Genomic DNA, 121,254 nt, shown 5'->3' with positions numbered 1-121,254 from the left:
CAGCGCAGCAGCAGCAGCAAATTCCTCCTCCTCCGCTTCTTCCTCTTCCTCGCAGGCCCCTTGGGAAGCCCAGGCAAAATGAGAAGAGCAAAGGAGAAGAAGAGCAACCCTGAGCACTTGCAGCAAGCGGCGACAGTGCAGCAGCAACTCCCTTCCTCAGAGGAAGAGGCGGAGGAGGAGGGAGTTGCTACTGCTGCACTGTCACCGCCCGCTGCAAGTGCACAGGGGTGCTCTTCTTCTCCTTCGCTCTTTCCATCCGGCCTGGTCAGCAACTCCTTCCTCCTCTGCTTCTTCCTTTTCCTCTTCCTCGGAAGCCCCTTGGGATGTCCAGGCTGGATGAGAAGAGTGAAGGAGAAGAAGAGCACCTCTGAGTACTTGCAGCGGGCGCCGACAGCGCAGCAGCAACTGCCTCTTCCTCGGAGGAGGGAGTTGCTCCTGCTGCACTGTTGCTGCCTGCTGCAAGTGTTCAGGGGCGCTCTTCTTCACTCTTCTCATCCGACCTAGGTAGCAACTCCCTCCTACTCTGCCTCTTCCTTCTCCTCTTCCTTGGAGGCCCCTTGGGAGGTCCAGGCTGAGTGAATGAGCTTCAGTAGTTATAGTTGTTGCTGGCTGAGAAAAGCAAAGGAGAAGAAGAGCACGTCCGAGTATTTGCAGTGGGTCGCGACAGCGCACCAGCAGCAAATCCCATCTGACCTGGTCTCCCAAAGGGTCTCTGAGGAAGAGGAGGAAGAGGCAGAGGTGGAGGGAGTTGCTGCTCAGGCTGGATGAGAAGAGCGACTGAGAAGAAGAAGAGCATCCCTGAGCACTTGCAGCGGGTGGCAACAGCGCAGCAGCTGCAGCAACTCCTTCTCGTCTTCCTCTGAAGAAGAGGCGGAGGAGGAAGGAGTTGCTGCTCAGGCTGGATGAGAAGAGCGACGGAGAAGAAGAAGAGCGCCCCTGAGCACTTGCAGCGGGTGGCAACATCGCAGCAGCTGCAGCAACTCCTTCCTCCTCCGCCTCTTCCTCCTCCTCTTCCTCGGAAGAAGAGGCGGAAGAGGAAGGAGTTGCTGCTCAGGCCAGATGAGAAGAGCAAAGGAGAAGAAGAGTGCCCCTGAGAACTTGCAGCAGGTTGCAACAGCGCAGCAGCAGCAGCAGCAACTCCCTCCTCCGCCTCTTCCTCCCCTTGCTCAGAAGAAGAGGCAGAGGAGGAAGGAGTTGCTGCCCAGGCCAGATGAGAAGAGCAAAGGAGAAGAAGAGCGCCCCTGAGAACTTGCAGCAGGTTGCAACAGCGCAGCAGCAACTCCCTCCTCCTCCACCTCTTCCTCCTCCTCTTGCTCAGAAGAAGAGGCAGAGGAGGAAGGAGTCGTTGCCCCGGCCGGATGAGAAGAATAGCCCTCCCTCCAGTCCAGCATCAGCAACTCCCTCCTCCTCCTCCGCTCTTCCTCTTTGGAGGAAGAGGCGGAGGAGGAGGGAGTTGCAGCGGCTGCGCTGTCGTGGCTGCTGCAAGTGCTTAGGGCGCTCTTCTTCTCCTTCGCTCTTCTTCTCATCCAGCCTGAGCCATGGGCCACCCCATTGGACAAGTTCTTCCCAGCCCAGTAGCGGCTCGGCCGAGGCCCCTGCAACCTCTGGTCCCCACCATTTGCCAGCGCCTGGCACACACCCCCCCCCCCGCGGCTCCTGAGGGGAGAGAAGAAAAACCCGCGAAACAGTGACTCCGCAATAAGCAAACCGCAAAATAGCGGGGGAACACTGTATTTCCCTTTAATCTATCAGGTGAACAAAAAAACTAGGTCTCCCTCTGTCGTCACTAGTGCACACAAGCCTAGGCAAGAGCAGGGTGAACCAGTGCGTGCAAAACATGCTCTTTTTGCAAATTTTGTAGTTCCGATGACGACATATAAAAGGTTTTTTTTAGACAGAACACTCCTCATTGGGTTTCTTGAGACGTTAAAGGCTGTCGTGGTTTTGCAATGACGGTTTCGTACGTTTTCTTCTAAACGTTGTTGCTCTGATTCCTATCGCTGCTGTATCTCCTGTTGTGCGTTTTCTAATTCGGGAAATGTTTTGGCAATCGGTATTTTTGTGAAGTACACAAGAAGCCTCCCTTCCTCTTGGTATTTTTACCCTTGCTTTTACAAAAGCCTGTCTTCCAGTGTTTGAAACTATCTTTGCTGTTTTCCCTTTGGTCAGTTTGTAACTTTGTGCCCAGATTTTACTGACCGTTTCTGATGCAATGTTCTCCTTCGCCGCTAGCCATTTTTGCACTTGGGAACGAGACTTGTTTCCATTGCCGAGAGCTGTACATTTTCTTGAATGCCACAATTCTACGGGAGGAAAACAGTAGCCATGTGCAATCCATGCTCCTAAAGTACTTACAAAAACTAAAACTAAAACTAAAGTACTTACAAAACTAAAGTTCTGGTGGTGAACACTAGGGGGCGCTGGTGCTTTGCTTCTACAGTGTTGCTAAAGTTCTGGTGGTGAAAATTTCAGAACTCTAACAACACTTTCAAAATTTCATTATAAATGGCAGTTCCTAATTGGTTCTGTCATAAAAACCATCAATAATGAAATACTGTATATACTCGAGTATAAGCCTAGTTTTTCAGCCCTTTTTTTAGGCTGAAAAAGCTGCCCTCGGTTTATACTCGAGTCAAAGCCTGAAAAAACCCTACAACAACCCAGTGATTCTGGCCATGAAAGCCTTCGACAATACATTATTATTATTGTTATTATTATTATTATTATTATTATTATTATTAATATATCTGTGGACATCTAATCACCTCTCAACAAAAGATTGCCCCAGGCACTGCCGGGCCATCAAATGCTAATCAAGGTGGTCAGTTGAAACATTCCCACCTAGCTCCAGCAGACAAGAGTCCTTTGTCCCACCCTGGTCATTCCACAGATATATAAACCCCTTTTTTCTAGTTCCAACAGACCTCACTACCTCTAAGGATGCTTGCCATAGATGCAGGCGAAACGTCAGGAGAGAATGCCTCCAGAACATGGCAATACAGCCCGGAAAAACCTACAACAACCCTATAATTGTATTGTCGAAGGCTTTCATGGCTGGAATCACTAGGTTCTTGTAGGTTTTTTCGGGCTATAGGGCCATGTTCTGGAGGCATTCTCTCCTGACGTTTCGCCTGCATCTCTGGCAAGCATCCTCAGAGGTAGAGAGGTCTGTTGGAAGTAGGAAAAAGGGGTTTATATATCTGTGGAATGATGACCAGGGTGGGACAAAGGACTCTTGTCTGCTGGAGCTAGGTGGGAATGTTTCAACTGACCACCTTAATTAGCAGTTGATGGCCCTCACTACCTCTGAGGATGCTTGCCATAGATGCAGGCGAAACGTCAGGAAAAATGCCTCTAGAACATGGCCCTATAGCCCGAAAAAACCTACAAGAACCCTATAATTAATAATTAAATGCCTTTTTAATTATAATTATTAATTATAGGGTTGTTGTAGGTTTTTCCGGTCTGTATTGCCATGTTCTGGAGGCATTCTCTCCTGACGTTTCGCCTGCATCTATGGCAAGCATCCTCAGAGGTAGTGAGGGCCATCAAATGCTAATTAAGGTGGTCAGTTGAAACATTACCACCAGTCTAATTTTGGCCCCTTACTCCTCCCATGTTGTGCAGGCCAGACCTAGACCTAGTCCCACCCCCCTTTTAAGGCCATTTCATGGGGGAAATTCTCCCGGTGGCGCAGTGGGTTCAACCCCTGTGCTGGCAGGACTGAAGACCGACAGGTCACTGGTTCGAATCTGGGGAGAGGCGGATGAGCTCCCTCTATCAGCTCCAGCTCCTCATACGGGGACATGAGAGAAGCCTCCCACAAGGATGATAAAAACATCAATTCATCCGGGCTTCCCCTGGGCAACATCCTTGCAGACGACCAATTCTCTCACACCAGAAGCGACTTGCAGTTTCTCAAGTCGCTCCTGACACGACAAAAAAAAAATGGGGGAAACGCCTTCCCTCGAAGAGCACAAACAAAACACAGGCAATCGTTTTGTACAAGTCAGTCTTTCGTTTATTATTTTCCAGTTTTGTAGTTCAACAATCAAGTGAGGAAATCCCTCCCCGTAATTCTTATATGCACTTTAGCAAAATGAGCCTGCCTTTTCGTAACATCATGCTAGCTTTATCATCACCTGGGACAAATCCTTTCTGTATTAGCCAAAGGTATGTATATATTGCTTAAATAAAAAGCTTGGCTTCTTTTAGGCACAATCTGCCGCTTTCCGATTTCTCTGGCATTTCTCTCTTTCATCTCCCTTCTTTTTCGTTGGCTCCGATTCCCTTTCTTGACGTGGCAAAGTTATGCACGTATCTCATGCGCGCAACAGCAACTCATCCATCGGTCATGATAATTAATGCAAGGTAAGAAGGTTTGCTGTTTGAGAAGATACATGGGACTAGAAAAGAGAAGGTATAAACCAAGCCAGCTTGTAAGCAAGTTAACAGTATTCTCGTAATTGTACAAAACACAGAAAAGCACGTTTCCCTTTCCTCTAATTAGCCGCCTTTGCTTTCGTTGCAAGGATGCATGTTGCATATAAATCCAGGAAAGGGTCATATATACATCTTTGGCCTGATGGAAGACTTGAAGCGCATGTCGCTATTCTGGAACACCTGTTGGAGCTTACCGCATTTCATCACGTAATAGTCGCACCTCCTCCCCATTTTCGGGACTATTACGCGATGAATTACGATAATTTTTTTTTCAGCACACTGTTTTAATTATGAATATTAAAAAACAGTACAAAAACAGAAACGGATCCCTTCTGGAGGTTGTTGCGGCTACGAAGGAATCCCGACAGGAGACGCCAGAAACGGTGCTGGTTGTGTGTACAGACAAAGGGAAGGTGACGCACATGCTCGCAAAGTAAGATTCGTGCGGAATTCCCTTCTTTTTTGCTGTTTCTTGCTATACTCTGAATTTGTATTGTTCTACCTAAAATGTACATTAAGGCATAACCATTTACTAAATCCATATAAAAAAAGCTTTGGGGAAGGAAGTGGCGTAAAGGATCGTCTACTTGCATGTCATGAAAAAAAAATGGTATTTTTTTTCTTCATGGAACTACTGTTTTGTTTTTTTTTTTGTTTCGTTTACAAAAAAGCTCTGCCATACATACACATTTCGAACGGCGTAAGTGGTGAGTGGGGTTATTCTCAAACACTCGGATGTACCGTATTTTCAAGATTCGGATCAGTGGCCGGACACCGCGGTAGAAATAGAAGTACAACAAAATCGACAAGTTACAGGTACAGAAACATTTCCCATCATTGGCAAAAACAAACCGAGGAATCATTATTATTATTATTATTTACTTCATCTATCTGAGAAAATGACTCCGTCATCGAAACACTTATTATTTATACCTAAAGATGCACTACTTATGCTACTCTACGGGTTAATGTATTTAGCTCCAAAAAATTAAAAAAAGAAGGCGATATGCTACAGTAGTTTGAAGGATGTCGTCATGTAAGTTCAGCTGTGGGGGTATTCCGTTATCGTCGGCGTCGGACGTTTCTTGTGCTCTGCAAACTTTGCAAACCACAGCCTTGCGAAAAACCTCCTCTGCAGTATTTCCAGTATTTAGATTCCTGTTCGTCTTGAAGTAAGGCCCCACATCTCTGGAAAGATGTTGCATCTGCACATTCTTCCACTGCCTCATAAAACATACTATGGATAGGAAGTGTTGGCTCTTGACATCGAGGAGCATGCACTTGTGCTTCCTTCCCATTGGTTCACTACTATGGCCTCTTCACACAATACGAAAGGATTCATGGCTGTGGTGCTAAAATGCAGAGTTCACTGCAAAGAAGACCATGGCCCAGATTGTGATCTCGATTGCTCCTTGGTTCAAGGCACGCGTGTGCAACGGCACCCGCATGAACAGAGCACCGACATCTTTAGATTCCTGTTCGTCTTGAAGTAAGGCCCCACATCTCTGGAAAGATGTTGCATCTGCACATTCTTCCACTGCCTCGTAAAACATACTATGGATAGGAAGTGTTGACTCTTGACATCGAGGAGCACGCACTTGTGCTTCCTTCCCATTGGTTCACGACTATGGCCTCTTCACACAATACGAAAGCATTCATGGCTGTGGTGCTAAAATGCAGAGACAGAGTTCACTGCAAAGAAGACCACGGCCCAGATTGTGATCTCGATTACTCCTTGGTTCAAGGCACGCGTGTGCAACGCCAACTGCATGAACGGAGCACCAACATCTTTAGATTCCTGTTCGCCTAGAAGTAAGGCCCCACATCTCTGGAAAGATGTTGCATCTGCACATTCTTCCACTGCCTCGTAAAACATACTATAGATAGGAAGTGTTGGCTCTTGACATCGAGGAGCACGCACTTGTGCTTCCTTCCCATTGGTTCACTACTATGGCCTCTTCACACATGGCTGTGGTGCTAAAATGCAGAGACAGAGTTCACTGCAAAGAAGACCATGGCCCAGATTGTAATCTCGATTACTCCTTGGTTCAAGGCACGCGTGTGCAACGGCACCCGCATGAACAGAGCACCGACATCTTTAGATTCCTGTTCGCCTAGAAGTAAGGCCCCACATCTCTGGAAAGATGTTGCATCTGCACATTCTTCCACTGCCTCGTAAAACATACTATTGATAGGAAGTGTTGGCTCTTGACATCGAGGAGCACGCACTTGTGCTTCCTTCCAGTTGGTTCACTACTATGGCCTCTTCACACATGGCTGTGGTGCTAAAATGCAGAGACAGAGTTCACTGCAAAGAAGACCACGGTCCAGATTGTGATCTCGATTACTCCTTGGTTCAAGGCACACGTGTGCAACGGCACCCGCATGAACGGAGCACCAACATCTTTAGATGTGGAAAGCAATCGGATGACTTCTCGAGAGGCTGCTCCGGGGGTGGCTCCACCCGTTCTGGCGAGCATTGCCCTATCGCGGAATACGGCCATCAAAGTACCACGAGGCAGAAGTAAAATTCAGTGGCTTCTGTTCTAGTGGCTCTAATGCAGGCATGGGCAAACTTGGGCCCTCCCTCCGGGTGTTTTGGACTTGGACTCCCACAACGTGGGTATGCTGATGATCCCTTGACTGACTGAAGGGTCCAGTTCCAAGAGGACAAAGGCATGGGCCAACTTGGGTGCTCCAGGTGTTTTGGACAGTAGGGTGAAGCTCATTCACCCTACTGAACTAGGACAGACATGAGCAAACTTGGGCCCTCCCTCCAGGTGTTTTGGACTCCAACGCCCACCATTCCTAACAGTCTCAAGCCCTTTCCCTTGTGTGTGTTTGTTTTGAAGACGAGGCTAGGTACATTAGCAACAGTAATTGTGGAAGCTCATTCACCCTACTGAACTAGGACAGATATGAGCAAACTTGGACCCTCCTTCCAGGTGTTTTGGACTCCAACTCCCACCATTCCTAACAGTCTCACTCCCTTTCCTTTCCCCCTGTGTGTTTGTTTTGAAGGTGAGGCTAGGTACTTCAGCCAACAGCAAGTGTAATTCCTGAAGCTCATTCACTCTACTGAACTAGGACAGACATGAGCTTGGGCCCTCCAGATATTTTGGACTCTAACTCCCACCATTCCTAACAGTCCCAAGCCCTTTCCTTTCCCCCCTGTGTGTTTGTTTTGAAGGTGAGGCGAGGCTAGGTACTTCAGCCAGCAGCAACTGTAATTGCTGAAGCACGTTCACCCTACTGCTGGCATGAGCAAACTTGGGCCCTCCCTCCAGGTGTTTTGGACTCCAACTCCCACCATTCCTAACAGCCTCGGGCCCTTTTTCCTTTTCCCCTTCAGCCTGGAGGACCCAAGTTGGCCCATGCCTGCTCGAATGTCCCACGTACCCTACAATAAGCAAGTCAGCCGCATTCCTTCTATGATGATCTCTCCCCCGTTTTCACCCCATTGGAGCCACAAGTACAAAAATGAGGGACTCTGGACACACACAGAAAGAGCCTTTTTGTGGCGAGAGCGCAAAAAAGTACATTCAAAAGATAACGCATTTCTTTCAAGCTACGGCAAGGCTTTTGAAATGCCAAGGTATGCAACAAAAACGGAGGAGAAGGAATTGGCACAACTGTCATCAAACATGGGGGCTAAAAGGGTGAAGATAGCGCCACTGGAAAGCAGCGGGACTTGCCTCAAAGCGGACATAAGGCTACCGGGATCCCAGAGTCAAAGGTCTCCACCTGATTCTGCTCCTAACCCTCAAGTCGAGCGCTCCTGCCCATTCAGGTAAGGCACGCGTGTGCAACGGCACCTGCATGAACGGAGCACCGACATCTTTAGATTCCTGTTCACCTAGAAGTAAGGCCCCACATCTCTGGAAAGATGTTGCATCTGCACATTCTTCCACTGCCTCGTAAAACATACTATGGATAGGAAGTGTTGGCTCTTGACATCGAGGAGCACGCACTTGTGCTTCCTTCCCGTTGGTTCACTACTATATGAAAGGAATCATGGCTGTGGTGCTAAAATGCAGAGACAGAGCTCACTGCAAAGGAGACCATGGCCCAGATTCTAATCTCAATTACTCCTTGGTTCAAGGCACGCGTGTGCAACGCCACCTGCATGAACGGAGCACCAACATCTCTAGATTCCTGTTCGCCTAGAAGTAAGGCCCCACATCTCTGGAAAGATGTTGCATCTGCACATTCTTCCACTGCCTCGTAAAACATACTATGGATAGGAAGTGTTGGCTCTTGACATCGAGGAGCACGCACTTGTGCTTCCTTCCCGTTGGTTCACTACTATATGAAAGGAATCATGGCTGTGGTGCTAAAATGCAGAGACAGAGCTCACTGCAAAGGAGACCATGGCCCAGATTCTAATCTCAATTACTCCTTGGTTCAAGGCACGCGTGTGCAACGCCACCTGCATGAACGGAGCACCAACATCTCTAGATTCCTGTTCGCCTAGAAGTAAGGCCCCACATCTCTGGAAAGATGTTGCATCTGCACATTCTTCCACTGCCTCGTAAAACATACTATGGATAGGAAGTGTTGGCTCTTGACATCGAGGAGCACGCACTTGTGCTTCCTTCCCGTTGGTTCACTACTATATGAAAGGAATCATGGCTGTGGTGCTAAAATGCAGAGACAGAGCTCACTGCAAAGGAGACCATGGCCCAGATTCTAATCTCAATTACTCCTTGGTTCAAGGCACGCGTGTGCAACGCCACCTGCATGAACGGAGCACCAACATCTCTAGATTCCTGTTCGCCTAGAAGTAAGGCCCCACATCTCTGGAAAGATGTTGCATCTGCACATTCTTCCACTGCCTCGTAAAACATACTATGGATAGGAAGTGTTGGCTCTTGACATCGAGGAGCATGCACTTGTGCTTCCTTCCCGTTGGTTCACTACTATGGCCTCTTCACACATGGCTGTGGTGCTAAAATGCGGAGACAGAGTTCACTGCAAAGAAGACCACAGCCCAGATTGTAATCTCGATTACTCCTTGGTTCAAGGCACGCGTGTGCAACGGCACCCGCATGAACAGAGCACCGACATCTTTAGATTCCTGTTCACCAAGAAGTAAGACCCCACATCTCTGGAAAGATGCTGCATCTGCACATTCTTCCACTGCTTTGTAAAACATACTATGGATAGGAAGTGTTGGCTCTTGACATCGAGGAGCACGCACTTGTGCTTCCTTCCCATTGGTTCACTACTATATGAAAGGATTCATGGCTGTGGTGCTAAAATGCAGAGACAGAGTTCACTGCAAAGAAGACCACGGCCCAGATTCTGATCTCGATTACTCCTTGGTTCAATGGCATGCTCACGGAAACGTAAGGGCTGGAAAAGATCTCTGCCTCAAATGCTGAAGCACTCCTACGAAAGTCTAAACTATCAACAGGTAAGGTTCAAGGTAAGGTTCTTCCTAACGATGTTCTACACAGAATGGCCAGGCTCTCCTAGGCAGGGCATGGAGTTTGGTTAGACCAGGGGTCAGGAACCTTCGGCCCTCCAGGTGTGGTGGACTTCAACTCCCATAATTCCTTGAGGCTCGGCATTCGCCCCAAAGGCTTACCTTGGCCTCAAGGAATTGTGGGAGTTGAAGTCCACCACACCTGGAGGGCCGAAGGTTCCCCATGTCTGGGTTAGACCATGGGCCAACTTTGGCCCTCCCTCCAGGCGTTTTGGACTCCAACTCCCACAACTCCTAACAGCCTCAGGCCCCTTCCTTTCTTTCTGTAACGAAATGCCTAATTAAAATATAAATTTTAGGTATGTTTATTAATGTTGGGATAGAAGTGCTGGCTGGTGGGTGGCCAGAAGCTCAGGCATTGTCATAGCGACATAGCCCTCCAGGCAGAAGAGAAGGGGACGGAGGCAAAAAAGGGTGAGCTGATGGCCGGATGAGCCTCAGGATGGTTGGTTCTAGTTATGTGGAGCTAGAGCAAGTAGTTTCAACCTCTGAAAGGTAGTCAGAAGGAAAAGGTGGCTCCAGGTAGCGAGCCAGGTGTTTAATCTTCAACCTTGAGTAATTAAAAGTAGAAATATTTGACAGCCATGTTCTAGAGGCATTCTCTCCTGACGTTTCGCCTACATCTATGTCAAGCATCCACAGAGGTAGTGAGGTCTGTTGGAACTAGGAAACTGGGTTTATATATCTGTGGAAGGACCAGGGTGGGACAGAGAACTCTTGTCTGTTGGAGCTAGGTGGGAATGTTTCAATTGATTAGCAGTTGTTTGGTGTGGCTTTTTGGTCCCTGGATCAATCTTTTGTTGAGAGGTGATTAGATGTCAGAAATGCTGGACTACTCTCACAACCACCATGTCAGACTACACAGAGAAGCCATGGAAATCCACAACCATGTGGACAATTTCAACAGAAAGGAGGAAACCATGAAAATGAACAAAATCTGGCTAACAGTATTAAAAAAAACCTCTAAAATTAGAACAGAGAGGAAACAAACAAGGACATCTAATCACCTCTCAACAAAAGATTTCCCCAGGCACTGACAAGCTACACCAAACAACTGCCAGGCCATCAAATGCTAATCAGGGTGGTCAGTTGAAACATTCACACCTGGCTCCAGCAGACAAGAGTTCTTTGTCCCACCCTGGACATTATTCCACAGATATATGAACACAATTTTCCTAGTTCCAACAGACCTCACTACCTTTGAGGATGTTTGCCATAGATGCAGGCGAAACGTCAGGAGAGAATGCCTCTAGAACATGGTATTATAGCCTGAAAAAACCTACAACCCAATAAGAAGATACTTTGTAACCCCCAAGCATTGTGAACCTGTGGCTGTTACGAATTGTGGGAGTTGGAGTCCAAAACACCTGGAGGAAGGGCCCAAGAGTAAGGCCGGAACCGGTCGTGGATTCCTATGCAACTCGCGACCCCTCCAAAATGGCCAAGAGACCCCCCTAGGGGCCGCGACCCCCAGGTTGAGAACAACTGGCTTAGAGTTGAGAGGAGATTCCATCTGAACATTAGGAAGAACTTCCTGACGGTGAGAGGCGTTCAGCAGTGGAACTCTCTGCCCCGGAGTGTGGTGGAGGCTCCTTCTTTGGAAGCCTTTAAGCAGAGGCTGGATGGCCATCTGCCAGGGGTGATTTGAATGCAATATTCCTGCTTCTTGGCAGGGAGTTGGACTGGATGATGGCCCAGGAGGTCTCTTCCAACTCTTTGATTCTATGATTCTATGATTCTAAGGCCAAAACCGGTCGTGGATTCCTATGCAACTCAACATAAGAAGACACAACGTTGATACCATTTCAGAGTGACTACATAAACTCATATACTGTGAAATTGAACAGTATATCAAGTTTATACAATTATATGTTGGATTGTGTTATTTTCTGCCTAAGTGGGATATTTGTTGAGCTGGACCAGAGAGGAGTCGTTTTCTCCGTGCCGGTGGCAAAACGTGTGCCCCCCTTGCACGCCTCACGGTGCTCGGAAAATGGACGAACTGCCACCAGGAGTGGCCATACGGGTTCCGAGTTGTGGCTTCCTCTAGCACCAGGCATGGGGAACCTTCGGCCCTCCAGGTGTGGTGGACTTCAACTCCCACAATTCCTTGAGGCCAAGGTAAGCCTTTGGGGCGAATGCCGAGCCTCAAGGAATTGTGGGAGTTGAAGTCCACCACACCTGGAGGGCCGAAGGTTCCTGACCCCTGCTCTAGCACAATGGTTCTCAACCTGGGGTCCTCAGATGTTTTGGGCCTACAACTCCCAGAAATCCTAATAGCTGAGGTTTCTGGGAGTTGTAGGCCAAAAACATCTCGGAACCCCAGGCTGAGAACCACTGCTCTAGTCAACTCAGAAGAGGGCTACCATACATTCAATGCATGCAGTGTTATGTTGCTTTGTGTTGTGTAGCTTGCCTCCTAGGGAAAATGGTTTGAACTGGGAGGAATCAAAGGAATTTCGAGGTCTGCTGTAATTTCCCAGCAACCGCAACAAACTTTTGCCATAGTTGAGCCATTGGAGAAATGTGGCCAGATCCGCCTGGGCTTGCAGCCCTAGCTGGATCTAGAACCGAGGTCCTCAAACTACGGCCCGCGGGCCAGATACGGCCCTCCAAGGTCATTTACCCGGCCCTCGCTCAGGGTCAACCTAAGTCTGAAACTACTTGAAAGCACACAACAACAACAAGAATCCTATCACTTCCCATTGAAATACTAATAGGTTTATATTTGTTAAAATTGATCTTCATTTTAATTATTGTATTAAGTGTTTTTTGCACTACAAATAAGATATGTGCAGTGTGCATAGGAATTCATGCATGCTTTTTCCAAATTATAATCTGGCCTTCTTACAGTTTGAGGGACGGTGACCTGGCCCTCTGCTTAAAAAGTTTGAGGACCCCCTGTTCTAGAACATGCTCTAGAACCTGGAGCAACAGAGAACGCAATCTGGGGTGGATGCTGCCTGTCCAAACCTATGTCTGGAAGAGTCCAGGGTGGAAGCAGCTTGTCTCTCTGGGGCCAGCCCAAGGGTTTATCCTAGTTAGTAGATATGTGCAACCATGGTTCTAAATCAGTGGTGCTCAACCTGGGGTCTCCTAGAAGTCCTAACAACTGGTAAACTGGCTAGGATTTCTGGGAGTTGTAGGCCAAAACACCTGGGGACCCACAGGTCGAGAACCACTGTTCTAAATGGTTCTAAAGTACTTACAAAGCTAAAGTTCTGGTGGTGAAAACTAGGCGGCGCTGGTGCTTTGCTTCTACAGTGTTGCTAAATTTCTGGTGGTGAAAATTTCAGAACTCTAACAAAACTTTCAAAATTTCGTTATTAAAGTACTTACAAAACTAAACTTCTGGTGGTGAAAACTAGGGGGGCTGGTGCTTTGCTTCTATAGTGTTGCTAAAGTTCTGGTGGTGAAAATTTCAGAACTCTAACACAACTTTCAAATTTTCGTTATTATTAAAGTACTTACAAAACTAAACTTCTGGTGGTGAAAACTAGGGGGGCTGGTGCTTTGCTTCTACAGTGTTGCTAAAGTTCTGGTGGTGAAAATTTCAGAACTCTAACACAACTTTCAAATTTTCGTTATTATTAAAGTACTTACAAAACTAAACTTCTGGTGGTGAAAACTAGGGGGGCTGGTGCTTTGCTTCTACAGTGTTGCTAAAGTTCTGGTGGTGAACATTTCAGAACTCTAACACAACTTTCAAATTTTCGTTATTATTAAAGTACTTACAAAACTAAACTTCTGGTGGTGAAAACTAGGGGGCGCTGGTGCTTTGCTTCTACAGTGTTGCTAAAGTTCTGGTGGTGAAAATTTCAGAACTCTAACAAAACTTTCAAAATTTCCTTATTATTTCATTATGTCAGAACGCATCTCCTTCTACGTCCCGCCTCGGAGTTTAAGATCTTCTGGGGAGGCCCATTAATATTTCATTATTGGTGGTTTTTATGACGGAACCTATTAGGAACTGCCATTTATCATGAAATTTTGAAAGTTTCATTATTATTATTAAAATTTCATTATTATTAAAATTTCATTATTATTTCATTATTGGTGGTTTTTATGACCGAACCTATTAGGAACGGCCATTTCATAGAATCCTAGAATCAAAGAGTTGGAAGAGACCTGGTGGGCCATCCAGTCCAACCCCATTCTGCCAAGAAGCAGGAATATTGCATTCAAATCACCCCTGACAGATGGCCATCCAGCCTCTGTTTAAAAGCTTTATAATGAAATTTTGAAAGTTTGCAAATGTAATAATGCCCATGATAGAGTAAAATAATAAATGCAATAACAATAATAATAAAGTAAAATAATAAATGTAATAATAATAATAGAGTACAATAAATGCAATAAAATAATAATAGAGTAAAATAATGCAAATGTAATAATACCAAGAATAGAGTAAAATAATAAATGTAATAAAAATAATAGTAATAACAGAGTAAAATAATAAATAACTTCGACTCGAGTATAAGCCGAGGGCAGCTTTTTCAGCCTAAAAAAGGGCTGAAAAACTATGCTTATACTCGAGTATATACAGTATTTCATTATTGATTATTTTTATGGCAGAACCAATTAGGAACGGCCATTTATAATGAAATTTTGAAAGTTTTGTTAGAGTTCTGAAATTTTCACCACCAGAACTTTAGCAACACTGTATGTAGAAGCAAAGCACCAGCGCCCTCTAGTTTTCACCACCAGAACTTTAGTTTTGTAAGTACTTTAATAATAATAATGAAATTTTGAAAGTTGTGTTAGAGTTCTGAAATTTTCACCACCAGAACTTTAGCAACACTATAGAAGCAAAGCACCAGCACCCCCTAGTTTTCAGTATCAGAACTTTAGTTTTGTAAGTACTTTAATAATAACAAAATTTTGAAAGTTTTGTCAGAGTTCTGAAATTTTCACCACCAGATGTTTAGCAACACCGTAGAAACAAAGCACCAGCGCCCCCTAGTTTTCACCACCAGAGCTTTAGTTTTGTAAGTACTTTAATAATAACAAAATTTTGAAAGTTTTGTCAGAGTTCTGAAATTTTCACCACCAGATCTTTAGCAACACTGTAGAAGCAAAGCACCAGTGCCCTCTATTTTTCACCACCAGAACTTTAGTTTTGTAAGTACTTTAGAACCATTTAGAACCATGCCTACTAATTAAGTAGAGGCTCGATCCTAATCTTGCAAAACATCTCCAGATCTTTTGACAGGGTCCGGGTCGCAAAATCCAAAGGGAGGGGGGTGATACAGCTATAGTGAAGCCCAGTTGCATGGGTGGGGTCCCGTTCGTTTGGGGTCTCTATCAAACGAAGACCTCCCCGCTCAGGCACTTGCATAACTTGAGGTGCAGCTACTCCACCCTCAGCACCAGAGGCGGCCCTAGATAATTTTCAACTGTAAGCAAACTCACTGATATATGTTTTTTGTTGGGAGTTCTGTGTGCCATACTTGGTTCAATTCCATCATTGGTGGAGTTCAGAGTGCTCTTTGATTGTAGGTGAACTATACAACCCGCAGCATTTGACTCAATGCCACATTGTTGGATCATCAAATGTCTAGATGTCATTGGGGTTTGTGAAAATATTAGAACAAGCCAGTAAAGGTGGTCCATTTCCCCCGAGAGCACTTCAAGAGCACCCCTGGGCAAAACCAAGTGTACCGCGACTGCTTACTCTGCGTAATGGGTTCGCCGCCCCTGCTCGGCACCCAAGGGACCTTCACCGTCGACGGCGGAAGCCACACGCACCACGCCAGGAGCCAAAACGTGGCCAAAATGTCATCTTACCAAGGTTTCGACAAGGGTTTGCTTTGGATTGTTGATTTGCAGGCACTTCACGGGTTCTCGCGCGACCTGTCGTCCCTCCCTCAGCTGCCTTGATCGTCCTGGTTCATGAAAGTCTCTACCTCTACGATGAAACACCACCTTTGCGCATTTTTTTTTTGTGTATTCAACTTCGACAAAAACTCCTACATGACCATCTCAAATGTAAACCTACAACTCTTCCACATAAAATCAAGTCAAAACCCAAAAAACATTCCAACCAGCCTACCGTCTACCACAAGAAGAAGAAGAAGAAGAAGCCTGTCCTCGTCAGAAGAACGCACATTAAATAGCTTTGGATCCAAATGAAAACGTTTGTAAAAAGCGAAATTACAAGCATGTGAGAAGCACGTGTGTGTGTGTGTGTGTGTACTTTGTTTGTGTTTGCCGTTGCCTGCTTCCTTTCCAGCCCAAACCCGGGATTCAGACTTTTGCATTTTCTTGCGGTGGAGGCGCTTCCGCAGTCTGTGGTTCTAGGACGGAATACTTCACTAAAGAGAAGAGAAGAAGAAGGAGGAGAAGTCGGACATCAGCCCACAAGTAACTTGGGAAAACATTGCAAACACAAAGTAAATATGGCCTCCTCGCAAACAATTCCATCTTTGGATTGTCGAAGGCTTTCATGGCTGGAATCACTGGGTTGTTGTAGGATTTTCGGGCTGTATGGCCATGTTCTAGAACAGTGGTTCTCAACCTGGGGTCCTCAGATGTTCTTGGCCTACAACTCCCAGAATTCCCAGCCAGTTTACCAGATGTTAGGATTTCTGGGAGTTGAAGGCCAAAAACATCTGTCGACCCCAGGTTGAGAACCACTGTTCTAGAAGCATTCTCTCCTGATGTTTCGCCTGCATCTATGGCAAGCATCCTCAGAGGTCGTGAGGTCCGTTGAAAACTAGGACCGTCAACAGATATATCAACCCAATTTTCCAAGTTTCCAACAGACCTCACGACCTCTGAGGATGCTTGCCATAGATGCAGGCGAAACGTCAGGAGAGAATGCTTCTAGAACAGTGGTTCTCAACCTGGGGTGCCCAGATGTTCTTGGCCTACAACTCCCAGAATTCCCAGCCAGTTTACAAAATGTTAAGATTTCTGGGAGTTGAAGGCCAAAAACATCTGTCGACCCCAGGTTGAGAACCACTGTTCTAGAAGCATTCTCTCCTGACGTTTCGCCTGCATCTATGGCAAGCATCCTCAGAGGTCGTGAGGTCTGTTGAAAACTAGGACCGTCAACAGATATATCAACCCAATTTTCCTAGTTTCCAACAGACTTCACGACCTCTGAGGATGCTTGTCATAGATGCAGGCGAAACATCAGGAGAGAATGCTTCTAGAACAGTGGTTCTCAACCTGGAGTGCCCTGATGTTTTTGGCCTACAACTCCCAGAATTCCCAGCCAGTTTACAAAATGTTAAGATTTCTGGGAGTTGAAGGCCAAAAACATCTGTCGACCCCAGGTTGAGAATCACTGTTCTAGAAGCATTCTCTCCTGACGTTTCGCCTGCATCAGAGGTCGTGAGGTCTGTTGAAAACTAGGACCTTCTACAGATATATCAACCGAATTTTCCTAGTTTCCAACAGACCTCACTACCTCTGAGGATGCCTGCCATAGATGCAGGCGAAATGTCAGGAGAGAATGCTTCTAGAACATAGCCATACAGCCTGAAAAATCTACAACAACCCAATTCCATCTTTGTGGACAATTCTCGTATGCATAAAAGCACCAACTTATACCATTGGTGCTTCCCCCCACTTGAGTTAAGTATTTCCAGACTCTTGGCTCTGATATTATTATTATTATTATTATTATTATTATTATTATTATTATTAACACAACAAGATGAGTCACAGCAGACAAGATCACTCTGTTGGCTTTTGTGTTGAATCATACGTCGGACACTTCCCAAGTGTCTAGGACTGTGTGATGTATCGGCGAATAATGCGTAAGGCGGCCTTTTGCAGCTGGCAAGTGGTAATTTTGTCAGTACCGATTGTGTTTAAGTGCAGGCCAAGGTCTTTAGGCGCTGTACCCAGTGTGCCCATCACCACTGGGACCACCTTGACTGGCTTGTGCCAAAGTCTTTTAGTCTTTGCAGTTCTATAATAATAAAGTTATTATTATTATTATTATTATCATCATCTGCAGTTGATAGATGGTAATTTTGTCAGCACCAATTGTGTTTAAGTGCAGGCCAAGGTCTTCAGGCACTGCACCCAGTGTGCCCATCAGCACTGGGACCACCTTGACTGGCTTGTGCTAAAGTTTTTGCAGTTCAATCTTTAAATCCTCAAAAATATTATTATTATTATTATTATTATTATTATTATTATTATTATTATTATTATTTATTATTACTATTATTCTGAGAAGTACAATGATACAACCAAATCCTTCCAAAATAATAATAATAATAATAATAATAATAATTATTATTATTATTATTCTGCTAGGTACAATGATATAACCAAATCCCTCCAAATTATTATTATTATTATTATTTATTATTATTATTATTATTATTATTATTATTATTATTATTATTCTGGGAGGTACAATGACACAACCAAATATTACGAATAATATTTCGATATAGTGGTATGGTGCAATGTCTCCTGTGCTATTCTAATAATATTATATAATATATTATACATACATATAATATTTATAATGTAATGCAATATAATAATAATAATATGATATTATAATTACATATTTAAATTACATGTAATATTACTAACAATATTACGATATAGTGTATAGTGCAATGTCTTCTATGCTATTCTAATAATATAATATAATATATTGTATACACATATATTTTTATAATATTACAATGTCATGCAATATAATAATAATAATAATATGATATTATAATTATATATTTAATTAGATGTAATATTACTAATAATATTATGATATAGTGGTATAGTGCAATGTCTCCTGTGCTATTCTAATAATATAATATAATATATTGTATATACATATAATATTTATAATATAATGTAATGCAATATAATAATATGATATTATAATTATATATTGATATTACATGTAATATTACTAATATTACGATACAGTGGCATGGTGCAATGTCTCCTATGCTATTCTAATAATATAATATAATATAATATTGTATTATATTATTGTATTATAATATAATATTGTATACACATATATTTTTATAATATTACAATGTCATGCAATATAATAATAATAATATGATATTATAATTATATATTTATATTACATGTAATATTACTAATAATATTATGATATAGTGGTATGGTGCAATGTCTCCTATGCTATTCTAATAATATAATATAATATAATATATTGTATATACATATAATATTTATAATATAATGAAATGCAATATAATATATTATAATTATATATTTATATTACATGTAATATTACTAATAATATTCTGATATAGTGGTATGGTGCAATGTCTCCTATGCTATTCTAATAATATAATATAATATAATATAATATATTGTATATACATATAATATTTATAATATAACAATGTAATGCAATATAATAATAATATGATATTATAATTATATATTTATATTAGATGTAATATTACTAATAATATTACGATATAGAGGTATGGTGCAATATAGCAATGTTTAATGCTAATAATATAATATATTGTATGTAATATATACCTTGTAAGCTGCTCTGAGTCCCCTTTGGGGTGAGGAGGGCGGCACAGAAATGTCGTAAATAAATAAATAACAATTAAGGAGAAGGAATTAATCAAGATGCGGGATAGGAAAACTGGGGCGATTAATCTGGTGGGAGGGACAGGATGTTCCTTCGTTCTCACAGATTCTTGTCCAGATGCGGACGGTCATCGGATCAGAATGGTTGGACCTTCCTGTCTAGGTCGTCCTCTGCTCCATTGGCCAAGCATCCTGCTGGCAACGTGGACAGAGATGCATCCTCCACTTTTAGGTGGCATTTGGGAGATGTTTTGGACAGGAAGGACGCCATCATGCCATGGACCTAGAGGCCACATGGAGCGTGCATGTTTGGAGCATCAAACAATTGGTTGGCAGCCCTTCTAGCAGAGGAAACATCTCACCTTGAGGTTCTTCAGTCACAACAGCTTCCATGTTCTCTCCTTTCACGTACTCTGCGTTCAGGCCCTCTGAAATCAACAAAGAGCGGCAAAGGCTGTCAATCAAATCACAACACCTTGGAGTCCTTGTGGACAACAAGTTAAACATGAGCCAGGAATGTGATGTGGCGGCAAAAAAAGCCAATGGGATGTTGTCTTGCATCAAGAGGAGCCTAGTGTCTAGATCCAGGGAAGTCCTGCTCCCCATGCTCTATTCCGCTTTGGTTAGACCACTTTACCTGGAATATTGTGTCCAATTCTGGGCACCACAATTCAAGAGAGATGTTGACTCTAAGTTGGAATGTGTCCAGAGGAGGGCGACTCAAATGATCAAGGGTCTGGAGAACAAGCCCTATGAGGAGCGGCTTAAGGAGCTGGGCATGTTTAGCCTGAAGAAGAGAAGGCTGAGAGGAGATATGATGAGGGCCATGGATCAATATGTGGGAGTTGACAAGCTGGAATGTGTCCAGAGGAGGGCGACTGAAATGATCAAGGGTCCAGAGAACCAGCCCTATGAGGAGCGGCTTAAGGAGCTGGGCATATTTAGCCTGAAGAAGAGAAGGCTGAGAGGATATGATGATAGCCATGTAGAAATACGTGAGAGGAAGCCACAGGGAGGAGGAGGGAGCAAGCTTCCTTTCTGCTTCCCTGGAGACTAGGACGCAAGGGAACAATGGCTTCAAACTACAAGAGAGGAGATTCCATCTGAACATGAGGAAGAACTTCCTGACTGTGAGAGCCGTTCAGCAGTGGAACTCTCTGCCCCGGAGTGTGGTGGAGGCTCCTTCTTTGGAAGCTGTTAAACAGAGGCTGGATGGCCATCTGTCGGTGGTGATTTGAATGCAATATTCCTGCTTCTTGGCAGAATGGGGTTGGACTGGATGGCCCAGAAGGTCTCTTCCCACTCTAGGATTCTATGATAAGACCTGCAAATGTAATGATTGTATGCCAGCTCCAAAAGGGATCGCAACAAGGATTGTCGAAGGCTTTCATGGCCGGAATCACTGGGTTGTTGTAGGTTTTTTCGGGCTATATGGCCATGTTCTAGAAGCATTCTCTCCTGACATTTCGCCTGCATCTATGGCAAGAATCCTCAGAGGCTGTGAGGTCTGTTGGAACTAGGAAAAAGGGTTTATATATCTGTGGAATGACCAGGGTGGGACAAAGGACTCTTGTCTGCTGGAGCTAGGTGGGAATGTTTTAACTGGCCACTTTAGAATCCTAGAGTGGGAAGAGACCTCGTGGGCCCTCATCCAGTCCAACCCCATTCTGCCAAGAAGCAGGAATATTGCATTCAAATCACCCCTGACAGATGGCCATCCAGCCTCTGTTTCAAAGCTTCCAAAGAAGGAGCCTCCACCACACTCCCTCCGAGGCAGAGAGTTCCACTGCTGAACGGCTCTCACAGTCAGGAAGTTCTTCCTCATGTTCAGATGGAATCTCCTCTCTTGTAGTTTGAAGCCATTGTTCCCTTGCGTCCTAGTCTCCAGGGAAGCAGAAAGGAAGCTCCCTCCCTCCTCCTCCCTGTGGCTTCCTCTCACATATTTATCCATGGCCCTCATCATATCTCCTCTCAGCCTTCTCTTCTTCAGGCTAAACATGCCCAGCTCCTTAAGCCACTCCTCATAGGGCTTGTTCTCCAGACCCTTCATCATTTGAGTCGCCCTCCTCTGGACACATTCCAGCTTAGAGTCAATATCTCTCTTGACAAGTTGGAATGTGTCCAGAGGAGGGCGACTAAAATGATTAGCATTTGATGGCCTGGCAGTTGTTGGTGTGGCTTGTTAGTGCCTGGGGCAATCTTTTGTTGAGAGGTGATTCGCTGTCCCTGATTGTTTCCTCTCTATTGTTTTGCTGTTGTAATTTTAGAGTTTTTTAATACTGAAAATGAACAAAATCTGGCTACCAGCATTGTCTGTTGGAGTGAGGTGTGAATGTTTCAAATGACCACCTTGATTAGCATTTGATGGCCTGGCAGTGCCTGGGGCAATCTTTTGTTGAGAGGTGATTAGATGTCAGAAATGCTGGACCACTCTAACAACCACCATGTCAGACTACACAGAGAAGCCATGGACATCCACAAGAAGCTTGGCGACAATTTCAACAGAAAGGAGCAAACCATGAAAATGAACAAAATCGGGCTACCCGTATTTTTAAAAATGCGGGTTAAAGATAGTGTGCAAATGAGCAGGTGCCAAGATTTGAAAGTGGGGCACCTGCTCATTTGCATACAGCCAATCAGGTCGCTCTCATGCAAATAGCTCTCCACTGGTGCACCACAAAACGGCTGCTCACACGCCCGCCCTTTAAGGTAGGCCACTTCCTAACTATCTAAAATGAGTCAGGTTCATTACAGCCTCCAATGGCAGCAATTGCATTGCCTCTTTGGGTTGCATAGCCCAGGAGTTCCAGGTGAGCCAGTGGGTAAAGGGGTCTTTTCCTTGTTTGTCCAAGTGGGCACTTGAGTCAGCTGCTTGCAAGTGTCAACAGGCATAGAAGATCAAGCATGCTTGAAGCCAGCGCGAAGGAGCCTCCGTCGTCACAGTGGGGCCTCCTCCCCAAAGCCGTGTGTTTTGCCAGGATAACATCGAGCGCCGTTTCATGTTCTTCAGTGGCTGCCAAATGCCTTGCCAGCCTCCGCTCCGCGCTGCCTTGCCGTGTGCATCGAAGGCCTGACATTATCCCAGCAGGCTGTGTCTGGTGGCTTGAATTAATCCTTCTTTATAATTAACTTTAATTTCCTCCCCTCTTTCCAAAAGTTGTTTGCCTCCTCGCGCTGTCACCTTTATCAAAATGTTTTGAACGACCACGTCCTTTCCAAATATCACTAATGGGGTAAACAAACAACACGGGGGACGTTCCGTTTTGTCATGTTTATTATCCTGCTGCCTTCCATATATCCTCGAGTGCACACACCTCTCCGCTTAAGACGTTCCTGTGGAAATAGCAGTTCGGTTGCAGAAGAGTGCGCACAGCTCTGTTTTCCTCCGCACAAGGGATTGGGAGCTGCTTTAGATCCCGCAGTTTGCACTAGTATTCCTCGCAGAAAAGTGTGACACCGAGGCACACAAAACTATGGCTGAGCAAAAGGACTCAAGGTCCCAGAAGATGCTTTACCTTCCAAACGAAATATGGAAAGAGAGCGCTTTCATGGCTGGAATCACCGGGTTGTTGTAGGTTTTTTCGAGCTATATGGGCATGTTCTAGAAGCATTCTCTCCTGACATTTCGCCTGCATCTATGGCAAGCATTATCAGAGGTTGGGAGACCTCACAACCTCTGAGGATGCTTGCCATAGATGCAGGTGAAACGTCAGGAGAGAATGCTTCTAGAACATGCCCAAATAACCCGAGAAACCAACAACCCAGACCTAATGAAGATCGTCTCGATTAAACTGCCCAATCAACTGTGGTTTTGTTTGAGCAAAATTTTAATAAATACTGAGGGCATGCTCATTACTCAGCCACCTTCCTTGACATTTCCTTGGGACGCAGCAATATACGAGGGTTGAATGAAAAGTAATGCCTTCACCTTCGTAACTCAACAGATGGCAGTGCTGGTATGCAGCAGGTACTGGCTTGTTCAGTAGTCTCCTCTGCAGTTCCATTTTGGTGGGAAGCCTTAGCATTGAACGGTTGTGTTGTTAAAGTGTGAAGTATGGAACCCTGCGCAGATGGTCGGTCAGTGCGACTTAAGCAATGTGCAGTCACCGAATTCTTGACAGCAGAAGGTGTCACCCCAAAGGAGATTCATCAGAGAATGCAAGATTTTTATGGTGATTGTGTTGAAAGGAACATTGATCCCTCCTCCCTGTGGCTTCCTCTCACATATTTATACATCGCCCTCATCATATCTTCTCTCAGCCTTCTCTTCTTCAGGCTAAACATGCCCAGCTCCTTAAGCCGCTCCTCATAGGGCTTGTTCTCCAGACCCTTGATCATTATAGTCGCCCTCCTCTGGACACATTCCAGCTTGTCAATATCTCTCTTGAATTGTGGTGCCCAGAATTGGACACAATATTCCAGGTAATGTGGTCTAACCAGAGCAGAATAGAGGGGTAGCATTACTCCCCTGGACCTAGACACTATGCTCCTCTTGATGCAGGCCAAAATCCCATTGGCTTTTTTTGCTGCCACATCACATTCCTGGCTCATGTTCCCCTTCCTTCCCACGAGGACTCCCAAGATCTTTTTCACATGTACTGCTCTCAAGCCAGGCCTCATCGTCCCCCATTCTGTCTCTTTGCATTTCATTTTTTCTGCCTAAGTGGAGTATCTTGCATTCGTCCCTGTTGAACTTCATTTAGTTTTGGCCCATCTGTCAAGATCGTTTTGATTCCTGCTCCTGTCCTCTGGAGTCTTGGCTCTCCCTCCCCATTTGGTGTCGTCTGCTAACCTGCCTTCTAACCCTTCATCTAAGTCATGAATGAAGATCCTGAGCAGGACCGGGCCCGGACGGAACCCTGCTGGTGGCACTCCACTCATCACTTCTTTCCAGGATGAAGAGGAGGAAGCCTTGGGGAGAATCACCCTCTAGGTTCGTCCATTTAACCAATATCAGATCCACCTTCAGCCCTGCCTTCTAGCCCTTCATCTAAGTCATGAATGAAGATCCTGAGAAGGACCGGGCACGGATGGAACCCTGCGGATGGCCCTCCACTCATCACTTCTTTCCAGGATGAAGAGGAGGAAGCCTTGGGGAGAATCACCCTCTGGGTTTGTCCATTTAACCCATTCCAGATCCACCTTCAGCCCTGCCTTCTAGCCCTTCATCCAAGTCATGAATGAAGATCCTGAGAAGGACCGGGCCCGGATGGAACCCTGCGGATGGCACTCCACTCGTCACTTCTTTCCAGGATGAAGAGGAGGAAGCCTTGGGGAGAATCACCCTCTGGGTTCGTCCATTTAACCAATTACAGATCCACCTTCAGCCCTGCCTTCTAGCCCTTCATCTAAGTCATGAATGAAGATCCTGAGAAGGACCGGGCCCGGACGAAACCCTGCGGATGGCCCTCCACTCATCACTTCTTTCCAGGATGAAGAGGAGGAAGCCTTGGGGAGAATCACCCTCTGGGTTTGTCCATTTAACCCATTCCAGATCCACCTTCAGCCCTGCCTTCTAGCCCTTCATCCAAGTCATGAATGAAGATCCTGAGAAGGACCGGGCCCGGATGGAACCCTGCTGATGTCACTCCACTCGTCACTTCTTTCCAGGATGAAGAGGAGGAAGCCTTGGGGAGAATCACCCTCTGGATTCGTCCATTTAACCAATTCCAGATCCACCTTCAGCCCTGCCTTCTAGCCCTTCATTTAAGTCATGAATGAAGATCCTGAGAAGGACCGGGCCCGGATGTCACTCCACTCGTCACTTCTTTCCAGGATGAAGAGGAGGAAGCCTTGGGGAGAATCACCCTCTGGGTTCATCCATTTAACCCATTCCAGATCCACCTTCAGCCCTCCAAGTGTTTTGGACTTCAAGTGGCTGAGGGGGAAAAGGAAGGGGCCCGTAAGGAATTGTGGGAGTTGAAGTCCAAAACCCTTGGAGGGCTGAATTTGCCCATGCGTGGGAGAGAGAGGGCCTTGGGGACACTTACGCTGTATGCTGAAGCAGAACTTCTTTTGCTGGTAGGAGATGTAGCTGCTGACGGCGCCGATCAGGGCCATGGCCAGGCCGCTGACAATGCCGGCAATCGTCCCCGTCTCCACGAGCGCACCTGCAAAGGCCCAAAAGGAGAAGCGCATGGAGAGATGCAACCCGGAAGAAGAAAGTGCCCTACCAACCAGGCATTATCCATAACCGGTAACCATACTCCATCCATCCTTCATTTCTCCAAAATTTCACCTCCACACAACTGTAAGCTTTGAGGAAATCTAATCTTTGGATGCTCACCCATCTTAAAATCATGGTGCATCTATTCGTGTTGTTGATATTCGGAAGCAACTCAAAACAACTAATGCAAATACACTCATTTTCCCAAAATTTCGTTTGAGAGCATCCCAATCCGTACTATGTTTCCAATTTCCTCATTCCTGGACTGCAACTCCCAGCAATCCTCCAGATAGATAGATTACATCAGTGGTTCCCAAACTGATTTGGCCGACCCCCTGGAAATCCATGTTTCTAAATCTTCTCTTTTGTTGTCTATGTTTTCACCGCCCCCTTACAGTTATTCATGGCCCCCAAATGCACCTGTGGCCATTACTGCCCCCCCCCCCCGCCCAGGTAACGCCCACTTTGGGAATCAATGGATTAGATAGAGATAGGAAGGTAGGTAGGTAGATCGATCAATCAGGAGGACTGCTGGGAGATGCAGTCCAAGAGTAGGCAGAGAAGGAAAAAGGGAGAAAGGGGAAGGGAAAGAAAAGAGGAGGAAGGAAGGGAAGAGGTAGAGAAGGAAGGAAGGAAGGAAGGAAGGAAGGAAGGAGAGAAAGAAAGAAAGAAAGAAAGAAAGAAAGAAGGGAAGAAAGGAAAGAGGGGGGAAGGAAGAAAGGAGAGAAGGAAAGAAAAAAGGGAAGGAAGAAAGGAAAGAGGGAGGGAGGGAAGGAAGGAGAGAAGGAAAGAAAAAAAGGAGGGAGGGAAGGAAGGAAGGAAGGAAGGAGAGAAGGAAAGAAAAAAGGGAAGGAAGGAAAGAAGGAAGGAAGAAAGGAAGGAAGGAAAGAAAAAAGGGAAGGAAGGAAAGAGGGAGAGAAGGAAGGAGAGAAGGAAAGAAAAAAGGGAAGGAAGGAGAAAGGAAAGAAAAAAGCGAAGGAAGGAAGGAAAAGGAGGGAAGGAAAGAAAGAGAAGGAAAGAAAAAAGGGATGGAAGGAAGGAGAGAAGGAGAGAAGGAAGGAAGGTGAGAAGGAAAGAAAAAAGGGAAGGAAGGAAGGAAGGAGGGAGAGAAGGAAAGAAAAAAGGGAAGGAAGGAAGGGAAGAAAGGAGAGAAGGAAAGAAAAAGGGAAGGAAGGAAAGAAAGAGGGAGGGAGGGAAGGAAGGAGAGAAGGGAAGAAAAAAATGGAAGGAAGGAAGGAAAGAGGGAGGGAAGGAAGAAGAGAGAGAGAAAGAAGTAGAGAAAGTGACCATCACTCATAAAAACATGAAAAACACAATGGAAGGGACTTAAAAAGCCAAAAAACAAAAACGAGATTACAACGGCTGCTCAAATGCATATATGCAACGACACATATACACAAATATATGCAAACACCTATATACACACAAAAAATGCATATAGACAGACTGGGCCACAGCAACGCGTGACGGGGGTGGCATAAGTCTATATAAATAAAAATGTAATGTTTGTTTGTGGGATTAGCATAACTCAAAAACCACTGGGGGAATTGAGACCACATTTGGACACAAGACACCTCTCAGGCCAACAAATGACCATCACTCATAAAAACACTGGAAAATACAGCTGAAGGGACTTCAAAAGTCAAAAAACAAAAAATGCATTACAACGCAAGCACAAAACCACGTATATACACAAACACACATATACACATATATATGGCAGAGTGTGCTTTCTGGTCTGGTAGAGAGTAAGAACGCAAATCTGCCTGAAGTTGGGCCAAAGCTACGTAGAAGAGCCAGGGTGACGTTCACTTACCATCGTCATAGTTGCTCTCGCCTCCACCACTGACACTACTTCCTCCTAGAAAACAACAACACAGATTTAGCCTTTTCTCAAATAGGAAACTCGTGGTTACCACCATCACCACCACCTGGAAAGGTAGGTTAAGATTACTGTTCCGTCCCGTGCTGGCCCTGAAATGAATTGCTTGTAAAATAGGACGTGCAACTTGAGCTCAGCGGGAAGCCAGGGGCCCTTGAAGAGAAGCTCTCAAGGATTTTCCACCACAAATGGTCTTTAGATGGCTTGTGAAGTGTAACAAAGTCCTTTATTATTGAACAATCAAACAGAAACTTCTCTTGTCTTCAATAAAGTTAAACAAATTCTTCCAGGTTTTATGCAACTGGTGGCTTCTTAATTATGTCCACTAGGGACAGGCAACTGTCTTCAATAACTGTTTCTTTACTTTAAAGGGAAATCTCCTTTTTAACTCCTCCCAGGCTGACTGTAATCTAACCCTTACTGATGTGGGCTCCGCTACCGGGTCGAACTGCGTCTCGAGCACCAAGTGGACCTACCAGTAAGGCCAGTAGATACTCCAGCTGGAGTTCTTTGGTCTTCCAAACTGTTTACCCTCCAAAATTCCTCAAAGCTTTAGGGCTGCTTCCCTGGAAATCTTTGGATGCTCTTCAGACTGTTCTCCCCTGGAAAGTCTTAAGGGTTGAAGCTTTTGTACAGGAGAAGCTTGTACACGTCCTCTACATTAGCTTTCCTTACTTAGACTAACTAAAAATGGCTCCCTTCCCTTCCCAATTGCCCTGAACAAGGGGTGGGGCCAAAACTTAACGATGATGGACAGGTGACTTGCCCTAGGACTGCAACCAAAGGAAGCCACCTTTCTGCAGAATCCCTGAAACCTTGGACTGCAAGCAAACATTTTAATACAAAGCAAATAAAGTTGGAGCTCCAAGCTGCAATCTTGCTTCTTCTGGGATTTCTTTGAGAGCATTCCCATCCCTGCTGATTTCCTATTCCTGGACTGCAACTCCCAGTGAATCCTCCAATAGGTAAGATATATACATTAGATAGAGAGAGGTAGGTAGATAGATTGATCAGGAGGACTGCTGGGAGTTGCAGTCCAAGAATAAGAAAGAAGGAAGGAAGGAGAGAAAGAAAAAGGGAGGGGAAGGAAAGAAGGAAAGAAAAAAGGAAGGAAGGAAAGAGGAAGGAAGGAAGGAAAGAGGGATGGAGGGAGGAAAGGGAGGAAGGAGAGGAGGAAAGAAAAAAGGAAGGAAGGAAGGAAAGGGGGGAAGGAAGGAAGAAAGGGAGGGAGAGAATGAAAGAAAAAAGGGAAGGAGAGAAAGAAAGGAGAGAAAGAGGGAGGGAGGGCAAGAAAGAGGGAGGGATGGAAGGAGAGAAGGAAAGAAAAACAGGAAGGAAGGAAGGAAGGGAGGGAGAGAATGAAAGAAAAAGGGAAGGAAGGAGAGAAAGAAAAGAGAGAAAGAGGGAGGGAGGGAGGGCAAGAAAGAGGGAGGGATGGAAGGAGAGAAGGAAAGAAAAACAGGAAGGAAGGAAAGAAGGAAGGAAGGAAAGAGGGGGGAAGGAAGGAAGAAAATGAAAGAAAAAAGGGAAGGAGAGAAAGAAAGGAGAGAAAGAGGGAGGGAGGGCAAGAAAGAGGGAGGGATGGAAGAAGGAAAGAAAAACAGGAAGGAAGGAAGGAAGGAAGGAAGGAAGGAAGGAAGGAAGGAAGGAAGGAAGGAAAGAGGTGGGGAAGGAAGAAAGGGAGGGAGAGAATGAAAGAAAAAAGGGAAGGAAGGAGAGAAAGAAAGAAGGAGAGAAAGAGGGAGGGAAGGTTGTCCCCAGCAATGTGTGGCGGGTACAGCTAGTAATAACAAAAGGGGCTTTCCAGTTTCCAGTGGCCTCTCTCCAAAACAGCGCTGAAAGGGATCCTTTCAAGTCAGCTGCCAATGGAGATCCCTCGGGGCTGTTTTCCTACAAGAGTTTTGCCTCTCTGGGACCGCTTTTGGGATGATCCCAGGGAAACGCATGAGTGAAAAGTGCTGTAGGAGAAAGGCTGGTGAGCACCTGCCAGGCTCTCCTCTTCAAAGATCTTTCCTGCAAAAGCGAACCAGGAATTCTGACCCCGACTTCAAGGCATGCGCCACGTTTGCCTCCGTGGAAATCATGCTGCCAAGAGGTGGCTGATGTGCACAAGGACACGCCGGGCAAAGGGAGCGATGCGCCTGCCGAATGCCCGTCCCCTGCCTTTCCCGGGAGAAGAGGGAGGCTGAAATCCTGGGGCAATTTTAATTATCTTCGAACACGTTGATGAAGGAAGTTGTATGCAGGGTTCGTGCTCTGACACTGCAGCCTCGCATGCGCGCGCACGCACATTCTCGTCCTCTGCGAGGCCCGTATTAATTAACCAGCTGCTGCCTCGGTAGCACTGCATTGAGCAATAAATGAGATTGATTATAAATTTAGCGCTGTGCGCAGTCGAGATGTGGGTGCGGTTTGCAGAGAAGGAGGCTTTGTCTGCAAATTTCCGCTCTCTGCAGCAGAAGCAGCCGCTCTTCGCCTCCCGCTCTTCGCCTCCATTTGACTTCGGGAAGAAACAAACGCCGGGCTGGGCTGGGCTCACGGAAAGGCTCCTTCGTGGCTAGCAATGGAAGCGGATCACTGGATTCCAAGCAGGGAGAAGATCCAGTTAGGCCCCAAGGGATAGGAGCCAACACACGGGCTTTCTCCGAGCCACTTAAGAGTCCACTAAGTGGTTTAAAGGGCTCCAAGTCTCCATCCATGGAGAGCATCTGATGCATTCAAAGAATGACTCCACATTCTGGTCACGCCCCTTTCCCAGGACTCTTATGAGAATCATTGCATCTATGCACCAGATGCAGGGAAATCTCATCATTCCCACTAACGCAGCGGTTCTCAACTTGGAGGTCGCGACCCCCAGAGGGGTTGTTTGGCAGTTTTAGAGGGGTTGCGGTGGCACCTCCTGCAGGGCACTAAAAATGTCCCGAGAGGCCCAGGACCTTTCCTGGCATTGGCATGAGCGCGGAGAATGAGGGCAGATGCTTCCTGCAACAGCCCTCTTGCCAACACTGGGAGAGGGACACTCTTTGGTGTTGGCAAGCGCATGGGGGAAAAGGACAGGTGCAGGGTGCATGCTCCTTGCACCGGCCTTGGGAATGTGCTCCCTTCACCAGCCCTCCTCTCCCGCACTCTTGCCGATGCCGGGAGAGAGACACTCTCCGGCATTGCCAAACACTCAGGGGAAGAGGGCAGGTGCAGAGGGCATGTTCCCTGTGCCGGTCCTGGGCATGTGCTCCCTTCACCTGCACTCCTCCTGCACCCTTGCCAATGCCAGGAGAGGGACACTCTCCAGCATTGCCAAACACGCAGGGGAAGAGGGCAGGTGCAGAGGGCATGTTCCCTGTGCCAGTCCTGGGCACGTGCTCCCTTTACCAGCCCTCCTCTCCCATGCTCTTGCCAATGCTGGGAGAGGGACACTCTCCAGCATTGCCAAACATACATGGGAAGAGGGCAGGTGCAGGGTGCATGTGCTCCCTTCACCAGCCCTCCTCTACCGTGCTCTTGCCAATGCCAGGAGAGTGACACTCTCCGGCATTGCCAAACATGCAGGGGAAGAGGGCAGGTGCAGGGGGCACGCTCCTTGCACCGGTCCTGGGAATGTGCTCCCTTCACCGGCCCTCCTCTCCTGCACTCTTGCCAATGCCGGGAGAGGGACACTCTCCGGCATTGCCAAACACTCAGGGGAAGAGGACAGGTGCAGGGGGCACGTTCCCTGCACCGGTCCTGGGCATGTGTTCACTTCACCAGCCCTCCTCTCCCGCGCTCTTGCCAATGCCGGGAGAGGGACACTCTCCGGCACTGCCAAACAAACGGGAAGAGGGCAGGTGCAGGGTGCACGCTCCTTGCACCGGTCCTGGGAATGTGCTCCCTTCACCGGCCCTCCTGTCCCATGCTCTTGCCAATGCTGGGAGAGGGACACTCTCCGGCACTGCCAAACAAATGGGAAGAGGGCAGGTGCAGGGTGCACGCTCCTTGCACCGGTCCTGGGAATGTGCTCCCTTCACCAGCCCTCCTCTTCCACGCTCTTGCCAACGCATGGAGAGGGACACTCTCCGGCATTGCCAAACGTGCTTGGGAAGAGGGCAGGTGCAGGGTGCATGTTCCCTGCACTGTTCCTGGGCATGTGCTCCCTTTACCAGCCCTCCTCTCCCGTGCTCTTGCCAATGTCGGGTGAGGGACACTCTCCGGCGTTGGCAAGAGTGCGGGGGGACGAGAGGTGGTGCAAGAATCATGCTCCCTCCACCAGCCCCTGGGCATGCGCTCCCTTCCCCTGCCCTCTTCCCCTGCACGTTTGGCAGTGCCAGAGAGTGTTCTTCCTCATCCAGACAGCCACAGTGACCAGGCACTCGTCCACTGAGAGGCTTCCTTGGAGTTAGGTGGAAAAGAGTAGTAGAGATGTGCGTAATCTGCATAGAGGTGGCACCCAACTCCAAAATTCCGGATGACCTCTCCCAACGGTTTCATGTAGATGTTGAAAAGCATGGGAGACAGAATGGAGCCTTGCAGGACCCCACAGGTCAAAGGCCAGGGGTCCGAGCAGGCATCTCCCAGCTTCACCATCTGGGATCGACCCTCCAGGAAGGACCGGAGCCACGACAAAGCCGTACCTCCAAGGCCCATCCCGGAGAGACGACCCAGAAGGATACCATGAAAGCCGCTGAGATGTCCAAGAGAACCAACAGAGTCACCCTCCCCCTGTCCAGCTCCCTACGGAGGTCATCCACCAAGGCGACCAAAGCTGTCTCGGTACCATGACCAGGCTTTGGATGACATCAATTACCAGGTAATTGATGTCATCCAGGTAATTGATGTCATCCAAAAAGCCCTGGAGCTGAGAGGCAACCACCCTCTCCAGCACCTTGCCCAAGAAAGGGAGGTTGGAGATTGGTCTGTAGTTATTCAAGACCGTGGAGTCAAGGGAGGTCTTTTTCATCCTGGAGAGTCGTCCCAGAAGGATCCCATGATCGATGGTATCGAAAGCCGCTGAGATGTCCAAGAGAACCAGCAAGATCACACTCCCCCTGTCCAGCTCTCTACGGAGGTCATCCACCAAGGCGACCAAAGCCATCTCGGTGCCGTGACCAGGCCTGAAGCCAGACTGTGAGTGGTCCAGGTAGTTGATGTCATCCAGGAAGCCCTGGAGCTGAGGGGCGACCACTCACTCCAACACCTTGTCCAAGAAAGGAAGGTAGGAGATTGGTCTGTAGTTGTTCAAGACTGTGGAGTCAAGGGAGGTCCTTTTCATCCCAGAGAGTCGTCCTAGAAGGATACCATGATCGATGGTCTCGAAAGCCGCTGAGATGTCCAAGAGAACCAACAGAGTCACACTCCCCCTGTCCAGCTCTCTACGGAGGTCATCCACCAAGGCGACCAAAGCCGTCTTGGTGCCCTGGCCAGGCCTGAAGCCAGACTGTGACTGGTCCAGGTAGTTGATGTCATCCAGGAAGCCTTGGAGCTGAGAGGTGACCACTCGCTCCAACATCTTGTCCAAGAAAGGGAGGTTGGAGATTGGTCTGTAGTTGTTCAAAACCGTGGAGTCAAGGGAGGTCTTTTTCATCCCGGAGAGTCGTCCCAGAAGGATACCATGATCGATGGTATCGAAAGCCGCTGAGATGTCCAAGAGAACCAGCAGGGTCACACTCCCCCTGCCCAGCTCCCGACTGCTTCTCGGATGATGCTCGTTTCCAATTCGAGCAAAACGCAAGGTTCAAATGCAATGCAAAAGCTGTGAAAGGATGGGGCGTATCCTCCTGTTTGTGCCCACTCACCCATCTGTTCTTACCTCCGTCAGAAATTAGGTTGGAGCAAGAGAGTCCACACAAGATCTCTTTGACATAACCGAAGCCCCGGGGAAAGTGACTCACCCGCTTCACGAATCTGGGACTAGGTGATGCTCTAACTGCGCTCCGTAATTGTTTCCCGCACAACCCACATCTCCACTCGCCGTTTTGGATGGAGGGCGCGGGAAAGCCCTGAAGGGGCTCAGCATTAAAAGCACAACGCGGTTGCTTTGGGTTCTTTGAAGCGAACACATTGTGCGATCGGGGCAACCACGTCGAAGCGGAACAGAAGGGACCGGCGGGGCTACGAGATATGACACAGAAGCGCACTTCCCTCTTTCATGCTCTTTCCCTCACCCACACTTTGTGATGCGCGCAGCATTGGCACGCGCAACCGCCCAACACAAAAATACACCCTTCCAAATGGAAATGCTCCCTACAGCCAAGACAGAACATTCATAAATCCTAGAATAAAAGATTTGGAAGAGACCTCCAAAGGCCATCCAGTCCAACCCCATTCTGCCAAGAAGCAGGACAATCGCATTCAAATCACCCTTGACAGATGGCCATCCAGCCTCATAGAATCATAGAATCAAAGAGTTGGAAGAGACCTCATGGGCCATCCAGTCCAACCCCGTTCTGCCAAGAAGCAGGAAAATTGCATTCAAATCACCCCTGACAGATGGCCATCCAGCCTCTGTTTCAAAGCCTCCAAAGAAGGAGCTTCCACCACACTCCAGGGCAGAGAGTTCCACTGCTGAACAGCTCTCACAGTTAGGAGAGAATGCTTCTAGAGACCTCCTGGGCCATCCAGTCCAACCCCGTTCTGTCAAGAAGCAGGAATATTGCATTCAAAGCACCCCCGACAGATGGCCATCCAGCCTCTGTTTCAAAGCCTCCATAGAAGAAGCCTCCACCACACTCTAAGGCAGAGAGTTCCACTGCTGAACAGCTCTCACAGTCAGGAGAGAATGCTTCTAGAGACCTCCTGGGCCATCCAGTCCAACCCCATTCTGCCAAGAAGCAGGAATATTGCATTCAAAGCACCCCCGACAGATGGCCATCCAGCCTCTGTTACAAAGCCTCCAAAGAAGGAGCTTCCACCACACTCCAGGGCAGAGAGTTCCACTGCTTAACAGCTCTCACAGTCAGGAGAGAATGCTTCTAGAGACCTCCTGGGCCATCTTCCAGTCCAACCCCATTCTGCCAAGAAGCAGGAAAATTGCATTCAAAGCCCCCCCTGACAGATGGCCATCCAGCCTCTGTTTCAAAGCCTCCAAAGAAGGAGCTTCCACCACACTCCAGGGCAGAGAGTTCCACTGCTGAACAGCTCTCACAGTTAGGAGAGAATGCTTCTAGAGACCTCATGGGCCATCCAGTCCAACCCCATTCTGCCAAGAAGCAGAAAAATTGCATTCAAATCACCCCTGACAGATGGCCATCCAGCCTCTGTTTCAAAGCCTCCAAAGAAGGAGCCTCCACCACACTCCGGGGCAGAGAGTTCCACTGCTGAACGGCTCTCCCAGTCAGGAGAGAATGCTTCTAGAGACCTCCTGGGCCATCCAGTCCAACCCCGTTCTGTCAAGAAGCAGGAATATTGCATTCAAAGCACCCCTGACAGATGGCCACCCAGCCTCTGTTTCAAAGCCTCCAAAGAAGGAGCCTCCACCAAACTCCGGGGCAGAGAGTTCCACTGCTGAACAGCTCTCACAGTCAGGAGAGAATGCTTCTAGAGACTTGTGGGTTTTTTCGGGCTATAGAGCCATGTTCTAGAGGCATTTCTCCTGACGTTTCGCCTGCATCTATGGCAAGCATCCTCAGAGGTTGTGAGGTCTGTTGGAAGTAGGAAAAATGGGTTTATATATCTGTGGAATGGCTGGGGTGGGGCAAGGAGCTCTTCCCTGCTGCAGTTAGGTGTGAATGTTTAGCTGATCACCTTCATTAGCATTTGAAGGCCTGCCTGAGTCTGGGAAAATCTGTTGCTGGGAAGTGTTAATCTGTGCCTGGTTTTTTCCTCTCTGTTGTTTAGCTGTTATAATTTTAGAGTTTTTTAATACTGGTAGCCAGATTTTGTTCATTTTCATGGTCTCTTCATGGGGCAGAGAGTTCCACTGCTGAACGGCTCTCACAGTCGGGAAGTTAGAATCATTGAGTTTGGAGAGACCTAGTGTGCGATCATCCATTCCAACCCCATTCTGCCAAGAAGCATGAAAATCGCATTCAAAGCACCCCCGACAGATGGCCATCCAGCCTCTGTTTCAAAGCCTCCAAAGAAGGAGCCTCCACCATATATTATTATTATAATAATAACCACGTATTATTACATTATTAATAAATGTAAAATAATAATAAAGTAAAATAAATGTAATAATAGTCATAAAGTAAAATAATGGGTGTAATAATAGTAATAATAATAATAGAGTAAAATAATGGAAATAAAATAATAAATAGAGGAAAAAATAATAAATGTAATAATAATAATAATAATAGTAATAGTAATAGTAATATAATCATAGAATCTTAGAGTTCAAAGAGACCTCGAGGGCCATCCAGTCCAACCCCATTCTGCCAAGAAGCAGAACAATTGCATTCAAAGCCCCCTTGACAGATGGCCATTTAGCCTCTATTTAAAAGCCTCCACCATATATAATAATAATAACAACAACCATGTATTATTACATTATTAATAAATGTAATATAATAATAAAGTGAAATAATGAATGTAATAATAATAATAATAATAATAATAATAATAGAGTAGAATAATGGAAATACAAAAATAAATAGCGAAAAATAATAAATGTAATAATAATAATAATAATAATAATAATAATAATAATAAAAACAGAATAAAGTAAAATAATCATAGAATCCTAGAGTTGGAAGAGACCTCCTGGGCCATAATAATAATAATAATAATAATAATAATAATAATAATAATAATAGAGTAAAATAATGGAAATACAATAATAATTAGAGAAAAATAATAAATGTAATAATAATAATAATAATAATAATAATAGAATAAAGTAATATAATCATAGAATCCTAGAGTTGGAAGAGACCTCCTGGGCCATAATAATAATAATAATAATAATAATAATTATTATTATAGAGTAAAATAATGGAAATACAATAATAAATAGAGAATAATAATAATAATAGTAATAATAATAATAGAATAAAGTAATATAATCATAGAATCCTAGAGTTGGAAGAGACCTCGAGGGCCATAATAATAATAATAATAATAATAATAGAGTAAAATAATGGAAATACAATAATAAATAGAGAAAAATAATAATAATAGTAATAATAATAATAATAATAGAATAAAGTAATATAATCATAGAATCCTAGAGTTGGAAGAGACCTCGAGGGCCATCCAGCTATTGTTCAGGTGTATTCCTGTAGTAAATGGACTCCTCTTCTCAAACCAATGGGACCTGTTACTCATGAACTGGCACCCAATGGAAGATCTTCCCTAAAAAGGAAGTCTAATCTGGAGGAACCGTCGGGGACCAAACAGGGCATCCTTGCAAGGATGGAAACGGGAAAATTGGAACGGAGATGTGACAAACCCCGGGAGTCTTGAGCAAAGCGGTCAGAGAAGGCCTACCTTTCTTCTTGTCCGGTTTGTATCCTCCGTCATCAAGGATATCGGCCAAGTCAGCGTCTGAAAGTTCTGAAACGTTGAAAGGAAAGGAATTGCTCAAACAAGCCCGTAACACCAATGCCCAAAACACATTCAGTTCTTATATGCTAACAGTAAGCAAAAGAGAAGTGTTTGCAAGTATCTCACACAAGCTGGTACCAGTTAGGCATGGATAGGAAAGGGCACACTGGTTTTTAGTACGCAAGCAGAAGCAGAAGTTGTGCAAACCCAGCTCTTTAGAAAAGTGGCTTCAGATAGGACCCCCGCTCCACTTGTAACGGCTCGTACGAGTTACTCCACCATGTTGTGTGATGTCATTATTCTTTACATTTCCTCACTTTGTCCCAACTGAGGGAAAGCACCTTTCGAGCCTGGGTGTCATCTGCGTAAAGACGGCATCGTACTCCAAGTCTCTGGACGACCTCTTCCAGAGGTTTCATGTAGATGTTAAAGAGCATGGGGGACAGGATAGAGCCTTGCGGGACCCCACAGGTCAAAGGCCAGGGGTCCGAGCAGGCGTCTCCCAGCTTCACCATCTGAGATCGACCCTCCAGGAAGGATCGGAGCCACGACAAAGCCGTGCCTCCAAGACCCATCCCGGAGAGCCATCCCAGAAGGATACCATGATCGATGGTATCAAAAGCCACTGAGATGTCCAAGAGAACCAACAGGGTCACACTCCCCCTGTCCAGCTCTCTACGGAGGTCATCCACCAAGGTGACCAACGCCGTCTCAGTGCCGTGGCCAGGCCTGAAGCCAGACTGTGACTGATCCAGGTAGTTGATGTCATCCAAAAAGCCCTGGAGCTGAGAGACAACCTCCCGCTCCAACATCTTGCCCAGAAAAGGGAGATTGGAGATTGGTCTGTAGTTGTTCAGCACCGTGGAGTCAAGGGAAGCCTTTTGCAGGAGTGGTCGGACCACAGCCTGTTTTAGTCGAGATGGAAAAACAAAAACACCCTGCTCCAGTGATGCATTAATGATTAATTGGACTAATGGCCTCTTTTTCTTGGATTTACCTTTACTTTGGATTACGTTTTATTGCTTTGGCTTTTGATACCTTCAATAAACTGCTTGCTATTTTAACTCAACCGTATGGTGTTTAAAGTCAGAGGGGATCCGGCTCTGGAGTGCAACAAACTAACATAAAAGTAACTGCTCTAAAACTTTGGGAGAGGAAGCCAGACAAAGGGATCTGGACTTGTTCTAGCACAGATACACTGAACCATCAAAAGGACAAGGGGTTGGACTACATGGCCATCGTGGCCCCTTGCTTCTTATTCTGGGATGCTATGATCACATCACAGAAAGAGGGAGAAACCAAGTGGGAAAGGAGGGGTGATGCTGATTAATAGGGGGAAATTAGCAGCGGGGGAAATTATTGCTTTGGCGATTATTGCCTTCAATAAACTGCTTGCTATTTTAACTCAACCGTATGGTGTTTAAGTTGGAAGGAATCCTGCTCTGGAGTGCAACAAACTAACATAAAAGTAACTGCGCTAAAACTATGGGAGAGGAAGCCAGACAAAGGGATCTGGACCTGTTCTAGCAAAGATACACTGAACCATCAAAAGGACAAGGGGTTGGACTACATGGCCACCGTGGCCCCTTGCTACTTTCCCTGGGATGCTATGATCAAATCACAGAAACAGGAAATGCAATAGGAAGAGGGAGAAACCAAGTGGGAAAGGAGAGGTGATGCTGATTAATAGGGGGAAATTAGCAGCGGGCGAAATTATTGCTTTGGCTATTATTGCCTTCACTAAACTGCTTGCTATTTTAACTCAACCGTATGGTGTTTAAGTCGGAAGGGAACCTGCTCTGGAGTGCAACCAACTAAAATATACAGGAAATGCCATAGAAAGAGGGAGAAACCAAATGGGAAAGGAGGGGTGATGCTGATTAATAGGGGGAAGTTAGCAGTGGGGGAAATTATTGCTTTGGCTATTATTGCCTTCACTAAACTGCTTGCTGTTTTAACCCAACTGTATGGTGTTTAAGTCGGAAGGGAACCTGCTCTGGAGTGCAACCAACTAAAATATACAGGAAATGCCATAGAAAGAGGGAGAAACCAAGTGGGAAAGGAGGGGTGATGCTGATTAATAGGGGGAAATTAGCAGCGGGGGAAATTATTGCTTTGGCTATTATTGCCTTCACTAAACTGCTTGCTGTTTTAACTCAACCGTATGGTGTTTAAGTCGGAAGGGAACCTGCTCTGGAGTGCAACCAACTAAAATATACAGGAAATGCCATAGAAAGAGGGAGAAACCAAGTGGGAAAGGAGGGGTGATGCTGATTAATAGGGGGAAATTAGCAGCGGGGGAAATTATTGCTTTGGCTATTATTGCCTTCAATAAACTGCTTGCTATTTTAACTCAACCGTATGGTGTTCTACTCGGAAGGAATCCTGCTCTGGAGTGCAACAAACTAATATAAAAGTAACTGCTCTACAACTATGGGAGAAGAGGCCAGACAAAGGGATCTGGACCTGTTCTAGCACAGATACACTGAACCATCAAAAGGACAAGGGGTTGGACTACATGGCCACTGTGGCCCCTTGCTACTTTCCCTGGGATGCGATGATCAAATCACAGAAACAGGAAATGCCATAGAAAGAGGGAGAAACCAAGTGGGAAAGGAGGGGTGATGCTGATTAATAGGAGGAAATTATTGCTTTGCCTATTATTGCCTTCACTAAACTGCTTGCTATTTTAACTCAACTGTATGGTGTTTAAAATCGGAAGGGAACCTGCTCTGGAGTGCAACCAACTAAAATATACAGGAAATGCCGTAGAAAGAGGGAGAAACCAAGTGGGAAAGGAGGGGTGATGCTGATTAATAGGGGGAAATTAGCAGCGGGGGAAATTGTTACTTTGGCTATTATTGCCTTCACTAAACTGCTTGCTATTTTAACTCAACCGTATGGTGTTTAAGTCGGAAGGGAACCTGCTCTGGAGTGCAACCAACTAAAATATACAGGAAATGCCATAGAAAGAGGGAGAATCCAAGTGGGAAAGGAGGGGTGATGCTGATTAATAGGGGGAAATTAGCAGCGGAAGAAGGAAAACCCCAACACGCTGGGCAGACAGGGTGGCTTTCCAAATGCTTAGAAGGGGAAAGAGGGCAGAAGACAAGAGGTTTGCAAAGGGAGTGGAGAAAGGTCAGCCGGGAGCCCATGCGAGACCCCTTACCAGGTCTTCCACCTCTTCCTTCGCTACCTTTCGAGCCTGGAACGGGATTCTTTATTCATTAACTGATCACAGAAAATAGCAGTTGGTTTAGGGTTGGCACTGGCCGCAACCAGGAAAGCAAATCAGGCAATATAACATTCTGACCCCAACACCCGCTCTATCGTCATAGCATTCGTGGCAGGGACACGCTTAAAGCGGAAATGCAACCATCCTGAGAGTGGACGAAGGGGAAGGAGATCGGGAAGGCACGCTTCTCGGCACGAAGCACCAAACATCGCTCGCAAAACGAAGCAATGGGGAAACGAGGGACCCAAACAACGCAATGGAAACTATATTCTCCATGTCCATATGAGCCAACCTGGGCCCTCCCTCCAGGTGTTTTGGACTTCAACTCCCACCATTCCTCACAACCTCGGGCCCTTTGTCAGTATTTTTGATGACAAAAGTGTGAGTCAAGCACGGAAAGAGTGAGTAGGCTGAAGCCTGTTAGAGTCAGTGGGTTACAGTTAATGTCGTCCTGAGGAGTGTGAGTAGGCCAAACTTGTTAGAGCCAGTGGGCCAAAGCTAGTGTCGTCCTGAGGAGTGTGAGTAGGCTGAAGCCTGTTAGAGTCAGTGGGTTACAGTTAGTGTCGTCCTGAGGAGTGTGAGTAGGTGAAACTTGTTAGAGTCAATGGGCCAAAGCTAGTGTCGTCCTGAGGAGTGTGAGTAGGCTGAAGCCTGACAGAGTCAGTGGGTTACAGTTAGTGTCGTCCTGAGGAGTGTGAGTAGGCCAGACTTGTTAGAGCCAGTGGGCCAAAGCTAGTGTCGTCCTGAGGAGTGTGAGTAGGCTGAAGCCTGTTAGAGTCAGTGGGTTACAGTTAGTGTCGTCCTGAGGAGTGTGAGTAGGTGAAACTTGTTAGAGCCAATGGGCCAAAGCTAGTGTCATCCTGAGGAGTGTGAGTAGGCTGAAGCCTGACAGAGCCAGTGGGTTACAGTTAGTGTCGTCCTGAGGAGTGTGAGTAGGCCAGACTTGTTAGAGCCAGTGGGCCAAAGCTAGTGTCATCCTGAGGAGTGTGAGTAGGCCGAAGCCTGTTAGAGTCAGTGGGTTACAGTTAGTGTCGTCCTGAGGAGTGTGAGTAGGCCAGACTTGTTAGAGCCAGTGGGCCAAAGCTAGTGTCGTCCTGAGGAGTGTGAGTAGGCTGAAGCCTGTTAGAGCCAGTGGGTTACAGTTAGTGTCGTCCTGAGGAGTGTGAGTAGGCCAAACTTGTTAGAGCCAGTGAGCCAAAGCTAGTGTCGTCCTGAGAAGAGTGAGTAGGCCAATGCCTGTTAAGAGTCAATGGGGCACAGTTAGTGTCCCTGAGGAGTGTGAGTAGGCGAAACCTGTTAAGAGTCAGTGGGCCAAAGCTAGTGTCGTCCTGAGGAGTGTGAGTAGGCCAATGCCTTTTAGAGTCAGTGGGCCACAGTTAGTGTCGTCCTGAGGAGTGTGAGTAGGCCAAACTTGTTAGAGCCAGTGGGCCAAAGCTAGTGTCGTCCTGAGAAGAGTGAGTAGGCCAATGCCTGTTAAGAGTCAATGGGGCACAGTTAGTGTCTTCCTGAGGAGTGTGAGTAGGCGAAACCTGTTAAGAGTCAGTGGGCCAAAGCTAGTGTCGTCCTGAGGAGAGTGAGTAGGCCAATGCCTTTTAGAGTCAGTGGGCCACAGTTAGTGTCGTCCTGAGGAGTGTGAGTAGGCCAAACTTGTTAGAGCCAGTGGGCCAAAGCTAGTGTCGTCCTGAGAAGAGTGAGTAGGCCAATGCCTGTTAAGAGTCAATGGGGCACAGTTAGTGTCTTCCTGAGGAGTGTGAGTAGGCGAAACCTGTTAAGAGTCAGTGGGCCAAAGCTAGTGTCGTCCTGAGGAGAGTGAGTAGGCCAATGCCTTTTAGAGTCAGTGGGCCACAGTTAGTGTCGTCCTGAGGAGTGTGAGTAGGCCAAACTTGTTAGAGCCAGTGGGCCAAAGCTAGTGTCGTCCTGAGAAGAGTGAGTAGGCCAATGCCTGTTAAGAGTCAATGGGGCACAGTTAGTGTCTTCCTGAGGAGTGTGAGTAGGCGAAACCTGTTAAGAGTCAGTGGGCCAAAGCTAGTGTCGTCCTGAGGAGAGTGAGTAGGCCAATGCCTTTTAGAGTCAGTGGGCCACAGTTAGTGTCGTCCTGAGGAGTGTGAGTAGGCCAAACTTGTTAGAGCCAGTGGGCCAAAGCTAGTGTCGTCCTGAGAAGAGTGAGTAGGCCAATGCCTGTTAAGAGTCAATGGGGCACAGTTAGTGTCTTCCTGAGGAGTGTGAGTAGGCGAAACCTGTTAAGAGTCAGTGGGCCAAAGCTAGTGTCGTCCTGAGGAGAGTGAGTAGGCCAATGCCTTTTAGAGTCAGTGGGCCACAGTTAGTGTCGTCCTGAGGAGTGTGAGTAGGCCAAACTTGTTAGAGCCAGTGGGCCAAAGCTAGTGTCGTCCTGAGAAGAGTGAGTAGGCCAATGCCTGTTAAGAGTCAATGGGGCACAGTTAGTGTCTTCCTGAGGAGTGTGAGTAGGCGAAACCTGTTAAGAGTCAGTGGGCCAAAGCTAGTGTCGTCCTGAGGAGAGTGAGTAGGCCAATGCCTTTTAGAGTCAGTGGGCCACAGTTAGTGTCGTCCTGAGGAGTGTGAGTAGGCCAAACTTGTTAGAGCCAGTGGGCCAAAGCTAGTGTCGTCCTGAGAAGAGTGAGTAGGCCAATGCCTGTTAAGAGTCAATGGGGCACAGTTAGTGTCTTCCTGAGGAGTGTGAGTAGGCGAAACCTGTTAAGAGTCAGTGGGCCAAAGCTAGTGTCATCCTGAAAAGAGTGAGTAGGTAGGAGCCTGTTACGTGTCAGTGGGCCAAAGCTAGTGTCCTCCTGAGCAGAGTGAGTAGGCCAATGCCTGATAGAGTCAGTGGGCCAAAGCTAGTGTCATCCTGAGGAGAGTGAGGACAGCCTCTGTGTGAGAGAATCCTCATGTGAGAAAGCTCCAGTGTGAAGGATGCTGTGTGTAAAGCTACTGTGTATTTGTTTATTTGTCTTATGGAAATCTTGTTGTTGTAAACAGTGCAATTATATTATTTTACTACAAAGAAAAGCCTCATAGGGAAGAGGGAACATTGGCCGGTGTGTTGGTGTTCTTCGTATCACTTTTGGCGACTGGTGTTGGGTCACACTGCTGCTGCTCAATTACTCGGCTATACATTTATGGGGAGAGTCTTTTTGGATGTTTCCACGTACCTCTGCCACCAGGATTTACATTGGGCATCCCACCATCTCTTCCATCATTTTGGTCATCCAAGGCATCAGACAAGTCAAAGTCCATGGGATCTTTTGCTAAAAAACAAAACAAAGGTCATTTGGGGAATCTTGACTCTTCTGAAAGTTCTTGCAGATATCAGCAGATGGTTGAAGAGCAGTCCTAATAGTATCGATGGTATTTGGTCACAATGTTTTCTGCTGCTGAGTACACATGCCCGAACGGATTCTCCCCTATCAACCATCAAGGTTGTTAAGATCTTCTGGAGGGGCCCTGCTCTCGGTCCCACCACCCTCGCAATCACATCTGGTGGGTACGAGGGACAGGGCCTTCTTGGTGGTGACCCCTCAGCTCTGGAACTCTCTCCCGTTGGAGATTAGATCTGCCTCTTCCCTCCTGACTTTCAGAAAGCTGGTAAAAACCTTGGTTTTGGAATATAGCATTTGCAATATATATATATATATATATATATATATATATATATATATATAGACCCTTGTCTGATTCCACAGCAAGCTGGCTTCAGGAAAGGCAAAAGCTGCACATTGCAAGTGCTGAACCTGACTCAGCACATAGAAGATGGCTTTGAAAGGCAGCAGATCACAGGAGCTGTCTTCATAGACCTGTCAGCAGCCTATGAGACTGTGAACCACCGCTGCCTCCTCCTGAGAAAAATGTATAGTATCACAAAGGACGACCACCTCACCCGCCTCATAGGAAACCTGCTACAGAACAGGAGCTTTTTGGTTGAGTTCCAGGGCCAGAGAAGCAGATGGCGGAAACAGAAGAACGGCCGGCCTCAGGGGAGCGTGCTTGCTCCATCCATGTTCAACATCTACACCAATGGCCAGCCACGGCCAGAAGGGACAGAGAGTTTCATCTATGCTGATGATTGTGCCATCACTGCTCAAGCAGGGAGCTTTGAGATGGTTGAACAGAAGCTCTCCAAAGCTCTAGGTGCTCTTACTGCCTATTCCAGGGGAAACCAGCTGATCCCCAACCCATCCAAAACACAGACATGTGCCTTTCATCTCAAGAACAGACAAGCATCCCGAGCTCTGAAGAACACCTGGGAAGGAACCCCACTGGAGCATTGCAGTGCACCCAAATACCTGGGAGGAGTCACTCTGGACCGTGCTCTGACCTACAAGAAGCACTGCCTGAACATCAAGCAAAAGGTGGGTGCTAGAAACAACATCATACGAAAGCTGACTGGCACAACCTGGGGATCACAACCAGACACAGTGAAGACATCTGCCCTTGCGCTGTGCTATTCTGCTGCTGAGTATGCATGCCCAGTGTGGAACACATCTCACCACGCTAAAACAGTGGATGTGGCTCTTAATGAGACATGCCGCATTATCACGGGGTGTCTGCGCCCTACACCACTGGAGAAATTACACTGCTTAGCCAGTATTGTACCACCTGACATCCGCCAGGAAGGAGCAGCCAATAGTGAAAGGACCAAGGCAGAGACATCTCCAGCTCATCCCCTGTTTGGGTATCATCCAGCACGCCAACGACTTAAATCTAGAAATAGTTTTCTAAGATCTACAGAGACACTCGCTGGAACACCTCAGCAAGCGAGAGTCCAAAAGTGGCAGGCTCAAACCCAGAATCTGATACCGAATGAGAGACTCCCCCCTGGGCACACAGAAGACGGGGCGACTTGGAAGGCGCTGAACAGACTGCGCTCTGGCACCACAAGATGAAGAACCAACCTCAAGAAATGGGGCCACAAAGTGGAATCCTCGACATGCGAGTGTGGAGAAGAGCAAACCACTGACCACCTGCTGCAATGCAACCTGAGCCCTGCCACATGCACCATGGAGGACCTTCTTCATGGACCATTCTATTAGCTTACTACAGATTCTTACGTGCTTTTGCTGTTATTTCCCTTTGAAATCAAGTCTCTAGTTTCATGGACTTCTTTGGACTATTTCTCTTTGGACCAATGGCTCCTTTTTCTTCCTAACCAATTGGATTTACCTTTTACTGTGGGTTGCTTTGTATTGCTTTGGCTTTTATTGCCTTCAATAAACTGCTTGCTATTTTAACTCAAATGTATGGTGTTTAAGTCGGAAGGGATCCTGCTCTGGAGTGCAACCAACTAAAATAAAAGTAACTGCTCTAAAACGATGGAAGAGGAAGCCAGACAAAGGGATCTGGACCCAGTGCAGTTCCAGCACAGATACACCCAACCATCAAAAGGACAAGAGGTTGGACTACATGGCCCGAGGAGAGTATGGGTCTTAGAATCATAGAATCCTAGAATCCAAGAGTTGTAAGAGACCTCCTGGGCCATCCAGTCCAGCCCCATTCTGCCAAGAAGCAGGAATATTGCATTCAAATCACCCCTGACAGATGGCCATCCAGCCTCTGCTTAAAAGCTTCCAAAGAAGGATCCTCCACCACACTCTGGGGCAGAGAGTTCCACTGCTGAACGGCTCTCACAGTCAGGAAGTTCTTCCTCATGTTCAGGTGGAATCTCCTCTCCTGTAGTTTGAAGCCATTGTTCCATTGTGTCCTACTCTCCAGGGAAGCAGAAAACAAGCTTGCTCCCTCCTCCTCCCTGTGGCTTCCTCTCACATATTTATACATGGCTATCATCATATCTCCTCTCAGCCTTCTCTTCTTCAGGCTAAACATGCCCAGTTCCCTAAGCCGCTCCTCATAGGGCTTGTTCTCCAGACCCTTGATCATTTTAGTCGCCCTCCTCTGGACACATTCCAGCTTCTCAATATTTCTCTTGAATTGTGGTGCCCAGAATTGGACACAATATTCCAGGTAAAGTGGTCTAACCAAAGCAGAATAGAGCATGGGGAGCAGGACTTCCCTAGATCTAGACACTAGGCTCCTCTTGATGCAGGCCAAAATCCTATTGGCTTTTTTTTTGCCGCCACATCACATTCCTGACACATGTTTAACTTGTTGTCCATGAGGACTCCAAGATCTTTTTCACATGTCCTGCTCTCGAGCCAGGCCTCATCATCCCCCATTTTGTATCTTTGCATTTTGTTTTTTCTGCCTAAGTGGAGTCTCTTGCATTTGTCCCCGTTGAACTTCATTTTGTTAGTTTTGGCCCATCATTTCTCTAATCTGTCGAGATCCCTTTGAGTCCTGCTCCTGTCCTCTGGAGTCTTGGCTCTCCCTCCCCATTTGGTGTCGTCTGCAAACTTGATGATCCTGCCTTCTCGCCCTTCATCTAAGAAGTCATGAATGAAGATCCTGAGCAGGACCGGGCCCGGACGGAACCCTGCGACACTCCACTCGTCACTTCTTTCCAGGATGAAGAGGAAGCCTTGGGGAGAATCACCCTCTGTGTTCGTCCATTCAACCAATTACTGATCCACCTCACCGTAGTTTTGCCTAGCCCACATTGGACTCGTTTCCTTGCCAGAAGGTCTAGCCCTTCTTATGGGTCTTATGGGTCCATAAGTGCTGGAGATCCTAGATTCCTACAGAGTCAATCAATGGGTCTGTTTTAGTTGGGACAAACAATAGAGTTCAGATTATCTAAACACAGAAGTGAGAGAAGCCCTTTAAGAGGTGAAGGCCTTCGCTTCCTCGTGCAACTCTCTGCCTTTACCTGGGGTCTTCTTCGGAGGGGGCTTGGTGGTTTTCGGCTGCTTGGTGGTGGTAGTATGCAGCACGTTCCAGCGGACATCGTCTGAAGACAAGAGCACATAAAAAGGAAAGTTAACCCTTCAAACAAAAGCTACGGAGAACTCGTACTAGATGGAACTACCTCACTTTCTACAATTTATGGACAACACAGAAAGGGTCACCTGGCCTGCACTGCATCCTGTCAGATCCCCAAAATCTGGAGGAAAGCAAGAGTCATCGCCATCCTGAAGCCAGGCAAAGACCGTAATGACCCAAAAAGCTACAGACCAATCTCTCTGCTGTGCCACCTCTGCAAAGTTCTGGAGAGAGTTATTTTGCATAGAATTACGGAAAATATAGACCCCTGTCTGATCCCACAGCAAGCTGGCTTCAGGAAAGGCAGAAGCTGCACATCGCAAGTGCTGAACCTGACTCAGCACATAGAAGATGGCTTTGAAAGGCAGCAGATCACAGGAGCTGTCTTCATAGACCTGTGAACCACCACTGCCTCCTCCTAAGAAAAATGTATAGTATCCCAAAGGACGACCACCTCACCCGCCTCATAGGAAACCTGCTACAAAACAGGAGCTTCTTTGTTGAGTTCCAGGGCCAGAGAAGCAAATGGTGGAAACAGAAGAACGGCCTGCCTCAGGGGAGCGTGCTTGCTCCATCCATGTTCAACATCTACACAAATGACCAGCCACTGCCAGAAGGGACAGAGAGCTTCATCTATGCTGATGATCGTGCCATCACCGCTCAAGCAGGGAGCTTTGAGATGGTTGAACAGAAGCTCTCCGAAGCTCCAGGTGCCCTTACTGCCTATGACAGGGAAAACCAGCTGATCCCCAACCCATCTACAACACAGACATGCGCCTTTCACCTTCAGAACAGACAAGCATCCTGAGCTCTGAGGATTATTACCTGGGAAGGAAGGAATCCCACGGGAGCATTGCAGCGCACCCAAGTACCTGGGAGTCACTCAGGACCGTGCTCTGACCTACAAGAAGCACTGCCTGAACATCAAGCAAAAAGTGAGCGCTAGAAACAATATCATACGAAAGCTGACTGGCACAACCTGGGGATCACAACCAGACACAGTGAAGACATCTGCCCTTGCGCTATGCTACTCTGCTGCTGAGTACACATGCCCAGTGTGGAACACATCTCACCACGCTCAAACAGTGGATGTGGCTCTTCATGAGACATGCCGCATTATCATGGGGTGTCTGTGCCCTACACCACTGGAGAAATCACACTGCTTAGCGGGTATTGCACCACCTGACATCCGCCGGGAAGTAGCAGCCAATAGTGAAAGAACCAAGGCAGAGACATCTCCAGCTCATCCCTGTTTGGGTATCAGCCAGCACGTCAACCACTTAAATCCAGACATAGTTTTCTAAGATCTACAGAGACACTCGCTGGAACACCTCAGCAAGCGAGAGTCCAAAAGTGGCAGGCTCAAACCCAGCAGCTCAACCAATGGCTGATACCCAATGAGAGACTCCCCCCTGGGCACACAGAGGACTGGGTGACTTGGAAGGCGCTGAACAGACTGCGCTCTGGCACCACGAGATGCAGAGCCAATCTTAAGAAATGGGGCCACAAAGTGGAATCCACGACATGCGAGTGTGGAGAAGAGCCAACCACTGACCACCTACTGCGATGCAACCTCAGCCCAGCCACATGATGCACAAGGGAGGACCTCCTTGTGGCAACACCGGAAGCACTCTAAGTGGCCAGATACTGGTCAAAGGACATTTAACCAACTACCAGACTCACAAGTTTTGTATTTGTCTGTTTGCTTTGTTCTGTTAGAAATGTAATATAATGGACTGGTTGCTCTGACACGACAAATAAATACCTGGCCTTTCATAACTCTGTGGAGCAAGTAAACAAGGACGTGGCCTCAAAGATGAAGGCACCAGGGAAGGTCTCCCATTCCTTGATTCAGTGTCGTCCTCTCTCAGGGAGATACTAACACCAAGAACTGGGAAGCCCTGGTCCTTGAGCGCTCTAACTTGGCGGAAACTTGGAGCGCTCACTCCACTTTGGCGGAAAAAATGAAATGCAAAGATACTGAATGGGGGACAATGCCTGGCTCGAGAGCAGGACGTGTGAAAAAGATCTTGGAGTCCTCGTGGAAAACAAGTTAAACATGAGCCAGGCATGTGATGTGGCGGCAAAAAAAGCCAATGGGATTTTGGCCTGCATCAAGAGGAGCATAGTGTCTAGATCTAGGGAAGTCATGCTCCCCATGCTCTATTCTGCCTTGGTTAGACCACACCTGGAATATTGTGTCCAATTCTGGGCACCACAATTCAAGAGAGATATTGACAAGCTGGAATGTGTCCAGAGGAGGGCGACTCAAATGATCAAGGGTCTGGAGAACAAGCCCTATGAGGAGCGGCTTAGGGAACTGGGCATGTTTAGCCTGAAGAGAAGGCTGAGAAGAGACATGATAGCCATGTATAAATATGTGAGAGGAAGCCACAGGGAGGAGGGTGCAGATCAAGGGTCTGTAGAACAAGCCCTATGAGGAGTGGCTTAGGGAACTGGGCATGTTTAGCCTGAAGAAGAGAAGGATGAGAGGAGATAGGATAGCCATGTATAAATATGTGAGAGGAAGCCACAGGGAGGAGGAGGGAGCAAGCTTGTTCTCTGCTTCCTTGGAGACTAGGACGCAATGGAACAATGGCTTCAAACTGCAAGAGAGGAGATTCCATCTGAACATGAGGAAGAACTTCCTGACTGTGAGAGCCGTTCAGCAGTGGAACTCTCTGCCCCGGAGTGTGGTGGAGGCTCCTTCTTTGGAAGCTTTTAAGCAGAGGCTGGATGGTCATCTGTCAGGGGTGATTTGAATGCAATATTCCTGCTTCTTGGCAGAATGGGGTTGGGCTGGATGGCCCAGGAGGTCTCTTCCAACTCTTTGATTCTATGATTCTATGATTCTAACTGGAGGTCAGCTGTGATCAGCAGTGCTGCAGAATTCGAAGAGGCACGAATGGAAAGGGAGAAGCATGTCAAGAGGAAGGAGGCACGTCAACCCAACCCTGACCGGGACCGTCTTCTGTCTGGAAACTGATGTCCTCAATGTGGGAGAACATGCGGATCAAGAATAGGGCGGACCCACCAGCAAGACACCACATCTGGAAGACAACCATCCTCAAGCTATGAGGGATCACCTAAGTACTATCAAGGGACATCTACACGGTATGACTGCCATGGCTCAATGCTGTTGAAATTGGGAGTTGTAGTTTGATGAGTAGTCATCGCTCAGAGGAGGAGAAAGATGTTGTCAAGCTACAGCTTCCATGATTCCATAGCACTCAGCCACGGCAGTTAAAGTGGTGCCAAACTGCATTAATTCTACGGTGTAGATGCACCCTCACTCACTTGCTGCTCCACTTTACGTCACTAAACATTTGCACAATGCTCATTGTTTGTAAATCTCAGCTGAACACTTTGTTTTCACAATGCTTTTGGAATTTTACTTTGCTATTGTGGGTCGATTGAGAGAGATATGAGTTTTAAAGGATTTATAGTTTCGCCTACAATCAAAGAACATTCTGAACTCCACCAATGATGGAATTGAACCAAACTTAGCACACAGAACTCCTATACCCAGCAGAAAATACTGGAAGTGTTTGGTGGGCATATGACCTTGAATTTTTGAGTTGTAGTTCACGTACATCCAGAGAGCATTGTAGACTCAAACAAGGATGGATCTGGACCAAACTTGGCACGAAGACTCAATATGCCCAAATGTGAACACTGGTGGAGTTTGGGGAAAATAGACCTTGACATTTGGGAGTTGAAGTTGCTGGGATTTATAGTTCACCTACAATCAAGGAGAATTCTGAGCACCTCCAATGATACAACTGAACCAAGCTTGGCACAGAGAACCTCCATGACGAACAGAAAATACTGAAAGAGTTCGGTGGGTGTATGACCTTGAGTTTGGGAGTTGTAGTTCACCTACAACCGGAGAGCACTGTGGACTCAATCAATGATGGATCTGGACCAAACTTGGCACGAAGACTCCATATGCCGAAATGTGAAGACTGGTGGAGTTTGGGGGAAATAGACCTTAACATTTGGGATTTATAGTTCACTTACAATCAAAGAGAATTCTGAACCCCACCAATGATAGAATTGGGTCAGACTTCCCACACAGAACCCGCATGAACAACAGAAAAGACTGTGATTTCTTATGGTCTGTGGCAACACCTCTGACACCCCCTGATGACCCCCAGGGGTCCCGACCCCCAGGTTGAGAAACACTGAATCTCCTTCTCTACCTGGTTTCCTTGGATAAGGTCCGGTGGTTGCCTTGGCTGGTTTGGTTGTCCTCTCCGGTGGGGTGTCAAAGGGGTCGGGCAAGTCAAAGTCACCTGTCCAGAAAGCAAACACACATTCAAAATATGATGCTAGAGTTTGTGTTGACTCTGTATGCATTTGGCCTTTCCTTCAAGGCATTCAGGACACCGCACACAATCACAACTGATTAGATCCACACAACAACCCAATGAAGGCTAATGTGAGGCACCTCTTTCCACAACTATACCATTAGAATAGAATAAAATTCACTTTATTTCCATTGTATGTTTTGTTTTGTTTGTCATGCCAGGAGCGACTTGATAAGCTGCAAGTCACTTCTGGTGTGAGGGAATTGGCTGTCTGCAAGGACATTGCCCAGATGTTTTGATGTTTTGACCATCCTCATGGGAAGCTTCTCTCATGTCCCAGCATGAGGAGCTGGAGCTGTTAGAGGGAACTCTTCCCGGATTTGAACCTGCAACCTGTTGGTCTTCAGTCCTGCCGGCACAGGGGTTGAACCCACAGCGATTCCTGCCTGTTCCATGCTCTCGCTTTCCTTGAGGTGGGGAGGAGACCACCTGAGGAGAGCCAGGCCTCCTTCTCACGGCCTCCCCTCTCCCCTTGCTTCACCCCCCCCCCCCTTGGACAGCAGCAGACACAACAGCAAACACAACAAACACAAGGTTTTGGCCATTTGTTCTGTATCTTCCTTCCTTCCTTCCTTCTTCTCTTCTTTCTTTCTTTCTTTCTTTCTTTCTTTCTTTCTTTCTCTCTTCCTTCCTTCCTTTCTTCCCTCCCTCCCTCCTTCCCTTCCTCCCTCCCTTCCTTCCTTTCTTCCTTCCCTTCCTTTATTCCTTTCTTTCTCTCTTCCTTCCTTCCTTCTTCTTTCTTTCTTTCTTTCTTTCTTTCTTTCTTTCTTTCTCTCTTCCTTCCTTCTTCTTGCTTTCTTTCTTTCTCTCTCTCTCTTCCTTCCTTCCCTTCCTTCCCTTCCTTCATTCCTTTCTTTCTCTCTTCCTTCCTTCCTTCCTTCTTCTTGCTTTCTTTCTTTCTCTCTCTCTTCCTTCTTTCCTTCCTTTCTTTTCTTCTTCCTTTCTTTCTTCCTTTCTTTCTTTCTTTCCCTCTCCCTCCTTCTCTTTCTTTCTCTGTCCCCTTCTCTGCTTGCTTGCTTGCTTGCTTGCTTGCTTGCTTGCTTGCTTGCTTGCTTCCTTCCTTCCTTCCTTCCTTCCTTTCTTCCTTCCCTTCCTTCCTTCCTTCCTTCCTTCCTTCCTTCCTTCCTTCCTTCCTTCCTTCCTTTTTCTTTCTCTCTTTCTCTCTCTCTCTCTCTTCCTTCTTTCCTTCCTTTCTTTTCTTCTTCCTTCCTTTCTTTCTTTCTTTCTTTCTTTCCCTCTCCCTCCTTCTCTTTCTTTCTTTCTTTCTTTCTTTCTTTCCCTCTCCCTCCTTCTCTTTCTTTCTTTCTTTCTTTCTTTCTTTCTTTCTTTCCCTCTCCCTCCTTCTCTTTCTTTCTCTGTCCCCTTCTCTGCTTGCTTGCTTGCTTGCTTGCTTGCTTGCTTGCTTGCTTCCTTCCTTCCTTCCTTCCTTTCTTCCTTCCTTCCTTCCTTCCTTCCTTCCTTCCTTCCTTCCTCTTCCTTCCTTCCTTCCTTCCTTCCTTCCTTTTTCTTTCTTTCTCTCTTTCTCTCTCTCTCTCTCTTCCTTCTTTCCTTCCTTTCTTTTCTTCTTCCTTCCTTCCTTTCTTTCTTTCTTTCTTTCTTTCTTTCTTTCTTTCTTTCTTTCCCTCTCCCTCCTTCTCTTTCTTTCTTTCTTTCTTTCCCTCTCACTCCTTCTCTTTCTTTCTTTCTTTCTTTCTTTCTTTCTTTCTTTCTTTCTTTCTTTCTTTCTTCCCTCTCCCTCCTTCTCTTTCTTTCTTTCTTTCTTTCTTTCTTTCTTTCTTTCTCTCTCCCCTTCTCTGCTTGCTTGCTTGCTTTCTTCCTTCCTTCTTTCCTTTCTTTCTTCCTTCCTTTCTCCCCCCCTCTCCCTCCCTCCCTCCCTCTCTCTCTCTCTCTCTCTCTCTCTCTGCCTGCCAGACCACTCTGACCCACCCCAACTTGGCCCAGGAGGAAGACAGGAAGAGGGCGAGGCAGGCAGGACCAGTGAAGGGGTCTCCTCCTCCGACCCCCCCCCCCCCACCTCCTGAACTCCTGACCGGGAAAGACCCCTTGCTTCCGCTCTGCCTCCCAAAAGAGCGTCCCCACCGGTGGCTGCTGGCCATGATTTCCCACAGGTGACAAGCATCTCACCTGTTCCTCCAGAAGGGGTTTTGGGGGGCTTGTGAGTTGCTGTAGGGAGACAAAAAGGAAAGAAGGGAAGGAGAAACTCTGGTTAAAACACAGGCAGAGAACAAGCGCAAAAGTTAAAACACCTGGAGGTCCTGAGGCTGTTGGGAATGGTGGGAGTTGGAGTCCAAAACACCTGGAGGGCCTGAGGCTGTTGGGAATGGTGGGAGTTGGAGTCCAAAACACCTGGAGGGCCTAAGGCTGTTGGGAATGGTGGGAGCTGGAGTCCAAAACACCTGGAGGGCCTGAGGCTGTTGGGAATGGTGGGAGTTGGAGTCCAAAACACCTGGAGGGCCTGAGGCTGTTGGGAATGGTGGGAGTTGGAGTCCAAAACATCTGGAGGGCCTAAGGCTGTTGGGAATGGTGGGAGCTGGAGTCCAAAACACCTGGAGGGCCTGAGGCTGTTGGGAATGGTGGGAGTTGGAGTCCAAAACACCTGGAGGGCCTGAGGCTGTTGGGAATGGTGGGAGTTGGAGTCCAAAACATCTGGAGGGCCTAAGGCTGTTGGGAATGGTGGGAGCTGGAGTCCAAAACACCTGGAGGGCCTGAGGCTGTTGGGAATGGTGGGAGTTGGAGTCCAAAACACCTGGAGGGCCTGAGGCTGTTGGGAATGGTGGGAGTTGGAGTCCAAAACACCTGGAGGGCCTAAGGCTGTTGGGAATGGTGGGAGCTGGAGTCCAAAACACCTGGAGGGCCTGAGGCTGTTGGGAATGGTGGGAGTTGGAGTCCAAAACACCTGGAGGGCCTGAGGCTGTTGGGAATGGTGGGAGTTGGAGTCCAAAACATCTGGAGGGCCTAAGGCTGTTGGGAATGGTGGGAGCTGGAGTCCAAAACACCTGGAGGGCCTGAGGCTGTTGGGAATGGTGGGAGTTGGAGTCCAAAACACCTGGAGGGCCTGAGGCTGTTGGGAATGGTGGGAGTTGGAGTCCAAAACACCTGGAGGGCCTAAGGCTGTTGGGAATGGTGGGAGCTGGAGTCCAAAACACCTGGAGGGCCTGAGGCTGTTGGGAATGGTGGGAGTTGGAGTCCAAAACACCTGGAGGGCCTGAGGCTGTTGGGAATGGTGGGAGTTGGGAGTCCAAAACACCTGGAGGGCCTAAGGCTGTTGGGAATGGTGGGAGCTGGAGTCCAAAACACCTGGAGGGCCTAAGGCTGTTGGGAATGGTGGGAGCTGGAGTCCAAAACACCTGGAGGGCCTGAGGCTGTTGGGAATGGTGGGAGTTGGAGTCCAAAACACCTGGAGGGCCTGAGGCTGTTGGGAATGGTGGGAGTTGGAGTCCAAAACACCTGGAGGGGCCTGAGGCTGTTGGGAATGGTGGGAGTTAGAGTCCAAAACACCTGGAGGGCCTGAGACTGTTGGGAATGGTGGGAGTTGGAGTCCAAAACACCTGGAGGGCCTGAGGCTGTTGGGAATGGTGGGAGTTGGAGTCCAAAACACCTGGAGGGCCTGAGGCTGTTGGGAATGGTGGGAGTTGGAGTCCAAAACACCTGGAGGGCCTGAGGCTGTTGGGAATGGTGGGAGTTGACGCCCAAAACACCTGGAGGGCCTGAGTCTGTTAGGAATGGTGGGAGTTGGAGTCCAAAACACCTGGAGGGCCTGAGGCTGTAGGGAATGGTGGGAGTTGGAGTCCAAAACACCTGGAGGGCCTGAGGCTGTTGGGAATGGTGGGAGTTGGAGTCCAAAACACCTGGAGGGCCTAAGGCTGTTGGGAATGGTGGGAGCTGGAATCCAAAACACCTGGAGGGCCTGAGGCTGTTGGGAATGGTGGGAGTTGGAGTCCAAAACACCTGGAGGGCCTGAGGCTGTTGGGAATGGTGGGAGTTGGAGTCCAAAACACCTGGAGGGGCCTGAGGCTGTTGGGAATGGTGGGAGTTAGAGTCCAAAACACCTGGAGGGCCTGAGACTGTTGGGAATGGTGGGAGTTGGAGTCCAAAACACCTGGAGGGCCTGAGGCTGTTGGGAATGGTGGGAGTTGGAGTCCAAAACACCTGGAGGGCCTGAGGCTGTTGGGAATGGTGGGAGTTGGAGTCCAAAACACCTGGAGGGCCTGAGGCTGTTGGGAATGGTGGGAGTTGACGTCCAAAACACCTGGAGGGCCTGAGTCTGTTAGGAATGGTGGGAGTTGGAGTCCAAAACACCTGGAGGGCCTGAGGCTGTTGGGAATGGTGGGAGTTGGAGTCCAAAACACCTGGAGGGCCTGAGGCTGTTGGGAATGGTGGGAGTTGGAGTCCAAAACACCTGGAGGGCCTGAGGCTGTTGGGAATGGTGGGAGTTGACGTCCAAAACACCTGGAGGTCCTGAGGCTGTTGGGAATGGTGGGAGTTGGAGTCCAAAACACCTGGAGGGCCTGAGGCTGTTGGGAATGGTGGGAGTTGGAGTCCAAAACACCTGGAGGGACCGAGGCTGTTGGGAATGGTGGGAGTTGAAGTCCAAAACACCTGGAGGGACCGAGGCTGTTGGGAATGGTGGGAGTTGGGAGTCCAAAACACCTGGAGGGCCTGAGGCTGTTGGGAATGGTGGGAGTTGGGAGTCCAAAACACCTGGAGGGCCTGAGTCTGTTGGGAATGGTGGGAGTTGGAGTCCAAAACACCTGGAGGGCCTGAGGCTGTTGGGAATGGTGGGAGTTGGAGTCCAAAACACCTGGAGGGACCGAGGCTGTTGGGAATGGTGGGAGTTGAAGTCCAAAACACCTGGAGGGACCGAGGCTGTTGGGAATGGTGGGAGTTGGAGTCCAAAACACCTGGAGGGACCGAGGCTGTTGGGAATGGTGGGAGTTGGAGTCCAAAACACCTGGAGGGCCTGAGGCTGTTGGGAATGGTGGGAGTTGACGTCCAAAACACCTGGAGGTCCTGAGGCTGTTGGGAATGGTGGGAGTTGGAGTCCAAAACACCTGGAGGGACCGAGGCTGTTGGGAATGGTGGGAGTTGAAGTCCAAAACACCTGGAGGGACCGAGGCTGTTGGGAATGGTGGGAGTTGAAGTCCAAAACACCTGGAGGGACCGAGGCTGTTGGGAATGGTGGGAGTTGGAGTCCAAAACACCTGGAGGGCCTGAGGCTGTTGGGAATGGTGGGAGTTGGAGTCTAAAACACCTGGAGAGCCTGAGGCTGTTGGGAATGGTGGGAGTTGGAGTCCAAAACACCTGGAGGGCCTGAGGCTGTTGGGAATGGTGGGAGTTGGAGTCCAAAACACCTGGAGGGCCTGAGGCTGTTGGGAATAGTGGGAGTTGGAGTCCAAAACACCTGGAGGGCCTGAGGCTGTTGGGAATGGTGGGAGTTGGAGTCCAAAACACCTGGAGGGCCTGAGGCTGTTGGGAATGGTGGGAGTTGGGAGTCCAAAACACCTGGAGGGCCTGAGGCTGTTGGGAATAGTGGGAGTTGGAGTCCAAAACACCTGGAGGGCCTAAGGCTGTTGGGAATGGTGGGAGTTGGAGTCCAAAACACCTGGAGGGCCTGAGGCTGTTGGGAATAGTGGGAGTTGGAGTCCAAAACACCTGGAGGGCCTGAGGCTGTTGGGAATGGTGGGAGTTGGAGTCCAAAACACCTGGAGGGCCTGAGGCTGTTGGGAATGGTGGGAGTTGGAGTCCAAAACACCTGGAGGGCCTGAGGCTGTTGGGAATGGTGGGAGTTGGAGTCCAAAACACCTGGAGGGCCTGAGGCTGTTGGGAATGGTGGGAGTTGGAGTCTAAAACACCTGGAGGGCCTGAGGCTGTTGGGAATGGTGGGAGTTGGAGTCCAAAACACCTGGAGGGCCTGAGGCTGTTGGGAATGGTGGGAGTTGGAGTCCAAAACACCTGGAGGGCCTGAGGCTGTTGGGAATGGTGGGAGTTGGAGTCCAAAACACCTGGAGGGCCTGAGGCTGTTGGGAATAGTGGGAGTTGGAGTCCAAAACACCTGGAGGGCCTAAGGCTGTTGGGAATGGTGGGAGTTGGAGTCCAAAACACTTGGAGGGCCTGAGGCTGTTGGGAATGGTGGGAGTTGGAGTCCAAAACACCTGGAGGGACCGAGGCTGTTGGGAATGGTGGGAGTTGAAGTCCAAAATACTTGGAGGGCCAAAGTTTGCCCAGGCCTGCTATATATGTATTTATATATGGATATATGGTCTATACCTGCACCTCTAGGACACACCCACCCACAAAGAATGACAACAAAGACGACAACGACAAAATAATAGTAATAATAGTAGTAGTAGTAGTAGTAGTAGTAGTAATAGCTGCATCTTTGAGTGCTAAGCCTCTCAAAGGGGATCACTTGGCTTTAATATCCAGGATCCAGGAAGTAGCAGAAGCATCCCTTCCCAAGGAAAACACCACCCCGAAAACACGCCAATCCGTTCACAGCTTGCGTTCGCACGTTCCCTCTCGCACGCCCACTTCCATTCGCATGCACACCCAGAGCGAGCCGACTTACGCCTCTTTGTTGAAAGGACGTCATCATCCAGCGCGTCTTCTAAATTGAAGTCTAAGTCGTCGGCATAACCTGGGAACAAAGAACGAGTGTGAGTTTCACACTGCTCACCAACGCCGCATCACAATTAAATGCAGCAAGGTGGCATCTAATGCAGCAAATGCACCAAATGCAGCAAAATGTACCTTATCATTGCTATCTCATCCAATGGTTTGGTCAATGATATTAATGCAAAGAATGACAGAGAGACGCCGGTTCAAAGTGTAGTTTCCCATGAGAATGTTCCTACTGGGAGTTCCTACATCCTTATCTGTCGAAGCCTGGCAGAACACCGAAGGCCTTGGTCGAGCTGTCTGTTTTGGGGAATTTCCACCCGTCTGTCTATATGCTCATTAGTTTCTCCAGGTGCCAAGTTGTTTTCAAACCCCAAATCCTGGGAACTCTCTGGGGGCAATTCAGGGAGTAAACCATCAGCTCTCTGAAGCTCTAGGTGCTCTTCCTGCCTATGACAGGGAAAACCAGCTGATCCCTAACCCATCTAAAACACAGACATGTGCCTTTCACCTTAAGAACAGACAAGCATCCCGAGCTCTGAGGATGATGACCTGGGAAGGAATCCCACTGGAGCATTGCAGCGCACACAAATATCCGGGAGGAGTCACTCTGGACCGTGCTCTGACCTACAAGAAGCATTGCCTGAACATCAAGCAAAAAGTGGGCGCTAGAAACAATATCATACGAAAGCTGACTGGCACAACCTGGGGATCACAACCAGACACAGTGAAGACATCTGCCCTTGCGCTATGCTACTCTGCTGCTGAGTATGCATGCCCAGTGTGGAACACATCTCACCACGCTCAAACAGTGGATGTGGCTCTTAATGAGACATGGAGTGTCTGCGCCCTACATCACTGGAGAAATTACACTGCTTAGCGGGTATTGCACCACCTGACATCCGCCGGGAAGTAGCAGCCAATGGTGAAAGGACCAAGGCAGAGACATCTCCAGCTCATCCCCTGTTTGGGTATAAGCCAGCACGTCCATGACTTAAATCAAGACATAGTTTTCTTAGATCTACAGAGACACTCGCTGGAACACCCCAGCAAGCGAGAGTCCAAAAGTGGCAGGGGGTAGCAGCCAATAGTGAAAGGACCAAGGCAGAGACATCTCCAGCTCATCCCTTGTTTGGGTATCAGCCAGCACGCCAACGACTTAAATCAAGAAATAGTTTTCTTAGATCTACAGAGACACTCGCTGGAACACCCCAGCAAGCGAGAGTCCAAAGGTGGCAGGGGGTAGCAGCCAATAGTGAAAGGACCAAGGCAGAGACATCTCCAGCTCATCCCTTGTTTGGGTATCAGCCAGCACGCCAACGACTTAAATCAAGACATAGTTTTCTAAGATCTACAGAGACACTCGCTGGAACACCCCAGCAAGCGAGAGTCCAAAAGTGGCAGGGGGTAGCAGCCAATAGTGAAAGGACCAAGGCAGAGACATCTCCAGCTCATCCCCTGTTTGGGAATCAGCCAGCACGCCAACGACTTAAATCAAGAAATAGTTTTCTTAGATCTACAGAGACACTCGCTGGAACACCCCAGCAAGCGAGAGTCCAAAAGTGGCAGGGGGTAGCAGCCAATAGTGAAAGGACCAAGGCAGAGACATCTCCAGCTCATCCCCTGTTTGGGAATCAGCCAGCACGCCAACGACTTAAATCAAGACATAGTTTTCTTAGATCTACAGAGACACTCGCTGGAACACCTCAGCAAACGAGAGTCCAAAAGTGGCAGGCTCAAACCCAGAACCTCAATCAATGGCTGATACCCAATGAGAGACTCCCTCCTGGGCACACAGAAAACTGGGCGACTTGGAAGGCGCTGAACAGACTGCGCTCTGGCACGAGATACAGAGCCAACCTTGAGAAATGGGGCCACAAAGTGGAATCCTTGACATGTGAGTGCGGAGAAGAGCAAACCACTGACCACCTGCTGCGATGCAACCTGAGCCCTGCCACATGATGCACGATGGAAGTCCTCCTTGCGGCAACACCAGAGGCACTCCAAGGGGCCAGGTACCGGTCAAAGGACATCTCATCAACTACCAAGCTTGCAAAATTTGTGTTTTGCCTGTTTGTTTTGTTCTGTTAGAAATGTAATACAATTGACTGATTGCCCTGACATGACAAATGATTTAAATAAATTATTATTACATGTAATATAAATATATAATTATAATATATTATTAGTAGTAGTATTATATTGCATTATGTTGTAATATTATAAATATTGTATGTATATCTATATATATAAAAATGCTCTGTGCGTAATGAGTACCTTCAAAACAAAAGAACCAATGAACGAAATCACACCAAATTTGGCAACAAAACGTCTCACAACACAAGGAGTGACCATCACTCAAAAAATCATGATTTTGTTATTTGGGAGTTGTAGTTGCTGGGATTTATAGTTCACCTACAATCAAAGAGCATTCTGAACTCCACCAATGATGGAATTGAACCAAACATGGCACACAGTTCTCCCATGACCAACAGAAAATACTGGAAGGGTTTTGTGGGCATTGACCTTGAGTTTGGGAGTTGTAGTTCACCTACATCCAGAGAGCACTGTGGACTCAAACAATGATGGATCTGGACCAAACTTGGCACAAGCACTCAATATGCCCAAATATGAACACAGATGGTGTTTCTCCCATGACCAACAGAAAATACTGGAAGGGTTTCGTGGGCATTGACCTTGAGTTTGGGAGTTGTAGTTCACCTACATCCAGAGAGCACTGTGGACTCAAACAATGATGGATCTGAACCAAACTTGGCACAAGCACTCAATATGCCCAAATATGAACACAGATGGAGTTTCTCCCATGACCAACAGAAAATACTGGAAGGGTTTCGTGGACATTGACCTTGAGTTTGGGAGTTGTAGTTCACCTACATCCAGAGAGCACTGTGGACTCAAATAATGATGGAACTGGACCAAACTTGGCACAAGCACTCAATACGCCCAAATATGAACACAGATGGAGTTTGGGGGGGGGGGGGGCAGATCTTGACATTTGGGAGTTGTAGTCACTGGGATTCATAGTTCACCTACAATCCAAGAGCGTTCTGAACCCTACCAACGACATAATTGGGGCAAACTTCCCACACCGAACCCCCATGACCAACAGAAAATACTTAAGGCCATCCAGTCCAACTCCCTTCACCAGGGCAAGAAAACATAATCAAAGCCCTCCTGACAGAGAGCCATCCAGCCATAGAGATAGATAGATAGATAGATAGATATAGATATGATTCACACAGAGAGAGATATAGTATCATAGATTTGAAAGGGACCCTTAAAGAAGGACAATGATATGTTGCATGTTCCAGAGTGGGCAAACGAGACACTCTCCACATCAACACTGGCAAAGATACAGCAAGGAATACTGTTTACCCACAAGCAGAAAGATATTACATATATTAGAAACCAATACTTCCTCATTATTTCCCAGATCAACAGACTGGGCCACAGCAATGCATGGCAGGGGACAGCTAGTACCATATACTATATTATATGACATCTTCATAAAAGACTCCAAAAGAGATCCAGCTTCAAGAAAATGGGGACGATCAACATCAGAAGGGGTGTGTGCATAGAAAACCCATTCTACACCTTCCCAAAAGATGGTCCTGCTCCTCCTTTGCATGGCTAGGCCACAAGCACCCCTCTGATGCTCCATTTGGGTGCCTTTCCCCTCCGTCTCCTTCTCCTTTCTTTTGCTGCATGTTCATGACTCTTGACTTAAGGTCTGCATCTGTCTGGATGCATTCGTGATTCCACCTCTGTGAACCCAAAGAGTAATTACAACCCGTTGAGTTGGTTAAGTAATGCAACACCGCAACAACATTCAAATGGCTTTCCTTCCCGAATCCAACTGCTAAATGGATTTAGCCGCTGCCACCTGAGCTCCGTGCGCACCGTGAATACATCCCAGATTCAGCACACAAGGCTGGCATCGAGAGGGAAAGGCAACGGGACAGGAGGAACCGAGTGCAAGGTTTCCAATGTATGGGTCAAAGGAGAACTCAAACTTGTGCGCCAGCTGCGCCCGTACCTTGGGAAGTCGGACTTGGCCACGGTAGTCCACGCTCTGGTTACATCCCGGATTGATTACTGCAACGCGCTCTACGTGGGGTTGCCCTTGAAGACTGCCCGGAAGCTTCAGATGGTCCAGCGCTCGGCAGCCAGGTTGCTAACGGGAGCGGCACTCAGGGAGCACACCACTCCTCTGTTGCGCCAGCTCCACTGGCTGCCAATCTGCTACCGGGCACAATTCAAGGTGCTGGCGTTAGCCTATAAAGCCCTAAACGGTTCTGGCCCCGCTTACCTCTCCGAACGCATCTCCACCTATGAACCGACTAGAACATTAAGATCGTCTGGGGAGGCCCTGCTCTCGATCCCGCCTGCGTCACAGGCGCGCTTGGCGGGGACGAGAGACAGGGCCTTCTCAGTGGTGGCCCCTCGGCTATGGAATTTATTTATTTATTTGGTACACTTGTATACCGCTAATATCTCAGCCTATACGGCGACTCATTGCGGTTTACAGCATATTTAAAACTACAATATTCCAATTTAAATATAAAATTAACATATAAAATACATACATATACATACATAGTATTGGGCCACCAATACAGACCAGAACATCTCATAATTGAAGTCACAATCCAATTCGTTGTCCGAGATTGCTAATCCATGATCAAAACATCATCACGTTGGATTAGCCGAAAACTTGCTGGAACATCCCTTGCCGGCAGACATCAGACAGGCACCTTCGTTGCTGACGTTTCGGAGAATGGTCAAGACCTGGCTTTACGAACAAGCGTTTGGCTAGGCAATGCAACTAATTAAGGAAGACGGTAATTGAACAGAGGAACGGCACAACGACTATGAGAATGGATCTGACTTTAACGGAGGCGTTAACATGTATATGTTGTTTGTTGATTTGTCTTCTCTGATGTTAATTGTTGTGGAGCGACGTCGTCGTCCCTGTTGTTGTATTGCTGTGTTTTAATTGCACTGTAAACCGCATTGAGTCGCCTGTCAAGGGCTGAAAAATGCGGTATAAAAATGAAGCAAATAAATAAAATAAATAAATAAAGGGGGTGGAGCAATGCCCATAGTTTCTACATATGTGGGTGGCGACAAGAAATTCCATCAAACTTGGCAACAAATCTGGCACCTGGAGAGGACTGAAGTCGAACATGACCCCCCCCCCCCCCAATAAGAGATAGTAACTTATAGTTTTGCTAAGGGCAAGGGCATCAGGCTGGATAATAAGGATTAAGCCTTGGTCAATTTGGTATGTATCATTTAATCAAGGCTTTATGCCCTATGTCAGTGGTTCTCAACGTTCCTAATGCCACGACCCCTTAATACAGCACCTCACGTTGTGGTGACCCCCAACCATAAAATTATTATTATTGTTACTTCCTGATTGTAATTGTGTTACTGTTATGAATCATAATGTACAAATCTGAAATGCAGGATGTATTTTCATTCACTGGACCAAATTTGGCACAAATACCCAACGACAGTGCTCCATGCTGTCATGTCAGCCACATGACCTTGGAGGTGTCTATGGACAACACCGGCTCTTTGGCCTAGGAATTGAGCACCAAGTCCCAGAGTTGGACACAACTGGACTTAATGTCAGGGGAAAACTTTTACCTTACCTTACCTTACCCAATATGCCCAAATTTGAACACTGGTGAGGTTGGAGGGAGAATTATGTCATTTGGGAGTTGTAGGTGCTGGGTTTTATAGTTCACCTACAATCAAAGAGCATTTCGAACTCCACCAGTTATGGAATTGGACCAAACTTGGCACACAGAACTCCCACGACCAACGAAAAATACTGGAAGGGTTTGGTGGGCACTGACCTTGAGTTTTGGAGTTGTAGTTCACCTGCATCCAAAAAGCATTGCAGACTCAAACAATGATGGATCTAGACCAAACTTGGCACGGATACTCAATATGCCCCAATGTGAACACTGCTGGAGTCTGGGGAAAACAGACCATGGCATTTGGGAGCTACTGGGATATATAGCTCCCCTGCCATCAGAGCTTGGAAGGGTGCATGGGGGGTGGGAAGAAAGGCTCCCCCCCCTCCACACTCAGAAAGGCACGGGGGGCGGGCAGCCCTCCCTTGCCCAAACTGAAAGGGTCGGCAGCCATTTTGGCAGGCCGGGGCCAACCAAGGCAGCTTTGCGACCCCCCGAAAATGGCCCAACGACCCCCCGGGGGGTCGCGACCCCAGGTTGAAAACCACTGCCCTATTTTAATATGTTTATAGCAGAAGGTAACCAATTTATTACTGTAAGTCATGCCACAAAAGTATTTGAATTTTCCCACCTGAGGCACACCTGCGCTCCTGATGGTCCCCCATCTCACAAACAAGGGGCTCTCTTTCCCCCTCAGGGATATATTTCCCTTTATGGACCTTCCTATGAATCATATGAACTATGGACACTGGGGGAAGGTAGTTGGGTTTACTCTCTGTGTTATGATTTCTATATTTTCTCCTGTATTTCTATATTTCCCTTCATGTATTTGACCTTGCCCTGACCCTTTGGCCCCCTTCCCCTCTCCTTGGGGGAAATCTCCAAGGAAGCTGCCCTGCCTCTGGAAAAGCCATCAGCAATCGTGAAAAGACCCTTCTCTTTGGACATTCTTTGCATGGACAATAGTAAAGGAAATCCTTTTGACTTCGGAGTTGGGCCACCATTAGGATTTCCGCTCGGCAGACTTTTTAATCATATAACAATGGGGGGAATATGACCTTTTCCTCCAAGCCGTTTTTCTTTCAAATCTTTCCACTAAGGACATTCACAAAAGTTCCCCCTTTGTGCCCTATCTGATTGTAAGAGGAAAACCCGGATTAAGCCATCAATGCTTATCACAGACCCAACTCAGGACAATGAAGTGGCTTCTCTGGAAGGCCGATCCCCGGACTCGATAAGCCTAAGGACATTAAAACTCCATAATCCACTCCAGAATGCATTGTTTCCTTTCATCCCGCCTCCCTCCCTTCTGATTCATTGGAGCGTTGAGGCAGCAGGAGCCTCCTGATAGGCTCTGGCGCCCCGCGTAAGCCCTGTGATTGGCCCTGATTCATGGGGGACGGCCAAGCCTCCTCCCAGCTGTTTGCGCGTCAGCCAATCCCCTTCGAGCTGAGCAGGAGGGGGGAGTGGGAATTTTGAAACTCACAACTCTGTATTTTCTATAAAAATGGCCTTTACTTCTGTAACCACATGCTCTGCTTGGCGAATTGTTGCCACTCTGCATCCTTTTCAGCTGAATTAAGGGAGCGGAAATGGTTACCATTTTCTAATGTTTATTAGCTGAATAGCTAATAAACCTTGATGGCTTTTCTTCAACTTGGTGAGACCTTTCATTGGGAAAATCAGGGAAAAATATTGGGTGCTTCTGTCTTGCCAGGGAAAAAGAACTCTTTGATGAGTCTAATTGGTCTCTGCCTCCTGGCAAAGACCCCTAAATTCTCAATTTCAGGACCAGTGGCAACAGAGCAAGTGGTGTACAGGTGGCACTCCTATTTATTTATTATTTATTATTTACTTTCTCGTATGCTTCTCCGAAGGTGTTTAGAGTGGCATACACAAACATACACACACACACATACGATAAGCTCAGCCTGTCGTTGAACATCGAGAAAACCAAAGTGCTCTTCCAGAAGTCACCAGCCAACCTCTCTCCAATGCCAGAGATACAGCTTGATGGTATAACATTAGAAAATGTTGGCCATTTCCCTCCCTTGGCAGCCACCTCTTCACCAAAGTCAACATTGAAACTGAAATACAACACCGCCTGAGCTCTGCGAGTGCAGCATTTTTCCGAATGAAGCTGAGAGTGTTTGAGGACCGGGACATCCATAGGGATACCAAGGGGCTTGTTTATAAAGCTGTTGTCCACCCAACCCTGCTATACACCTGTGAGACGTGGACTGCCTACAGATGTCACATACAACTCCTGGAATGCTTCCATCACCGCTGCCTCCGGAAAATCCTATAAATCTCTTGGGAAGACGGGCAGACAAATGTGAGCGTGCTGGAAGAAGCAAAGACCACCAGCATTGACAGGATGGTCCTCCGCCATGAACTCCGCTGGACTGGCCATGTTGTCCGGATGCCCGACCACCGTCTCCCAAAGCAGTTGCTCTACTCCGAACTCAAGAACGGAAAATGGAATGTTGGTGGGCAGGAAAAGAGATTGAAAGATAGGCTCAAAGCCAACCTTAAAAACTCTGGCATAGACACTGAGAACTGGGAAGCCCTGGCCCTTGAGTGCTCCAGCTGGAGGTCAGCTGTGACCAGCAGTGCTATAGAATTTGAAGAGCACAAATGGAGGGAGAAGGAGAGAAACATGCCAAGAGGAAGGCATATCAAGCCAACCCCGACCAAGACTGCTTTCCACCTGGAAACTGATGCCCTCACTGCGGGAGAACATGCAGGTCAAGAATAGGGCTCCACAGTCACCTACGGACCCACCACTACACCGATCTTGGAAGACTATCCTACTTGGGCAACGAGGGAGTGCCTATGTAAGTAAGTCGGTCTTTACGCCCTCCCCTTGCTCGCTCACTACTCACCAGGCTGATGCTCCGGTGGCAAAACCAGGACTCAGCCTGGTGAGTAGCAAGGAAAGAAAACCACGAAACAGCGAGTCCGCAAAAAGCGAACCGCGAAGTAGCAAGGGAACACTGTAAAAGCATTTTGAGGACCCTCACCAAAAACATAACCCCCAGGCATTGGCCTCCAACCCTCATAGCGGGGCTGACTGTCCCTTAAGCAAGGTCTTCCTTTGTCTTGAGCTAAAACCGTATCTTTCGCTGAATTGTGGTTCGCTGTGAAACAAGACACAATTGTTCTTCCATAAAATAAAATAAATACGAACACATCAGCAGGAAAAACTGGATGAAAACGCAACCTGAATGCCTATCTCCATTCGTAGGATCAATAAAAAGTGTAAGCCTAGTTGATGGGAAGATCCTAAGTGTGCATTTGTATTCAAGGGCAGTTCCTTCCTCTCCTTTTTGCTTCCTTCCCTGTCTCCGTGATTAAATACACGTTAAGGGCACTGATTCATTACACTCCAAGGTGATACAATTAACACACTTGCTTTTTAACACAGGCTGTGGAGCAAAGGGATTCAACGGCACCACACAAAGGAATGATATGGGCGTTTTTTACAATTCGAGATGCATTTTGTTGAAAGGGACGCTTGTTTACCTGCTCATTTGCATGAATTCTTTCTGATTCGGCACACACAAAGAGGGGGAAATCCCTGGGCTGTTCCCAAAACACACCGGCATGCAAGCAAACAGAATGCTAACAACCAGGGGCGGCTCATCCATTACGCGAAGTAAGCGGTCGCAGAACACTTTTTTTGCCAGGGGTGCAGAGGCGCCTCTGTAAATGCCCCTCGACCGCCACTTGAGGAGCCCCCCCCCCCCCTCAGCTCACAACAGCCCTAGCAGTTCGGGGGGAGCCTCGGCTTTCCTGCCTCGCTGCCGGGCGATCCTCTTCCCAAAGGGGCCGGCCCTTGAGCCTCGCCTAGCCCCTCTCGTTCCTGCTCCACCCGGCCACCGGGTATGCGAGCAGAGCCGGCGCTCAATCGTTCTCCGCGTTCGATCCCTTCCCCATGACCGGCTCCCTTTCCCGATCCCCCGGCGCCCCACCCGCCTCCTCTCCTCTCCCCAATCCACGGGTGGGCCAAGGGGCGGAGCCGCCAAGCGTGCGCACCAAAAGTCGCCTCTTCTCCTGACTTTCTCTTCAGCCATTGGGACCGAGAGAGAGAGAGAGAGAGAGAGAGAGAGCCCCTCCGGCTGGCGGTATCTCCCACCTCTGCTCCCTCCTTTGTTTTTGCGCCTACCTTCAGGAAAGGTGGGCATCTCCACCTCTGTCTCTGTCTCTGTCTCTCTCTCTTGGTCCCAATGGCTGAGGAGAAAGTTAGGAGAAGAGGTGACTTTTGGGGCACACGCCGGGGTCTTCAGGCACGCCTCCGGACCGAGAGAGAGAGAGAGAGAGGTGGAGATGCCCACCTTTCCTGAAGGTAGGCACAAAAACAAAGGAGGGAGCGGAGGTGGGAGATACCTCCAGCCGGAGGGGCTCTCTCTCTCTCTCTCTCGGTCCCAATGGCTGAGGAGAAAGTCAGGAGAAGAGGTGACTTTTGGGGCACACGCCGGGGTCTTCAGGCACACCTCCAGACCCAAAGCGGGCCAGGCAAGGGAGCAAGTGCGGCAAGTGTAGTTACTGGGATGTATAGTTCACCTACAATCAAAGAGCATTCTGAACTCCACCCATGATGGAATTGAACCAAATATGGCACACAGAACTCCCACGACAAACAGAAAATATATATCAATGATTGGTTGGGGGGGGGGGGCGCGTCAAAATACTGTTTGCTTACCATTGAAAATTACCTAGGGCTACCTCTGCTAACAACGCATCGGATACCAACAGTCGAACTCCTGAACGGAGAGTTCTTTGCAAAAATTGCAACCCTGGAAGACTTTGCTCCAGAAGGAAGGGGGATTTTCCCACCTCTCAAAAGATTAGTGTGTGCCGTCACACCCAGGCGCCTTCAAAATAAAACTGTGATGTGCTGTTCTCTTTGTCTGAGCGGACCGCTGGGATCTTTCTTTAGAAGCTCAAATTTTCTGAGTAACTGAGTCCACTTCAGGTAGGTAAAGTTTGTCCCCTGACATTGTCCAGTCATGTCTGACTCTGGGGTGTGGTGCTCATCTTCATTTCTAAGCCGAAGAGCCAGCGTCATCCATAGACACCTCCAAGGTCATGTGGCCGGCATGACTGCGTGGAGTGCCGTTACCTTCCCACCGGAGCGGTACCTATTGATCTAGTCACATTTGCATGTTTTCGAACTGCTAGGTTGGCAGAAGCTAGGGCTGACAGCAGAAGCTCACGCCGCTCCCCGGAATCGAACCTGCGACCTTTCGGTCAACAAGCTCAGAAGCTCAGCGCTTTAACCCACTGCGCCACCGGGGGCTCCACTTCAGGTAAGGAACACCAAACAAAGTACGAGGGGTATTTTCTAAGTAAGGTCCGTTGGAACATAAGTACACAACGAAAGTTTATTTCAAAAAAGTAAATTTATTTTCAGAAAGTACATACTTCACTCTATTTTTCGACATAGTTGCCAAGTTTGTTCAAACACTTATCATACCTCTGAACCAATTTTAAAATACCCTCTTCATGAATCCTCGCTTCAACTGCAGCCACCAAATCGTCTGTAATCAAAGAAGGGCGGCCGGAGCGCTCCTCATCGTGGACGTTGTCACGGCCATCTTTGAATTGTCGTACCCACTTACGCACTTGGCGTTCACTCATAACAGTATCACCGTACACTTCACAAATCTGTCGATGGATTTCCGCAGCAGGCAGGTTCCTTGCTGACAAAAACCGTCTCACTGAGCGAAACTCACATGCGGAGGGTGAGTTGAGAGTCTTAAACGTTTTCAAAGCACAGAACAGAACCGTACAGGTGAGCTACAGAGCGGAAACTGAGCACAGTTGTTCCCGAGGCATGCCGGTACACAACGCACACGCTCGTTGTGGTATGCGCGCAAACTACTCGTGTCTACAACAAAACGGACCTTACTTAAAAAATACCTCTCATATTTATTTCCAAAGTCCCTGCAGACTTGGCACAGTTCATCAAAGTTACAAACAGTCAATTGGTAAAGCATAGAGATGAGTTTTCCCTTCCTCCGAAAAGTGAAAAGAATCCTGGAATCCTTAACCCTAACCCTGAGCTCCTATGGTCAGAAAAAAGCAGGTTTTTCCCCTATTTCTCAAAGTTAGCTTTGGAGGCAAATGCTCAATACTATCTATCTAACTCAATCGTTCTTTCTCAATAAACTCAATACTCAATATTTTCTCGATAGCAGTGGTTCTCAACCTTCCTAACGCCGCGACCCCTTAATACACTTCCTCATGTTGTGGTGACCCCCAACCAGAACCCTAACATTATGAATTGCTATGTATGGGCTGGGAAGAAACCCCGCAATGGATGGGCCTTGGGGGTCCCTTCTAAATCAATAGGGGAAGCATCGTAATTAGTTTAGAAGCTGGATGGTCATCTGTCAGGAGAATTTTGATGGTGCCCTTCTGCCTGGAAGGAAGGGGTTAGACTAGATGGCCCTTGGGGGTCCCCTCCAACTCTAGGATTCTATGAAAATGTAGAATGGGTTAATATTCGTTTCTGTTGGTTAATATGAGAGGCATTGGCCTTGCGTTTGGGAGTTGTAGTTCACCTACATCCAGGGAGCACTGTGGACTCAAACAATGATGGATCTGGACCAAACTTGGCAAGGATATTCAATATTCTCAAATGTGAGCACTGGTGGAGTTTGGGGAAAATAGAATCTTGACATTTGGGAGTTGTAGTTGCTGGGATTTATAGTTCACCTACAATCAAAGAGCATTCTGAACCCCCTTGCAACCCCCCCAGGGGTCCCGAACCCCAGGTTGAGAAACACTGAGCTAGACAAATGGTCGGGAGCTTACTCCGACCCGGGCTGGCTCCGATCTCATGACTTTTGGGTCAGTGGTGATTTTAATGCAGATGACTGCCAACCAGCTGCGCCACAACCCGGTCCAACCCCTGAGACTACAACTCTCTCAGGGGTTGGGGAGTCCAAAAAGTAATTTTTCCAAACTTTGGCTATCTTCATGTGCTCAAAACACACACCTGGGAAACTGCAAGAGGTAGGAGAGCAGATTCCTCTCCAACTTTTATCCCGGAACCCTATGTAGCCTTGGTGTTCCTCCTCCTTGCCTTTCCCCAAGCAGTACCTCCACGATTGCCGCTGTTGCCAAACGGTCCCAATCCTGCGCTGCTTCTTCCAGCTCCCATCTCCGCTTGCCGGGCAAACCTACTCGCGTCTTCCTTCTTGAGCAAACTCTCCAAGACGGATTCCTCCGGGGACTTCTATCTGGACTTTGTTGCCTCTTTGCAATGCGTCGCAAGGCCGCCCCTTTCGCTCCCGGTTTAGGGCAGAACCTTGTAAACAAGGTCTTCCCACGTCACAGTCTTGCGTCACGTCAAGGCAAACGCCTCGCGCACTCTCTGCCACCGTCCAAATTCAGAGGTGGACACATGTATGACGTGCATCTTGATCTATGAATCTATGCTTTTCAACATCTACATGAAACTGCTGGGAGAGGTCATCCGCAGTTTTGGAGTTGGATACCATCTCTATGCAGATGACACACAACTCTACTACTCTTTTCCACCAAACTCCAAGGAAGCCCCTCGGGTGCTGGACGAGTGCCTGGTCAATGTGTCTATCTGGATGAGGAGGAACAGGCTGAAGATCAATCCTGACAAGACAGAGGTCCTCCTGGTCGATCGTAAATCTGATCAGGGTATAGGGTGGCAACCTGTGCTGGACGGGGTTACACTCCACCTGAAGTCACAGGTCCGCAGTTTGGGTGTCCTCCTGGATTCATCGCTTACGCTTGAGGCTCAGGTGTCGGCGGTGACCGGGAGGGCCTTTGCACAATTGAGACCGCGTGAAGGCGGATCTGGTCGGGGTGGTCCATGCCTTAGTCATCTCCAGATTGGACTACTGTAATGCGCTCTACGTGGGGCTGCCCTTGAAAACGGCCAAGAAATTCCAACTGATCCAACAGGTGGCAGCCAGGTTGTTAACTGATGCTCCTTACAGGAAGCGATCAACCTTTCTGTTTAAGGAGCTCCATTGGCTGCCATTCTGGTTGCTTCTAGAGGCTGCTAACACGGTTGAGCAATGACCCCTCACAAACTAATATCCAGGGGCGGCTCGTCCATTATGCAAAGTAAGCGGTCGCAGAACACTTTTTTTTTTGCCAGGGGTGCAGAGGCACCTCTGTAAATGCCCCTCGACCGCCACTTGAGGAGCGCCCCCTCTGCTCACAACAGCCCTAGCAGTCCGGGGGGAGCCTCGGCTTTCTTGCCTCGCTGCCGGGCGATCCTCTTCCCAAAGGGGCCGGGCCCTTGAGCCTCGCCTCGCCCCTCTCGTTCCTGCTCTACCCGGCCACCGGGTGTGCGAATGGAGCCGGCGCTCAATCGTTCCCCGCGTTTGATCCCTTCCCCATGACCGGCTCCCTTTCCCCATCCCCCGGCGCTCCACCCGCCTCCTCTCCTCTCTCCAATCCGCAGGTGGGCCAAGGGGCGGAGCCTCCGTGCCTGGCCCGCTTTGTGTCCAGAGGCATGTCTGAAGACCGCAGCATGCGCACCAAAAGTCGCCTCTTCTCCTGACTTTCTCTTCAGCCATTGGGACCAAGAGAGAGAGAGAGAGAGAGAGAGCCCCTCCGGCTGGTGTTATCTCCCACCTCCGCTCCCTCCTTTGTTTTTGCGCCTACCTTCAGGAAAGGTGGGCATCTCCACCTCTCTCTCTCTCTCTCTCTCTCTCTCTCTCGGTCCCAATGGCTGAAGAGAAAGTCAGGAGAAGAGGAGACTTTTGGTGCACACGCCGGGGTCTTCAGGCACACCTCCGGACCCAAAGCGGGCCAGGCAAGGGAGCAAGTGCGGCAAGTGTAGTTACTGGGATGTATAGTTCACCTACAATCAAAGAGCATTCTGAACTCCACCAATGATGGAATTGAACCAAATATGGCACACAGAACTCCCACGACGAACAGAAAATATATATCAATGATTGGGGGGGGGGGGGGCAAAATACTCTTTGCTTACCATTGAAAATTACCCAGGGCCGCCTCTGATTGGATATCACATCGTAAGTACAAATGTAACTAATTTGATCTGACGTACGACGACTAACAAAAAATCGCCCAGCCCTAATAACCACAGAAGGCACTTCCTTAAGGTGCTGCTTCTCTTCCATCTGGAAATTGTGTGAGCAGAAACAGCAGAAAAGGGGGAGCAGTCGGCTCCGAAGTGCTTTGGCTCAGCCTCCCGTCTTTGTCAGAGGCAGCCTCTCCTCTCGGCAGCCAAACAAGCTCCTCCGTCCAGACCGCGCCGTCAGCCACAAAGGAAGCTGTGACAGGAACAGCCATTGCACTGGCAATTTGAGAAAGAGGCCCTTTTCAAAGGCGTCTCGCCACGCCTCGCCTCCCCAGATTCCGTCTTGCAGCTTTGCACAATGCTCCTTTGCCAAGTCTGGGGACACAGCAACAGCTGCCGTTTGGCAATTCATGGGAACAGAAGCAGCTTGGCGTCCCGCCACCCCCAATCTGTATGGACCGAATTCAACCAAGCAGGGCAAAAAGTCACCAGAGGTTTGGCATCCTCCTTGGAGAGGGGTCGCGATGGCTTGAAAGAAGGATCGCACACTTGTTTAGCAGAAGTGCCTTTGTTTCCCTCTCGAGATGGAGACACGCACACTCTTTCATAGAATCCGAGAATCAAAGAGTTGGAAGAGACCTCCTGGGCCATCCAGTCCAACCCCATTCCACCAAGAAGCAGGAATATTGCATTCAAATCACCCCTGACAGATGGCCATCCAGCCTCTGTTTTAAAGCCTCCAAAGAAGGAGCCTCCACCACACCCTGGGGCAGAGAGTTCCACTGCGGAACAGCTCTCACAGTCAAGAAGTTCTTCCTAATGTTCAGATGGAATCTCCTTTCAGCCTGAGGCTGTTAGGAATTGTGGGATAAGTGTCACTGTGGTTTCAGGAAGTGAGTGAAGGTACTGGAAGTCCCATCATCCATCGTCCGTCCTCCTCCAAACGGCATCGGGATGTAGAGTTGTTCATGGGGGCTCTGTGTGCCAAGTTTGGTCTTGATCGGACATTAGATGAGGGTTGCAGCAGTCTTTGGAAGGGAGTGGAGGTATTTGAAGTCCCATCATCCATGGTCTGTCCTCCTCGAAAGAGTGGGTAATGGGGACTCTGTGTGCCAAGTTTGGCCTTGATCAGTCATTGGCGAGGGTCTCAGTGGTCTTAGGAAGTGAGTGAAGTGACTGCAAGTCCCATCATCCATTTCCAATTTTTTTGAAGTACAAAACACCTGGAGGCCCCAATTTGGCCCAAGCCTGATACTCACGGTCAGAGGCAGACCTAGGTAATTTTCAACGGTAAGCAAACAGTATTTTGGTGCCTCCCCCCCCCCCACCAATCATTGATATGGAGCAGGAATGAGAGGGGCTAGGCGAGGCTCAAGAGCCCGGCCCCTTCGGGAAGAGGATTGCCCAGCAGTGAGGTAAGGAAGCCGAGGTTCCCCCAGGACTGCTAGGGCTGTTGTGAGTCGAGGGAGCGGGTGCTCACCAATGCTTCCTCTTCATCCTGGAAAGAAGTGACAAGTGGAGTGCCATCCACAGTGTTCCCCCCTGGGCCCGGTCCTGTTCAACATCTTGATTAATGACTTAGATGAAGGGCTAGAAGGCATGATCATCAAGTTTGCAGACAACACCAAATTGGGAGGGAGAGCCAAGACTCCAGAGGACAGGAGCAGGATTCAAAACGATCTTGACAGATTAGAGAGATGATTGGCCAAAACTCACACAATGAAGTTCAACAGTGACAAATGCAAGATACTCCACTTAGGCAGAAAAAACAAAATGCAAAGATACAAAATGGGGGAGAATGCCTGGCTCGAGAGCAGTACGTGTGAAAAAGATCTTGGAGTCCTCGTGGACAACAAGTTAAACATGAGCCAACAATGTGATGTGGCGACAAAAAAAGCCAATGGGATTTTGGCCTGCATCAAGAGGAGCCTAGTGTCTAGATCCAGGGAAGTCATGCTCCCCATGCTCTATTCCGCCTTGGTTAGACCACTTAACCTGGAATATTGTGTCCAATTCTGGGCACCACAATTCAAGAGAGAGATTGACAGGCTGGAATGTGTCCAGAGGAGGGCAACTAAAATGATCAAAGGTCTGGAGAACAAACCCTATGAGGAGCAGCTTAAGGAGCTGGGAATGTTTAGCCTGAAGAAGAGAAGGCTGAGAGGAGATATGATGAGGGCCATGGATAAATATGTGAGAGGAAGTCACAGGGAGGAGGAGGGAGCAAGCTTGTTTTCTGCTTCCCTGGAGACTAGGACGTAAGGGAACCATGGCTTCAAACTACAAGAGAGGAGATTCCATCTGAACATTAGGAAGAACTTCCTGACTGTGAGAGCCGTTCAGCAGTGGAACTCTCTGCCCCGGAGTGTGGTGGAGGCTCCTTCTTTGGAAGCTTTTAAACAGAGGCTGGATGGCCATCTGTCAGGTGTGATTTGAATGCAACATTCCTGCTTCTTGGTAGAATGGGGTTGGACTGGATGGCCCAGGAGGTCTCTTCCAACTCTTGGATTCTAGGATTCTATAATTTTATGATCTTCAAGTGGCGGTCGAGGGGCATTTACAGAGGCACCTCTGCACCCCTGGCAAAAAAGTGTACCGCAACCGCTTACTTTGCGTAATGGACGAGCCGCCCCTGCTCACGGTAGAGGTAATACACGTTCACTGCCATGACTCAATGCAATGGAATCGTGGGAGTTGTAGTCTGACAAGCTCTATGCAAAAGACAACTGGTGCTTCACCAAACTACAACTCCCAGGACCCCTTAGTATTGAGCTTTGGCGGTGAAAGTGGTGCCAAACTGAATTAATTCTGCAGTGGAGGTCTCTCATCCATAGAATTTCACCAGACAGTAAACAACAAGGAATTTGGGGTTCTACACTTTTGGCTTGAGCCTCATCCACCACTGAAACTGTCTCCAAAACTGATTTTGGTCCTTGGGCTGGAAGATGTTCCTCATCCTTCCTCACATCATAAATCCGCAGAAGCTTCAGGCAGCTCCATTTTGAATATGGAGAGAAAAGATGAACAACCGCAAAGGAACTGGGTGTTGTAGTTCAGCCTGTGATTGTGTCTGATATTGATGGGGATGATGGTTTTCCTGGTCCAGTGCCTGATGTCAATGGGGATGAGGGTTTTCTTGGTCATGAGTCAAGCCCAGGCCTTGCTGAGAGGCCTGAGACCTCCCATGAATGGAGTGCTTCTCCTGTAGATTCCCAAGGTCAAATTCCTGGGAGAGGCCCACAGCAGCCTTTCTCTGAGAGACTGTCTTCTGAGGATGATTTGTCAGGAGCAGAATTTAAGGAGATTGAAGATCATAGAATCATAGCGTTGGAAGAGACCTCACGGGCCATCCAGTCCAACCAACCCCCTGCCAAGAAGCAGGAAAATTGCATTCAAAGCAGATAGAAGACAAGACTTTTGTAAACTAAGACAAAGTTCTCAAGATCACCGAAGGTCAGCCCATCTACTAGAAAAGAGAGATACGAAATCCTTATGTGTTTGTAAAGGCCGATGGAATGCTTTCCTTTCGCTTCATGGGACAGGGAAAGCTTTATATGATACGGGAAAGGATTTCAGCTCAGTCTCGTCAACGTTGAATTTTCATGATGGTCTTTATGTTTTATATATTTTGGACTATTAAAACAGCCAGGAAGTAAGTGCTGTTTTAATTAAATAGTTTTATACAAACTGGGTTTTTGTTTGGTTCATCTCTGCCTCTGTAAAGGCAGAGCTTTGGCATCGTGACAGGATACAACACTGGGGAATCTAGTTTGCTACCCTGATCACAAACAGTATCCCCCCCAAATAATATTCACAATTAAAACCTTCAGCTATTTAATCCATCAACCAAAGCATCACTTAGTGAAATCAATCAAGGAGCAGTTTTAATCAATGGGCGAAGCAACAAAGTATACTCCTTTCCTATTAAAGCCCATTATAGTTCAGATTTGTGTCTCCGGGGGAAGAAAAACATTAAAAAAACAGCCTTCTAAGAATGTGAAGCATAATTTTTCTTTCTAAACTATGAAATTACGTTATGCATCCTTCAATACGTATCAGGAAGGCAAGCGCACTGAGGTTTTGAGAAGACGCCGATCTATTTTAAAGTAATCAATCCCTTCACGAAAGTTGACAGACAAGTGATTAATCATGGAAAAATGCTACAATAATAATTATCTGGCTTGTATGGCTGTATCGGAGGCATCTAGGTAGTAGCTGCTGAGGGTGATTATTACCCATTTCGGCATTGCTCATTGTGCTGTTGCACGCTGGGCCTGTGGCAATATCTATTTGCAGGACGTGCTTTCTGTATGCCCAACGGGACGCCGGGGTGCCTCAGCTGAAGGGCCCTTGGGTTTCCCACCACAAAGTTCTGTAGAAGCTTAAAGTAAGTTTATTATTTTATTTATTTATTTATTTATTTATTTATTACTGCGCTTGTATACCGCTGTTTCTCAGCCTACATTGGCGACTCAACGCGGTTTACAACACTACAATAATCAACAATATTCAATATAAAAAGCATAAAAACACATACATAATATACAATATTGGGCCACCAATATCGAACCAATGCATCTCTTAACTAAAAACGCAGTCCAATTTCATCGTCTGTGATTACCAGTCTTTGATCATCAGATTCATTGCACCGAGTTAACCGAATGCTTGTTCGAACATCCATGTCTTCAGTCTTTTTCGAAACACCATCAGCGAGGGGGCTGATCTTACCTCTATGGGGAGGGCGTTCCAAAGCCGAGGGGCCACCACAGAAAAGGCCCTGTCTCTCGTCCCCGCCAGCCGCACCTGTGAAGCAGGTGGGATAGAGAGCAGGGCCTCCCCAGAAGATCTTAGGGTCCTGGTGGGCTGATAGGCCGAGATACGTTCAGATAGATAAGTTGGGCCAGAACCATTTAGGGCTTTAAAGGCCAACGCCAGCACTTTGAATTGGGCCCGGTAGCAAATCGGCAGCCAGTGGAGCTGGCGCAACAGAGGAGTAGTATGCTCCCTGAGTGCCGCTCCTGTTAGCAACCTGGCTGCCAAACGCTGGACCATTTGAAGCTTCTGAGCAGTCTTCAAAGGCAACCCCACGTAGAGAGCGTTGCAGTAGTCAAGACGGGATGTAACCAGAGCGTGGACTACCGTGGCCAAGTCAGACTTCCCAAGGTACGGTCGCAGTTGGCGCACAAGTTCAACAAAGTTCTTTATTGGTGCTTAATAGGCTTGGTTGATCTGGTTCAGAAGCTTCTAAAATCAGAATGAATTCGTATTAAAATGACTGTTGAAACAATTTTAAGTGAAACTCTGTATTTTAAGTGGAAAAGTTGGGGCTCGCCTTATAAAGCTATCAGAGTCATTTTTTTATAAAGCTATCAGGCACTGTGTGTGTATATGTTTGTTATATGGCTTATTTCTACTTTTATAATTTTAATGGGAAATACTTGTTATTCTATGTTCTGTTTTAGATAGGAGCCTAGTAGGCTTGGTCGATTTTGTTTGGAAGCTTCTAAAATCGGAATTAATTCGGATTAAATTGACTTCTGAAACAATTTCTGGTTACATCCCGGATTGATTACTGCAACGCGCTCTACGTGGGGTTGCCCTTGAAGACTGCCCGGAAGCTTCAGATGGTCCAGCGTTCGGCAGCCAGGTTACTAACGGGAGCGGCACTCAGGGAGCATACCACTCCTCTGCTGAGCCAGCTCCACTGGCTGCCAATCTGCTACCGGGCACAATTCAAGGTGCTGGCGTTAGCCTATAAAGCCCTAAACGGTTCTGGCCCTACTTACTAGGCCTGGGTAACAACGGAAAAATTTGTTTCTAAAATCGATTCGTTTTTTGGGGGGGTTTGCGTTTTGTTATTTAAAATAATTACAAATTTTTCCTTTAAAAAAGTTCGATATTTACGAAATTTCGTAAATGTGAAAAAAATTACAAAACAATAACGAATCGATTTCCGAAACAATAACGAATCGATTCGTTAATGGCGGACGCGACCGCGCAATACGCTAAAAAACCTCCAAATGGGACAGGGGGAACTTCTGAAGCTTAATTAAACCAAAAACAACTATAAAAACCCCTAGAAAACCAAAAACAACTATAAAACTTGCCCCAGACATGCGGAAATAATAACGAAACAACCTCAAAACGATAACGAAACGAATATAATAACAAAATACAAAACATTTACGAAACGATTTAAAAATTCGTTTTTTTAAAAAATTGCTCCAGATTGGTTCGTTATCGTTTTGTAATTGAAAAATTAACGAATTTTTTAACGAATTACGAATTAACGAAACGAAACCGCCCAGCCCTACTACTTACCTCTCCGAACGCATCTCCACCTATGAACCGACGAGGACGTTAAGATCGTCCGGGGAGGCCCTGCTCTCGGTCCCGCCTACGTCGCAGGCGCGGCTGGCGGGGATGAGGGACAGGGCCTTCTCGGTGGTGGCCCCTCGGCTATGGAATGCCCTACCCATAGACATCAGGCAGGCCCCTTCGTTGCTGGAGTTCCGGAGGAGGGTCAAGACGTGGCTCTATGAACAGGCGTTCGGTCAACAAGGCAACTGAACTCATGAAGACGGCATAAATGAACAAAGGAATGGTAGAAGGATTACGAGAATGGAATCTGATTTTACTGAGGCGTTGATGACCATGTTGTGTTGTCTTGTATTGTCTGTCGTGTATGTTGTGTTTTAATTTAATTGTTATTGTTAGATAAATTGCACTGTAAACCGCATTGAGTCGCCGATTTAGGCTGAAAAATGCGGTATAAAAATAAAGCAAATAAATAAATATAATTTTCGAGCTATGCTGGAATAGTGTGAGAAGTAATTACCAAATGAAACAATTTACCCATTTTGTGGAATTATTTTCGGATGTCTGGTGCAAACTTTACAATCTCGCAGTTTCCCTGGCCTCCCTGGCGACAAGCGGCGATGTGGAAGGGTGAGGTGGCCGCCCACCTCATTCCCCTGCCATCCTTCGCCCTTCGCAGTCAAACAGGGAAGGGAAACGATGAGATTTTAAACTAACAGGGGGGAGGGGCACCTTCCATTAATGAAGTAAACGAAGCTATTCAGATTTTTGCTATTTCTGATCTTTTTTTCAAGAAAAATTGAGAAATAATTTTCAAATCGAAACACCAGTGCCCCCTATATACGAAACGAGTTTAGAACCATTTTTTTCTTGATCAATCAAGCCTAGTGCTTAAATCTTCGACAAACGAATTAAATACAGTATGAGATGTTATCTCTATGCAGATGATGTCCAAATCTGTCACTCCTTCTCACCTGTCACCAAGGAGGCTGTCCAGACCTTGAATTGGTGTCTAGCTGCTGTGTCGGACTGGATGAGAGCTAACACATTGAAATTGAATCCAGACAAGACAGAGGTCCCACTGGTCAGTCGTAAGGCCAAACAGGGCATAGGGTTACAGCCTGTGTTAGACGGGGTCGCACTCCCCCTGAAGACAATGCAGGTTCGCAGCTTGGGAGCGATCCTGGACTCACCGCTGAGCCTGGAACCCCAGGTCTCAGCGGTGGCCGGGAGAGCTTTTGCGCAATTAAAACTTGTGCGCCAGCTGCGCCCGTACCTTGGGAAGTCGGATCTGGCCACGGTGGTCCATGCTCTTGTCACATCCCGGTTGGATTACTGCAACGCACTCTACGTGGGGTTGCCTTTGAAGACTATGTGGGGTTGCCTCTGCTGCACCAGCTCCACTGGCTGCCGATCTGCTACCGGGCCCAATTCAAAGTGCTGGCGTTGGCCTTTAAAGCCCTAAACGGTTCTGGCCCAACTTACCTATCCGAACGTATCTCGGCCTATCAGCCCGCCAGGACCCTAAGATCTTCTGGGGAGGCCCTGCTCTCTATCCCGCCGGCTTCACAGGTGCGGCTGGCGGGTACGAGAGACAGGGCCTTTTCTGTGGTGGCCCCGCGGCTATGGAACGCCCTGCCCTTGGAGGTAAGATCAGCCCCTTCATTGATGATATTCCGAAGAAGATTGAAGACCTGGATGTTTAAGCAGGCATTTGGTTAACCCAATGCAACGAATGGTAACTGACTAAAGGACTGGCAACATGGATGACGAACTGGATCACGTTTTTAGTTAAGAGTCGAACTGGATTGGTATTGATGTATGAATTGTGTTTTTATGTTTTTTACGTTTTTTATGCTTTTAACTGTATACTGTTGATTGTTATATTATGTTGTAAACCGCGTTGAGTCGCCGGCTAGGCTGAGAAACGGCGGTATATAAATATAGCAAATAAATAAATAAAATAAATAAATAAGACTGCTCGGAAACTCCAACTAGTCCAGCGGGAGGCAGCCAGATTGCTCACCGGAGCGGCATACAGGAAGCATACCACCCCCCTGTTGTGCCAGCTCCACTGGCTGCCGATCCAATTCCGAGCACAATTCAAGGTGCTGGTTTTGACCTACAAAACCCTTTACGGTTCCGGCACAGTGTATCTGTCCGAACGCATCTCCCTCTACAGCCCACCTCGGAGTTTAAGATCTTCTGGGGGGGCCGTGCTCTCGACCCCGCCACTGTCACAAGTGAGACTGGCGGGGACGAGGAGCAGGGCCTTCTCAGTGGTGGCCCCCCACCTGTGGAACTCACTCCCCGGGGAGATCAGATCAGCAACTTCCCTTCTCTCATTTAGGAAAAAGCTGAAAACCGGGCTTTTGGAAATTCTGGCAGCTAAAAAGAAAGACCATAATAATGATGGGCAAATAATGACGAAACCTATTGGACCTATGGAACTCGAGACACTGACCATGAGACTGTTTATTGTTGTGCTATTGTGTTATATACTGATGTTTTTAATTCGTTAATTGTTTAACTATTGTAATTGTTTTTATAATTGTATGTATTTGGATAAGGGCATCGAATTGTGCCTTCTTTTTGTAAGCCGCCCTGAGTCCCCCCTCGGGGGTGAGAAGGGCGGGGTATAAGCAGCAGAAATAAATAAATAAACTCTGGAAAACGAGGAACTTTCTTAATCTTCCCACAAGGGACAGGCAACTGCTTAATGGACTGTTCCTTTTCCTTGGGGAAACCTTCTGACCCCTCCTTGGGCAAATCTTCCTTTACCATACTGGCGTGAGGCCCCTACTCCTGGCTCCAATGTGCGTTATGGATTGCCGGAGTGTCCCTCACCAGATAAGGTCTTTTGTGAATCTGCCGAATTGGGGTCCTTTAGATTTCCCACACAGGTTGTGGAACCATTCCTTTTTCCCAGCAAAACTGGCTGTATTTCCCAGCAAATTTTCCCGCAGCAAAGCTGGGCACCACAATTCAAGAGAGATATTGACTCTACGCTGGAATGTGTCCAGAGGAGGGCGACTAAAATGATCAAGGGTCTGGAGAACAAGCCCTATGAGGAGCGGCTTAGGGAACTGGGCATGTTTAGCCTGAAGAAGAGAAGGCTGAGAGGAGATATGATAGCCATGTATAAATATGTGAGAGTTGACAAGCTGGAATGTGTCCAGAGGAGGGCGACTAAAATGATCAAGGGTCTGGAGAACAAGCCCTATGAGGAGCGGCTTGAGGAGCTGGGCATGTTTAGCCTGAAGAAGAGAAGGCTGAGAGGAGATATGATAGCCATGTATAAATATGTGAGAGTTGACAAGCTGGAATGTGTCCAGAGGAGGGCGACTAAAATGATCAAGGGTCTGGAGAACAAGCCCTATGAGGAGCGGCTTAGGGAACTGGGCATGTTTAGCCTGAAGAAGAGAAGGCTGAGAGGAGATATGATGAGAGCCATGTATAAATATGTGAGAGTTGACAAGCTGGAATGTGTCCAGAGGAGGGCGACTAAAATGATCAAGGGTCTGGAGAACAAGCCCTATGAGGAGCGGCTTGAGGAGCTGGGCATGTTTAGCCTGAAGAAGAGAAGGCTGAGAGGAGACATGATAGCCATGTATAAATATGTGAGAGTTGACAAGCTGGAATGTGTCCAGAGGAGGGCGACTAAAATGATCAAGGGTCTGGAGAACAAGCCCTATGAGGAGCGGCTTGAGGAGCTGGGCATGTTTAGCCTGAAGAAGAGAAGGCTGAGAGGAGATATGATAGCCATGTATAAATATGTGAGAGGAAGCCACAGGGAGGAGGAGGGAGCAAGCTTGTTTTCTGCTTCCTTGGAGACTAGGACGCGGAACAATGGCTTCAAACTACAAGAGAGGAGATTCCACCTGAACATGAGGAAGAACTTCCTGACTGTGAGAGCCGTTCAGCAGTGGAACTCTCTGCCCCGGAGGGAGTGTGGTGGAGGCTCCTTCTTTGGAAGCTTTTAAACAGAGGCTAGATGGCCATCTGTCAGGGGTGATTTCAATGCAATATTCCTGCTTCTTGGCAGAATGGGGTTGGACTGGATGATGGCCCAGGAGGTCTCTTCCAACTCTAGGATTCTATGTTAGAGTTGTTCAGCAGTGGAACTCTCTGCCCCAGAGTGTGGTTGAGGCTCCTTCTTTGGAAGCTTTGAAACAGAGGCTGGATGGCCATCTGTCAGGGGTGCTTTGAATGCAATATTCCTGCTTCTTGGCAGAATGGGGTTGGACTGGATGATGGCCCAGGAGGTCTCTTCCAACTCTTTGATTCTATGATTCTATGAAATGAAGCTTTTAACAGGTGGGGAGAGAAAAGAGCCACACGTCCTTCTGTAAGGCTTCCAACTGTAGAACTGAGCTAAAAGTCCCTTTCCCCCTCCAAACCTGGGGAAAAGGCTCTAATGATGACTGATGGGTGGTTGGCCCTATGATTGCAAACTGAGGGAAGCTACCTTATTGCAAAATGCATGGTCCAAATAAGTTAAAGCAAACTAGCCTTGCATGAAAGGGAAATCTAAACTCCCGGCAAAGAGAACAAGTGGCACACAAGCACATGTAAAAGATATGGAGGGAAATACAATACATCTGCACAGGAACCCTGCGGAGAATACTCACAACAAAAGAGCTGTGCGCTTGTGAGAACGGAGGCAAATTAATTACAGATACGCCGCAGGACCACCGGATTCAATTGCCGACTCAAAACCAACAGAAGTCAAGACACCATCTGAAGGTACGTCTACACCAGCGTTCCCCAAACTTTTTGAACAGAGGGCCGGGTCACAGTCCTGCAAACTGTTGGAGGGCCGGATTATAATTTGAAAAAATATATATGAATGAATTCCTATGCACTCTGCACATATATTATATGCCATGCAAAACCCCCGCCCCCCAAAAATCAAAACACAAAAACCCACACTTCTATCTAAATAAAAATGTAATGTTCGTTTGTGGGATTAACAGAACTCAAAAACCACTGGATGAATTGACACCAATTTTGGACACAAGACACCTAACAACCCAGTGTATGTCCTTCACTCAAAAAAATTATTTTGTCATTTGGGAGTTGTAGTTGCTGGGATTTATAGTTCAACTACAATCACAGAGCATTTTGAACCCCACCAACGATGGAATTGAACCAAACTTGGCACACAGTTCTCCCATGACGAACTGAAAATACTGGAAGGGTTTGGTGGGCAGTGTCCTTTCGTTTTGGAGTTGTAGTTCACCTACATTCAGAGATCATTGTGAACTCAATGATAGATCTGGACCAAACTTGGCACTGATACTCAATATGTCCAAATGTGAAAACTGGTGGTGTTTGGGGGTTGTATTTGCTGGGATTTATAGTTCAATCAAAGAGCATTCTGAACTCCACCAATGATGGAATTGAACCAGTCTTGGTACACTGAACTCCCATGAACAACAGAAAATACTGGGTTTAGTGGGCATTGACCTTGAGTTTTGGAGTTGTAGTTCACCTGCCTTCACCACGCCGGCGTTCCCTGGCCACGCCCACCCTGCGCCGCTCTGTCAATTGCGGACACCCTCTGCTCCGGCCAGGCCAGGCCGCGCGGGCTGGAGAAATGCCCTCGGTGGGTCGCATACGGCCCGCGGGCCATAGTTTGGAGACCCATTGATTTATTTATTTATTTCGAGGTTTTATATACCGACCCTCTCACCTTCAAAGAGGGATTTGGACCAGTCCACAACATGTGTTAAGATACAAAGAATATACAATAACAACACAATGCCACTTCATAACACGGTTAAAATATCAGCACTATACACATTAAAACATTATCACCACAGTTAAAAGAGCCAAATCGTCCGACACCATCACAATCCCATTCATCCTCCTCCTTTCATGTGGGCAAAGAATTAAATCAGTTGTCAAATGCCACGTTCCACAACCAGGTCTTTGTTGGTTTCCTGAACGTCATGAGGGAGGGGGCAGTTCCGATCTCTAATGGCAGGGAGTTCCAAAGTCGAGGGGCCACCATCGAGAAGGCCCTGTCCCTCGTCCCCACCAGCCGTGCTTGTGCAGGCGGAGGGACTGAGAGCAGGGCCCCTCCAGACGATCTTAGTGGTCTTGATGGTTCGTAGGGGAGAATACGTTTGTAGAGGTAAACAGGGCCGGAGTCGTTTAGGGCTTTATAGGTTAACACCAGCACTTTGAATTGTGCTCGGAAGCTAATCGGCAGCCACTGGAGTTTGAGTAACAGCAGAGTGGTGTGCTCCCTGGACCCAGCACCCGTTAGTAGTCTGGCTGCCACGCGTTGTACTTGCTGCAGCTTCCGGGCAGTCTTCAGAGGCAACCCCACGTAGAGAGCGTTGCAGTAATCTAAGCGGGATGTAACCAAAGCGTGGACTACCATGGCCAAGTCAGGCTTTCCATGGTCTACACTATAGAATAAATGCAGTTTGGTACTACTTCAACTGCCTAGAATGAATCCCCGAAATGATGCCACCGGCCATCTGCACTCCTTGTTGTTTTCCAGATGGAAGGAAGGCTGCAAGGTTGGGTTGGAAATGGATCTGGAAAAGGGAGGCCTTTGGGGAGGATCCCTTTCCCGGGGACTTGCAACAGTCCCTTCCACCAGAGTGAGTGGCGCACGCTTCTCGCAGGAGGCACATTGAAGACAGAAGCAGAAGCAGGAAGAGTGCTTCCTCTTCTGTCGCTCCTCAACGGTGGGATCCGCTCCCTGCAGGGATTCCATCCGCAGTCCCTTGCTGCCTTCAGGGAGGCGTGAAGACACACTTCTTCCATCTGTTGCAATGTTTGCTGATTATTGCGACGGTTGCAATCATTTCATCATGCAACTTGGATTTGTTTCTGGCAGTGTTAGTCCCATGGTGCGCCTTTTCCTCAACGGAAGAGCAGGATACAAAGGTAGGGAATGAATAACAAACTGGCGCAGAGGTGGCTGAGGAAGTTGCAGAAGCCACGCTTAGGCTCCATCAAATGCAGTTTGGCATGACTTTAATGTTAGGGCAATGGTTCTCAACCTGGGGGTCGGGACCCCTGGGGGGGGGGTCATGAGAGGGTGTCCAAGGGGTCGCCAAAGACCATCAGAAAACACAGTATTTTCTCTTGGTCATCTGGGTTACGTGTGGAAAGTTAGGTCCAATTCTATTGTTGGTGGGGTTCAGAATGCTCTTTGATTGTAGGTGAACTATAAATCCCAGCAACTACAACTCCCAAATGTCAAGGTCTATTTCCCCCAAACTCCACCAGTGTTCACATTTGAGCATATTGAGTATTTGTGCCACGTTTGGTCCAGATCCGTCATTGTTTGAGTCCACAAGTGCTCTCTGGATGTAGGCGAACTACAACTCCAAAACTCAAGGTCAATACCTATCAAAACATTCCAATATTTTCTGTTGGTCATGGGAGTTCTGTGGGCCAAGTTTGGTTCAATTCAATCGTTGGTGGGGTTCAGAATGCTCTTTGATTATAGGTGAACTATAAATCCCAGCAACTACAACTCCCAAATACCAAGGTTTATTTCCCCTGGGGTTGCTATATTACTACTACTACTACTACTACTACAAAGACTGGATGGCCATCTGTTGAGGGTACTTTGATTGTTATTTTCTGACATGGCGGAAGGGAGTTGGCTTGGATGGCCCCTGGGGTTGCTATATTACTACTGCTGCTGCTGCTGTTGCTACTAGTAGTAGTACTACAAAAACTGAGTGGCCATCTGTTGGGGGTGATTTATTATTTTCCTGCATGGCAGAAGAGGGTTGGACTGGGTGGCCCCTGGAGTTGCTATTACTACTACTACTACCACCACTACTACTACTACAAAGTTTTGAGAAGCCCTGTTCTAGCCCATTGGTCACCACTCAACTCGTTTTCCAGATGCTAAGGCCATTGTACCAAATGCAAAGCATGTGCTTACTCATATATGCCTCTCAAATGTGGAAACGTCTTATCATTTGCACATGATGGGAAGTATTACAGAGCTCACTGGAGCCTCGCCTGAAGCCCTTCACTCCACCGTCAGCTTTCGAGATGTGAACAGATTTCACTGCCACACATTATACGAAGAGTTAATGAAAAGTAATGCCTCCACCTTCATTACTTGGGTTTGGATGGAAATATTTTAATAAATCAAACACAGAAATAATCCTTAGAATGTGCTCTTTAACTACCACTACTAACTTTTCCACATAATCACCAGACAATTGGATACATTTCTGCCAACGATAAACAACCACTATTCACTCTTCCACATAATCACCAAACAATTGGATACATTTCTGCCAACAATAAACAACCACTATTCACTTTTCCACATAATCACCAGACAATTGGATACATTTCTGCCAACAATAAACAACCACTATTCACTTTTCCACACAATCACCAGACAATTGGATACATTTCTGCCAACGATAAACAACCACTATTCACTCTTCCACATAATCACCAAACAATTGGATACATTTCTGCCAACAATAAACAACCACTATTCACTTTTCCACATAATCACCAGACAATTGGATACATTTCTGCCAACGATGAACAACCACTATTCACTTTTCTACATAATCACCAGACAATTGGATACATTTCTGCCAACGATGAACAACCACTATTCACTCTTCCACATAATCACCAAACAATTGGATACATTTCTGCCAACAATAAACAACCACTATTCACTCTTCCACATAATCACCAGACAATTGGATACATTTCTGCCAACGATGAACAACCACTATTCACTTTTCTACATAATCACCAGACAATTGGATACATTTCTGCCAACGATGAACAACCACTATTCACTTTTCTACATAATCACCAGACAATTGGATACATTTCTGCCAACGATGAACAACCACTATTCACTTTTCCACATAATCACCAGACAATTGGATACATTTCTGCCAACGATAAACAACCACTATTCACTCTTCCACATAATCACCGGACAATTAGATACATTTCTGCCAATGATGAACAAGTTTTCTGAAGCTGTCACAGAAGAAGTCGACACTCTTGTTTCCGCAACCCATCGTGCACAGATCTTCTGATAGCCAAGCAAAGCAATAATGTGACCCCCATGTTCTTGAGAAATGCCGATTATGCTTGAAATTTCTCTCTGAGTGATATGACGATCGTCCTGAATAAATCTGTCAACCTTTTGCTTGAGAAACTGGGTGGTTGCTGTCACAGTAAGTCCAACTCTTTGTTTGTCACGCAACTCAGATGTTCCCACCTCAACATCTTTAAACTTACTCACCCAACGACGCGCAATCCTCACATCAACACAATCACTCTCTGATGAATCTCCTTTGGGGTGACACCTTCTGCTGTCAAGAATTCAATGACTGCACGTTGCTTAAGTTGCATTGACCAACCATCTGCGCAGGGTTCCATACTTGGCACTTTAACAAGACAACCGTTCAATGCTAAGGCTTCCTGCCAAAACGGAACTGTAGAGGAGAGTCTACTAAACAAGCCAGTACCTGCCGCATACATTGCTTAAGTCTCATTGACCGACCGTCTGTGCAGGGTTCCATACTTCGCACTTTAACAACACAACCATTCAATGCTAAGGCTTCCATCCAAAATGGAACTGTAGAGGAGAGTCTACTGAACAAGCCAGTACCTGCCACATACCAGTACTGCCGTCTTTTGAGGAGTCACGAAGGTGGAGGCATTACTTTTCATAACTTTTGGGGTGACACCTTCTGCTGTCAAGAATTCAATGGCTGCACGTTGCTTAAGTTGCATTGACCAACCATCTGCGCAGGGTTCCATACTTCGCACTTTAACAACACAACCGTTCAATGCTACGGCTTCTTGCCAAAATGGAACTGTAGAGGAGAGTCTACTGAACAAGCCAGTACCTGCCGCATACATTGCTTAAGTCGCATTGACAGACCATCTGCACAGGGTTCCATACTTCACACTTTAACAACACGACCGTTCAATGCTAAGGCTTCCTGCCAAAATGGAACTTTAGAGGAGAGTCTACTGAACAAGCCAGTACGTGCTGCATACATTGCTTAAGTTGCATTGACCGACTGTCTGCACAGGGTTCCATACTTCACACTTTAACAATACAACCATTCAATTCTAAGGCTTCCTGCCAAAATGGAACTATAGAGGAGAGTCTACTGAACAAGCCAGTACCTGACGCATACATTGCTTAAGTTGCATTGACCGGCTGCCTGCACAGGGTCCCATACTTCACACTTTAACAACACAACCATTCAATGCTAAGGCTTCCTGCCAAAATGGAACTATAGAGGAGAGTCTACTGAACAAGCCAGTACCTGACGCATACATTGCTTAAGTTGCATTGACCGACTGTCTGCACAGGGTTCCATACTTCACACTTTAACAATACAACCATTCAATGCTAAGGCTTCCTGCCAAAATGGAACTATAGAGGAGAGTCTACTGAACAAGCCAGTACGTGCTGCATACATTGCTTAAGTTGCATTGACCGACTGTCTGCACAGGGTTCCATACTTCACACTTTAACAATACAACCATTCAATTCTAAGGCTTCCTGCCAAAATGGAACTATAGAGGAGAGTCTACTGAACAAGCCAGTACCTGCCGCATACATTGCTTGTCGCATTGACCAACCGCCTGCACAGGGTTCCATACTTCACACTTTAACAACACAACCATTCAATGCTAAGGCTTCCTGCCAAAATGGGAGGGAATACTAGGTGTTACCGTCCAACGAAACTTGGGAAAAAGTACATTATTTAGGAAGATATATATATATAAGGACTTTGTTGTGTAACTTCAAGTCAGAGTGATCCTATCACGACAATGTGTTCAGAGGGAATCCTAGAATCCTAGAGTTGGAAGAGACCTGGTGGGCCATCCAGTCCGACCTCATTCTGCCAAGAAGCAGGAATATTGCATTCAAAGCACTCCCAACAGATGGCCATCCACCCTCTGCTTAAAAGCATCCAAAGAAGGAGCCTCCACCACATCCCGGGGCAGAGAGTTCCACTACTGAACAGCTCTCACACTCAGGAAGTTCATCATTACCCTCTTCTGAGGCTGAGAGGGTTCAACTCGCTCTCAATCGCCCAGTGGGTTTGCTTAGCCAAAGGATCCCAGTCCCCCAAATCACCACAAATGCAGTCTTGTGATCCTTACTCTTTCCTCCTTTTGTATCGCTTTCTATGCCCTGCGATTGGAAACCCCGCAGGCTTGGGATGCAACCTTCTCAATTACTTTAATCAGAGGTAAACAAACCTCACAGCTAAAGTAATCAAAGATTGGGCATCAATACTTAATCTCACCTGGAGCACCATTTGAGTTTAACAACTGGTAATTCAATCAGAGGCGCGCTTCCTAATTCAATCAGAGGCGGCCCTAGGTAATTTTCAATGGTAAGCAAACAGTATTTTGAGCCCCCCCCAACCAATCATTGATATATATTTTCTGTTTGTCGTGGGAGTTCTGTGTGCCATATTTGGTTCAATTCCATCATTGGTAGAGTTCAGAATGCTCTTTGATTGTAGGTGAACTATACATCCCAGTAACGACACTTGCCGCACTTGCTCCCTTGCCTGGCCCGCTTTGGGTCCAGAGGCGTGCCTGAAGACCCTGGCGTGTGCACCAAAAGTCACCTCTTCTCCTGACTTTCTCCTCAGCCATTGGGACCAAGAGAGAGAGAGAGAGAGAGAGGTGGAGATGCCCACCTTTCCTGAAGGAAGGCGCAAAAACAAAGGAGGGAGCGGAGGTGGGAGATACCTCCAGCCGGACGGTCTCTCTCTCTCTCTCTCGGTCTCAATGGCTGAAGAGAAAGATACCAGCGGTCCGCTCAGACAAAGAGAACAGCACATCACAGTTTTATTTTTAAGGCGTCTGGGTGTGACAGCACACACTAATCTTTTGAGAGGTGGGAAAATCCCCCTTCCTTCTGGAGCAGTCTTCCAGCGTTGCAATTTTTGCAAAGGACTCTCCGTTCGGGAGTTCGACTGTTGGTATCCGATGCGTTGTTAGCAGAGGCAGCCCTAGGTAATTTTCAATGGTAAGTAAACAGTATTTTGGCGCCCCCCCCCCCCCCAACCAATCATTGATATATATTTTCTGTTCGTCGTGGGAGTTCTGTGTGCCATATTTGGTTCAATTCCATCATTGGTGGAGTTCAGAATGCTCTTTGATTGTACGTGAACTATACATCCCAGTAACTACACTTGCCGCACTTGCTCCCTTGCCTGGCCCGCTTTGGGTCCGGAGGCGTGCCTGAAGACCCCGGCATGTGCACCAAAAGTCACCTCTTCTCCTGACTTTCTCCTCAGCCATTGGGACCGAGAGAGAGAGAGAGAGAAAGAGGTGGAGATGCCCAGCTTTCCTGAAGGTAGGCGCAAAAACAAAGGAGGGAGCGGAGGTGGGAGATACCTCCAGCCGGAGGGTCTCTCTCTCTCTCTCTCTCTCTCTTGGTCCCAATGGCTGAAGAGAAAGTCAGGAGAAGAGGCGACTTTTGATGCACACACTGGGGTCTTCAGACACGCCTCCGGACCCGAAGCAGGTCAGGTGCGGTGGCTCCGCCCCTTGGCCCACCCGCGGATTGGGGAGAGGAGAGGAGGCTGGTGGAGTGCCGGGGGATTGGGAAAGGGAGCCGGTCATGGGGAAGGGATCGAACGCGGAGAACGATTGAGCGCCGGCTCTGCTCGCGCACCCGGTGGCCGGGTGGAGCAGGAACGAGAGGGGCTAGGCGAGGCTCAAGGGCCCGGCCCCTTTGGGAAGAGGATCGCCCGGCAGCGAGGCAAGAAAGCCGAGGCTCCCCCCGGACTGCTGGGGCTGTTGTGAGCGGAGGGGGCGCTCCTCCAGTGGCGGTCGAGGGGCATTTACAGAGGCGCCTCTGCACCCCTGGCAAAAAAGTGTTCTGCGACCGCTTACTTTGCGTAATGGACGAGCCGCCCCTGTTTGTAATACTTTCCAACCCTTCTGTACCCACAGACCACTTCGGCCCCCAACAAAGACTGATAAAGACCAAACTTGGCACACAGAGCCCCCATGACCCACTCTACATCCTAGTGCAATTTTGAGGAGGATGGACCAAGGATAATGGGACTCGCAGTACCTTCACTAACTTCCTGAGAGCACTGCGAGCCACATAAATAACTGATAAAGACCAAACTTGGAGCACAATGCCTTTATCAAATAACGGCCCCCAACAAAGACTGATCAAGACCAAACTTGGCACACAGAGCCCCCATGATCCACTCTACATCCTACTGCAGTTTAGAGGAAGGCAGACCATGGATGATGGGACTTGAAGCATCTCCACTCACTTCCCAAGATTGTTGCGACCGTCATCCAATGACTGATCAATACCAAACTTGGCACACAGAGCCCCCATGACCCACTCTACATCCTGGTGCAATTTTAAGGAGGAAGGACCAGGAATGATGGGACTTGAAGTACCTCCACTAACTTCACAAGACTGCTGCGACACTCATCCAATGACTGATCAAGACCAAACTTGGCACACAGAGCCCCCATGACCCACATTACATCCTGGTGCAGTTTCAGAGAGGATGGACCATGGACGATGGGACTCGCAGTATCTTCCCTAACTTCCTGAGAGCACTGCGAGCCACATAAATAACTGATAAAGACCAACCTTGGAGCACAATGCCTTTATCAAGACATTATTTCCCAGGAAGATGTTGAAAACTGAGAACTGGGAAGCCCTGGCCCTTGAGCGCTCCAGCTGGAAGTCAGCTGTGACCAGCAGTGCTGTAGAATTTGGAAGAGGCATGAATGGAGGGCGGAAGAGAGAAACATGCCAAGAGAAAGGCGCATCAAGCCGAGCCCAACCGTGACCGCCTTCCACCTGGAAAGCGATGCCCTCACTGTGGAAGGGAGAAGATGCGGGTCAAGAAGAGGGCTCCACAGTCACCTACGGACCCACTGATCTTGGAAGACAATCCTACTCGGACAACGAGGGATCGCCTAAGTAAGTAAGTATATCTATCTATATATCCTCATTGAAAGGCACCGAGCCCCTACCCCTTATTGGCTTTATACCAGAGAGATGTATACAAATGTGTGATAAAGGCTTGTGTTCACTTGAAACCAATACAAATTGATCCAGGCAACTAAGGCAAGGGCACAGAACTTGGAAAGAGTTCTTCCCAGGTCTCAGCAGGATTGCAGAGAAACAACTGGAAAAGCTGACACGATACAAGGATTTAGTGATCAAACTGCAAAGACTCTGGCACAAGACAGTCAAGGGGGTCCCAGAGAGTTTCATCTATGCTGATGATCGTGCCATCACCGCTCAAGCAGGGAGCTTTGAGATGGTTGAACAGAAGCTCTCCGAAGCTCTACGTGCTCTAACTGCCTATTACAGGGAAAACCAGCTGATCCCTAATCCATCTAAAACACAGACATGTGCCTTTCACCTTAAGAACAGAGAAGCATCCCGAGCTCTGAGGATTATTACCTGGGAAGGAAGGAATCCCACTGGAGCATTGCAGTGCACCCAAATACCTGGGAGGAGTCACTCTGGACTGTGCTCTGACCTACAAGAAGCACTGCCTGAACATCAAGCAAAAAGTGGGTGCTAGAAACAATATCATATGAAAGCTGACTGGCACAACCTGGGGATCACAACCAGACACAGTGAAGACATCTGCCCTTGCGCTAGGCTACTCTGCTGCTGAGTATGCATGCCCAGTGTGGAACACATCTCACCACGCTAAAACAGTAGATGTGGCTCTGAATGAGACATGCCGCATCATCATGGGGTGTCTGCACCCTACACCACTGGGGAAATTACACTGCTTAGCTGGTATTGCACCACCTGACATCCACTGGGAAGTAGCAGCCAATAGTGAAAGGACCAAGGCAGAGACATCTCCACCTCATCCCTTGTTTGAGTATCAGCCAGCACGTCAACGAATTAAATCTAGAAATATTTTTCTAAGGTCTACAGAGACACTCGCTGGAACACCCCAGCAAGCAAGAGTCCAAAAGTGGCAGGCTCAAACCCAGAATCTGATACCAAATGAGAGACTCCCCCCTGGGCACACAGAAGACGGGGCGACTTGGAAGGTGATGAAGAGACTGCGCTCTGGCACCACGAGATGCAGAGCCAACCTTCAGAAATGGGGCCACAAAGTGGAATCCTTGACATGCGAGTGCGGAGAAGAGCAAACCACTGACCACCTGCTGCAATGCACCCTGAGCCCTGCCACATGATGCACAAGGGAGGACCTTCTTGCAGCAACACCAGAGGCACTCCAAGGGGACAGAGACTGGTCAAAGGACATTTAATCAACTACCAAACTTGCAAATTTTGTGTTTTGTCTGTTTGTTAGTTTTGTTCTGTTAGAAATGTAATACAATTGACACAACAAATAACCTCCCATGCGCCTGCTCAGTCTCTCTCTCTCTCTCTCCGGTGCCCTGACACACAGGACTCAGACATGGCTATAAATACATCAGTGGGATGTTCAGATGACGAGTGTGGCTTGGAACGCATTCAATGTCTCCGCTGCGAGGCTATAACGAGATTGGTGCCCAACGCGAAGGGAGAGGAACTGGATTGCCTTAAGCCCTCGCTAATGAAAACAACTTGCCCTTTCGCCCTGCGCCCAAGCCGGATAACATTTGAGGAATGGAGATTAAGGCACGCACTGCTCCTGTGAGTGATACACGGAGCGAGAGAGAGAGGGAACCACGCACATGGTTGAACTCAAGGCTAGCCTTGACTTCTCCTTCATAGAATCCTAGAATCCAAGAGTTGGAAGAGACCTCCTGGGCCATCCAGTCCAACCCCATTCTGCCAAGAAGCAGGAATATTGCATTCAAATCACCCCTGACAGATGGCCATCCAGCCTCTGTTTAAAAGCTTCCAAAGAAGGAGCCTCCACCACACAGAGAGTTCCACTGCTGAACGGTTCTCACAGTCAGGAAGTTCTTCCTCATGTTCAGATGGAATCTCCTCTCTTGTAGTTTGAAGCCATTGTTCCATTGCGTCCTAGTCTCCAAGTTCGCTCCCTCTTCCCTGTGGCTTCCTCTCACATATTTATCCATGGCCCTCATCATGTCTCCTCTCAGCCTTCTCTTCTTCAGGCTAAACATGCCCAGCTCCTTAAGCCACTCCTCATAGGGCTTGTTCTCCAGACCCTTGATCTGCTCCCTCCTCCCTGTGGCTTCCTCTCACATATTTATCCCTGGCCCTCATCATGTCTCCTCTCAGCCTTCTCTTCTTCAGGCTAAACATGCCCAGCTCCTTAAGCCACTCCTCATAGGGCTTGTTCTCCAGACCCTTGATCTGCTCCCTCCTCCCTGTGGCTTCCTCTCACATATTTATACATGGCCCTCATCATGTCTCCTCTCAGCCTTCTCTTCTTCAGGCTAAACATGCCCAGCTCCTTAAGCCGCTCCTCATAGGGCTTGTTCTCCAGACCCTTGATCCGCTCCCTCCTCCCTGTGGCTTCCTCTCCCATATTTATACATGGCCCTCATCATATCTCCTCTCAGCCTTCTCTTCTTCAGGCTAAACATGCCCAGCTCCTTAAGCCACTCCTCATAGGGCTTGTTCTCCAGCCCTTTGATCATTTTAGTCGCCCTCCTCTGGAGCCATTCCCCCATTGCGTCCTAGTCTCCAGGGAAGCAAAAAAACTATTTATTTATTTATTTCGCGTACTTCTACCCCACCTTTCTCAACCCCCGAGGGGGGACTTAAGGCGGCTTACAAAAGGCACAATCTGATGCCAACACAATAATACAATACATATTTAGACAACAGTTATAAACACTTAAAACAATCAATTATACATCACTATCAATAAAACCAGTGTAATGCTCAACATCCGGCAGCTCAGAATCCGTAAATTCATTCCACAATGTCAAATCCTATCAATTCTAGTTTTCATTGTCCTATGTCTATCTGCCAGATTACCCAAAGGCCTGGTCCCACATCCATGTTTTTAGTTTCCTTCTAAAGGAGACGAGGGATGTCGATGACCTAATCTCCCCGGGGAGTGAATTCCACAGGTGAGGGGCCACCACCGAGAAGGCCCTGCTCCTCATCCCCACCAACCTCGCCTGTGATAGAGGTGGGGCCGAGAGCAGGGCCTCCCCAGGAGATCATAAACTCCAAGGCGGAACGAAGAGGGAGATGAGTTCGGACAGGTACGCTGGGCCGGAGCCGTATAGGGTTTTGTAGGTCAAAACCAGCACTTTAAATTGTGCTCGGAACTGGATCAGCAGCCAGTGGAGCTAACATAACAGAGGAGTGGTATGTTCCCTGTGTGACGCTCCGGTGAGTAATCTGGCTGCCACCCGCTGGACTAACTAAAGTTTCCAAACAGTCTTCAAAGGCAACCCCACGTAGAGTGCATTGCAGTAATCTATTCGGGATGTAACAAGAGCGTGGACCACTGTGGCCAGATTTCTCCCTCCTCCCTGTGGCTTCCTCTCACATATTTATCCATGGCTATCATATCTCCTCTCAGCCTTCTCTTCTTCAGGCTAAACTTGCCCAGCTCCTTAAGCCGCTCAAGAGTAGCCAATCCCCTTGTTGCTCTTCTACCTTCTGGACCATGAAATTGTCTGCAAGGCAAGCGAGGAATTTGTTGGACTTTGTACTCTTGGCCGAGTTTGTTTTCCAGCAAATATCGGGATAGTTGAAATCGCCCATGACTACTACATCTCTTCTCTGTGCCTGTTTGGTCAACTGTTGGCAGAAGACTTCATCAAGTTCTTCCTCCTGGCTTGGAGGTCTGTAGTAGACGCCTACAACGACATCTTTTTGAGTCCCAGTTCCCTTGATTCTTATCCAGATACTTTCAAGCTGGTTTCCCGGATTGCTCTCTTGCATCTCTTCTGCAGCGTAACAGTTTTTGACATATAAGGCTACTCTGCCTCCTCTTCCATTTGTTCGGTTTCTGTGAAAGAGGTCATAGCCCTCGATGTCTACATTCCAGCGATAGGAATCATCCCACCAGGTTTCAGTGATGCCTATATCAAATTTGTGGTGTTGTGCTAAAAGTTGGAGTTTGTCTTGTTTATTTCCCATGCTCTGTGCATTCGTGTAAAGACATGTGAGCCCCTGAGATCTTCCCCTGAGCTGTTTAACTGGGATTATTGTGCTTTTGGTACTTGGACCTCGTTGTGTTTGTGCAGCCCTCCGTTTAGCCTTCTGGTGGTTCCCTGACAATTTGGGTAAAGTAGTGTTCGCAAGGCTGTTGTCCCCCTCCCATGTTGTGTGTTCAGTTGTCACTAGATTAGGATTGGAGTGTCGGAAGCCACACAGAGACCTTCTGCCGCTCACTTACTCCCAGTCTCACCCGCCTCATGGCTCTGTTTTGAAGGTAAATTCTAGGGGTGGGCAATTTTTTTTGTTAGTCATCGGAAGTCGAATCAAATTCGTTGAATTCATACTTCCGAAGTGATATCTGACACATGGGCGTGGTCTGCGCCAAAAACTTAAGAATCAAAACTCAACCAATGCTTTTGCATTTGAATTTTGTAAACTTCAGAGGCCTCCCAAAGTCAATTTCATCTTCAGCGCAAGGAAGAAAAGCAAAGCCAAAAAGGCTGCCTTTCCTTTTTCAATGAATGGCCTCTCGCCATGAGGAGAAAGGAAGCAGAGTTCGCTGGGAAAGTTTTTAGTCATCATAAATCGTATCAAATTCATTAAATTCGTACTTACCATGTGATACCTGGCATGCCGACATGGCCCGCGCCAAAACCTAAGAACCAAATCTCACCCAATACTTTTTCGTTTGCAGTTTGTAAACCTCAAAAGTCTCCCAAAGTTAATTTCATGTTCAGTGCAAGGAAGCAAAGCAAAGCCAAAAAGGCCGCCTTTCCTCTTTAAATGAATGGCTTCTCACCATGAGTAGAGAGGAAGCAGAGATTGCTGGGAAAGAGACAGAGAAAGCACAGAACTCTAGGAAATGTAGTTTCTATGAATGGCCTCTCGCCCCACGAGAGAAGGGAAGCAGAAGAGAGGAAGCAGAGTTTTTAACTGCATTGTTGGGCCTAGTCTCATGTTAGCCGTCACAAGTCCCTTCAGGGAGATGGAAGAAGGGTATAAAAATAAAGTAGTAGTAGTAGTAGTAGTAGTAGTTGTTGCTATCTGATACACATCAAGATGAGTCCACAGCAAACAAGATTACTTTACTGGCTGTTGTACTGGATCACACATTGGTAATTTTGTCAGCGCCGATTGTGTTTAAGTGCAGGCCAAGGTCTTTAGGCACTGCACCCAGTTTGCCGATCGCCACTGGGACCCTCTGACTGGCTTGTGCCAGAGTCTTTGCAGTTCGATCTTTAAATCCTCATATCGTGCCAGCTTTTCCAGTTCTTTCTCTGCAATCCTGCTGTTGCCTGGGATTGCGACATCAACAATCCATGCGCTGTTTTTTAACACGATTGTGAGGTGAGGAGTCTTGTGCTCCAAAACTTTGTCTGTCTGAATCCGGAAGTCCCAGAGTAGCTTGACGTGTTCATTCTCTGTAACTCTTTCCAGCTCGCGACCCCACTAGTTCTTTGTCGCAGGCAGATGGGATTTGTGGCACAAGTTGCAATGAATCCTCTGAGCAAGGGTGTTGTGCCTCTGCTTGTGGTCTGTCTGCGCGATCTTCTTGCAGCAGCTGAGGATGGGATCTCTTGTTTCGCCTGCTTCCTTGCAGAGTCTACACTTGGGATCTGTCGTCAAATTTCCAATTCTGGCTTTGATGGCCTTGGTTGGAATGGCTTGTTCTTGGGCTGCCAGAATCAGGCCCTCCTTGGACTCCTTTTTCAGAGTCCCATTTCTGAGCCACAGCCATGTTTTTTCTTTGTCCATTTGGCCCTCAATTTTTCCCGGGAAGTGTCCATGGAGAGAGAGCCTTCTTTGGCCAGGTTTCTCTTCTGCTCTGGATTGTGTTTTTACGGCATTCCCCCTTTGTCTTTTGCACTTGAAGCAGTTTACGATTTTTATTATTATTATTATTATTATTATTATTATTATTATTATTATTATTATATACTAGCTGTACCCGCTACGCTTTGCTGTGGCCAACCTTCCCTCTTTCTCTCCTTCCTTCACTCCCTCTTTCCTTCTCTTCTTCATTCCTTCTCTATCTCTTTCCTTCCTTCCCCCTTTTTCTTTTTCTCTTCCTCTGTCTCTCTTTTCTTCCTTCTCCTTCCTTCCTTTTTTCCTTCCCTCCCTCTTTCTCTACATCTTCCCCCCTTCCTTCGCTCCCTCTTTCCTTCCTTCTTTCCCTTTTTTCTTTCCTTATCTCCTTCTTTCCTTCTCTAACTTTCCTTCCTTCCCCCTTTTTCTTTCCTTCCCTCTTTCTCTCCTTTCTTCCTTAACTGCCTCTTTCCTTCCTTCCTTCTCTCTTTGCTTCCATACTTCCTTCTTCCTTTCCTTCTTTCTTTCCCTCCCTCCCTCTTTCTTTTCTTTTTCTTTCTTTTCTTTCTTCCCTTCCCTCTCTCTTTCTTCCCTTTTTTTCTGCATTGTCATTTAGCTTTTCGTGATTTAGCCTTTTGGGGCTTTTTAAGTCCCTTCTGCTGTGTTTTTCAGTGTTTTTATGAGTGAAGGGCATACATTGGGCTGTTAGGTGTCTTGTGTCCAAATTGGGTGTCAATTCCCCCAGCGGTTTTTGAGTTCTGTTAAGCCCACAAACCAACATTACATTTTTATTTATATAGATTATTATTATTATTAGTAGTAGTAGTAGTAGTAGTAGTATTGTCCCTGTTATCTCACCATCCGGTCCTAAGGGCAAATAGGAGATAGAATGACTTAATGATGATCAAAGGCAGCCCTAGGTAATTTTCAAAGGAAAGAAAACAGTATTTTGCTGCGCCCCCCCCCCAACCAATCATTGATATATATTTTATGTTTGTCGTGGGAGTTCTGTGTGCCATATTTGGTTCAATTCCATCATTAGTGGAGTTCAGAATGCTCTTTGATTGTAGGTGAACTATACTTGCTCCCTTGCCTGGCCCGCTTTGAGTCCGGAGCCATGCCTGAAGAGAAGAGGCACCAAAAGTCAACTCTTCTCCTGACTTTCTCCTCAGCCATTGGGACCAAGAGAGAGAGAGAGAGAGAGAGAGAGAGAGGTGGAGATGCCCACCTTTCCTGAAGGTATGTGCAAAAACAAAGGAGGGAGCGGAGGTGGGAGATACCTCCAGACGGAGGGGCTCTCTCTCTCTCTCTCTTGGTCCCAATGGCTGAAGAGAAAGTCAGGAGAAGAGGCGACTTTGGGTGCGCACGCTGGGGTCTTCAGACACACCTCTGGACCCGAAGTGGGCCAGACGTGGCAGCTCCGCCCCTTGGCCCACCCGCAGATTGGGGAGAGGAGAGGAGGCAGGTGGAGCGATGGGGGATCGGGAAAGGGAGCCTGTCATGGGGAAGGGATCGAATGCGGAGAACGATTGAGCACCGGCTCTGCTCGCGCACCCGGTGGCCGGGTGGAGCAGGAACGAGAGGGGCTAGGTGAGGCTCGAGGGCCCGGCCCCTTTGGGAAGAGGATCGCCCGGCAGCGAGGCAAGAAAGCCAAGGCTCCTCCCGGACTGCTAGGGCTGTTGTGAGCTGAGAGGGCACTCCTCACGTGGCGGTCGAGGGGCATTTACAGAGGCGCCTCTGCACCCCTGGCAAAAAAAGTGTTCTGCGACCGCTTACTTCGCGTAATGGACGAGCCGCCCCTGATGATGATCATGAGTATATTCTGTGCAGTTAGCTCTCACGTGGTTCTGTGCCACAGAAGAACAAAACCAGCTTCATTGGACTTCTGCTTCCTGAACAGCTGGCACGGAAAAGAGTGAGAGTAGTCAAAAACGTAAGCCATCCCGAGCGCAGCAGGCTATTTTCTAAACCAAATGTGTGCACAACACAGGTCTAGAAGTTTCATTTGGACTGCACTGCCTGCTTTATGTGCACATGACAGGATGGGAAATGAGAGAAGCCTGACATTCTCCAGTCCTAATGGTTTTATTTGTCCCCAAACTTGGCAAGTCACCTGCTTGAATTTGGCGAAATGTGCCCAGAAAATATCTAAGAGCATGGATGAATTCTGTACCACTGTAATAATAAATAATAGGTTTACAACAAGAACAGCAAAAATTCAATGCTACCATCACACGGTATAAAAAACAGTTAACATTATAACATATTATAGAAAAGTATACAATTAACAACAACATACAATTAACACCAATAGCCATTCGCTAGCGTCTCATCACTAAAAACATGATCCAGATCCGTCATCCATTGTTCCATTCCTATGTTCATTACATTCATTGCACTGACTATTCGAACGCCTGCTCAAACAACCAGGTTTTCACTTTTTTGCGGAATACCATTAGTGATGGAGCTAGTCTAATGTCCGTGGGAAGGGCGTTCCACAGCCGCGGAGCCACCACCGAGAAGGCCCTATCTCTCGTCCCCGCCAGCTGTGCCTGGGAGGCAGGCGGGATCGAGCCCCAACACAACAATACAAGCAATAATCACAACAATACAAGCAATTAAAATAAAACATAAACATATAACATTAACAGGTGATAGTGGCGTTTGTGGAGAGACATATGAGCAGACCTAAAAAATGTAAAGTGCTTTAGAGGGACAAAGTGCTATGGGATCGTTAATCCGGGAAGGCACACTGGAACAACCATGTCTTCAAGCTCCTCCTAAAGACTGCCAAAGTTGGGGCCTGCCTGATGTCCTTAGGGAGTGAGTTCCAGAGTCGAGGGGCCACCACCGAAAAGGCCCTCTCTCTCGTCCCCATCAATTGTGCCTGCGATGCTAGTGGGATCGAGAGCAGGGCCTCCCCGGATGAACAAAGAGATAATGTGGGTTCGTATACAGAGATGTGGTCACGCAGGTAGGAGGGTCCCAAACCTTTCAGGGATTTGTAGGTAAGAACCTGCACCTTGAATTGGGTCCAGTAGATGAAAGGCAGCCAGTGGAGCTCCTTGAACAGGAGGGATGACCGCTCTCTTTAAGGGGCCCCAGTTAACAACCTGGCTGCTGCCCGTATGATCATCTGAAATTTCCGGGCCGTTTTCAAGGGCAGCCCCATGCAGAGCGCATTACAGTAGTCCAGTCTAGAGGTGACTAAGGCATGGACCACCCTGGCCAGATCCACCTTCCCGAGGTATGGTCGCAGTTGGCGCACGAGTCTCAATTGTGCAAAGGCCCTCCCGGCCACCGCCGACGCCTGAGCCTCATGCGTAAGCGATGAATCCAAGAGGACTCCCAAACTGCGGACCTGTGACTTCAGGGGGAGTGTAACCCCGTCCAACACAGGTTGCCACCCTATACCATGGTCCGGTTTACGATCGACCAGGAGGACCTCTGTCATGTCGGGATTGATCTTCAGCCTGTTCTTCCTCATCCAGATAGACACAGCAAGCAGGCACTCGTCCAGCACTCGAGGGGCCTCCTTGGAATTGGGTGGAAAGGAGTAGTAGAGTTGTGCGTCATCTGCATAGAGATGGCACCCAACTCCAAAACTCCGGATGACCTCTCCCAGCAGTTTCATGTAGATGATAAAAAGCATGGGAGACAAAATGGAGCCTTGCGGGACCCCACAGGTCAAAGGCCAGGGGTCCGAGCAGGCGTCTCCCAGCTTCACCATCTGGGATCGACCCTCCAGGAAGGATCGGAGCCACGACAAAGCCGTACCTCCAAGGCCCATCCCGGAGAGTCATCCCAGAAGAATACCATGATCGATGGTATCAAAAGCCACTGAGATGTCCAAGAGAACCAACAAAGTCACACTCCCCCTGTCCAGCTCTCTACGGAGGTCATCCACCAAGGCGACCAAGGCCATCTCAGTGCCATGGCTAGGCCTGAAACCACTGGTCAAAGGCCAGGGGTCCGAACAGGCATCTCCCAGCTTCACCATCTGAGATCGACCCTCCAGGAAGGATACCATGATTGATGGCATCGAAAGCTACTGAGATGTCCAAGAGAACCAACAAAGTCACACTCCCCCTGTCCAGCCCTCTACGGAGGTCATCCACCAAGGCGACCAAGGCTGTCTCAGTGCCATGGCCAGGCCTGAAACCACAGGTCAAAGGCCAAGGGTCCAAACAGGTGTCACCCAGCTTCACCATCTGAGATCGACCCTCCAGGAAGGACCGGAGCCATTACAGAGCTGTACCTCTGAGACCCATCCCGGAGAGTCGTCCCAGAAGGATACCACGATTGATGGTATCAAAAGCCGCTGAGATGTCCAAGAGAACCAGCAGGGTCACACTCCCCCTGTCCAGCTCTCTACGGAGGTCTTCCACCAAGGTGACCAAAGCCGTCTCAGTGCTGTGGCCAGGCCTGAAGCCAGACTGTGACTGATCCAGGTAGTTGATGTCATCTAAGAAGCCCTGGAGCTGAGAGGCAACCACCCGCTCCAACACCTTGTCCAAGAAAGGGAGGTTGGAGTTCGGTCTGTAGTTATTCAAGACCGTGGAGTCAAGGGAACTGTAGCAAGTTCCATCCCAATAGCTGTAAAAATGAGGGAGAAGTTTCCTCCCTTGCCTAATTGGGGTGGAGGCTCCTTCTGTGGATATTCCTGCTTTTTGGCAGAATAGGGTTGGACTGGATGGCCCAGGAGGTCTCTTCCAACTCTTGGATTCTAGGATTCTATGTATGTTGTGTTTCTGAAATGCTCAAGTAAAGCTGAAAGCTGCTTTTTTACTGATGACTCCAGTCCATAATTCTGAGTTTTTACAATACTTCTGCTAGCGCGAACATAATGTGCATACTAGGTTTGGTTGATCCAGCTCGTTCATTTCTAATCTCGTTATGAAATCGTAAATAAAATACCTTTAGAAGCGATATCGACGCGTTTTGGCAACCCGGAAGTGTTTTTGCCGTATCGAAGCCGCGTCCGCCATCTTCCTTACGACTTCCGGCAGTGAATCGTAAATGCTGGGGGCTGTTCTTACCCACGCCCACCTCCTTCCTCTTTGCATTGGCGGCTTTGCGAGGTGGGCGTGGCTACCTCCCTGGCGACAAGAGGCGATGCGGAAGAACTGGGCGTAGCCACACCCACCTCACAAAGACGCCAATGCAAAGAGGAAGGAGGTGGGCGTGGGTAACTTTTACTTACTTAGGCGATCCCTCGTTGGACGAGTAAGATGGTCTTCCATGATGGGTCCGCATGTAGCTGTGGAGCCCTATTCTTGCTCTGCATCTTCTTCCGCAGTGAGGAGGGCATTGGTTTCCAGGTGGAAGGCGGTCCCGGTCGGGGTTGGCTTGACGCGCCTTCCTCCTGGCACGTTTCTCTCTTTCACCCTCCACCCGTGCCTCCTCGAATTCTGCAGCACTGCTGGTCACAGCTGACCTCCAGCTGGAGCGCTCAAGGGCCAGGGCTTCCCAGTTCTCAGTGTCTATGCCAGAGTTGTTAAGGTTGGCTTTGAGCCCATCTTTCAATCTCTTTTCCTGCCCACCAACATCCCGTTTTCCATTCTTGAGTTCGGAGGAGAGCAAATGCTTTGGGAGACGGTGGTCAGGCATTGTTAGTATTATTATATGATCATATTATTTATGAATATAGTACAGTATTAATAATATGTACCTGCTATTAGTATTGTTATGACATTATAATCTATACCTGTTATTAGTATTATTATGTTATACCATTTATGAATATGGGAGAGCATTAAATAATAATATGCACCTGTTATTAGTATTATTGTATGATCATATTACTTATGAATATAGTACAGTATGAATAATATGTACCTGTTATTAGTATTATTATGTCATCATAATACTTCGGCGATCCCTCGTAGTCCGAGGATGATGGTCCTCCAAGTTCGATGTCCGTAGGTGACTGTGGAGCCTTTTCTTGACCTGCATCTTCTCCCATCGTGAGGGCATCGGTTTCCAGACGGAAGGCGGTCCCAGTCAGGGTTGGTTTGACGTGCCTTCCTCTTGGCACGTTTCTCTATTTCGCCTCTTCAAATTCTGCAGCACTGCTGGTCACAGCTCACCTCCAGCTGGAGCGCTCAAGGGCCAGGGCTTCCCAGTTCTCAGTGTCTATGTGAGAGTTTTTAAGGTTGGCTTTGAGGCCATCTTTCAATCTCTTTTCCTGTCCTCCAACATCCCGTTTTCCGTTCTTAAGTTCGGAGTAGAGCAACTGCTTTGGGAGACGGTGGTCAGGCATCCGGACAACGTGGCTGGCCCAGCGGAGTTGATGGCGGAGGACCATCGCTTCAATGCTGGTGGTCTTTGCTTCTTCCAGCACGTTGACGTTTCCCCGCTTGTCTTCCCAAGAGATTTGCAGGATTTTCCTGAGGCAGCACTGATGGAATCGTTCCAGGAGTTGCATGTGACGTCTGTAGACAGTCCACGTCTCGCAGGCATAGAGAAGGGTTGGGAGGGGAATAGCTTTGTAGACAAGCACCGCAGAAGGCGGTTTGCAAGGATTCTTGCGAGGATTTTCCCAGCGGAGGTTAGAAGGGAGAGACCTCGATAGTTTCCGTAGTCTGTTCTTTCCCCTTTTTTGAAGAGGGTGATGATGGTGCCATCCTTGAAATCTGCTGGGATTTTCTCGGTCAACAACAGATTGATCAACCAAGCCTAGTGCATATGTATGTATGTATGCATATATACATTCGCACACATACATTTGCCCATCCTGCTTATTGAAAAGCTTCCTGTTGCGCCATTAAATTAACAATTAGTGTGTCTTAATTGAAGTGTCGTTATGATTTACTTATAATGTTATCTGCAACTTTATTATTAGTAGCCATGGAAAGCGGTTTATTAAAAGTGGCGAGAGACACCAGAAATTTAGGAAATAAAGAAGAAGAATCCCTTTTCAATTAATGCGTTGTTCGTTTTCTTTTATTACAGCACGAGCTTGCCGATCCGGCGATTCCTGGGTTATTTGCAAAATGTAATCCTAGTGGGGTTGGGGGCAGGATTGATTTTGTAATTTGGGAGTTGTAGTTGCTGGGATTTATACTTCACCTACAATCAAAGAGCATTCTGAACCCCACCAATGATGGAATTGAACCAAACTTGGCACACAGTTCTCCCATGAACAACAGAAAATACTGGAAGGATTTGGTGGGTACTGACCTTGAGTTTGGGAATTATAGTTCACCTATATCCAGAGGAGTAGTATGGATGCATGCATTGAAGGATCTGGACCAAACTTGGCACAAATAATCACTATGCCAAATGTGAACACTGGTGGAGTCTGGGGAAAATAGACCTTGACATTTGGGAGTTGTAGTTGCTGGGATTTATAGTTCACTTATAATCAAAGAGCATTCTGAACTCCACCAGCGATGGATTTAAACCGAACTTGGCACACAGAACTCCCATGATTAACAGAAAACACTGGAAGGGTTTGGTAGGCATTGACCTTGAGTGTGGGAGTTATAGTTCACCTATATCCAGAGGAGTGCTATGGATTCATGCAATGAGGGATCTGGACCAAACTTGGCACAAATACTCACTATGCCCAAATGTGAACACTGGTGGAGTCTGGGGAAAATAGACCTTGTCATTTGGGAGTTGTAGTTGCTGGGATTTATAGTTCACCTACAATCAAAGAGCATTCTGAACCCCACCAACAATAGAATTGGACCTAACTTTCCACATGTAACCCAGATGACCAAGAGAAAATACTGTGTTTTCTGATGGTCTCTGGCGACCCCTTGGACACCCCCTCACGACCCCCTCAGGGGTCCCGACCCCCAGGTTGAGAAACATTGCGATACGCCCACATTTGAATACTGGTGGAGTGGGGTGGGGGGACTGATTTTGTCATTTGGGAGTTCTAGTTGCTGGGATTTATAGTTCACCTACAATCAAAGAGCATTCTGAACTCCACCAGGAATGGACTTGAAGCAAATTTGGCGCACAGAACTCCCATGCCCAACAGAAAATATTGGAAGGGTTTGGTGGGCATTGACCTTGAGTTTGGGAGTTGTAGTTCACCTACACCCAGAGAGCACTGTGGACTCAAACAATAATAGATCTGGACCACACTTCACACGAATACTCAATATGCCCAAATGTGAACACTGGTGGAGTTTGGGGAAATTTAAGCTTTGTATTTGGGAGTTGTAGTTGCTGAGATTTATAGTTCACATACAATCAAAGAGTCCCTTGAACCCACCAATGATAGAATTGGTCCAAACTTCCAACACAGAACCTTCCATGATCAACACAATTTACTGGAGGGATTTGGGATGAATTGACAGTGATTTAGGGGAGATGTAGTTCACTTTCCACCTTTCTGATGGGTCTTTGGCGACCCCTCTGACACCCCCTGGTGACCCCCCCCCCAGGTCCTGACCCCCAGTTTGAGAAATGCTGGAAAAGCTGTTTATTTATTTGTTTGTTTGTTTACTATATTTGTATACCGCTCTTCTCAGCCCTCAGGCGACCCAGAGCGGTTAACAACAGCAAAATTCAATGCTCAAAAACATCATATAAACAGTTAAAAACAATTAAAACAGTAGCATAATAAACAGTCAATGTAAATCAATAAAATATCTCATTATCGTCTCATAGTTAGAATCAAGATCCAGTCTCATCATCCAATTGTTCCATATTCTTATGTTCATTATGCTGCCTATTCAAATGCTTGCTCGAACAACCAGGTCTTCACTTTCCTCCGAAATGCTAACAGGGAGAGTGGCGATCTAATATCTCTAGGAAGGGTGTTCCACATCCGAGGGGCCACCACTGAGAAGGCCCTGTCTCTTGTCCCCGCCAAAGGCAGGACTGAGAGCAGGGCATCCCCAGACAATCTTAACATCCTAGCTGTTTCATAGGAGGAGAGGCGTTCGGACAGATAGGTCGGGCCAGAACCATTTAGGGCTTGATAGGCTAAAGCCAGCACTTTGAATTGTGCCCGGTAGCAAAATGGCAGCCAGTGGAGTTGGCGCAACAGAGGAGTTGTATGCTCCCTGAGCGCTGTTCCCGTTAGTAACCTGGCTGCTGACTGTTGGACCATTTGAAGCTTCCGAACAGTCTTCAAAGGCAACCCCACGTAGAGAGTGTTGCAGTAGTCTATACGGGATGTAACCAGAGCGTGGACACACACACACACACAGATAGTCTAGTGTGTGTGTGAGAGAGAGAGACTGTTTTAATTTGCTAGGTATTTTTATATGTGTGTGTAGACAGATAGAAAGATAGACAGACAGACAGACAGATAGAGATGGGCAGGTTAAACACAGTCTCTCTCTCATATTTACACATATATATATATACACACACACCTCATATATATATATATATGTGTGTGTGTGTATACATATGTGTGTGTGTATGTATATATATATATATACACACACACACAAACACACACACATACATACAATCATATATATTCACATACATATATGCTTAACCTGACTCAGCACATAGAAGATGGGTTTGAAAGGCAGCAGATCACAGGAGCTGTCTTCACAGACCTGTCAGCAGCCTATGAGACTGTGAGCCACCACCGCCTCCTGAGAAAAATGTATAGTATCCCAAAGGACGACCACCTCACCCGCCTCATAGGAAACCTGCTACAAAACAGGGGCTTTTTTGTTGAGTTCCAGGGCCAGAGAAGCAGATGGCGGAAACAGAAGAACGGCCTGCCTCAGGGGAGCGTGCTTGCTCCATCCATGTTCAACATCTACACAAATGACCAGCCACTGCCAGAAGGGACAGAGAGCTTCATCTATGCTGATGATCGTGCCATCACCGCTCAAGCAGGGAGCTTTGAGATGGTTGAACAGAAGCTCTCCGAAGCTCTAGATGCCCTTACTGCCTATTACAGGGAAAACCAGCTGATCCCTAATCCATCTAAAACACAGACATGTGCTTTTCATCTCAAGAACAGACAAGCATCCCGAGCTCTGAGGATTATTACCTGGGAAACATTCCCACGGGAGCCTTGCAGCGCACCCAAATACCTGGGAGTCACTCTGACCCGTGCTCTGACCTACAAGAAGCACGGCCTGAACATCAAGCAAAAAGTGGGTGCTAGAAACAATATCATACGAAAGCTGACTGGCACAACCTGGGGATCACAACCAGATACAGTGAAGACATCTGCCCTTGCGGTATGCTACTCTGCTGCTGAGTATGCATGCCCAGTGTGGAACACATCTCACCACACTAAAACAGTGGATGTGGCTCTTAATGAGACATGGAGTGTCTGCGCCCTACACCACGGGAGAAATTACACTGCTTAGCCGGTATTGCACCACCTGACATCCGCCAGGAAGTGGCAGCCAATAGTGAAAGGACCAAGGCAGAGGCATCTCCAGCTCATCCCTTGTTTGGGTATCAGCCAGCACGTCAACGACTTAAATCCAGACATAGTTTTCTATCATAGAATCCTAGAATCCTAGAGTTGGAAGAGACCTCCCAGGCCATCATCCAGTCCAACCCCATTCTGCCAAGAAGCAGGAATATTGCATTCAAATCACCCCTGACAGATGTCCATCCAGCCCCTGTTTAAAAGCTTCCCAAGAAGGAGCCTCCACCACACTCTGGGCAGAGAGTTCCACTGCTGAACGACTCTCACAGTCAGGAAGTTCTTCCTCATGTTCAGATGGAATCTCCTCTCTTGTAGTTTGAAGCCATTCTTCCATTGCGTTCTAGTCTCCAGGGAAGCAGAAAGGAAGCTTGCTCCCTCCTCCTCCCTGTGGCTTCCTCTCACATATTGATACATGGCTCTCATCATATCTCCTCTCAGCCTTCTCTTCTTCAGGCTCAACATGCCCAGCTCCTTAAGCCACTCCTCACAGGGCTTGTTCTCCAGACCCTTGATCATTTGAGTCACCCTCCTCTGGACACATTCCAGCTTAGTCAATGCCTCTCTTCAATTGTGGTACCCAGAATTGGACACAATATTCCAGGTAACGTGGTCTAACCAAGGCGGAATAGAGCATGAAGAGCATTACTTCTCTGGACCTTGACACTAGGCTCCTCTTGATGCAGGCCAAAATAGGAGCATAGTGTCTAGGTTCTAAGATCTACAGAGACACTCGCTGGAACACCTCAGCAAGCGAGAGTCCAAAAGTGGCAGAACCTCAACCAATGGCTGATACAAAAGGAGAGACTCCCCCCTGGGCACACAGAGGACTGGGTGACTTGGAAGGCACTGAACAGACTGCGCTCTGGCACCACGAGATGCAGAGCCAACCTCAAGAAATGGGGCCACAAAGTGGAATCCTTGACATGCGAGTGCGGAGAAGAGCAAACCACTAACCACCTGCTGCAATGCAACCTGAGCCCCGCCACATGATGCACAATGGAGGACCTCCTTGCGGCAACACCAGAATCACTCCAAGGGGCCAGAGACTGGTCAAAGGACGTTTAATCAACTACCAATCTTGCAAATTTTGTATTTTGTCTGTTTGTTTGTTTGTGTTGTCAAAAATGTAATACAACTGTTTGGTTGCCTGACACCATAAATAAAGAAATAAATCGACCTTCCTAATGTTGCGACCTCTTGATACAGTTCCTCCTTCTGTGGTGGTGGCCCCCAACCATCACATTATTTTCGTTGCTACTTCAGAACTGTCATTTTGCTACTGTTATGAATCGTCATGACAATATCTGAATTTGCAGGATGTATTTTCATTCACTGGACCAAATTTGGCACAAAGACTCAATACATCCAAATTTGAATACTGATGAGGTTGGAAGGGATTGATTTTGTCATTCGGGAGTTGTAGTTGCTGGGATTTATAGTTCAACTACAATCAAAGAAAATTCTGAACTCCGCCAACGATGGAATTGAAATTGGCACAAAGAACCCCCATGACCTACAGAAAATTCTGGAAGGGTTTGGTGGGTGTTGACCTTGGTTTTGGAGTTGTAGTTCACCTACATCCAGAGTGCACAATGATGGATCCGGACCAAACTCAACACGAATACTCAAGATACCCAAATGTGAACACTGGTGGGGTTTGGGGAAAATAGTTTCCACACACTTTCCACACAGAACTCCCATGACTAACAGAAAATACTGGAAGGGTTTGGTGGGCATTGACCTTGATTTTGGGAGTTGTTGTTCACCTACATCCAGAGAACATTGTGGACGCAAACAATGTTGGATCTGGACCAAATTCTACACGAATACTCAATATGCTCAAATGTGAACACTGGTGGAGTTTGGGGGAAATTGACCTTAGCATTTGGGAGCTGTAGTTGCTGGGATTTATAGTTCACCTACAACCAAAGAGCATTCTGAACCCCGGCAACAATGAAATTGAACCAAAACCGGAAAACAGAACTCCCATGACCTACAGAAGATTCTGGAAGGGTTTGGTGGGCGTTGACCTTGGTTTTGGAGTTGTAGTTCCCCTACATCCAGAAAGCACAACGATGGATCCGGACCGAACTCAACATGAATACTCAAGATGCCCAAATGTGAACACTGGTGGGGTTTGGGGAAAATAGTTTCCACACACTTTCCACACAGAACTCCCATGACTAACAGAAAATACTGGAAGGGTTTGGTGGGCACTGACCTAGAGTTTGGGAGTTGTAGTTCACCTAAATCCAGAGAGAACTTGTGAACTCAAACAATGATGGATCTGAACCAAACTTGGAACAAATACTCAATATGCTCAAATGTGAACACTGGTGGAGTTTGGGGGAAATAGACCTTGACATTTGGGAGTTGTAGTTGCTGGGATTTATAGTTCACCTACAATCAAAGAGCATTCTGAACCCCGGCAACAATGAAATTGAACCAAAACTGGAAAACAGAACTCCCATGACCTACAGAAGATTCTGGAAGGGTTTGGTGGGCGTTGACCTTGGTTTTGAAGTTGTAGCCTCTGTTTAAAAGCTTCCAAAGAAGAGCCTCCACCACACTCCGGGGCAGAGAGTTCCACTGCTGAACAGCTCTCACAGTCAGGACGTTCCTCCTCGTGTAATACATCCAGAGAGCACAATGATGGATCCAGACCAAACTCAACATGAATACTCAAGATGCCCAAATGTGAACACTGGTAGAATTTGGGGAAAATAGACCTTGATATTTGGGAGCTGTAGTTGCTGGGATTTATAGTTCACCTACAATCAAAGAGCATTCTGAACCCCACCAACAATGGAACTGAACCAAACTTGGAACAAAAACTCAATATGCTCAAATGTGAACACTGGTGGGGTTTGGGGAAAATAGACCTTGACATTTGGGAGTTGTAGTTGCTGGGATTTATAGTTCACCTACAATCAAAGAGCATTCTGAACCCCACCAACGATGGAATTGAACCAAACTTGGAACAAAAACTCAATATGCTCAAATGTGAACACTGGTGGGGTTTGGGGAAAATAGAACTTGACATTTGGGAGTTGTAGTTGCTGGGATTTATAGTTCACCTACAATCAAAGAGTATTCGGAACTCCACCAACAATGGAATTGAACCAAACTTGGAACAAAAACTCAATATGCCCAAATGTGAACACTGGTGGCGTTTGGGGGAAATAGACCTTGACATTTGGGAGTTGTAGTTGCTGGGATTTATAGTTCACCTACAACCAAAGAGCATTCTGAACCCCACCAACGATAGAATTGGACCTAACTTTCCACACAGAACCCAGATGACCAACAGAAAATAATGATGCTCTTTGGCGACCCCTTGGACACCGTCTCGCGACCCCCAGGTTGAGAAACCCTGCTACAGAGGAGTCCAAAGCCGGAAAATGGGCCTTGCCTGCCAGTTGCAGAAGGAGCCATTTCAAAACCCATGAATTGCAAGACGCGCTGCATGCACCGAAGGAGAGAGATGCGTTCAGCATGCGCCGTGATGGAGGTTCATCCCGGAGGGGATGGTTTCACACACCCATCGCAGGAGCCGAACACCTTTGCACCTGAGCTTTGAAGCACCCCCGGGTGCCGATTTCACCAGCCATTCCTCTCCCAAACTCTTTGCATGCTCAATTTCAATGGCCAGACTCCATTTTGCCGTTGACACAGGGCGAGACGGGGCTCTCCAATGGCACAGCCCCATTGACTCGCAGGTATGCCTTCCTAGGGACGTGGTGCGCAGGAATGGCAACCTTCGTGGGGACAAAGCCAAGTGCCCCCCATGATACACCCCCCCCCCAAATAACCCAAATCTAGCTCGGGAAAGGCGCAAGTGGATTTTGGGGAGATGCATCGATCGCTCGTACCTAAATGTGGGATTCACTGCCAGCCCATAAACACCCATTTTTCCCAACATAAAGGCAAGATGCAAATTGGGGGGGTGGTGGGGCAAGCTCAAGGGGTGGCAAGGGCAAAGCCCCCCCTGCCTTCATTATGGGGGTGGGGGGGAGAAGAAGCTGCCCCTTCATGGAGCCTCTCCCATTGTTCTCTTGCAAGGAAGGAAAGAGAGGAAAGGGCTGGGTGGGAGTGACACGACAAGGGGCAATTTGGGAAGCTCCCCCCCCCACCTCCAGGGTGAGGCACATGGGGATGATGCCCCCCCCCCCCCAGGCACAAAAGCCCAGCTCTGCCCTGCGCTTGGATGCTTCTGCTGCTTTTGCCGGCCAGCAAAGGCAACCATGGGGCACACCTTCCTTCTTTCCTTTGTATCTCAGTCAGTCCACAATCCATTTTTTTCCTTCCTTCCTTTTTCTTTCTCTCTTTTTCCTTTCCTTCTCTCCTTCCTCCCCTCTTTTTTTCTTTCCATCTTTCCTCCTCCACGTTTTGCCTTCCTTTCCTTTTCTTTCGCTCCTTCCTTTCTTCCCTCCCACTTTCCTCCCTTCCCCCTTTTTCTGTCCTTCTACTCCTCCTTCCTTCCTTCTCTCTTTCCTTCCTTCCCTCCCTCTTTTTTCTTTCCTTCTCTCCTTCCTTCCTTCCTTCTCTACCTCTTTCTTTCCTTCTTTGCTTCCATCTTTCCTTTCCTCCCTTTTTTCTTTCTTTCTCTCCTTCCTTCTTTCTATACCTCCTTCCTTCCTCCTCTCTTTCCTTCCTTCTCTCCCTCTTTTTTCTTTCCTTCTCTCCTTCCTTCCTTCCTTATCTACCTCTTTCTTTCCTTCTTTGCTTCCATCCTTCCTTCTCTCCTTCTTTTCTTCCCTCTCTCCCTTTTTTCTTTCTTTCTCTCCTTCCTTCTTTCTATAGCTCTTTCCTTCCTTCCCTTCCTGTCTCTTTTTTCTGCCCTTCTCTCCTTCCTTCCTTCTCTACCTTCTTCCTTCCTCCTCTCTTTCCTTTTCTCCTTCCTTCCCTCCCTCCCTTTTTTCTTTCTTTCTCTCCTTCCTTCTTTCTATAGCTCTTTCCTTCCTTCCCTTCCTGTCTCTTTTTTCCTGTCTTTCTCTCCTTCCTTCCTTCTCTACCTTCTTCCTTCCTCCTCTCTTTCTTTCCTTCCTTCCTTCCCTCCCTCTCTTTTTTGTCCTTCTCTCCTTCCTTCCTTCTCTACGTCTCTTTCCTTCTTTGCTTCCATTCTTCCTTTTCTCCTTCCTTCCTTCCCTCCCTTTTTTCTTTCCTTCTCTCCTTCCTTCTTTTGCTCTTTCCTTCCTTCCCTCCTTTTTCTTTCCTTCCCTCCTTCCTTCCTTTGCGCTTTGCTTCTATCCTTCCTTCTCTCTTTCCTTCCTTCCCTCCCTCTTTTTTTCTGTCCATCTCTCCATCCTTCCTTTGCTCTTTGCTTCCTTCCTTCTTTCTTTCTTTCCCTCTCTCCCTCTTTTTTTCTTCCCTTCTCTCCTTCCTTCCTCCCTTCCTTCCATCACTACCTCTTCCTTTCCTTCCCTCTTTGCTTCCATCCTTCCTTCCCCTCCCTCTTTTTTCTGTTCTTCCCTCCTTCCTTCCTACCTTCTTTACCTCCTTCCTTCCTTTGCTCTTTGCTTCCATCCTTCCTTCTCCCTTTCCTTCCTTCTTTCTTCCCCTCTCTCCCTCTTTTTTCTTCCCTTATCTCCTTCCTTCCTTCTCTACCTCTTTCTTTCCTTCCTTCCATCCTCCTCTCTCTCTTTCCTTCCTTCCCTCCCTCTTTTTTTCTTCCCATCTCCCCTTCCTTTCATCTCTACCTCTTCCTTTCCTTCCTTCTTTGCTTCCATCCTTCCCTCCATCCCTCTTTTTTCTGTCCTTCTCCCTTTCCTTCCTTCCTTCCTTCTTTCCCTCTCTTTTTTTCTTCCCTTCTCTCCTTCCTTCCTTCGCTACCTCTTTCTTTCTTTCCATCCAGTCTTCCTCTCTTTCTTTCCTCCCTTCCCTCCTTCTTTTTTTCTTCCTTTCTCTCCTTCCTTCCTTCTCTACCTCTTTCTTTCCTTCCATCCTTCCATCTCTCTTTCTTTCCTTCCTTTCCTCTTTTTTCTTCCCTTCTCTTCTTCCTTCCTTCCTTCTCTACCTCCTTCTTTCCTTCCATCCTTCCTCCTCTCTTTCTTCCTTCACCCTCTTTTTTCTTCCCTTCTCTCCTTCCTTCCTTCTCTACCTCTTTCTTTCCTTCCATCCATGCTTCTCTTTCTTTCCTTCCTTCCCTCCCTCTCTTTTCTCTCCTTCCTTTCTTCCTTCCTTCTTTGCTTCCATCCTTCCCTCCCTCCCTCTTTCCTTCCTTCTCCTCCCTCTTTTTCTGTCCTTCTCCCCTTCCTTCCTTCTTTCTTTCCCTCTCTCCTTTTTTTCTTCCCTTCTCTCCCTCTTTCCTTCCTTCCTTCCATCCTTCTTTCTCTCTTTCCTTCCTTCCTTCCCTCCCTTTTTTCTTCCCTTCTCTCCTTCCTTCCCTCCCTCTTTCTTTCCTTCCATTCTTCCATCTCTCTTTCTTTCCTTCCCTCCCTTTTTTTTCTGTCATTCTCTCCTTCCTTCTCTCCTTCCTTCTCTCCTTCCTTCTCTCCCTCTTCCTTTCCTTCCTTCTTTGCTTCCATCCTCCCTTCCCTTCTGCCCCCTCCCCTTCAAATACCTGGGGGAAAGGTGTGTGTGTGTGTGTGTGTGCTGCCCCTCCCCAGAAAGACACACACAACACACACACACAGAGAGAGACCCCAAAGTGGGGGGGGGGGGGCAAGGCCGGCGTCCACAATGGAAGGGCAAGGGGAGTGTGTGTGTGTGTGTGTGTGTGTAGGGGGGGTGTTGTGCGGGGCGAGCACAAAGGGCTCCTCTTCCTTGTGGGGAGGGGAGGGGGGGTGGGTTTGGTAGTCCGGCCAGGTGGGCCTTCCTTCTTCCTTGCTTACCTGCCTGGCTGAGGAGGGCCAGGGCCAGGGCCAGCAGGGCTAGGAGCCGGCCAAAGGCGGGACCAGGACACCAGGCAGCAGCACTCTGCGCTCCCATTGCAGCCTCTCGCTCGCTTTCCTCGGACACAAGCACGCCACAAACACCGGCACCACCACCAGCACCACCACCAGCACCAGGAGCAGGGCGGGCCCGGAGCAGCAGCAGCCAAGGCTTCTCTTCGCAAAGGGAGGGAGGGGCGGAGGGAGGGAGGGAGGGAGGGAGGAAGGGGCGGCGCTGCCTTGGAAACGGAGGAGGCTCTTCCCTACACCCACCCACCCCCCTGCTTTCTGAATGGACTCGCCCACCCCACAGCAGTGAGGTCCTCAATGGGCCGGACCATTACACTCACAATAGGGGAGGGGAGCTGTGTGGAATGGACATCCAAGCCAGGGCACTTTTGGGGCAGTTTTTGAAAAGGACAGTCATGACAACACACACAAACACATCTCTCTCTCTCTCTCTCTCTCTATATATATATATCTATCTATCTATATATCTATATATCTATATATAGATATATATATATATATCTATATATCTATATATCTATATATCTATATATATATATATATATATTTCTGTGTGTGTATTTACATATAAAAATATCATAAAAGACTGCCCCAAATGTGTGTGTGCATGTCTTTTATGATATTTTTATATGTAAATACACACACAGATATATAGATGCATATATATATATATATATATATATATTCACAATATATATTGATATTTATATATATTCACACTATATAAACACACACACACACATATACCATATAAAAAACACAACTATATATATATATATATACACCATATAAACACACACACATATATAGATGTATATATATATATACCATATAAACACACAAATATATATATTCACACTTTATAAACACACACACAAATATATATATATCATATAAACACACACACAAATATATAGATGCATACATATATATACACCATATAAACACACACACATATATAGATTCATATATATATCTACACCATATAAACACACACACAAATATATAGATGCATATATATATCTACCATATAAACACACACACAAATATATATATATATATATATATACACACCATATAAACACAGGCACATATATAGATGCATATATATATATACACACCATATAAACACACACACAAATATATATATACCATATAAACACACACAAATATATAGATGCATATATCCATATAAACACACACACAAATATATAGATCCATATATTTATATACACCATATAAACACACACACAAATATATAGATGCATATATATATATATATATATAATATAAACACACACACAAATATATATATATATATACACACCATATAAACATACACACAAATATATAGATGCATATATATATATATATACCATATAAACACACACACATATATATACACACCATATAAACACACACACAAATATATATATATACACACCATATAAACACACACACACACATATATATTCACACTATATAAACACACACACAAATAAATAAATATATACCATATAAACACACACACAAATATATAGATGCATATCTATATATATACCATATAAACACACACACATATATATATTCACACTATATAAACACACACACAAATATATATATATACCATATAAACACACACACATATATATTCACACTATATAAACACACACACAAATATATATATATACCATATAAACACACACACAAATATATATATACACCATATAAACACACACACAAATATATATATATACCATATAAACACACACACAAATATATATATATATACACCATATAAACACACGCACATATATAGATGCATATATATATATATACCATATAATCACACACGCAAATATATAGATGCATACATATATATACACCATATAAACACACACACAAATATATATATATACCATATAAACACATGCACATATATAGATGCATATATATATATATATATACCATATAAACACACACACAAATATATATATATATATATACACACACACCATATAAACACACGCACATATATAGATGCATATATATATATATACCATATAAACACACACACAAATATACATATATATATACCATATAAACACACACACAAATATATAGATGCATATCTATATATATAAATCTGTTAGGTTGGTTCAACCGGACAGCAAAACTCCACAACCCCCCAACAAAACTTAACCAAAATTCCCATGCTCATAATACAACCCACAAGGTACAAACATATCTACTCAAAATGAAAAACAACACAACAACACACTCACAAAACAGCAAAACAACTGAGCATGCGCATTGGTGCCCAGCCACAAGTTCCCTGGCGCGCGCACACAGCCTTCCGGCCAACGTTCCCTCTGCAGAAGCCATGCCCACTCCAAGCCCCGCCGCGCCGCTTCCCGCACACACACACCCCCTGCCGCACGCACACACACAACCCCACGCTCCATCACTCCTCCCGCCACCGCACACACACACGCAACCCCATGCTCCATCACTCCCCCCACCGCCGCACACACACACACAACCCCACTCCCCCCGCCGCCGCACACACACACGCAACCCCACGCTCCATCATTCCCCCTGCCGCCGCACACACACACGCAACCCCACGCTCCATCACACCCCCCACCTCCACACACACACACGCAACCCCACGCTTCATCACTCCCCCCGCCGCCGCACACACACACGCAACCCCACGCTCTATCACTCCCTCCGCCGCCACACACACGCAACCTCACTCCCCCCGCCGCCGCACACACACACGCAACCCCACTCCCCCCGCCGCCGCACACACACACGCAACCCCAGGCTCCATCATTCCCCCCACCGCTGCACACACATAAGTCCAGATATCTAGCTCAACTTTGATAAGTTTTACTATAGGCCACAGCAATGCGTGTTAGGGCACAGCTAGTGATAATATAAATATCTGATATGCAGGACATATTCAATTGACCAAATTTGGTACAAATACCCAAAATGTCCAAATTTGAATACTGATGGGTTTGCGGGGGGAGGGGGCTTAATTTTGTCATTTGGAACTTGTATATATATATATAACATCTAAACACACACACACACATATATACCATATAAACACACGCACAAATATATAGATGCATACATAGATATACACCATATAAACACACACACTAATATATATATATATACACATCAACATGAGGGACTGTATTAAGGTGTCATAGCATTAGGAAGGTTGAGAACCACTGGTCTACAGAAATACAACACCACCTGAGCTCTGCGAGTGCAGCTTTTTCCCCCCTCCATTCGTGCCTCTTCAAGTTCTACAGCACTGCTGGTCACAGCTGACCTCCAGCCGGAGCACTCAAGGGCCAGGGCTTCCCAGTTCTCAGTCTCTATGCCAGAGTTTTTAAGGTTGGCTTTGAGGCCTTCTTTAAATCTCTTTTCATAGAATCAAAGAGTTGGAAGAGACCTCCTGGGCCATCATCCAGTCCAACCCCATTCTGCCAAGAAGCAGGAATATTGCATTCAAATCACCCCTGACAGATGGCCAACCAGCCTCTGTTCCAAAGCTTCCAAAGAAGGAGCCTCCACCACACTCCCTCTGGGGCAGAGAGTTCCACTGCTGAACGGCTCTCACAGTCAGGAAGTTCTTCCTCATGTTCAGATGGAATCTCCTCTCTTGTAGTTTGAAGCCATTCTTCCCTTGCGTCCTAGTCTCCAGGGAAGCAGAAAGGAAGCTTGCTCCCTCCTCCTCCCTGTGGCTTCCTCTCACATATTTATACATGGCCCTCATCATGTCTCCTCTCAGCCTTCTCTTCTTCAGGCTAAACATGCCCAGCTCCTTAAGCCGCTCCTCATAGGGCTTATTCTCCAGACCCTGGATCATTTTAGCCGCCCTCCTCTGGACACATTCCAGCTTGTCAATATCTCCCATGAATTGTGGTGCCCAGAATTGGACACAATACTTTGTCCAAAATTGGTCATTTCACAATAGGAGCGAGACGACGCTCGGGAGGTCGCCTTCCCAATTTTGTTTACTTCACTCAAACTAGACATTCCTCCCAAGCCTCTCCTTTGTGCCTTATCTGATTGTAACAGGAAGAACCGGATAAGGTGATCAGGGCTCATCACAAAGCCACTCAAGGAGAATAGACTGGGCATCCGTCATAGACTGGATTTCTCTGATTCCGGGCCCCTGGGCATCAAACCCATTGATCCCTTCACCAGCCCATTGTCCCTGCTTCGTCCCGCCTCCCCTCTCCTGATTCGCCAAAGTGCTGAAGTGGGGGGAGTTTTCCCATTGGTTCCTGCGCAGCGGAGGAGCTCTGCGATTGGCCCTGATGCAGGGCGGGCGGCCGCGCCTCCCCCCAGCTGGAATCGCATCAGCCAATCACCTGCAAGCCGGGAGGAGGGCGGAGGGCGGGAGTTTTGAACTTTCAAACCTGTAAATTCCTATAAAAATGCCTCTGATCTCTGTACTGGGATGCTTTGAAGCCGCTACATGAAGCCGCTGGGCGAGATCATCCGGAGTTTCGGAGTGCGATGTCATCTGTATGCGGATGATGTCCAACTCTGTCACTCCTTCCCACCTGCTACTAAGGAGGCTGTCCAGGTCCTGAACCGGTGCTTGGCCGCTGTGACAGTCTGGATGAGGGAGAACAAACTGAAATTGAATCCAGACAAGACAGAGGTACTCCTGGTCAGTCGCAAGGCCGAACAGGGTATAGGGTTACAGCCTGTGCTGGACGGGGTCGCACTCCCCCTGAAGACGCAGGTTCGCAGTTTGGGTGTGACCCTGGACTCATCGCTGAGCCTGGAACCCCAGGTCTCGGAGGTGGTCAGGGGAGCATTCGCACAGTTAAAACTCTTGCGCCGTACCTTGGGAAGTCTGACTTAGCCACGGTAGTCCACGC

General features: G+C 47.4%; 1 protein-coding gene across 1 annotated transcript; it reads right to left on the bottom strand.

Moving 5' to 3' along the window:
* Nucleotides 1-13,850: 13,850 nt before the first annotated feature.
* Nucleotides 13,851-116,506, bottom strand: CD99L2 (CD99 molecule like 2). Its single transcript, XM_067471695.1, has 11 exons — nucleotides 116,267-116,506; nucleotides 58,049-58,117; nucleotides 53,605-53,643; nucleotides 51,313-51,405; nucleotides 46,998-47,078; nucleotides 43,390-43,485; nucleotides 36,931-36,996; nucleotides 27,469-27,513; nucleotides 25,477-25,596; nucleotides 19,849-19,914; nucleotides 13,851-16,245 (listed from the first exon to the last, which is right to left on the bottom strand). Exons 1-11 carry the CDS (start codon nucleotides 116,361-116,363, stop codon nucleotides 16,178-16,180), a joined length of 840 nt encoding a protein of 279 aa, XP_067327796.1. The 5' UTR covers nucleotides 116,364-116,506; the 3' UTR covers nucleotides 13,851-16,177.
* Between the last annotated feature and the right edge of the window lie 4,748 nt (nucleotides 116,507-121,254).

The sequence above is a fragment of the Anolis sagrei genome, chromosome 10, assembly GCF_037176765.1.
Source record: "Anolis sagrei isolate rAnoSag1 chromosome 10, rAnoSag1.mat, whole genome shotgun sequence".
Lineage (NCBI taxonomy): Eukaryota > Metazoa > Chordata > Lepidosauria > Squamata > Dactyloidae > Anolis > Anolis sagrei.
The sequence above is the reverse complement of the archived record's forward strand: the minus strand, read 5'-3'. Positions and strand labels throughout refer to the sequence as shown.

What these genes read in the sequence shown, in the direction of transcription:
- CD99L2 (XM_067471695.1), bottom strand. Translation starts at nt 116,363, where the DNA reads ATGGGAGCGCAGAGTGCTGCTGCCTGGTGTCCTGGTCCCGCCTTTGGC. An exon ending in AACCCCTTCTGGAGGAACAG is followed by an intron (nt 51,406 to 53,604) that starts GTGAGATGCTTG and finishes CTTTCTGGACAG; the next exon opens with GTGACTTTGACTTGCCCGAC. An exon ending in TGTGACTGAAGAACCTCAAG is followed by an intron (nt 16,246 to 19,848) that starts GTGAGATGTTTC and finishes TCTTCTCTTTAG; the next exon opens with TGAAGTATTCCGTCCTAGAA.